The sequence below is a fragment of the Panthera pardus genome, unplaced genomic scaffold (genome assembly GCF_024362965.1).
Source record: "Panthera pardus isolate Hobbes unplaced genomic scaffold, ASM2436296v1 HiC_scaffold_13, whole genome shotgun sequence".
In the NCBI taxonomy this organism is placed as follows: domain Eukaryota; kingdom Metazoa; phylum Chordata; class Mammalia; order Carnivora; family Felidae; genus Panthera; species Panthera pardus.
Genome location: NW_026526688.1, coordinates 203,499,697 through 203,641,817, shown reverse-complemented (window position 1 = coordinate 203,641,817; position 142,121 = coordinate 203,499,697). Strand labels below are relative to the sequence as shown.

Here is a 142,121-nt window from a genome sequence, read left to right as displayed (position 1 = left end):
GCGGGGAGAGACAGCTGTTTCAGCAAGTGGTGCTGGACTAACTGGACATCCATTTGGAAAGTGAAATTGCACTCCCAGCCTCACAGCACAGTCAATTGCAGGTGGACTGAAGGCTGGCAAGTGAAAGGCAGACTGTGCAGCTCAAACCGCACAGCAGGAGCCCCGCCCCCCCCCCGGCCCCCCACAGGGAGGCACATGCCAGACCAGATCAAATCCGTCCCAATCCTGAGGGAGGCGGGACTGGTACAAGCACACACTTAGAGCTAAGAGCTTCTGAACGTCCAAAGGTTCCAGGAAAGGGGCCAAGTCAAGCTGAAACTGGAAAACGTCTGTAACATATATAACTGAAAAAGGACTGCTACCCAACGTGCGTATGTATGGATATTTTCAACCTACAAAGCAATTTAAAAAAGACAGGAAAACACAGAAGATTTGAATATTCACAACAAATAAAATCACACAGTGAATAAACACATGAACCACATTAGTAGTAGTAGCTCAACCATAATAGTATTAAGGCAAACACAAGTTAAAGCCGCTGAATGAAGCGCCTACACTTAATACTGTAGTGCACATTTGAAAGCTTTAAGAGAGTAAGTCTTTAAAAGTTCTCGTCACAGGGCTCCTGGGGGGCTCAGTCAGTAAAGCGCTGGACTTCGGCTCAGGTCACGGTCTCATGGCTCCTGAGTTCCAGCCCCTGAAGGGGCTCTGCTCCCACAGCTCAGAGCCTGGAGCCTGCTTGGGATTCTGTGTCTCCCTTGCTCTCTGCCCTCCCCCACCCCCTCTCAAAAATAAATAAACATTAGGGGAGCCTGGGTGGCTCAGTGGGTTGAGCTTCCCACTTCGGCTCAGGTCACGATCTGTTTGCGAGCCTGGTGCCTGCTTCGGACTCTGTGTCTCCATTTCTCTCTCTCTCTCTCTGTCTCTCTCCCCAACACACACACACTCGTACTCTCTCTCTCTCTCTCTCTCTCTGAAAAGTAAACATTAAACACTTTTTTAACGTCCTCATCACAGGAAACGATCTGCGTATATGATCGATGTATTCACGTGATCACACAATACATACAAACACTGCATCGTTATGCTGCACGGCCGAATATAACTAATGTAACTGTATGTCAATTAGACCTCAATCTAAAAAATGGAGTAGGTACTTTGGGAAAAAGCAAACAAGAAAGCCTCACCAAACACCTTCCCACACCCTCCAGGCCGGCAGGCGCCGGTGAGGAGTCCAATTTGATACAACCACTTGGAAAAACAACTCAGCATCGCGCCGAACCCCCCCCCGCCCCGCCCCCGAGTTCCAATCCCAGAAACTGTACCCTGGACAGAGACACGCTTACGGACACCCTACCGCAAACACCACGACGCGGGCAACAGCAGGACGCCAGCGCACAAAGCTGGCCGCCGGCCACGGTCTCCCCAGGTCGGGGTGGACGGAGAGCTGCCTGCCCCGGGAAGGGAAGGCCACTCGCAAGGAAAATGGCCCAGGGCCGGCGGCAGAGCGGACGCGCCACGCCGCACGCGCCACGCGGGAAGCGGCAGCCCCCGGCCCGTTCCAGCCGAGCCCCGCCCACTACCGGCCGGGCACCCGCCGCGGTAAAGGCACGCGGGCCGCGGGCGGGGAGGCCGGGCGGCGCGGACCGGCCCCCCGCGGGCGCTTCGGCACAGCTCCCGCACAAGCCACCAAGCACCGCAGCGCGGCTGCGGGCCGCCGGCACCACGGCGGGGCTTCGGTATTCGGGAAAACTAGTGTCGCGTGCACGAAAAGCGACGCCAAGGACCGTCCAGGAAAGCACAGAGACACGCCCCTGCCCACTGACCCGGAAGACGGAAAACGGGAGTGTGGCAAGACTCCAAGGATTCGGGGCCCTAAACGAGCGGCTGTTCTGCAAGGGACCGAGACTGCGGGGCCACCAGGGCCGCAGCTCCTCCGTCCCGTCCCAGACGCCCCGCTCCGGGAACCCCCGTCCTCCGGGCAGCTCGCCGCCCCCCAGGCCGCTCGCAGCGCGGGAGCCCGCCGCAGCCCTGCCGCCAACAGGTGCCCCGGCCCCGCGGCCCCCGCCCCAACCTCCCCTCCCGGCCAGGGCGCACCGGCCGCTCCCGACCCCGGGACACCGGCGCGAGCAGGGTGGGGCCTGTGGCGGGGGACGGGCCGGAGGGGGGGGGCGGGGCCTGGGAGGAAGGAGTGAGGATCCGCGGGGAGGGGGTGTGAGGGTCGGGGACCAGGGTCCCGGGAGGGAAAGAGGATCCTCCGGGAGAGGGGTGTGAGGGGGAGGGTCCGGAGCGGGAATGACGGTCTGCGGGGAGAGGGCGTGGGGAGGGGGCCCGGAGCGGGAATGAGGGTTCGCGGGGAGGGGGTGTGAAGGGGAGGGTCCGGAGCGGGAATGAGGGTCTGCGGGGAGGGGGGTGTGAGGGGGAGGGTCCGGGGCGAGAATGAGGGTTCGCGGGGAGGGCGGATGAGGGTCGGGGACCAGGGACCGGGGCAGGAATGAGAGTCGGAGGGGGGGGGGAGGTGTGGGGAGGGGGTCCGGGACGGGAATGAGGGTCCGCAGGAAGGGGTGTGAAGAGGAGGGTCCGGGGTGGAAACGAGGGTCCGCGGGGAGGGAGGTGTGGGAAGGGGGTCCCGGGCGAGATTGGGGGTCCGCGGGGAGGGGGGGGTGAGGGGGAGGGTCCCGGGCGGGAATGAGGGTCCGCGGGGACGGGGGGGGTGAGGGGGCGGTTGGCCGTGAGGGTCAGGGCCAGGGGTGCGAGGGGGTACGTAGGGACGGTCGGAGGGGAGGGAGCAGGACCCGGGGTCTCTGGTCACTGGAAGGGGCGGCCCGGGCCCCCACCGCCGCCCGCCTCACCTCGTCCACGGTGCGTCGCGGAAGGTGCAGCGTCCCGAGCAGCAGCTTGAGCTTCACGGCCGACGAGAGGCCATGGAAGCAGAGGCGGATGTTGTCGATGACCGCGGCGGTGAGCAGGGACGCGATGCTGGGCGGCGCCCACAGCTCGTCCGTGGCCCCCAGTTTGTTGTGCAGCCACAGGCCCGTGTCGCTCTCCCGCATGGACGCCATCTTGGGGGGGAGAAAGCCGGACGCCGCCGAGCCGGCATCTTATGAAGACACCTACGCGCCCGCGGCGAGGACCCCCAACATGGCGGCGCCCGCCCGGACGAGCCGCGGTGACGTTTCCGGGGGGGCGGGGCCTCGGCGAGACGCTTCGCAGCGACGCCGAGGAAGGCCCGCCAGCCGCCGTAACATAGCATGGCGGCGTCCGCGGCCGGCTCTCTGGAAGGCCGCGGGAGATGACGTCGGGAGAGGGGGTGTCGTGCCCAAGCGGCGGGTGGGCGGGGCGCCTGGGAGCAGAGGCCGGCGGAGGCCGGCGGAAGTCCAAGCGGGTGCTGCGTGTGCTCACTTGCTGGGTTGGCCGACGCCCCGGGGCGCCTGCCCGGCTGCGCGGGCCTGCTCGCTCCCCGTCGGGCCGCGAAGCAGATGGGGCCCGGCTCCGCGCCGGCCAGGCTGTCCAGGGTGGCCCGGAGGCAGGCTCACGCGTGCTTCCCTTGCGCATGCATGCCTTCCTGCTTGCATTCATTCATGCAGCAAAGTGCACGGAGCACTTGCTTTGTGCCTGGTGCTGTTCCAGGTGCTGAGGATACAGTAGCGAGCACAGACCCAAACTTCGCCTTTGTGGGTTCCTCGATCCAGAGGTGGTGTGGAGAGAAAGAGCTGGGCGGGGGTGGGGGCGGGGGTGGGGGGAGTGGGCAGGAGTGATGGGAGGACGGAAGCCTGGCCAAACCTTCTGGTCCCCAGTGCCGCTGTTTGCCATTGGCCAGGCAGCTGTCCCAGGAAAGGACTGGGTGGCTCCATGTCCTCAAGGTCAGCTGCAGACAGCTTTCCCGGGGCCTGTCCCGGACACTCACGCCTGCCAGACTTGGGCCTGCCCTTTCCAGATATACAAAGTAGGGGAGAATCAGCAGCCAAGCCCTTTTTAAGAGGAAGTCAGCCCTGCCTTGGCTCCAGCCGGCTCTGGGCATATAATCAAGGAAAGCACAAAATTGAGTGAGTGCCCCTCTGCCTGGAGGGGGCCCTCTCCACCTTGGCCGACCCCGTCCTTCCCCCAGGCCAGCTGGAGACATCGCTCAGAGTCCTGCTCAGAGGATGGGCCTCTGGTGGACCAGGAGGTGCTCTGGAGTATGGTGACAAACCGGGAGGAGTGAGGACGTGCTCACCATGGCATGGCATGGCATGGCATGGCATGGCATGGCATGGCATGGCATGGCTGGGGCCATGTCTCTGAGGAGGGGACACTGCAGCCGAGGGTGGAAGAGACGGCAGGTAGTGAGCAGGAGGAAGGGCGACCACACTGGGAGCACCTCAGTGGCTCAGGAAGGTACCGGCCTCCCAGTGCCTCACCTCCCCCCCCCCCCCCCACACATCTACCCCTCCCCTGTCACAGCCAGGACCTCCTTGTCTCAGGAACATGCCTGTGCCCAAATCTCCCCTTCCGACCTGTTCCTTCTGCTCTCCACTCCCATGGGCTCCGTCTTTCCACCTCATTAAGACGGCTGTGGGGAGGGAGGTGGGACACACCCACTGCCTCCCCTTTCCTTCTGCACCTGGCTGGTGGACAGATCTGCAGTCCAGACCCCTCAGATCCAATCCCACGCCTCACTTCTCTCTCCAGGTACCTCCCCCCGCCCCAACTCTAATGTGTTGGGAGTGTGTACTGATGTGTGTCTCATTAACAAACCTTCAGTGTTACATGTACGTTTGTGTCTCGGATGGTGAGATTATGCCCAATCTTGAATGTGCCACATTCAGGCTTTCCATTCCTCTAGGATTAAACCCTCACATTGGTTCTAGTTGCCCACCCTACAGACAACCCACCATGTGGACCCTCCTACCAGTCCCTCCAGGACTGTGTGTGAGGACCTGGGAGGTGCATGCCCCACAGTGGAGGGAGTGACCAAAGGGCACCCAGGAAGGAAGAGATAGTTCCTAGAAGAAAAACCCAAATACTTGAGAAGCAGGGAAGATGCTTAAACTTCTCAGTAACCTAAAAAGTCCAAATTAACATAACGAGATGCCCCGTTATACCCATTCGATTGCAGAATTAGAAAGTCAAAAGTTTTGCTGTCGTTTTTTAAGTAATCTCTACCCGCAATGTCTCAAACTCAAGACCCTGAGATTAAGAGTTACACGCTCCACACGGACAGAGCCTGCCAGATGCCCTACAAGTTTTTGTTTTTAAACGTGGATATCCAATTGTCCCAACACCATTTGCTGAAAAGACTATTTCTCAAATGAACCACCTTTGAACCTTTGTTCAAAATCTGTTGTCCGTATATGTGTGGGTATATCTGTGGACACTTCTGTATCCTGATTTATTCATCTGGCTTTACACCATACTGTCTTGATTATTATAGTTTGATGATTCATCTTGCAATCAGGTAGTGTTTGTCCTCTGACTTTGTTCTTTTGCAAAGTTATTTGGCTATTTTACACCCTTTGCATTTCCGTATGCATTTTAGAATCATTTGTCAATTTCTAGAAAAAAAAATGTGTGGGCATAGAGTTGTTCGCAGTGTTCCTTTATTATCGGGTTTAATGTCCGTGGGATCTGCAGTGATAACCTGTTATTAGTAATTTGTATCCTCTCTTTTAATTTTTTTTTCAATTGAGCTATAATTGACATATATTAGTTCCAAGTGTCCAATATAATGACTTGATGCTTATATATATTATTCTTTTTTTCTTAGTTAACCTGGCTTGCGACTCATCAATTCTATTGATCTTTTCGAAGAATTAGCTTTGGTTTCATTGATTTTTTTCTATCGATTTCATTTCTTCAACTTCACTCATTCCTACTCTAATTTTTTTAAGTTTATTTTTATTTTGAGAGAGAGGGGAGGGACAGAGAAAGAGGGAGGGAGTGAATCCCAAGCAGGTTCCACACTGTCAGCACAGAGCCCAATGTGGGGCTTGAACTCATGAACCCTGAGATCATGACCTGAGCCGAAATCAAGAGCCACACTTCACCGACTGAGCCACCCAGGTGCCCCTCTGCTCTAATTTTTATTATTTATTTTCTTCTGCTTATGTTGGATTTAATTTGCTCTTCTTTTTCTAGTTTCCTAAGGTAGAACTTAGATTATTGGTTATAGATATCTCTTATTTTCTGCTATATGCATTAGATGCTATAAATCTCCCTCTAAGCATTGCTTTCTCTGCATCCCACAAATTTTGATAAGTTGGGTTTCATTTTCATTTAGTTCAAAATATTTTAAAATTTCTCTTGCCATTTCTTCTTTGACTCATGTTATTTACAAGAGTGCTATTTAATCTTCCAAGTATTTGGGGGGACTTTCCAGGCTTCTTTCTTTACTGATTGCTAATTTAATTCCATTGTGGTCAGAGAGCAGACAGTGTATGATTTCTATTCTTTCAAGTTTCTTAAGGGGAGTGTTCTGGCCCAGAACGTGAACCGTCTTGGAGCGTTCCACGCGAGCTTACGGAGAATGTGTGTGCCGCCACTGTTGAGTGAAGTGGCCTAGAGTCCACTAGAGACTAGATTCAGGACTATGATGGACGGTCTTAACCGTGTCCTTCGCGATTCTCTGCCCCCTGCCAGCAGGGTGTTGAAATGTCCCGCTGCAGTAGCGGATTCATCTGTTTCTCTCTTGTCGTTGCCTTGACATCTATTCTATCTGATATCAACAGAGTGATACCAGTCTTGTTTTTAATCAGCGTTTACATAATATGCCTTTTATCCATTATTTTATTTTTAGCCTTTCTGTGTGTCCTTATGATGTACTTGTGTCTCATATAAACAGCATATAGCTGTGTTGCGTTCGCTTTTTTATTCAAAAAATAAAATCTCTGTTAACTGGGATATTCTGTCCATTATCGTCGAATAAAACTCATTGATACGTTTGTTCTCTCCTTTTGTGTCTTCTTTTGGATTGATTGTTCCTTATTCATTTTATCAATACACACATTAGTTTAAAAGTTATCCACCAATAAATCCATTTCAAAAAAGAAAATAAAAGTTATTCACTCTGCCTTTTTGTAGTCGACTCACAAGAAATCACAATGGGTCTGCTTAGCATACTAAAAATGAGTAATACCAACTTCCACTTAGGGCTATATGGTCTACCACATCTAAAGAACTCCCACATCCACCACATCTAAAGAACTGGGCAGAATACGAAACACAGCTTTGCAGGCAGCGGGCAACAGGGATCCTTGAAAGAGGCAAACAACACAGGAAGCTCTACAGTTAGCCCAGGCTACTCCCGGAGGAATTTTCCAGGCTACAGGAGAGGGTCGAGGAACCCAAGAAAGCTAGGCAGTAACCCTGACTTGAAGGGACAGAGTTCAGAGTTTGGGGTGCCCAGGGTGGCCAGCAGTTCGAGGACAGAGTACCAGAGAGAGAGGGAAGAGCTCCGGGTTTTGTGGTTTGCCCTGCAAATCCCCAGCTGAGTGCTGATCGAACATGCATGTGCAGTAACTGATGGGGTTTGAAGTGGTGGTCAAGGAAGAATTCTTGAGACATCTTAGGTGCAAACAGGTGGTTTTCCTAAAGCCCGGGGACAGGACCCGTGAGCAGAAAGAGCTGCACTGGGGTTATGACAGGTGACTGATTGTATACCTTCAGGTGGGGAGGGGGTTAGGGACAGCCTAAGCGTCTGAGGAATTTTGGGAGCAAGGTTCCCAGGACCTTGAGGGGGCTAGCTGCTGTTAAGGTGACTTACTGTTGTCTAGTGAGATAGTCACGAGACCCTTCAGCTGTCCGTCAGGGGGCCACATGCTTGGGGGATGACTGCTAATATATATCGTGGGGTGGGGGGTACAGGTAGAGATAGAGGAATTTTCCAAAGAGATTTTTATATGTTAAAGAAGACTTACAGGATCGTGGAGGTCGAACTCATGTCCAGCTGAGGTCGCTCTTTGCCTCTGGCAAAGCAGTAATATTGGAGCAGCTAAGCTCCCGGAGGAAGGTCACTCTGCGTGTCTCAAGGACTGGCCAGTGGGCTGTAAGCAGTAAGGGAAATTTAATTTTTTCTTTTGCCTTTGTTTCCCACAAGTGTAACCACCCACAGCTAGGGAAAGAACCACTGCGATGGATGAGGACGAACAACCCTCAGAGTTCACATGGGTCCAGAGATAGGGTGTGTTCCCACCAGCCATGGTCAAATTGACCTAAAGATTGTTCTGGGTGGTTCAGTCGGTTGAACATCCGACTGCAGGTCATGATCTCGCGGTTTGTGAGTTCGAGCCCCATATCGGACTCCCTGCTCTCAGCACAGAGCCTCCTTGGGATCCTCTGTCCCTTTCTCTCTGCCTGCCCCTTCCTCCCTCCCTCCCTCCCTCTCTCTCTCTTTCTCTCTCTCTCTTTCTCGAAAATACACATTAAGAAACAAAAGGATTAGATTGTTCTGAGCCCACCTAACAAAATTTAAAAGGAAGACCCAATTCATGTCCAAGTAACTAAACTGCATTCCAGAACAAGCCCAAATGTATGTACACGAAGGAACAGAAAGTCTCCGTGACCCAACATTGTAAAATTCACAATATCTGCCACCCAGTCAAACTTACCATCAATGCAAAGAAGCCTGTAGATACAATTCATAAAGATGGGAAAAAATCAGTTATTCAGAACTGAACAGGAAAGGACATCGATGACAGAATCAGCAGATGAAGACATTAGAAGTCATAACTGTATTCCAAATGTTCAGGAAGCTACAAGAAAGATTAAAAATGTAGATGTATACAAGAGGTCCTTAATGATAGAGAACAAACAGTTGATGGAAAGAGGTGGGTGGGGAATGGGCTGGATCGGGGACGGGTACTAAGGAGTGTGCTTGTTGGGGTGAGCACTGGGCATCGTATGTAAGCGATGAATCACCGAATTCTACTCCTGAAATCATTATTGCTCTGTATGTTAACTAACTGAAATTTGAATTTTAAAAGATGAAAAAAAAGGAGATGTATAAAATTGTTGAATCACTACACTGTGTACCTGGGGCTAATATAACACTGCACGTTAACTATGCTGGAATTTTTAAAAATGTTAAGTAGAGGTTTTAAAACACCCAAATGAAATCACGTGTCCATATAAAGACACATACATGAGTATCCAGAACAGCTTTATTTGTAATGGCCAAATACTGGAAATTACCGAAACGTCCATCCGCAAGTGAACGCATAAACAAACTGGTTTTCCATACAGTGGAACACGACTCACTGAAAAAAGGAAGCCCTGGTGATACGCCCAACGACAGAGATAGAACTCAAAATAGTGATACTAACTCAAAGAAGACAGGCAAAACATAGAATATATGATTCCACTTACACAAACTTGTAGAGAATGCAAACTAATCTATAGCAACAGAAAGCACATGGGTTGGCAGGTGGTCTGTGGAGAGGGGCCAGGGAGAGGCAGAGGGAGGGAGTGCCCAGTGATCTTGAAGGTGGTGATGGCATCATAGGTACGCATCTGTGTCAAAACTGATCAACACCAACAGAACCTGTACAAAAGTGATAAAACAAACAATGCCTGCACCTCCTCTGTAAACACAGGTCTTCGGGGTGTGTTATCTAGAACAATATAACTCCATTTACCCTTGCCTGATTTATTCATTATCATCTGCCTTATTTCTGTCCTTCTGTTGTTGTTGAAGGCAGTCATGTTTTCTTTTACTTTTTTGAAGTTTTTTTAAAATGTTTATTTATTTTTGAGAGAGCGAGAGACAGAGCATGAGAGGGGGAGGGGCAGAGAGAGAGGGAGACAGAATCGGAAGCAGGCTCCAGGCTCTGAGCTGTCAGCACAGAGCCCGACGTGGGGCTTGAACCCACGGACGGCGAGATCATGACCTGAGCTGAAGTCAGACGCTAAACTGACTGAGCCTCCCAGGTGCCCCAGCAGACATGTTTTCTTAATGTTTCCCGCCAGATGCTCCTCTTGCCTTGGTCCTGCTTTCTCTCATATCTCGCATCTTCCACGGGGATCTCAGCCTGAACCACAGCCTCGGCATTTCTTTCCTCAGGACCTTCTGTCTCTGTCTGAACATGTCTATTTTGCCTCATCTTTTGTTTAAAAATATAAACTTTATAGTGAGTGCATATAGAAATGTGCACAAATCATAAATGCGCAGTTGAACTTCCACAAAGGAAATGCACTGTGTCTCCAACGTCTGAATCAAGAACTATAGGGGCACCTGTGCAGCTCAGTCGGTTAAGTGTCCAACTTCAGCTCAGGTCATGATCCCACAATTCGTGGGTTCCAGCCCCACATCAGGCTCTGTGCTGACAGCTCAGAGCCTGGAGACTGCTTCACATTCTGTGTCTCCCTTTCTCTCTGCCCCCTCCCCTGCTCACGCTCTCTCTCTCTCAAAAATAAATAAGCATTAAAAAATTAAAAAAAGAAAGAACTAGAGTGTTACCCACAGGCTGGAATCATCCCATTGCCCCCTCCTAGGGTAAGCCTTGTCATGTGCTTCTGTTTGCTTGTATTTTGTTGAGGATTTTGCATCAATGTTCATAACGGATGTTGGTCTGTAGTTTTCTCACAGTGTTCCTGTCTGGCTTTGGTAACAGGGTAATTCTGGCCTCGTAGGATGAGTTGGAAAGTGTTCCAAATTTTTTGGGAAAAGTTTGGGAAGGACTGGTGTTAATTCTTCTTTAAATATTTGACAGAGTTCACCTGCGAAGCCGACAGGTCCTGGGCTTTTCTCTGCTGGGAGATTTTTGATTAGTGATTCAGTCTCCATACCAGCTGTAGGTCTATTCAGACTTCCTGTGTCCCTGTGACTTCGTCTCCGCAGGTTCTGTGTTTCCAGCAATTGGTCCGTTTCATCTAAAGGGATCTGATTTGTTGGTGGACAACTGTCCACAATACTTTCTTACCATCCTTATTTCCGTAGAATCGGTAATAATGTTCCTGCTTCGTTTCTGGTTTTAGTAATGAGACTTCTCTCTTTGTCTCTCAGTCCATGTATAGCTAGAGGTTTGTCAACTTTGTTGGTCTTGTCAAAGAGGCAGCTTTTGGTTTCATGGATTTTCTCTGTTGTTTTTCCATTGTCTGTTTTGTTTATGTACGCTCTCACCTTTATTATTTCCTTTCTTCTGATGGCTTTGGGTGTAGCCTGCTCTTCTCCTCCTAGTTCATTAAGTAGTAAACTTCGGTTCCTGATTTGAAATCTTCTCTGTTTTCAGTGTGTTTGTAGCTATACATCTCCCCTAACTTCAGCATCACCCCCACTGTCTTCCCTAAGTTTTGTTGTGTTTTCATCTTCACTTGTTCCTAAGTATTTTCTAATTTTCTTGTGATTTCTTCTTTGATCAATTGATTTAAGAGTGTTATTACTTAATTTCCACAAATTTGTGAATGTTCCCGTTTTCCTTCTTATTGACTCCTAACTCCATCCTGTTGCGGTCACAGAAGACACATCTTTTAAAACCTACTGAGATTCACCACGCGCTCCGACCCACGGTCTGTCCCGGAAGACGGCCGTGTGCGCGTGAGGAGAACGTGTGCGCTCGTGGCTGGGCGGGCTCTGTGTGTCTGTTGCGTCTGGCTGGTGGCTTGGGTTGCGTCCTCTTTCCCGGACTCCTCTTCGGTCTGTTTATCCACCAGGGACAGTGGGGGGTTCAGGTCACCACCACTGCCGGACTGTCTATTTCTCCCTCCGTTCTGTCAGTTTTCGCTCCATATATTTCGATGGTCTGTCGTCAGGTGTGTACATGTTTGTAATTGTTATGTTTTCTTGTGTCGGGATTTCATCAACATGCACCGTCCTTTGTCTCTTGTAACCGTTTTGAATTTAAGTCTGTTTTGTCTGGTATTTCCCTGCTCTCCTTCGGTGACCATTTGCCTGGACTGTGTTTTCCATTCTTTTGCTTTCAACCTGTTTGTGCCGTTGGATCTCAAGTGAGTCTCCTGTAGACAACCTGTGTTTGGATCTTGTGTTTTTATCCATTCTTCCAGTCTCTGTCTTTTAACTGGAGATTTTAACCCATTTATATTTATATTTAAGTAATTATGGGTAAGGAGGGACTTCTGTCACTGTTTTCTTTGTACATTATAGATTTTTTTTGGTCCCTCATTTCCTGCATTACTGTCTTCTGTTTAGTTGATTATTTTTTGTAGCGAAATGTTTAAATTCCTTTCTCATTTCCTTTTGTGTATATTCTATAGCTATTTTCTCTGTGGTTACCATGGAAATAATGTTGTAACACTCTAACTTGGCTTTATCCCAGCATAACTCCACCAACATGCAAAAACTCTGCTCCTTTACGGCTCTGTCCCCACCCTTTCAGGTGTTGACGCCACATAATTACATCTTTACAAACACAAGGTAATAATTATGTTATTTATTTATTTATTTAAAAATTTTTCTGAATGTTTATTTATTTTTGTAAGATAGAGACACAGAGCATGAGCAGGGGAGGAGCAGAGAGAAAGGGAGACACAGAAACCAAAGCGGGCTCCAGGCTCTGGGCTGTCAGCACAGAGCCCGACATGGGGCTCGAACCCACAAACCGCGAGATCATGACCTGAGCCAAAGTTGGACCCTCAACCGACTGAGCCACCCAGGTGCTCCAGTAATAATTATTTTAAATGCATTAATCTCTTACATCACCTAGAAAACAAAATGTGGAGTTACAAACCATTGTTACCATGGCTTGTATAATTGCCCACGTGTTTACCTTTCTCGAGATCTTTATTTTTCCATGTGGCTTTGAGACACTGTCTAGTGTCCTTTCGTCTCACCTGGAGGATCCCTTTAGCATTTCTTCCTGGGCAGGTGAGGTGATCACATCTCCTTCGGCCTTTCTTTATCTGGGGAGGTCTTCATCTCTCCCTCATGCTTCAAGGACAGTTCTGCCAGACGCAAGATTCTTGGTTGACAGGCATCGCTCCCCTCCCCTCCCCTTCCCTTCTCTTTCTTTCCCTTCCTTTTCTTCTTTACTTTTTGCACTTTGAAAGTATCGGCCCACTGCCTGCTGGCCTCTAAAGTGTCTGATGAGAAATCTTCTCACTGACCTTATTGGGGATCCCCTATATGTGGTAAGTACACACAAGGTTCCAAGATTCTCTCTTTCTCTTTAGCTTTCAAAAGTTTGATTATAATATGTTTGGGTGTTGATCTCTCTCAGTTCCCATTACTTGGAATTCACGGAGATTCTCAAGTATTTGTATTTATATGTTTCATCAAATTTGGGAAGTTTTCGGCCACTATTTCTTCCAGTAGTCTCCCTGCCCCTTTCTCTCTCTCTCCTCCTTCCAGGATGCCCATAATGCATATGCGGGTCTGCTTCACAGTGTCCCACACGTCCCTGGGTTATGTTCACTTTCTTTTTCCATCTGTTCCTCCGACTCAATCATTCTGGTGTGTGTTTTTTTTTTTTTAATAACTTTAAACACATTTATTTATTTTGAGAGAGAGAGAGGGGGAGACAGAGTGAGCACAAGTTGGAGAGGAACAGAGAGAGGGAGAGAGAGAATCCCAAGCAGGCTCTGCTGTCAGCACAGAGCCCAACACAGGGCTCAGTCTCAGGAACTGTGAGATCGCGACCTGAGCTGAAATCAAGAGCCGGATGCTTAACTGCCTGAGCTGCCCGTGTGCCCCTCTTGATATTTCATTCTGTTCCCACATAGTTTTCTTGGCTTTTTCCACATCCTCCTTCAGTTCTTTGAATGTCTTTAAAGACAATTGTGGGTTTTTTTTTTAATTTTTTTAAACATTTATTCATTTTTGAGAGACGGACAGAGCACAAGTGGGAGAGGGGCGGAGAAAGAGGGAGACACAGAATCAGAAGCAGGCTCCAGGCTCCGAGCTGTCAGCACAGACGGGGCTCGAACTCACTAACTGTGAGATCATGACTTGAGCCGAAGTCAGACACTTAACCGACTGAGCCACCCAGGTGCCCCAAGATGTTTCTTTAAAAACAAATTTTTTTCAAAGAGAGAAAGAGAGCAAGCAGGAGGGGGGCGGAGAGAAAGGGGACACAGAATCTAAAGTAGGCTCTAGGCTCCAAGCAGCCAGCACAGGGCCTGACGTGGGGCTCGAACTCACAAACCGTGAGCTCATGACCTGAGCCGAAGTCGGGCGCTCAACCGACTGAGCCACCCAGGCGCCCCTAAGGACAATTGTTTTAATGTCTTTAGTAGTCATTAGGTCTTTTTCAGGGACAGCTTCTGTTGAATTTTTTTTTATATACCTTTGAATGGGATGCTTTCCTGTTTCTTTGTATGCCCTGTGATTGATTTTTTTGTTGAAAACAGGACATTCGAATATAATAATGTGGCAACTCTGAAAATCAGATGTTCCTCCTTCCTCAGGGTTTGCTGTTTGTGGTATTGTTTTATTATTAATTTTTTTTGTTAATTGCTGTTGGCTGTCTCTGGGCTGAGGATCAGCCGGAGGCCTTACTGAAGGTCCTCTCAGGTCAGTTCTGAGCCTTCCCAGCACTTGCACGATCACTTCCCGATTTTCCCCTCACTAGCACTTTGTTTTGAACACCCTCGCCTTCGATGCCCGGCTCCCAGAGGGAGGAAAAAAGATCAAGTGAGTAGGAGAAAAAGGGCCCCACCCCTCCAATCCCCTGGAAGGCAGTTCATCGGGATGGGAAGGGTCTTGCAATGATGGGGGAGGTGCGACGACAACGACCACCCACCTCTGTGCCTGCACCCGTGTGATCAAAAGCAGTCATCAAAACACAGATCCCCAGAGGGCACAGGATAGGGTCCCTCTTGCCCACCCTGGCTCCGCACGCTGTAGGCCAGCTGCTCCGGAAACCCATGCACAGCTGTGTGCTGTGGGCTGGGTAGCGGCTCCCGTGCTACCCGTGAAAGTGGAAATTAATATAAATTAACCATCAGTTACCACACGTGAGATTCTGCCCCTGCCCCGCCCCAGGTGGGGAGCAGAGTTCTGGTGTTAATGCCACCTGTCCCGCATCCTCCAACCTGTTTGTTCTTACTTCTGGGCATTTTATTGATCTTTCAGCTCACTAATACTCTTTTTTTTTTTTTAACGTTTATTTATTTTTGAGAGATAGAGAACGAGCACGGGAGGGACAGAGAAAGGGAGACACAGAATCCGAAGCAGGCTCCGGGTTTTGAGCAGTCAGCACAGAGCCCGATGGGGGGCTCAAACCCATCAACCGTGAGATCATGACCTGAGCTGAAGTCGGACGCTTAACCGACTGAGCCCCCCAGACTCCCGTCAGTTCACTAATATGCTTCTCAGCTGTGTTCAATATGCAGCCAAGACTGCTAACTGGGTTTTGAGGATTGCACTTTTAAGCTCTAGAATTCTTATTTGGTTCTTTTTCAAATTGTATTCATCACCTTTTCTGTTCCCTGTTTCCTGATATACTCAAGGTTTCTTCCTTGCTCCCTTCCTTCCTCCCTCCCTCCCTCCCTTCCTTCCTTCCTTCCTTCTTCCCTCCCTTCCTTCCTCCCTCCCTTCCTTCCACCCTTCCTTCCTTCCTTCCTTCCTTCCTTCCTTCCTTCCTTCCTTCCTTCCGCATAGCTACTTTAAAACCTGTGTCTGATAATTTTTGTATTTCTGATCATTTGTGGTCAGTTTCTCTTCCCCCCACTCATGGTGGGTGCTCCCTTGTGCACGCCTAGTTTGCTTTAACCACGTACCACTCATTGCCCTTGAAAAATTGTTGGTTGGGTCGAAGGATGAAGAAACCTTCTCCCTGGGGTCATTCGAATTAACTTCTGCCAGTTGCCATGAGTAGCTGGTCCAAAACCATTTTAAAAGAATTTCATGGCCTGCATTTTCTTAGCATGTTAATTGGTAGAACTGTTGGTTGTCAATTCCACACTGGACCGGTGTCACAGCCTCTCAGGGGTGGGTCTTCTCTTCCCTCCCCCTCCACATCAAGAGAGCTCACTCCCAGGCCTGGGGGCAAGGAAAGGCAGGGCTTTCTTTGGGTCTCCCTTTTCTGCTTCACCTGTTGTATGTATGCGTCAGACCCCAGCGCTCAGCCAGCTAACCTTTGGGGCCACGAAGCCCACCTCTGTTCTCCTAGCCCTGCCCGGCTCTCACGGCCTCAGCTGACCTCACCTGACGTGGCTAGGGCCAAACCCTGGTCCTCGGCACCCGGGACTCAAGCCTCCAGTCTCCCCCAGGCCGTACCTGATGCCATCGTTCGTTGTCTCCTCTGGTTCTCTCACACCCCGTGTGCCTCTGTGACTCCCGTGGCGCCATCTCCAACGTGGTCGTTCCTTCTGGAAGGTGAATGCAGGGGTGACGGGAGAGGGCGTCCTGACTGCTGGAGATTGGGGATGGTGGACCTGTGGGTGCATCTGCTCTGGAAGGAGGCGAGGGTCCCTGAGACACGGTAGCAGGCAGAGCCCAAGGTGAGCACAAAGCCGCCGACCCCGTCTCTTTGATGTTCCCGAGGGCCCAGACCCTCACCCGGGGCACAAGGTGGCAGCGGCCACAGAGACAAGGAGCGGCTGAGGGCTCCGGGCGTTGGGGTGGGTGGCCTCAAAGGATTCTTTCCTCGGGGCACCTGGCTGGCTCAGGGCGCTCTCGGGGTCAGGAGTCCAAGCCCCATGTGGGGAGGAGAGATTACTTAAAAAAACAAAACGTGGTCCCAGAGCTTCGTGGTGTCACTGCAGAGGCCACACTTGTGCTGACCACTCCCACATTCAGTCTCCAACCCGACGGGGCCAGGCGGGAGAGCCGGGTTCTGGCGAGAATTCCCCGCTTCCCCCCAGCACTCTCCCAGCACCCCTTCACTCCCTCATCTGTCAAGGTGGTGCCTCCATATCCAGTCACCCAGCAAGCACTGGCTTCCCTACATCTGCCCCCAGCGGCCTCCTGACGACGTGCCCCTTGGTCCTAGCTCCTGCCAGCCCTGAGAAAAGCGTGCTCTGTGCCCGCCAGGCTGCTTCTGCCCCCGGCCCGGCCCCGCACCCCGGTCCCCACGCACACATGCCTTCCGAAGGCCCTCAGTTGTAGATGCTGCAGAAACCGCCCCCCCCCCGCAGCGCCGCGGACATCCGGCCAAGTGCTGCCCCGGCTCTTCGGCAGGGTTCTCCCGGCAGGGTTCTCCCGGCGGTGTAGCGCCGGCAGCGTCCCGCGCCTCTGCCCTGCGCCCTGACGGCCCCAAAAGTCTCCGGAAACGGCCAGATATCCCTGAGGGCAAAGTTCCTCCCCTCCCCCCAGGAACTCTGCGCCCAATGAGCAATCAACATATTTAATAAAGTACAGAGAGTGTCAGAAGGTGAGAATTGTAAGGACAATAAAGAATGTAGGACAGGGTAGAGGGGGCCGGGGAGGGTGGGGGTGTTACGGACGGAAGGTTTGTATCCCCCAAATCTATGTCGTGGAGCCCTAACCCCCAGTGTGGCTGCATTTGGGGGGTGCTTTATGGAAAAACATTCAGGTTAAACTAAGTCTTAGAGGCGGGGCCCTAATCTTGTAGGGTTAGTGTCCTTATAAGAGACACCACCGCAGTGAGGAATGACCTCACCCCTGTCAGACCAGCTTGCATTAAAAAGACAAGAAGCAAACAGTGTTGGTGAGCATGTGGAGAAAAGGGGGCCTCCCTGCACTGTCGGTGGGAATGCAAATTGGTGCAGCTGCTGTGGAAAACAGTGTGGAGCCTCCTGAAAAACTTAAAAATAGAACTATCCCATGATCCAGCAATCCTACTACTGGGTTTTTATCTGGAAAAAAAAAAAAGAAAAGAAAAAGAAAACACTAATTTGAAAAGACATCTGCCTCCCCATATTCATAGCCTCTCCGCCACATAAGGACTTGGACTGTCCCTGGGGTAAGATGGGCTCCGGGAGGGCTGTGAGCGGACAGGGGACAGTGTCTGATGATGATTTAAAACGGCCCTTCTAGGGGGCGCCAGGGTGGCTCAGCTGGTTAAGGGTCTGACTCTTGGTTTTGGCTCCGATCAGGATCTCACAGGTTTCGTGAATTGGAGCACAGAACCCGCTTGGGATTCTCTCTCTTCCTCTCTCTCTCTGCCCCTCCCCTGCTCAAGCTATCTCTGTCTCTCTCAAAAGTAAACAAATAAGACTTAAAAACATTTAAAACGGTCCTTCTGTCACAGCAGTGGTATTTACAACAGAACAGCCCAGGTGCCCCTACAGGTCAATGGAGAAGCGGAAGGTGGCCTATCCGTACAGCGGAGTATTACTCACCTTAAAGGGAAGGACCTCCTACCACCTGCCACCACACAGATGAACCTTGAGGACACTATGCTCAGTGAAATAAGCCAGTCACAAAGGGACAAACACTGTATGAGGCCACTTCTTTGGGGCCCCTAGAGCAGCCAGAGTCACAGAGACAAGTAGGGTGGTGGGTGCCGGGGGTTGGGAGTTAGTGTTTAATGGGGACAGTGTCAGTTTGGGATAAGATGGGGACTCCCGGAGATGGAGGGCGGGGACGGCTGCACGACAGTGTGAACGTACTTAATGCCATTGAACCGGACACTTAAAAATGGTTAAAATGGTATATTTTATGTTACTGCATGTATGTATGCGTTACTGCAATGTAAAAAGGAAGGTATGGGGGTGGCCTGGGTGGCTCAGGTCATGGTCTCGTGGTTGGTGAGACGCAGCCCTGGTGTCCGGCTCCGCACTGACAGCCCGGAGCCTGCTTGGGATTCTCTCTCCCTCCCTCTCCGCCCCTCCCCCACTCGCGGGCGAGCTCTCTCTCTCTCTCAAAATAAATAAACTTCAAAAAACTAAAGAAAGAAGGTATAAGAAAAAGTCCTTCTGGCTGTTAGGGAGACTGGACCACAAGGGGGCGCAAAAGGAAGACAGCGCGGTGAGTCAAGAGTCCGGAGGGGCGGCGGCCAGGGGCAGGGCCAGCGGCCATGGGATGGGGAGAGGGAGTCTGGGTGCTCTGAGAGTGGGGCAGACAGAACTTCTAGAAGGATTGCTGCAGGTTTGGTCCGAGCATCTGCAGGGACGGTCTGCCTGGACCTGAGACAGGGAAGGCCGGAGCATTTTATCTTGGGGTGGGGGTGGGGCAGCACACGGAGGGGTGAAATCAGGAGGTCAGTTTAGGACCTGCTGACATGGAGAAGTCAGCTGTCCACGTGGTGGCGTTCAGGAGGCGGCTGGACGTGGGATCCGAGGCTGCATGGCTGGTCTTCACAGCCGCAATCGGAAGCAGTCACAGAGGACGGGACCCTCAGGAGGGACATGAAGTGGGGGGCAAAGGTCTGCCCAGCCGCGCCCTGAGGGTGCAGGCGGAGGTGGAGCGCCGAGGGGAAGGGGACTGCGGGGGCTGCTGATGGTCACGTGGGGGGGGGGGGACTGAGGACCGTCCCCAGATTCCGCAGGTGGGTCAAGGCAGCGAGGATTCAGACAGGGCAGGAGTGGGCTCGAGAGAAAGAAGAGGTGCGGCGGAGGTGGGGTGGGGGCTCGCGACTCGCGAGGTTTGTTTCGTTTGGATAGAAAATAAATCACAGCCTGTTCGCTGAAGAGAAGGCTCCAGCTGAGAGGGAACATCCAGTGCCCTGAGGAGGGGCAGGGGGAGGCGGAGGGGGAAGCCGACTGCGGCGAGGGGACATCTCTGCTGGGGGGATGCAGAGAGACAGAGCACGTGTGGCCTCGGCACTCTAGACCCTGGCAGCCCCGAGGGCCGCCCGAGGTTCCATCCCCGACATCCCGCTGCCCCCTCGGGCCGCGCGGTCCCCTCGCTAGGGGGCGCACGGCCGCGGCAGGGGGTCTTGACCCCGGAGGGTCGGGTGGGAAGGTGCGATGAAGTGAGCCCAAAGGAGAGGATCCCGGGGCGCCGGCGAAGGGGGGGGGTAGGTACGCGATGATGGATCCACGGTGTTGGAGGGACGCTGGGGACGCTGCGCACCGGCACCCGCTCCCCGCTGAGCAGAACGCGCTCGACAAGCCTGCAGCCGTGCGGGGAAGAACGTGGTTCCAAGAGCACCGCTGCCCGAGGTCCAGCCGGAGCCTTGCTTCTGGGTGGGCTAGTTCCCCCTCCGCGCGTGGACGCGGCCCTGTGCCTGTGCGCGGACGGGGGACCCGCGCAGGTCGCAAGCTTGGGACCCATAGGTAGAAAAAGCCAATGCCGTGTGGCGTCGGCGCGCAGGTCTCAACCGAGTGGCCCCGCAAGAAGGCTCCGCCTTCTGGGCTCCGTTCGCGACCGGGACGTGGGGCTCCCGGCCAAGAAGGGCGCGGAAATGCGCACGTCCGGGACCGCGGCCCGCAGTCCCCCAGCCCCAGAGCCCCAGACCGGGAGCCCGGCCCAGCGTCCGCCCGACGGGGAAGAGGAGAGGGTGGCGGTCACGAGCACGGGCCCCTCCCCTGGGTCAGGAAGCCCGCGTCCGGCCGGGGCCACAGCTGACCCCAGGCCCGGCGGAGGGGGTGGAGGGCGTGCAGGCTCGGGAAGGGGACCCGGCGCTGCCCCGAACAGCGTGGGCCGCTGGGCTCTCTGGCACTCACGCGGCCGGGACGTGGACCTGGGGCGCCTTCCCCGGAGGCGCTGGGCCTTGGAGGCAGCAAGCAGACGCCAAGTGGAGCCCATCCTTCCCAGAGGGAACAGCTCCGCCCGGCGAGGACCTGAAGCCCGCGCGCATCTGGCACCCACTAGGGGGGGTCAAGCGAGGTTCTTTACTTCCAACAACCCTGCGCTTCCACGAGGGAGAAAAGGGCACAGAGAAGCCAAGCTACCCCTCCGAGGTCACACAGCCGGGGCAGGTGGTTGGACCTGGAGGCTGGGAAAGGCGGGCGGAAGGGGAGTGGCAAGTAGGTGTCCGTGCACCGAAGGTGGAGAGGAAGGACCTGGCGGGCCGGCGGGCTGCTTTCCTGGCCGGGAGGGTCGGGGGCCAGGCTGGGCCGAGTGAAGACCTGGGAGCGCGGATTCCCCACCGCCTCACGGCCTGGCTCGCTCCGGGCCCTGATCTCCCCGGGGCAATCCAACCCGACCGGACCTTACCGACCGGCGGGGAGCCTCCCCAGCTCCTAGAGTGCATAGAGCCCCACCCTCAGGATCGGCCCCAGGGACACCCCGAGACCCCGCACCGCTGGAAGCTAATTTCCCGCTTCCTCAGCTTGGTTCCCGCCGGCAGTGGCTCTGGAGGTTCTGCCCAGATGCCGCCTCCTCCCGGCAGCCCTCCCGACTCCAACGCCTGTGAGCCTGACGGGGGCTGCAAGCGCAGCTCCTGCCAGGGCTGAGTACTCGGAGTCCTGGAGCTTCCGCGGTCCCTTTAAACCGGTGGTTCGCGCAGTCCCGGGGTTCCCATGACAACAACGGCGGAAGGGGGACCCGGGCGGGGTCTTGTCGGAGCGCATGCGCGGTACGCGCCCGACGCGGCACGTCTTCCCGAGTCGCCCGCGCTGCTGTCGCGGGGTCCCTGAACCGCGGTGAGGGCGGGGTGGGGCGTTCGCGGGCCCGGGGGGCGGGTCGCGGGGTCGGGGTGCAGAGGTGGGGGGTGGTCTTGGGACCTAGCTGAGGGCGGGGTGGGAGGGGTTAGCGAACCCGGGAAGGGACGGGGCGAGGGGTCCATGAACGGGGGTGAGGGCGGGGTGGGAGGGGTTCGCAGGCCCGGGGATGGGGTGTCGAAGTGTGAAGGGTTCACGGGCCCGGGGCGGGGGGTAGGATGGGGAGGTCCATAAACTGGGGTGAGGGCAGGGTGGGAGGGGTTCGCGGGCCCGGGGTGGGCGGGGTGGGGGGTGTCCATGAACTGGGGTGAGAGCGGGGTGGGTGGGGTCCATGAGCCCCGGTGAGAGCCGGATGGGAGGGGTTCGCGGGCCCGGGGTGGGCGGGGTGGGGGGTGTCCATGAACCGGTGTGAGGGCGGGGTGGGGGGGGGGGTGTCCATGAGCCCGGGTGAGGGCGGGGTGGGAGAGGTTCGCGGGCCCGGGGTGGGCGGGGTGGGAGTCCGTGAACCCTGGTGAGGGCGGGCTGGGAGGGGTCGCGGGCGCGGGGGGCGTCGCCCAGGTGGGTGAACGGGTCGGGCTGACCCCTGTGCCTTGCTGCAGGGCGGCCCCGGCTCCCTGCGCTCGGCCATGGCCCCCCCGCCTCCGTGCAGGCTCCCGAGGTCGCTGCCGCCGTGGCTGCTGCTGCTGTTGAGTGTGGCGCTGCTGGGCTCCCAGGCCCGAGCCGAGCCCGCCGCTGGGAGCGCCGTCCCCGCGCAGAGTACGTGCGTCGCGGAGGGTCCCCGCGGGGCCGTGACTCCACCCGGGTGTGCGGGAGCGCCGTGCCTCCCCATTGTTCCCGGCGCCCCTGCCGCGGTCCGGCGCTCGGGCCACCCCTTGGGTGGGGGGCGCACGGGTGGGACCGGGCTAGGGTCACGTTCTCGCCGCCCTGATGCGCATCTCCGTAGGCCGCCCGTGCGTGGACTGCCACGCGTTCGAGTTCATGCAGCGCGCCCTGCAGGATCTTCGGAAGACGGCCTACAGCCTGGACTCGAGGGTGAGCCTCTCTGGCCGGGAGGAGGCCTGGCCTGGCCGGACCACTGGCTCAGGGTGCTGCCTGAGGGCGGGGACGGGGTGGGGGTGGGGGTGGGGTAGGACCTCCCGCAGCGCCCGCGATCTTCCCGCCCTCATCTGGCACACCGTTTCCGGCCTCAGTGAGGGAGGGTGCCTCTCCTCCCCCAGGCCTCTCGGCCTTATTCCCTGTGAGCCCCACCAGGCACCGCCAGCCTCAGTTCAGCATTCCCTACGCGGGGCAGTGAGACCCAGTGGGGAGGGGAAACTGGGGCAGGGAGTCAGAAAGGGCTTGGTGGGGGAGGGTTGGGCAGAGCCGTCTGGTCTGGGAGGCTCCTCACTCCCCAGCCTCACCTGGGGAGGAACGAGTGTGCACACAGGGTCCCAGGGCACAGGGATCACCCCCCCCAAATCTGGAATGAACACAGCCTCCCCACATTCTCCCATGTCCTCGCTGTCCCTCGGTCTGGCGTGGGGGGGGGGGGGGAAGGGGAAGGGAGGGTAGTTTTCACTTAGGACAGAGATAGGTACTCCTCTGGGGAAAGGGGAGAGTGTCCAAGAGTGGAAAGAAGGGGAGACCCCACTCTGATCCCCTTTTCTGGGCAGCCCCCCCAGGGTTCCCCAGATTGAAGACTAGACTGCCCCCCAGGGTCTGAGGATCCAGAATCTCCTAGAGTCTGAGGCCAGGCTCCTGAGAGCAGCAGCCCCCAGCCCATCCTGGGCCGGTGCTGGGGGCAGCCTGGGAAGGGGCATGTGCATAGAAGGAGAGCGGGTGAGAAGTAGTCCAGGCGTGGGATCGGCGTGTGCAGGGCCCAGGGCAGGGCTGCGGTGCTGGCAGAAACCACAGAGTCTCTTTCCCTCCTGGAAGAGGGGAGTGGGGAGGAGAGGAGGCCCACCCAGTAGCAGAGGGTCTGACAATCAGTGGTGGGGAGGCGGCGTAGGGGGGGGGTGGCTCTGAGTTCTGGGGAGCTGGTGGAGAGGGTACTGCCTGTGGGTTTTGGGGGGACACAGGCAGAGTGCCCACGGGAGCTGGTGGGGGGCAGCAGTCGTACAAGTGCCCTCCCTCACCGCGCCTTGTTGCTTTGCAGACGGAGACCCTCCTGCTGCAGGCCGAGCGCCGGGCCCTGTGTGCCTGCTGGCCTGCCGGGCGCTGAGGATCCTCAGACACCACTGTCCCCTCATCAATAAATGCCCAGCCCAGCACGCCGTGTCCTGTCTCCCTGTTCTGGCCACCACAGCCCACCTGCATCGCCCCCCGCGTCCCTGGGTGGGCTCCTCTGTGGGTCTTGGACCCCCAGCTGTTCCATTTGGGCTGAGGCCCACTGGGCACCTGCTGCACACCAGCGCCAGTGCCAAGCAGATGGGCATGCGTGGCCACACGTGTGGACCTGGACCCACAGGCACCGTGGCCACTGCCAGTCCGCCTTCAGAGACCTGCTTCCTTGCCTGCCTGCCCTTGTTTTGAGGCCAGGGGAGCACAGAAGTTGGCCCGGTCCCTTGGAACAGCTGCCCCGGTGCTGAGCCCCCAAGGGCTCCCCTGCACTGTCCTGGGGATGGCTCTGGTGGGAGCTCCGTGGAGGCCCAGCCCGTGGACCCCCACGGAGCCTAGCCTGCCGTGGCCACCGGGAGAGGGAGGCGGGGAGAGGGAGGCGGCCCGGGCAGCCCGGGAAGGCTCCTCCGGGAAGGGAGGGCCGGCACGGTCCCCACGGTCTCCACCCAGCCTGCCGGGCCCCTCCCATAGCCTGAGCCCAGCTCCCGGGCACCAGAGAATTGGAATCTGGATAGGAGCGTTGTGCCTGTGGGTAACGGGCCTGTAGTCACCCACCCATGAATAGTGCCAGGCAGGAGGCCAGGTGTGTTGGCAGCTGTGGTGGGCAGGTGAGTGGGGGTTTCTGGTCCGGTCGGCTCCCAGAGAGGGGCTCCCGGCTCTCCACCCCCCGCTTGTCCCTGTCAGGGTTCGTGCGCACACTTTCGCTCAGACCCTCCCTCTGGGCCTCTGAGCTCCTCAGGGCGGTGCTCCCACCCCGTGGCCTGTTCTGCCCTCGGTGCTTCTCCGCCTGCAAGTGCCTGGCCTGCAGGTGAGCATGCAGGTGTCTGGGCCACGGTGAGCAAACCAGAGTCCTACCTTGGTCGCGGTGGGAGGTTGAGGTAACCGTCTTGGCAGCGACGGTGTCTCTAAAACAGGCCAGGGAAAGACAAAGGGGTGCCGAAGCCATCTGAAGCCTAGGCCGGCTCTCGATTCTGGAAATGAGCGAGGTACACGGGGGTGGGGGGGGGCATAGCATCAGAATTCTAATGTCCTGGGGCCCCAGGATGGAGCAGAGGGGTGGCTGAGGCAAGTGCCTCTTCCCCCGGGGCCCGCCCAGAGGGTGCTGGTGTTCCGTTGGCTGGCTTCGGTGGGGATGCACCCTGTGTTCTCTGCTTGGGTGGTCAGATGTAGCAAATACAGATCTGGGACCGGCAGGTACTTTTCAGTATAGAAGGTACAAGTACTTCTAATGTAAGTACTCTTTAAGTAGAAGCGTGTCCCGTGCAATGTTTCGGACTTATTTATACTACAAGTTATTCATATACCCAAAATTTAAATTTAGCTGGGATCCTGTATTTTGTGGGCAGCCACAAGCCCTGGCACAAATTGGGGTTTCTGTTACTGTGAAAGATCAGGACGGCCAAGGGCTTGTCTCAGAAAGCCTCTCCTGGGAGCACCCTTGGGGAGGAAGTAGGGGCCCGAGCCCCGCAGGCAGGGCCTGGAGCGGCAGGTGCAGGGGCCAGGATGCTGCTGTGCCTGCCATGCTAGTCTTGGGGTATGTTCTGGACCCCTCAAGGTGACAGAGAGGTCCAGGGAGCAACTGGGTAGATGTGCCTGGGAAAGGGGCTGGGGAGAGAAGGTCAGGAACACAGGTGCTGGCCAAGACCCTGTGGCCTGGGGGCGGCCAGAGCAGAGGTGAGCGCTAAGAGGGAAGAGAGATGAGGGGCCCCAGAGGAGAGGGGGCAGCCGTGAGGCAGGAAGAGCCCTGAGACCGGTGAGGGCTTCGGTTAGAAAGGAGGGGTCAACGTGTCACGTGCTGCTGAGGTCAAGCGAGGGCCAAGCCTGGTTCCGGACCACCGGAACAAACACCGGTCGTTGTCGCCCTTGGTAAGAATGGGGTCAGTTGTGGGTGGGGAAGGCCTGAATGGAGGTTTCGTGGCGGGCAGTGGAGGTGGGGAGAGTCGGCACGGACAACTTGCAAGTTTAGTCTTGCGAGGCGAACAGCCGTCGCGGGGCTGGGACGTGGCTTTCCTGCGCATCTGAGGCACAGTCCATCAAGAGCACTTGCCGCGACTGTGTCCGCTAAGCAGTGAACTGGAAATGAAGTATCTCCACGACAGCTTTTGTGTTTTCTGGGCTTGGTGTTGCCTTAGTGTCTCAGTGCTGTCTGCTGTTGTCACATCCTTGCCTTCGAGTCACTCCTCTGTCCCTTGCCAGGCCCTTGCCCTCCTGCTCCCAGCCAGCTGGGCACTCCTACTGCCCACTGCCTGCCCTGAAGGGGTAGAGCCCCGGTTTAGAGCCCTGCCTCCTAGACCTCGTGTCATTCTCCATGTTGCATGTCTTCAAGTATCTTCCTAGAAAGCACTGTGGGAAGCGAACTTTCTGAGCTGGCCCGTCTGAAGACAGCTTTTGCTTGCGTGTTCAATTCATAGCCCTTCCTACCGCGGGGCCTTTGCACAGGCTGTCACCACTCCGTGGAGTTACCCACTTGGCCTCCTCCTTGACCTGTTCAGTCTTGAGTCCCTTACAGCACCTTCCTTTGGTTTGTTTGTCCCAGTGTCTTTCTCTTTCTTTAGTTTATTTCCTGCCCCTCCCTCACTGGATTGGGAAGCCTCAGGACAACAAACAGGGCTTTGTTCTTTTCAGGACCCAGTAGAGGGTGGGCACTCACTGAACCTGTGTGCAAGGGAAGGATGGGTGCTGGGGCATGAACTCTGGGTGAGGAGCTTGAGCAGTTTGGGTCCACCTGCCTCCAGCTGCTGGCAACCGCTGCCTGTCGGGAGCTTTGTTCCCTCCCCACCCAGGCAGCTCTGGGGACTGAAGGTCCACGCAGGGTGCTGGGCGGGCTTCACTCAGCACTCAGTCCCTTAGCTTGGGGCAATAATAATAATCACTATTGCGCCCCACCCCCTTTTCTCCTGGGGCAGCGCCTGTCAGTTGCACACGGCCTTCCCATCTCGTCTGTTTTTCTTCTTTTTTTCTTCCTACCCCCTGGTCTTTTGGTTCACTTCCCTGGAGACCCCTTGGCCTTCCTCCAGCACTCCCACCCACCTCTGTCGCTTCCCAGGCCCCTGTACCTCTGACTGCCAGCGAAGCTTCAGACTCAGTCCCCAGTTCTCCCCCCCGCAGGGAGGGACCGGCTGGCCCTTGCCACATTCTCAGAGGACGTGGGTCTGCCCCCAGATGGACCCAAGGGTCCCTTCACCTGGGGTGAGGACTATTCTGCTAATGCACCATCTGGTGTTTGGCGCCCTCCCCCTGCAGCTTTTGGAGTCCGGGAGGGGTCCTGCCCCGCCCCCCCCCCCCCCCCCGCACGCCCCACCTCCCTTGGGCCCCTGCCTAGCTCTGACTGCAGTGTCCAAACCCAAGGGGCTCGGGGTGGGACTGCAGGTGGTCGGGGCAGCCTTGGCGTTGCGGGTGGGGAGGAGACTCCGGGCAGCAGCAGCCAGAGGGGTCCCCGGGAAAATGGGCGGGGAGAACAGACTGGTCCGACTTCGCCGACCCTTGATTTCTTTGTCTGTGAAATGGGTTCCTCATGCGGGCAGAGGGCACACAGGGGGCACCCTCACGTCACCCGGGAGGAAACGGGCTCATTGGCGGGCCTGGGAGCACTCTGCAGCCTGTGCAGGCTTCCCTTTAAGGCCACCCCTACTCAGAGTGCTAAAGCCCAGGCCATGACGTCTCCAACACCTTCCAGGTGGCTGTCCCTGGGGTCCAGCTCTGCCCCTTGCAAGCTGAGTCTGGCTGCCTCCTCCCCACCTCGTCCCAGCACTCTGCAGGGCCCTCTAGACCAGGAAGCAGCAGCATTAGGCTAGTCAAGCCATTATGGCCCGTGGGGGGGGGGGGGGGGATGGTGGCTTTCAAGGACTTGGGCCACCAGGAGGGAGGAGCCTCTGCCGATGCAGAGCTGAGGGGCCACCAGAATCAGGCTGAGTGGAATTCCAGGTCCTTTTCTCCATTGGCTCTTGGGGGCCAGGGGAGGGGTAGCCTCAAGCCCAGGGTCTGGGGGTGAGGTGGGTTGGGTGGTAGCCAGCAAAGGCTGTGGCCCTACAGGGGCTGGGCCACTCTGCACCGAGGGACCTCTTCACACCAAGTCTGGGATCAGAGGTCAGGGACCAGGAGCTCCTGGACCCTGGACCCGGTCCTCCCTTCTCCTGGCCCCATCACAGCACAACAGTGTCCCCCAAATCCCTGATACGGTGTTCAAGGCTCAAGTCCCAAGCTCCACCACCCCTTCCTCTGAAGCCGCATCAGCTGCCCCTCTCCATTCCTTGTTTTTCCCGCCTGGACCCCTTGCTAATGGTGCTGGCTTTGCAACACTTCTGCCATCCACCTGGGCAACCTCAGGACGCCCTGGAGCCTGGTCCCCCGGTGGCTGGTCCGAGCTTCCGGCAGCACTCAGGCAGCACACGGAGGGATTTCTGAGTGGATCCGTGTGCTCCTGTGAGAGGCTCCATGACTCCACTTTCCTCTCCTGGAGGACAACCGCCAGACAAATCCTCGCATCTGGGAAACATGATGTGAGCTGGCTTCCCGTTTGCCCCCTCCCGCCACGGCGCTCGCATTGGCGATCCTGGCCTCCGACCAGTTCAGCTCCTGGGTGCAGGGTCCTCCCCACTCTGCGGGGGTCCCTTGGCATGACGCTGGCGAGGGCTAGTCCCCTTCCCTGCCTCTAGGTGGTCGTAGCGGCCTCGCTGGGCCCCAACGCAGGTCGAGGGTCCTTAGGCCTGGTGCCCTAGGTCTCGACTCCAACCCTGAGGGTGCCGTAAACTCAGCTCTAGGCTGCCCTGCGGGATCACCGCGGGGAACGCGGGGGGACGCGGGAAAGGACGCGGGGAAGGGGAGCACAGTTGCAGGGGGGCTGGGTTCAAAGAGTTAGAGGGGGGATCTGGGACTACCTGTCCCGCACCCTCACCCTCACCAACCATCACACCCCCGGCCCGCAGCGCCGGCAGGCAGGTAGAGCTCGCGGGGACCGGGGAGACTCAGCAAGAACCACCCCCCCCACCCCCCCGCCCCGCACCTGCACCGAGATCTTGGAGCGCATGCGCGGGCCGAGGAGGGCGGGGGGCCGGGCCGGGAGGGGTCCTGCGGGCCCAGCGCCCCCCGTGCCCGCTGCGGGAATTCGGTGTCGGAGCAGAAGGTTGCTGAGCTGCGCCCGGACGCGAGGGGCTGCGAGCGACCTGGGCATCAGCGCCTGCTCCGACCGCGCACCCGCGCGTCCAGCCCGTGTGGCCCCGGGCGCGGGTTCCCAGGGGCGCCAGGCCCGGGAAGCCGCGGCTCCGGTCCTCAGGGCCCCGGACGGGCGTCGCATTCAGACAAAGGGGCAGGAGATGGAGATGGTTCCGTGACTGAGCCCGGCGGCCGAAGAGGAGGAGGACGCGGCGCTGCGGGCTCCAACGGCCCGGCCCCAGGACCCGACGCTCCCAGGCTCGCGCGGAGGGGTGGCGGCGCGGAGGTGCCGGGGCCGGGCGGGAGGAGCCCCGCCAGGAGCCCCGAGGAGCGCCCCCTCCGGGCCGGGAACCCCGGCCGCGCGCTCGCTCGTCCCCGGCCACCTCGCGGGGCTCGGCCGCTCCGTCGTGCCCCGGGCTGCCCCGCGCCGCCCCCGCCCAGGCGCACCCCCGCCGGCCGCCCGCACCGGCCGCGGCGCAGCGCCCAAGTGTGCCATCGGGCGGGCGCGGAGGCGGTGTCTGCTCCCACCCCCGAGATCACATGGTGACCCTCGGCAGCCAATGCAGTGGACGCTAGGACCCTGCGGGACCCCGGGCGCCGCGACTGCACCGGCGCCGCTGCATTATAAATACTTCTCCAAAATGCGGCGCAGCTCCCTGCGCGCGCCCCGGCCGCCCGCCGCCTCCGCCCCGCGCCCCTGAGCCTCCGCCGCCGCCGCCGCCGCCGCCGCCGCCGCCGCCGCCACCACCGCCGCCGCCGCCGCCGCCGCCGCCGGTCCGAGGGCGCCGCGCCCTTGCCCTGGGCCCGGGCTGTGCCCGCCCGCAGCCCGGCCCGTGTCCCCGCGCTGCGCCGCCCGGCCGGGTGCATGCATTGTGGGCCTCCCGACATGGTCTGCGAGACGAAGATCGTGGCCGCCGAGGACCATGAGGCGCTGCCGGGGGCCAAGAAGGACGCGCTGCTCGCCGCCGCCGGCGCCATGTGGCCCCCGCTGCCCGCCGCGCCCGGGCCGGCCGCCGCGCCCGCCGCGCCCCCTCCCGCGCCCGGCCCCCAGCCCCGCGGCGGCGCGGGGGGCGCGGGGCCGCCGGGGGGGCGCGGCGTGTACATCCGCGAGTTCCGCGCGGCCGAGCAGGAGGCGGCGCGCCGCATCTTCTACGACGGCATCATGGAGCGCATCCCCAACACGGCCTTCCGCGGCCTGCGGCAGCACCCGCGCACGCAGCTGCTCTACGCCCTGCTGGCCGGTCAGTGCGCGGGGGACCCCGCCGCGCTCCGCCTGCCGCAGTCCGCGCCCGCCCGCCCCCCTCGCCCCCGGGGACAGACGCACAGGACCCCCCGAGCCCCGCTCGCCCCCACCGCGGGGCCCGGCCCCGGGAGGGAAGCCCACCCCTCAGGCCCCCTCAGGCCCTCTCGCACGCGCACGGACGCGCACCCGCACGCCATCGGCTTTCTGCGGTGGCCTGGGGCGAGGTGGCCCCCGGCGGCGGCGGCGGCGGCGGCGGCGGCGTCCGGGCTCTTGGCCAAGGCGCGCCGGGTGGGGGCGTGGGAACGAGCGCCGGCGGAGGGTAGGGGGCCGCGGGCGGGGGAGAGGGCGGGGGAGAGCCGGGGTCTCCACCTGCGTCCCCTCTCGGCCCGGCCCCGCCTCTCCGGTCCCGTCCGCGGTCATCCCGGGTGGGGGCGGGGTGGCGGCAGGTAGCGCCCGCTGCTGAGGCTCCGCGCCTGGCGCGTGTAACTATATATAATCCGCGGGGCGGGGGAGGCTGCCTCGGCGGCTCCAAGTGCTAATTTATGAGGGGAAGACAGCCAGCTCCCCCGGGTGCCGGGGGAGGGTGAGTACCGAGGAGGCAGAGCGAGGGGGCCGGGGGGTGGGGGAGGCAGCCCCCGCAGGGGCTTTGAGGCCTTTTCCATGGAGCCCCGGAGGGCGGTTGCCCCCATTTCACAGATGAGCTCGAGGCCGGGGGTGGTTGCTCTCCCAAGGTCACGCAGCAGAAGTGACTTTCACTGCAGGCGCGTCTGTCTCCTGGCAGCCTAGATGGGTCTGGAAACCATCTCGGGCTTCCCTCCCTCATCCCCCCACCCTCACCTCAGAACACTGGGGGGCTGGCCCTGGGGCCCTCTGCCGGAAGGTGCCCCCTGCGACTCCCCGAGTTTACAAGGTGGGACAGCCTGTCCGAGCCTCGCTCGAGTGCGCAGGGGTGTGTGCACGGCCGCTGCCACATGGGGGCCACATGGGCGGTGGGCACGGGCCACGAGGAGCCCCGCCCGGGGGGCTCTTCCTGCCAGCCATGCAAGGCGGCTGCCCAGAAGCCGCCGCTGTGCTCAGAGCGGTTAGAGATCCCGTGATGTCAGGTTACCGAACGGCGCGTCCTGACGGTGGGAAGTTTGCCGCGAGGGAAGAGAGGGAGAGGCCGGCAGGCCGACCCGCTGCTCCCGCGGAGAAGCGGCCGCGGCGTGCTGGGCGCATGTGCCCGGCTGGCTTGTTTAGCAGGGAGCTGCCGGGGGGGTCTCTCCCCCAGCCCGGGGTCGCCCGCTCCGCCCGCTGCTCACCGGGGCCCCCCTCTCCCCGCAGTGCTGTGTTTTGCCCTGACCCGCTCGCTGCTGCTGACGTGCCTGGTGCCGGCGGGGCTGCTGGGCCTGCGTTACTACTACAGCCGGAAGGTGGTCCTCGCCTACCTGGACTGCGCTCTGCACACGGACATGGCCGACATCGAGCAGTACTACATGAAGCCCCCCGGTGAGTCGCGTGTCTCCGGCCCCTTCCTCGCCCCTCCCACCGCCCCTCCTTCCGGCGGGGCCACCCTCACGCTGCCAGCCGCCCGGGGACTGGCCTGGGGGGACGGACCGGGCCTGGGCGGGCCTGGGCTGGCGCATCGGGGGCCCCGAGTCTTCTGAGCGAGGGCTCTGGCGGGGGGGTTGGGGGTGCAGCGGGCCGGCAAGGGCTGGGGGAGGCAGAGCTAGGTCCTTGGTGCCGAAGCAAGGCCCCCGAGCGTCCGCAGAGACCCCAGGCCTCTGTCCTGTGTCCCGTGGGGGCTGGTGCGTGTGTCCTGAGCCGGCCCTGGGCAGCGCTGCCTTCCGGATGCCCTTTCCCCGGTGCCTGCTGCTCAGAGCGGGTGGGATCTCTCTCACCTCTCCTCGGGCCCCTCTGCTGTGCTTTGCTGGATCTTGGGCTGGCCTGGAGCGGCCAGGGCCCTGGCGGAGGGGGACCTCATGGTGGCGAGAAGGTTCTCCGTGGGGTCGCTGAGGGCTGTGAGCCCTGCAAGAGCAGGGGTTTTCAGTCTCGCCCCCACTTCTGGTTTCTGGGCCAGTTAGTGAGGCAGAGGGTCTTGCCCCAGCCCCCGAGTTTCTGTAGAAGGAGGGCCTGGGTCTGGTCTAGAAGGGTCTGCAGCCCTTGGGGGCTGTCCTCTGTCCTCCAGGCTGGTCCTGAGGCAGGCTGGGTCCTGGGAGGCAGGGCCACATGTTTTTCTCCATGTCCTGAGCTAGCTGGAGGAGGGAGCCTGCGTCTCAGCCCTCTGGGGTGTTGGGGTCTCCCAGGTGCCGGAGGGTTCCTAGGCTGAGGAGAGGGGACCGTGTGGCCCGAACGGTTGGTGAGCTCTAGGGAGGAGCTGCGGGTCACGGGGACAAGAGCAGCAAGGCTTCCGGAGCAAGGGTGCCCCACCTTGGCACCACCAGCCCCTGGCCCGCCAGCCCCAGCCTGTGGTGCCCTGTCCTGCCCTGTCCCCACCCCCCTTCCCAGCCCTTCGGCACCTTCGGCTTTCCTGGCCCCTTTCCTCAGCTTGAACTCAGCATCTTCTCGGCCTCCACGGAGTCCCAGCTTCTGCAGAAGGGCAAAGCCCACCTAGTTGGTGCCAAGGCCCAGGCCGCAGGAGCAGATCGGGGCTCAGGCTAGGAGCTGGGAGGACCCTGCTGTCGGCCCTGCTCTTTCTGGGCCATGGTCTCCCTGGGTGTGAGTGCAGGGTGTGCCCTGCTCCCCCCGGAGACGTCCAGCAGGTTGCAGGAAGGGGCCCCGGGGGCAGGGAGGCTAGCCGACGGGGCCGTGCGGCTCGGGGTACGGGGAGACTTGGTCTGGCCTGGGTGTGTGGGGGGCACCAGAAACCCTGATGGTGGGCAGGCCGGCTGGTAGGGGTCCATCAGGGCGGGGGGCCCTCGGCCGTTCCTGAGCTCTGGCTACAGGCCAGGTGTCAGTATGGCAGGGAAGGAGACGGGAGACCCTGTGGCCAAGCTGACGGGCCGATGGCGGCCTGCTGGCAGACAAGACAGTGGGGGACCCTTGGGGGTCAGGCAAAGGGGTGAGATCTCTGGGCAGGGTCAGGTGCAGAACCTTTCTGGGGGGAGAGTTTGGCTACTCAAGGGGAGAAGGTGGGGGTGGTTGGTGGAAGACCTGGCCACAGGCAGGGCGCGTGCAGGTGGGGCTGCTCAGAGTGGACACCCCTGGCGGTCAGCCCCTGCCTCTTGTGGCGTCTGGGCTGGCGGTCAGCAGAGGTGACCAGGCGGGCTCTGTGGCCCGTGCTCTGCAGGCCTTCTCCTCCCAGTTGATTGTCTCTCCTCTCGCTTCTTCCCTCATCCCCCTTCGGCCTTTGTCCTCCTCTTCCCGCCCTGCGTGGGGCTGTGATTGGTCCAGGCCATGGGTGGCGACGGCTGGCCCGGCCACTGGGTCGCTGCCCAGGAGAGGCCAGGGTCAGCGGGGAGCGTGCAGTGGTGCCCACATCCATCCATCCTGGTTTCCCACTTGGACCTTCTCCTGAGCCTACCGAGGATCTGCTTCTGTGTCCTGATCCAAGCAGGTCACGGGGCTCCCAGGCTCTACAGCTCCCAACCCAGGAGAGTGGAGGCCACAGAGCTGGCGGGGCCTGAGGCCTCTGAGACCTCCTGAGGCCCCCCGGGGGCATGGCTCCCAGAGGGGTCCCGCTGCCCTGGCCTGTCCCCCCAGGTCCCCTGAGGTCCCCATTGTAGGGGTGCTTCCGGATGTACCCCCACGGCACCTGCATCTCCCCAGCTGCCTGCTGTGGACACACGGCAGCCAGCGTGCAGAGTCCCAAGGGGCTGGGGGCCAGGGCAGGTCAGCTGCACCTGTGGCCTGTCCGTGGCCATCCGCCGCCGTCCAGGAATTCGTTCTGGGGGTGGCCGGGCAGAGGAGGGCTGTGTTTGGCCGAGGCCTGCCCAGCTCTTGGTCTCTGGGGGAGGGGCTCGGGCCCAGGGCCGCAGCGGGCAGCGGGCAGGCCGGGCCCGGCCCTTTCCACTCGGAGGGGGCTCTGGAGGGGCAGCCGTGTCACCCAGCAGCTCTGACTGCCCTGTCCCTGCAGGCTCCTGCTTCTGGGTGGCCGTGCTGGATGGCAACGTGGTGGGCATCGTGGCGGCGCGGGCCCACGAGGCAGACAACACGGTGGAGCTGCTGCGCATGTCCGTGGACTCGCGTTTCCGTGGCAAGGGCATCGCCAAGGCGCTGGGCCGCAAGGTGCTGGAGTTCGCTCTGGTGCACAACTACTCGGCGGTGGTGTTGGGCACGACGGCCGTCAAGGTGGCCGCACACAAGCTGTACGAGTCGCTGGGCTTCAGACACATGGGCTCGAGTGACCACTACGTGCTGCCCGGCATGACCCTGTCGCTGGCCGAGCGCCTCTTCTTCCAGGTCCGCTACCACCGCTACCGCCTGCAGCTGCGCGAGGAGTGACCGCGTCCCGCCTGCCCGCCCACCTGCCGCCCCGGCCGCCCCGTCCGCCTGTGCCCGCCTGCCCACCGCCCGGGCCCGCTTCCAGACGCTCACCTTGGCGTTCGTGTTGGGTTTTCCCTTTTCAACATCACGCGGTTCTCTGGCTGGTTCTCCGGGGCTGTGGGGCTGTTGCTCGTCTGTGACACTTTTGGGGCTGGGCTGTTCGCAGCCACGGCCCCTCGCGCTCTCCGGCCTTCCGGGGCCGCACCCTGAAGAGTGACAGCATGGACTGCCACGCGTCCACACGGCTGCTTGGCCTGCTCGAGGGGCCTCTTCCCGCCCACCGCCATCAGGGCAGGCGCAGCCTGGCCCACCAAGCACAGGACCTCCTCGACGAGGCCCCCCCCCCCCCCCCCCGCCCAGCAGACCCCTGGCCACCGGCCAGGCTATGGCTCAGCTGTCGGCTCCCGGGAGGCGTGGCCTGCTGGGCCGGCCGGCCGCTGCCCCACGGGCACGGAGCTAGCCGCGGGTCCCGCTTTGCTCTGTGCATGCTGAGGACACGGCCTGGCTGCAGCATGCCGCATGCCCCACGGCCTCCCGCCCTGCTGCCCCGCTCAGACTGGGCCTAGACTGGTGAGCGCCCCCTGCCCGGCCTTTGAGCTAGCCACGGCAGCCCGCCTGCCCTGGGAGCGGGGGGCGTGCCTATCTCTCGCCGCCCCTCGCTCCACCCAGCCCAGCTTTGCTTTGACATGGAGTCACATTTCTTTCCTTTTGGTCCCTGCCCCTCCCCTCCCTGCCCCAGCTTTGCTGACTGGCATCCTCACCCACGTGTGGTTCCCGTAGCAACCTGTCGCACAGCCTGGTCGGGGTCCTTCAGGAGAGCAGGGTGGGGAGGCAGTCACGTGGTCGCCTCTCCCCAGTGCCAGCTAGAGTACGGTGGCCTTCCCCAGACCTCCCCGAGGACCGCCCTGCCTCACGGCTGCTGGGTTCTGCCCTGTGAATCTTACTTTACTCAGCCAGGCCGCTGCCAACACCACTGAGCCCACAGCTTCTCCCAGCCTGAAACCGACCTGTTTTTTAATAAGTTATTTAGACAGAATAGCACTCTGCATGACTTTAATTCTTGGGACAAAATGGTAGTTTATACCTTCACGCACACACACACACACACACACACACACACACCCGTCTAGAATATGCACTACTTCTGGCCCAGTTTGGTGGGGGTGGGTGGCCGGGTGGGTGGAGGGTTTCAGATTTTGAAATCTGGAGGGAGAACCCTGACTTAGCATTCTTTTCCCCTAAAGAGCATTCCTGGTTTGTGGGGAGGTTCTGGGCTGCCCTGTCCAGCCTTGGCTCGTAGGACTGAACTCAGGATGGCAGCAGGTTTCCCCCGATGCCTTTGGGAGGAGCGAGCGCTGTCTGCCTTGGCTGGGGGGGGAGGGTGGTACCGGCGTGCCTGTGCCCCCCCCCCTCCCCGCCTCTCCCTCTCAGGTGGGAGATGGCTGTCAGGCGTGGGGTAGCCTGGACGGGGGAGGAAAGGGGAGGATGGCAGGGCCCACTTGTCCAGCTTGTGAGTCTGGACCCGGCCGTGGGGGCAGGAGGGGCATGAATACGGCCACCGAGGCCCCTCTACTTGGTGGGGTGAGGAGCGGGGGTGGCAGGCACAGTGGGCCGCTGAGCTCGGTCCCGTGTGCGGGACACAGAGGGGACGTTCTTAAAAAGGCACTCCGGAAATCAGCAGATGGGTAAAACGAGCCCAGTTTCCCGAGGGGCCTTTTGTGCCTCAGCAATCGAGATATTTGCAGAACATTGTACAGACCCCGCTGTCCCTTGTACATTTCTCCCTGGTGGCGTCCAGTCCCTGCTTGGGGATGGGAGTTTTGTAGACTGTACAGAAATCGGCACCCTATTTTCTTGCAGCTCTCAGATTTTGTTAATCTGGATTATACAGACAGACGTAAAGTGTTTTAGCAAAATGGAAAACAAACAGTTGTGCCTTTTTCCTCTTTTTGTTCGGATTGGTTTGGGCTTGGGGCGGCCTCAGTTGGCGTGGGGCGTGGCGGGGGCCGCGGCTGGGCTGAGGCCTGGCCGGGCAGGAAGGGCAGGTGGGGGCCGCGCGGGGTCAGCATGGTGGGTTGTGTCTTGTCAGTGGCAGCTTGGGGACGCTGCCAGCTTCCATTGATCCTGTGCCTTTGGAGCCTCTGGTCCCTGGTGTCGGGACTTGTGGGGTGGGTGGGGGCCGCTGGAGCCCCGGTGGGGCTGGGGCTCCGGAGCTGCCGGCATCTGGTTGACGCTGACCACAGTACGTCACTGGGGTTGCTCCTGGGCAGAGGCGTGGCCCTCCGCTGCCCTGCTGGCCTCCGTCCGTCCGTGTGGGGTCTGTGGGCTGGGTGGGCTGCGGTGTCTTTCCCAGGTGGACGGCCCAGAGGGTAGGGACACTGGCTGGACTCCGCACCTTTCTTTACTGCCCTTCCACTGCCACCAGGACTTGGGAGAGACGCTGGGGGGGGGGGTGGGCATGACAGGGTGGCCGTGTGTCGAGCCCAGATGCCCAGCTGCTGTGGGCACAGGCACCTGTGTGCTCAACAGGCTGGGTGCCCCCCATGCCTGGGACAGGGCCTTCGCCTGGCCAGCGTGCGGTGCAGCGGGGCCCGAGGATCACTGGGGGAGCAGATCCCCCGTCTGTCCCCTGGGCCACGCTGGTGGAGGATGCCTGTCTGTGGCTCGCCACCTCCCGCCAGCCTGGGAGCTAGCCGCTCCACAAACGTGCACTGAGATGTGAATTTTGTACATTTGTAGAAATTCTGACGTTACTTCTACCTCTGTGAAGCATCCTCCTGGAGCCCTGCTCCGTCTCCCTGCTGGCCTCCTAGGCCTCCCCCAGGGGCGCCTGCCGAGGCCCAGGAAAAGCCAGCCCCCAGGCTTGGGACCCATGCTCAGGAGACAGGGCTCCCAGGACTTTTGGAAGCCTCTGTTTTTGGACTGGAAAGCAGGAGGTGGAGTGTTCCAGAATGTCTTTGTCAGATGAGCCTGAGACATAGACCTGATGGGTAGCTCCCGGCAGTGGGATTCGGGGCAGGTGAGGGCTCTGGCACCTTGGACTGGCCTGGAGCCGCCAGAGTCCTGGCGGGGGGCCCACTGCCCAGGTTTGGGGTCTGCAGACAGCTGGCCCCTGGGGGTGGTGGCTAGAGCGAGTGCACGTACTGAGGCCAGCCGCCTGGAGGCCCCTGGTGACGTCTCTTACCTTTCATCTGTGCCCGTGTCCAGCCTGGCCTCCCACTGCTGCCCTTGGGTGAATGGGGCAGAGACGCGGGGCCAGCCTGCCCCCAGGGAGTCGGAGGTCCGGCTCTGGGAGACGGGCCTGAGCTGGGAGGCCCTACAACCCAACCTGCCCGAGGCCTGAGGTCTGTGGGCGGCCCCCAGCCTGCCCCCGGCATCCTTCCTCACAGAAGGCCTTCAGAGGGGACAGGCTGGGGGACGCTCCTCAGATGGCTTTCTTGAGTATCTGGCGAGCGCTTGGGAGGCTCCCTGGGCCACAAGGGGAGTGACTGCCCCTGCCTGCCCTGGCAGTGGCTGGCAGATGTGGCCCTGAGCCGAGGCCCTTGCCGTGGCGGGTCCGGGGCCGGAGCTGGGCAGCTGCCCTGAGGCAGCCTTCCTGTGGGTGTCCAGGGAGTGGCTGGGCGGTGGCCCCTGAACCTCGGGAACCCACCACCCTCCCCAGCGAGGTGGGCGGTGTCGCTCCTGTGTCTGTTTGAAGCTGCTTCAGTGAATGTGTTTTGGCCACGGCCTGTGTCCCTGGTCTCCTGGTCCTTTGGTGGAGGCGTTAGGGCGTGTGTTCTAGGCTGGGTGTGGGGGAGATCCTGGAACGTTTGCTCCGTGGTGCTGACGATAGGCTTCCAGCAGTGCTGTGAGTGGGGCGGCCCGGCCTACCGTTGTTGGATGTATTGTTTTTTTAACAGCAATAATTAGCCATTTTGAAGATGGAGTGTGTCTGGTGTGTGTGCCTGTGTGGCTGTGTGTGTGCATGGTGTGCGTGTGCACACGTGTATGTGTGCCTGTGTGTATGCACATGTGTGCCCACCATACGTGCACGGGCATGTCTGTGCCTGTGTGTGGACGTGCATGTGTGTGCACACATGTGCAAGGGTGTGGTGCCGGGGAGGGAGGCTTGTAGCCGAGGACCTCCCGTTCCAGCCTGGACAGGCTGGCCCCAAGCCCTGTGCCGAGCAGCGGGGTCCTGGCAGGTGGCCGCGTCCACGGCTCGGCACTGGGCCCTCTCCCTCCCCCTGGGCCTTCCCCAGGGCCCAGCGGACCTTGAATGTAGTGTCCCCTTCCCCCCCGGTGGACGGCACTGGATGGGCCTGTGTGAAGCAGGGGCGACCCAGGATGAGCCTTTGCCTGCGTCTCTGGGTGTGCGGGGAGAGTGGCAGGGTGGACACTCAGCCACACGAGCTGTGATCAGAGCTGATAACATGGCGTCACCTTGGCCAGGCTGTTTGGCCACAACTGCCGTGGACACTGTGTCTCTGGGGGCACAGAGCCCAGACCATTTCATGGTGGCTGGTTGCACTTCCTGTGGTTTACTGTTTATGGGTCCACGACCGTGGCAACTTCCCTGAGACCCCAGGATGCGCCAAAACAGCCCTTGAGAGGGCCCGGAGGGGCAGCCGGCCAAGTTCCAGAGGAGACAGGCTGCTGGGCCAGGGGCGGGTGGGGGGTCCCAGGCCTCCTGTGGGCGTGTGAGCAGCAGGAGGGGTGGGGAGTGCTGTGGCCCCTCCACCTACGTGGCCCCCGATGCTGCTGTTTCTCAATAAAACCGGACTTGACGGAACTGGGCTCCTGTGCTTTCTTGAGGGGCCCGCTTGGCACTTCGCCAGGAAAGGCTGCTTTTCTGGAGATGCCGGACTGCTCCTTGGGGGTTGGGGCAGGTGCTGGGTGACCTTGGGAGGCGAGGCCGCTGGCCCTGTGCCGGCTGCCCTGCCCAGGGCTCCACCGCAGGCCCGGGCATCCTCCTGCCCACGTGGGGCCTCTAAGGAGTGACTGCGCTCTGAGGGGCAGTGGGAACTGTGGGGCCAGGCCACGGCATCAGGCCCACTCCCTCCTGGTGTAAGGGAGGGAGTCCAGTCCCAGCAAAGGGGCGAGGAGGGGGCTCAGGGACACTGGGGTGCTCCCCAGCCCCAGACAGTTCACCGAGGTGGGCCTTCCCTTGGTGGGAGGAGCGACCTTGGCTGTCCCCGTCCCCAGGGTCTCCCCTCCTGCCACAGGCCCTCCGGCCAGCTAAGTTGAAGCCGGCGTCTAGGGTTCCGAAGCCGGAGGATGCCAGCTGCCTTGGGCAGCATGCTCTGGCCCTTGCCGGCCCAGGGGCACGAGGCCTGTTTGGACGTCAGCCTGAGCTCAGTCATTTCCTCTCAGACATCTGTGTGAAGCCCCGCGGTGGCCGTGCCTCTGAGGTGACAGCATAGAGACAGGCCACCAGAGGCGTGGCCATCCCGGTGTGCACGTGGGCACGTGGACATACCACACCCCCCCACGGCCGGCATGGAGGGGCCCAGCGGCAATTCCCCGCCGTCTCCGGATTCTGGAATGTTCCATCACGCAGCAGTCAGGACTGGCCACACAGATCCTCGCACACTCCGTGGAAACAGTGATGCTATGTTGAAGCCATGGGAAAAATGGGCCTGGGCACAGCAGAAAAGGGGTGCCGTGTGTGGTGGGCTGTGCAAAAGGGGCGGCGTGGAGACCCCGGTCACCATTTAAATGAGCGGCTCACACGTGGGAGGGGAGGCCCCCGGGGGTGCCAGGGTGGTCTGGCAACGGGACCCCAGGGGCACATTTCCAGGGGCTGTGACGTAGAGGCAGCAGAGCAGGGGAGCAGTTAGACCTGGTGTTTGCTAGCCAGGTGGGCTTGTACAATGATGTGACCTTTCTGTGCCTCAGTTTCCCCACTGTAAAGGGGCACCTCTGTCACCGCCCGCTGTGAGGCTGTTGGGGTGCGTGGTCTGGGCTCTTCTCGGCACTTGGCGGGGGGGAATCTGAGAAAACCGCTTCTGGAGGAGACTCAGGGGAGCTGGCCGGCAGGAGCCCCGTGGGGAGGCGGTGGGGCCCGGGAGCGTGACTCCAGAGGCCCCGCCGGCCCGGCTGGGCTCTTGGAGACACAGGAGCCTGCACATGGGCCCCTCTGGCCTCCAGAGGAGCCTGTCGTGAACACCAGCCCAGTGCCCGCGGTGCTGTGTTCTCTGTGCGGTGCAGCTGCCGTCTTGGCGGCCCCGGGAGGCTCAGAGAGCCGGCAGGGAGGGCACCCGCTGGGTGGGGAGCAGCTGTGGTCCTGGAGGAGCCCACCCCCAGGCTCCATGGGAGCAGGGCTGGGAGGGCCTGCGGTGAGCCAGGCAGGGCCACGTGTCGGGCACTCAGCCCTGGGTTTGGCTGAGGGCTGTGGACAGGCATTTCCCATCCCTGGGAGGAATTTGGCCGGCTTTGAAAAGGCCTTTACTCCAGGGGACAACCCGGGGGGTGAGCGTGGCCCCCTCCACAGCCTGCTCTGGCCGTGACGCCAGTACAAAGTGCCCCGTGCTGACCTTGGGGACGGCCACACGACGGCCTGGTGGAAACCAGTTCTCTCCTCCCACTGTTGCCTGGGGCCACAGACAAAATGAAGGGGAAAAATGCACACACCGGGGAAGGTGCTGGCACAGGGGCTGGCGGTGGCTGGGTGGTTGCTTGGAGACTCCGCGGGACGTGGGCTGGGCCGAGGGCCCGGGGCCTCCCGCAGTGGCGCCAGGTGTCCCCACGAGTGGCCGGCACTCAGGCTCACCTTCAGGGGCATCTGTGGGCAGCAGCCAGAGTTGGGTGCCAGGCCCAGGCCAGCCCTCCGAGGCCAGTTCCCAAGCCTACGACGCAGGCGGACATGGGCCACACCTGCCCGAAGACAGGATCAGAACACGCGCCACGGTGCCTGGAGAGATGCCCGTGCACACACGCTCACAGTGACAGGCAGACGGGCCACATCCACCCCCGTGTCGTACTACCTCGACCTTGGCTGTGCATCTCACCTGGCCTGCTGGGGCCCCTGGGCCAGGGAGCAGGCTTGTGGGGGCTGGGCCAGGCCAGGCACTCCCTTTGCTCACCACTTCAGGGTCCCCGCTCCCTGGGGATCAGCTGGTTCTGAGAGAGCTGAGGGGGGGCTTGGAGGGCTCTCGGGGACCCCAACCACCGGTGGGACCTTGCCAAGGCCCTCAACGGTGGCTCAACAGCTCCTTCCTGACAGGACGGATGGGGGCTGCCCACAGCTGCCATCGCCTGCCACCTGCTGGTCTACAGGTGGGGTGGGGTAGGGCTTCCTGGGCCTCTGGGGACCATGGGGAAGGTGGGGGAGGGCAGCGCTGTGGGGGCTCAGGTGCGGTGGGTGGGCCCAGCCCTCCGTCCCGGCCCTCCTGCCCCTTGGGCGGCTGGACTGTCCTCTCCCATCGGGGAGGAGCCTGGCAGCGTCGTGTGGCACCTGCCTGGCCCGACTCACCTGCAGGTGCAGCTCCGAGGCCTGCACGTGCCGCAGGGGCTCCATGGTGCCCCTGACAAGAGCTGGAACAAAGGGAAAGAGGAGAGAGGCAGCCCCAAGCCGCCTGGGCAGGGACAGGGCCACGGGAAGGCTCAGGCCCAGCCCTGCCCTGGCCCCCAGGCTCCTCAGTTATTTCCTGGGTCCACGTGGCCACCTGCGCTAGTAGGTCTGACAGCCCTTGGCTGGTCCCATCTCCCACTGGCCACATCCGTGGCACAGGCTCAAAGGCACCGTCACTGCACCGACCATGGGTCCCTGGGGCAAAAGCGCCCTCCAGGCTGTAGAACGGCTTCTCTGCTGCCGACCTCAGCCAGTGGGGGTCTGGCCAGGGGGGGCAAGTGCCGTGCCAGGGCCTCCAGTTCTGTCAAGAGGCTCTGGGGCTGGGAGGAGGAAGGATCAGAGGGCAACTCTGGCTGCAGCTGCTGGGGCAGGAGGGCCCGCGCTCCCCGCCAAATTCCCTGTGGATGTCCACATAGTGGTAGAGCCTGTGGGGGCAGTTCTTGGTGCTGGTGGCCTGGCCCTGCCATGTGGCCTGGGTCAGCACGGGACACCTGCCCTCCAGCCCTGAGAAAGGGGGCGGCCCAGGCGGGGAGGGGTCAGCTGGTTTAGTGTTTCTCAGAGTTTGGTCTGAAGTTTTTTGTCCCTTGGATCAATAAATATTTCATTCCATCCTACAAAGTTATCTGAAATTTTCAGTACAAAGATTGTGACAGAAAGACCCTAGGAATGGGTGGGAGGTGCCTTGTTCTGTCTCTGCTGTGACTCAGGGGTTAGCTGGCCATCTCCCTGGGGAACCAGTCTCTGGGTGCCTGAAGCGGGTCAGCACTTATTTGAAGGCAGTGGCCTTGTCTCCTCTGTGCTGTGCAGAGAGGACACTGGTGGTGCTGGAAGGCAGGGAGCCGGGGCAGAGGCTGCTGGTGTAGGGCTGTTGGGTCCCTGGGAGGGCAGCGTGGCACCCAGCCCCTCTGACCTGGCATGCACATTGGGAGCCCTGCGGTGTGGCCACGGCCACCCTGGGGGAGCTTCAGGAGTGCTCAGGTGCTTCTTAAGGGCAGGAGGTGGGATCTCGCCCCTCAGCCTATTGGGGAAATACTGACTGTGCAGAGAACCTCTCCGCTGAAGGACGGAGTTTCCTCTGTTGGACGGAGCCAGGATGGGGCACGTCCAGGCCCTTCACGAGTCCCTCAGTTAGGCTCACGCTCTGCCTGCCGGGGTACAGGCGAGTGACGGGCGCCACGAGGCAGAAAGTGGCCCTGAGTCCCCACGAGGGGCAGCTGCTGTAGTTGTCCCTGAACTAAAAGCAGCCATATGCCGTCCAGGCCTGCCCGCACACGCTGGGACCTGTGGGTCTTCCGCCTCAAATAACAGCTCGTCGTGGATCTGGGCGACCAACCTGGGAGACTCGGCAGGGGTGGGGTGGGGGAATCACCCTGAGATGTGGCGTCTGGATACCAAGCTTCATGCCGCGATGGGACACACGCGGCGCCATGGAAGGACGTGACTTGTGGGAGCAGGAAGACCCAGCCAGCTCCTGCTGCCTGCGGTCACCTGCCTGTCACCAGCACAGTCCCCGGGGAAGAGGGGGGCACAGGTTAGAGGCCACCCCGGCTCCCCTGCTCCTGCCTTTGGTTCCCATCACGGGGGGTCCCTGGGACACCTGGCCAGGCCTGGCCACACCCTTCTTTCCGTAGAGTCGAGGCTCTGCTTGTGGGTCCTCACAAGGAGGCCGCCTACGATCTGGGCACCTTGCCTCCGTCCCTGCCCCGAGACCTCCCTTCCCCCCACTTGGCCTGGGGGCTGAGCCCCATGGATCCCATCGCCCAGAGGGGCCAGGGCTCGCTCCGAGCTCCCTGCGCAGGGTGCGCCCCTGACCTGGAAGCCACTCTGGCTCCGTGCCCCTGTCAGCCCTGGCCCGCCCCCTCCCTTCTTCAGCACCCTTTTTCTAAGGCCCTTCGGGTACCCCTGGAAGCGGGGAGGTGGGGCCGGGACTGTGGCAGGAAGTGTGGGGGCAACGAGCACCAAGGGCAGGGGTCTCGGGAGGGCTCAGGCTCAAGTGAAGGGGCTAGTAGGTGCAAATGTGTGCACGGGGAAGGGACGCAGCAGGGGTCCTCACTAGCTCCGGGCTGGCTGCACAGGACACGGCTATTGCTGGGTTCGGCCGGCACGTGCCAGATTTCATGCATTCTGGTGGGATCTGGGTTGACTTACGTGCTTCGGGCGGGTGACGCTGGCCAGGGGCTGTGGCCCTGGATCTGGTGCTAGCCCTGCCCTCGGGGCCGAGGAAGGTGGCTGGCCCTGCACACTCAGGGAGGGGAGGCATGGTGCAGGTGACCCATAGGAAGGGTGGTGGACATCAGGGAGGGACCTGGGGGCCCTGCCCTTGTGTGCCTTGCTGTCCCTGGGACTGGGCCTTCAAAGTCAGAGGCCACGTCTGGTCCTTGTCACGTTGCAGGCATAGACTGAGAGGGAAGAGGCCCCGTGGGGCAGAGCTGTGGGCCCAGAAGCACTGGGAAACCAGGGCCGCACAGGCGAGGTATGGCGGGGCCCGCTGGGCAGTGGTCACCGTGACGGCAGGCCCTGGCTGGGGGAGGGCAGCTCTCAAGCCTCTGGGGGAGACACACAGGGTCTGCAGCCGAGATTCATAGCGCCCACCCCAATCCATTATCCCTCTCCCTTTGCTGTCGGGTGGGGTGGTGCCTCCAGCTACAGGCATCTCGGGGCGCTCTCTCAGATCGGGCGGCCCGAGGCGTATGCCCTCCAGCTTCCAGGAAGACTCTCAAAAGGGCTGACTTGGCCAGGGCTCTTTCTGACCGCCACTATTTTCTCCTTTTGCTTGCAAGGCGCTGTGATGGTGAGAGCAGACATCGCCATCAGGGCACCAAGAGGCAAAGGGCCAGGGAGCCAGAGGGACCTTGGTCCTGCCGCCCTGAACCTCTGAACCAAAGTCGGCAGTTGTGGGATTCTGCATTTCTATGATGGGAGAGAAGTCCACCTTTGGAGTCCGGGCTGCCGCAAGTGGACAGCGTCACCAACAGCACGCGCACGTCCTCCTGGCAGGGAGTCCACAGGGCGTCACCCGGGCCGCAGGCCCCCGTGGCCGCCCTGGGACGTGTGCCTGCGTTTCACACCGTCTCTGGCCGAGGGCCACCGGCACCTGCTTCCGCTTTCTTAAACAAACTTCAAGGCCTCCGGTGGGGTCACTGCTCCCACGGGAACTTAGTTTTCAAATGGGCAGAAACTCAGAAGAGGGACTCATAACCGTTTTCAGTTTAGCAGAATCAGTTTTCACGCTTCCTGAAATGACACTGTGAATTCTGAGCCACCTAAGAATAGGTCTGAGCTGTGAGTCACTCACACACCCCTCTCACCGCTGACTTCTAACTGGAAACTGGGGCACCGAGAGAAGAGGCTCAGAGATGCCCGCGCTGGACCCTGCTGTCCCCGGGACGTGAGCGGGCAGCTGAGGTGATTGCCGCCCTCTGCCCTCCACCCGGGGCTCCTGTTCGGGAGAGTTCCAGAAAGGCTCTGCCAGGCCCTGTCACTGCTCTGCATCCTTCCTGCTTCACCCCCACCTGCCCGCCCTGCCCTTAGGGGCAGGCCAGGGCCTGCTCAGGGCTCCCCAACCCCACTGCCCTGCTGTCTCGAAGAGTCTAGGCTCATCGAGGCCACTTTTCACTGCTTGGCTGGGCCTCTTGCCTCCCCTGGGCCCATTTCTGAGGCCAAGACAGCGAGTGCCCCACAGAGCTGGGCGAGGCCTGGCCACAGGTTGTCCCGGGTCTATGGCACATTGCCAGTGGCTGGAGGTCGGACAGGCGCCCTCGTGGAGAGCAGATATACAATATCACAGATGCATGACCACCGTGTGGCCTTTGGTTCGGCCAAGTCGCACAGGCTGACAGACACCACACAGGGGGCAGGATGCATGGGTCTGGGACTGGCAGGAAAGCCCTGAGGAGCTCTGGATAAACTGGAGGGGCCGGCACTGCCGTGGGGCAGGGGCAAGGAGAGCAGATGGCAGGCAGGGGACAGGAGACTCGGAGAGGAGAGCATTTCACATTCTGTTCTTGCCTCTTGCCTCCCCCTGTTGCTACAGAGATGTGGCCCAGACCCCGGGACAGGTGCCCACAGGTAACTTGCACCTGTGGGGTCTCAGACACCCGCCCTCCGTCGCTCCACCCCAGGCCCTGGATGGCAGCCTGCGCTGGCCCCCTCCCGTGCTGCTTCTCCCTGAGGCAGACGGTCAGGGGCAGTGCCTGGAGCAGGGGCTGCCGAGGCCGCTTCCCCGGCTCTGTGGGTTCAGGGGGACGGGCTCCTCCCCACTCCTTCGCCAGGGTGCCACCCAAAGTCTCTGGCAGGGCCTTTGCCTGGGGCACATTTCTGTATAAAATGGCTGGAATTGCCAAAAGAACACAGGCTCAAAAGTCAAAATGAACAGTAGGAAATATGCGAAGAAGGAGCCAGGAGAAGGCTTTTTAAGGAAAGACACGGGATTTCAGAGAAGGAAAGAAATCTTTGCCTTGAGAAGGTAAAACAGTACCGAAGGCAAGAGGAAATCGTAGCCTCAGATGGAAAAGGGTGGCTGTAGGCAGGCAGGTCCCTTGTCCCGTGCAGGTGACCCAAGTGGCATGACCCCCTCCCTCTACTGCAGGGCCAGAGAGGCGGCTGCCCAGCCCTGTCGTGACCTTATCTTCCTGGGCAGCGCTGGGTGCAGGGACAGGCCCGCTCTAGCCTGTTGGAGGACCCCCCACCCCCCGCCCCCAAAGCGGGCAAACACACCGGACCAAGGAGGGAGGGAGCCAGACCTTCCGGGGTCTGACACACTCACTTCTCTGGGGGACTTCCAGGCTGGCTGTGCGGAAGGGGTCCTGGAGTTCTGGAGGAGAACCCGCCCCTGCCACATGTACTAGGACCCTGGGTGGCTGCGAGGCGGGGCTCTGGGCCAGCAAAGCCAGGCAGGGGCTCCTTGTCACCTGGTGCCAGGATGTTCAGGGTGTGTGTGCCCCCCCCCCCCCCCGGGAGCACCTGAGGCAGAGACCAAAAGTGGAGAGAGCTGTGGCCCGGAGGTTGAGCCCCCAGCCCCAGGATGCATCTGAGTGCCAGCCGGGGGCAGGACGGAGTGTCTGGCACACCGGGGTGATAGCGGCAGGCGGGGGGGGGGGGGGGGGCGGGCGCTGGAGTCTCCATGTCCTGACAGAGTGTCCGTGGGGTCCACCCGCCTCCAGGCAGCTGCATGTGGTGCCCCTCGAGATGGGCGGGAGGGGCTCAGACGCTCCCGGGAGACGCATTTCTGCACCAGCTGAACCTCAAGAGGCCTCTTCGTGCCCCGAGGTAGATGGGCTGCCGTTACTGCAGCCGCCGTGGGCCAGCCCTCGGGCCCTTGGCCCAGCCTGGGTCGGGCGAGGGCCCTCCCAGGAGTGCCGACAGGAGCTCAGGCCCAGGGGGTCCCTTTGCCTCCACGTGCGGGAAGTGGGAGGCGTTGCTTTGCTCCCGGGAGATGCATGCACACGGCTCAGCCACAGAATCCACGGGCCTCCCCCCACCCCCAAGCCCTGGGAAAGGCGGGTCCGCGCACCGGGTCGGCCACTCACGCACTGACCTGGCCGCCAGGGTAGGGGAAGTGGCCACCGCAGTACGATGTGGATCACGGCCACCTTACGGAGGTCTGCGGCCGAGCCTGCTTCACAGAAGACGTGAGGGCCAGGGCCCCACCGCGGGGACTGCCCAGCACGGTCCGCGGAGGCAGGCTGAGTTTTCTATGCTATGGAACGCAGGAGCCCACACCCCGCGGGTTAAGACAACCCAGACCTGCCATCCCACCTCTCCCGCGGAGCAAGAACCCAACCTGTGCGGCTGGGCCCTCCGCTGGGGGTCCCACAGGCTGGGATCGGTAAAGGCCTGGCCGCGTCCTCGTTCGGAAACTTGACAAGGGAAGACCCGCTTCCAGGTGACCCCACGTGGTTGGCAAAACTCAGTCCCTTGCAGTGGCTCCAGGGCAGGTCCTGTGTTGCTGCGGGCTGTGGGCCACATGCTCACCTCCGGAGGTAGCACGGGCCCTCCGTCCAACAAGCAGCTTTGCTTCTTCACGGCCCGCACAAGGGCATCTGCTGCTGGGAATCTCTGATTCTGACCCCTAAACCTTTCAAGGGCCCATCTGATTAGGTCAGGCCCACGCTGGACAGTTCCCCCCACCCCTTTTTAAGAATTTTTTAATCTTTATTTTTGAGAGACAGAGAGAGACAGACAGACAGAGCATGAGCAGGGGAGGAACAGAGAGAGAGGGAGACACAGAATCCGAAACAGGCTCCAGGCTTCTAGCTGTCAGCACAGAGCCCATCGCGGGGCTCGAACCCACGAACTGCAAGATCATCACCTGAGCCGAAGTCGCACGCTTAACCGACTGAGCCACCCAGGCGCCCTTGGACAGTCTCCCTTTTAACTGCAAATGCTCTTTGCCATGTGGCTTGAGGTAACCATGGGAATGATACCTCACCACATCCACAGGTTCCGCCAACATTTGGGGCATGCACACCGGCTGAAGAATCTATAACTGCACCCACTGCACCAGCTAACATGGTGACCAGGCGGGACGTGCACTCAGCCTTTCAGCTGTGTGGCCTTTTGGCTCTGCTTTGCTCAGCTCTCCAGTGGATGACACGGGGCTATGACACAGGTGCCCGGATTTGGGTAGGGATAGATCCATCCGTCGGCCATTTAACCATGTAGGGTTGTGCTGGGCACTCTGCAAGGTGCTGGCTGGTGTAGGGGACGTGCCCGTTCTAACGCCAGGCACACGGGCCCGTCTGGACACTCCATTCTGATCACGGGCAACGGACTGAAGTTCAGGGTTCATCGGTGGTTTTAAATTGCTTTAGCTGTTGGTGGCTCCCGAGGTCAGCGGAGAAGTCAGTGGACTGCCTTCCTCCCCTGTAGGGTAGATCCCCCACATAGGGACGTCCCTTCCCCCGACAGTGTGGCAGCAATGCTGGATGTGGAAGTGTGGCCGCTGAGGCCAGCCTGCGGGCGGTGGGGGGTGTCGGGGGGATGGGAGCCTGCACTCGGGTAGGGTGCCAGGGTGCCCGCTGCTTCCGGAGAATGCTCGGAGCTGGGGAAACAAGGACGGGGGGGGGGGGGCGGGTGGAGAGAGAGGGGAGTGTGGGGGAAGGGGAGGCCCCAGGGAGGTGGGGGCCTCGCGGCTGGTCATGTTGGTTGATTGGTGCGTCAGAGGCAGAACCTTCTCGCTGGCACCAGCCACTGCTTGTTCCTGGCACCTGGTTCAGCTGGGTGCAGACTCTTACTGAGTGGATGGGTGGGAAGTCACTTGCTCAGAGACACAGGTATGCAGGGAGGCGTATCCGTGGTAGCCCAATTCCGTGGCCAAGACTCCTAGTCAGCTTCTCACGTGAAGACATCTTGTGCGTAGTTCTTTCTGGAAGGGCTCTAAAATAGCTTCGATGTCGCTTCGCACACGCCTTGCACACGCCTAGTGAACAGACATGTGGTCCTGGCCTGACTGCTGCCTCAGACCCGAAAACCTCCCCCTCGGGATCTGGAGGGCTGTCACTGTCCTCTGGGTGGTCACACTGGGAGAGGGGACCCGGGAAGATTCTCTACGGAGCCCAGACCAGACCCTAGGACTTGCCCTGCCCGCTGCTGAGCCTCTGGTCCAAGTAACACATGGGGGTGGAGTCTGGACCGGACAGTGCCTCCACGTCCCTGTCTCTGCAGGACTCCTGGGACCACGATCTCCGTCCTCCCCTTTGTCCACGCTGCCCGCTCCAAGTCTGGCCACCCTCCTGCTGCAGAACCCCCTCTGGGGGCAGGCCTCACGTCTGGACCCTGGAGGCCTCGGTTCTCCATCTGTGACCTATGGGGCCACTCATGGGATGATGCCGACTCCCAGGCTGCCTGGGGCCTCACTGGAACAGCCTGTGGTGTGCGGAGCCCGTGACGCGTGCAGAGGCTTGAGCCATCTGAGTGCCGTGGCTAGAGACGGCAAAGGAGTCTTTACAACGAGGGGCAGACACTGTGCGGTCACTCTCACCAGCAGCCCCTGCTGATGGCTGCAGGACCCAGGACGGCCTGCTGGGTCTGGGGGCCTTCCTGCAAGGTCTTGGTCTGGTGAGGGGCATGACGGACAGTCCCAGGGCAGGAGTCCAGGACTGAGCTCCAGGCTGGTCCCAGTCCTGCCTCGTTCCCTATTTGCAGGTACAGGATGGCACGGCTTCAGCCCGTCTCTCGGGGGAAATGTAAGTAGAGAGACCACCATGCACTGAGCACCTACCTGCTAGGCCAGAGTCATTTCGCTAGTGCCTCCCCACAGGAGCTGCCGGTGAGGACGGGACAACCCGAGGCCGAGGCCGGCAAAGACCCAAGAAGCACATGCACGCGGCGGATGGGCTGAGGGGCTCCGGGTACCTGGTACCACGAAGTTCACCGCCTGTCGCTCTGCTCGTGCCCGGAGCCGCTGGTCCTGTGTGTGGACCCTCGGCAGCGGTCTCCTTCGGCCCACGATGGATGCCACGTAGCCTGGGTCACACGGAGGAGAAGCAGGACGTGAGGCAGGAACAAACAGGCCGTGCGACACCCCGTGGTTACCTATCCTTTGTGGGTTGGGCTCCCCTCAGATTAGGTCCAGGGGCCCTGGCAGGACCCGGCCCCATGCAGCACTGAGCCGGAGCGCGGCCCCCCGTTCTGCATCTGGGGTTAGGGGGCTCTGTGCTGGGAAAGCGGGGGCAGTGATGCTGACGCCTCCGTGGGCCCCATGGCTCACCTGTCTGACTTCCGGCTGCACAAGCACCTGACACGGGTCGGGGAGGGCAGCGTGTAGAGACTGTTAAAAGCCACTTGTGGGACTTGGGTATGGAAGTAACTCTGGACCACGGGGTAGCTGCTATGGGGAGAAAAGCATTAATCCTCATTCTACTCAAGGAGGGGCGGATGGTCCGGGTCAGGGGCCGCATCCTGACACACGAGGGCAGGCCCAAGTTTTGTGGGGCCCGAAGCTTCTTAATTCCGAGGTCTTCCTTACAGAGCAAACGCAAGCATTCTGTGTTGGTTGAGAATGTTCCTGACCAGTGAGGACTTCTGTTTTACTAGGTTCCCCACCTAGGATCTCACGTGTGTGAAGACTGGGAGAATTTCCCACGGAGATCACAACTGCAAGATGACGGCGTATGGAGTGGCCGCTGTGGGCCTGGCAGTAATATGACGGGGTCTCCTAATAGTGGGGACAAGGAGAGCCCACGCCCCGCCGAGCAAACTCCAGTCTCTGCCTCTCTGTGCATCTGGTGATTCTGGACCGCACGCTGGGTGCTGGGTGCTTCCTGTTGGCGAGGGTTGGGTTTGGTGTGTCCCTTTCAAGAGGGTCAGGCCCAGGTCACTGGCAGGTCACCTGATGCCTTTGAGGCCTGTGTTTAAGCTCCGTGGGTGGGTTTTGAGTAGCCGGTGGTCAGGGCTGGTTCAGACCCACTCCTGGGCCCTTCCTTCTGGGGGCTCTCCTGAGTGTCCCAGATGTCCACGCCAACAGTCAGGACTCAGACGTCTCCTACCCAAGTCCCACAAGTGGCTTTTAACAGTCTTTACACACTGCCCTCCCCTGACCCGTGTCAGGTGCTTGTGCAGCCGGAAGTCAGACAGGCGAGCCACGGGGCAGGAGAGCCACGGGGCAGGTGGAGGCATCAGCATCACTGCCCCCGCTTTCCCAGCATAGAGCCCCCTAACCCCAGTGACTTAGGACCTGCACAGACTCTGGAATCGCCCAGCCTACTGCTTCCAGAAGTTACTCTGCTGTGTCCTTCGGGGTTTTACTCTGTGTGTGCACGCCCTGGGCTCAAAAACACAGGGAATCCTCTGATGTATGGAGTGCTTTCTCCGCAGAGCTCCGTCCTCTCTGATACTCTGCCTCTGCCTCCCCGGTCCCAACCCTTGTCTCCTTGGCTTACTGACACCACCGTGACCTGCCTGGGCTCCCCTCCCACGCCGCGCTCTGGGTGCTCGGGGGCTCCCCCGCTTTGTTTCTCTTCTCTCAGGGGCCAGAGGAGCACAGTGCCCATGGTCCAGTGTCTGAAAACAGCTGCTTCATGCAGTTTGCCCAGTCTTCCAGTTGTTTCTCGTGGGAGGAAAGTTGGAACCCAGGTACCCCTTCGTGGCCCGGAGCGGAGGTCCCGGCTCCACCCAGCTCCAGTCCTGCTTCTGTTCCACCCAGTGCTCGTGGGGCTGGGCTCGTGCCTCCTGTTCACATTGCGAGACGACCTCTCTCCCTCTCCCTCACGTCACCGTGCTCACCAAGTGGGCGAGGGCATGGAAGGAGACTCCTGGAAGGCACCCAGCCAGCATGGCACGCACCCCACAATCATGCAGGGAAGGAGGGATAAGCCACAGAAGTATCCGCCCTGAAATCCCAGTTAAGTGAGTCACAACTCGACTCCCCCTTAGCTGTGGCCGCCCCGCAACCCCCCACCCCGGCCCGGAACGGTGGGGCTGGCAGGAGGCAGCATTTCCACGATTGCAGTTCAAACGTCTGGCTTTTGTCAACTTTACAAAAGACGAGGCCACGAGGACACCTGTCCCTGGGCCTGGTAAGGGACCTGGACCTCCCGTTCCTCAGCACCCTGGTATATCCCCTCGTGTGCCTGCTGCAGCCCCTAGAGGGTCGGGGGCGCCCACCTGGAGAGCTGCTCGTACGGCTGGGGGCCTGAGCCCCCCTCCACGCCAGCCATTGATGCTGTCTCCTTGGTGTCTCTTACCTGTGCTCTCCGTCCGTCCCGCCTCAGTTGCTGGGCTGACCCTGTCACTGCCCCCGAGGCACCAGGTCTGACCTCGGTCTCCCCTGCCAACCGATTTTCCGCAGTCTTGTGGCCTGGTTTGTGAAAAATGAAACGCAGCTTCTTCCTGTGGCCCGCCCTGCCCCCTGCAGACCCCCTGGCCTTCCACATGGCGGCTCAGACGGCTCCCCCTCGGCGAGGCCGTGGCCAATGGAGCTCTCCAGGGGCCTCCCCGCCTCGCTCTGCACCGGTATCCTGTCTGTCTCTTCCACATCTAGAACCCCGACTTTCTGACCCTGTCCGGATGGACTTGCTTACTTGTGGGATGCTGTCTGCTCTTGGATTGTGGCCCCGGGACCGCTAGGGGCTCGTGTCTCCGGTGTCAACACACGCTGGGAAAGAAGAGCATGATTGCGCGAGGATTTCTTTACAGCGTCTGTCCAGAAGAGTAACCGCCGGGTAAGAGTTGAGTGCAAGGAAGGCAGGCAGAGCCACAGCAGGGAGGGCGCTGGCTTTGGGCCTCAGCCTCGTGCCCGCGGCCAGCTGTGTGAACTTGGGAAGTGACTTCACCTCTCGGCGACTGTTGTCTTCCTCTGTAAGATGGGTAACGATACTACCCGCGTTTTGGAATCGCAGTGAGGGTTGTAAGTTATTTACAGAAAGCCGCTGGCCCGCGTCTGGCCTGCGGAAAGGCCTCACAAGCTCCCGCACTGTCGTTTTCTGCCGATTCTGACTCCACACGCTCTCATCAACACTGGGTTTCATCACTCTTCTCACATCTCAAAATCGGTAGTATTTTACTTTCCTAAGAGCTCGACTGGACCCGGTTCTGTGCTCTCTGCACCTGCCGTCCACCTGCTCTCTGCACTTTCCCGTTGCCGGCCTCATGAATTTTTGCTCCCTCGCTCATTTCTCTCCTTCCTCTTTCTTGACTTCACTGTGCTGCTCTTTTCCAAATGCCTTGGGTTGAATACAACTCACTTATGTTCACAGATTCCTTTCGTTCCTTTGAAAACACGCTTTTAAAGCATTCCTTCACCTCTAAGTGAAATTCCCACCTGGCCAGGCCCCACAGGTTTTCACGAGATACTTTCACTGTCACGTATTTCTAAGATGTTTGTGATTTTCGTAGGGCTTCTTTTTTAATTCATTCTAAATCATTACGGAGTGGGAGGCAGTTTTGAGCAGGCAGGTGGACGGATGGCCACATGTCCAGATACAAGCTACCTTTGGGTTCCACTGTGGCCACACGACATCTTCTACCTGACATCCTTTTGAATTTGTGACCAACTTGTGCTGAAATTTTGTAAATATACCACGCACATAAGAAGGCATGTTCTCCACTTTCAGGTACAGGATTTTATCTCTATCCATCTATCATTTTCTGACTCAAGATTGCCTCAAGCACATCCTGGCTCTGGACCCTTGTCACACGGAGCCTTGTGGCCCCATTTTTCAGCAGGGGCTGGGCGCTCCCCCGGTGCCCTCCTGTCTGTCTGTCACCCCCCAAGTGAGCAGGGCTGGCAACCAGTGGGGACTTCGGGTAAGCGGGGGAGGGAGGGCCCTCACAGGCTCTGGCTGTGTCTGGCTCACCTGTCCGGTGACCCTGGGCAACGGTTGTTTGGGCAAAGTCCTTGATTTTCTTGTACTTCTGCAAAAAACTCTCCAAAAACTGGGCAGCTTCCGGCACAGTAATTCCAAGGCAAGCAGCAAGCCGCTTCTTCCCTAAACGGACAGAAACGCTCGAGATCAGAGGCGAGCCCGACTCACGCCAGCAGGGACCGGGGGCCCAAGCTGCCAGGCGGTGGCCACCGCACACAGGCGAGCCCGCAGAAGGGCCCATGGGAGACTCTGGGTCTAGGTCCAGCTGGTCCCACTCGCGTCTTTCTGGTGGGTCAGGATGGTGCTGGGTTTGGCTTCCCGGCTGAGTGCTGGGTGCTGCTCGGCCTAGACTGGTTTCTGTTACACATTCACTCACTCGACAGTATTGACTGAGCGCCTGGGCAGGTGCTGCGGGTGGGGCCGCGAATGAAGCAGATGTGGTCCCCGCTCCCAGCCTGTCCAGAGGGAGACCTGACTCCACAACTAGGGGACGCTGGGGAGGGGCGCAGGGGAAAGAGGAAGGGAAACTTCCATCGCCAAATTATGAGAAAATGATACTTAGGAGCTCCTATCCTTGACATTTTTATTTGGAGACAAACACTTCCGGTCCAGACCAGTGTTTGTTCCCTAGAGGATGCAGGTGTTCTTGTGAGGCTTTTTACGGCAAGATCTCTGGTCAGGACGGCACCGTGAGTCCCAGCACAGCTCGCTGGGAAGATGCCGGGCCACACACACCTGGGTCTGAGTCCAGCTCTCTCGCCACGGGAGGCTCTGTGTGGCCTTGGGGAAGTTATCTGACCTGCAGTCAACCCTGCTTCTTCACCTACGACTCAAGAACACTAGTCTTTATCCCAGGGGGTATTAGGGGAACCTGGAGCCAAGGCAGTAAAGCTCCAAGCAGAGCCTGACTCCCACTCGGTTCTCAGTAGGGACTCATTCTCTCCCATTTTCCTCCAGAAAAGAATGTAATTTAAACAGAGGATGAGGAGAACGAGGAGACTGAGGAGGCTGGGGGCCCTGCTGGACATCAGGGTCCCTGGGCTCTGAGGGGCTGCATCGTTGGAGGGAATCCCTTAGAGTCAAACGGCTGGAGACCTGACTCCCCGCAAGAGCACGACCAGGACCAGCAGTGGACTTGCTGTCCTCAGCACCAGGCTCACCCTGGGGCCACACTAGAGGGCACCCCAGGGGGCCTTTGGGAAAATCCAGCCCAGAAACCATGGCCCAAGGGTGGGGACTGGGAGAGGTGGCCTCCAGAGGGACGGGACTGACTGACCTCAGAGATCCAGGTCTCCGTAGCCAGCCTGTGCCTAGCCCCAGCCAGCTGATGCTTTCCGTGGTCTGGACAGAAAGCGTTCGCACTGCTTGGCAAGGAAGAGCGGGGAAGGTTGTGGTGCCCCGTGTTCCCCAAAGTCTCTCCCAGCAGAGAGAACTCACAGAGCCCTCAGACCTTCCTCTCGCCAAGCTTGCCTGATGCCATTTCGATGGAAATGAAAAATTTTCAATTTCTCTTTCAGGGCTTAATTAAGACCAAATCAGAGCTTCGTAAATACATTACACTGAAATAATCCATGTCGAATTCTTTCTTTCTATGACATTCCAATCGCTGCCCCTCGGCTATGGCGGCCTAGTGGAAACCCCATTGGCTTTCAGGAAGGAGTCAAATGGCGGCTGGACGCCTCAGGCAGGTCTGGCCAGTGGGACCCTGAGTCTTCTCAGCTAAGTCCTTCCTCATGTCTAATCTGCTGTTAAGCCTCGTCAGTGGATGTTTTATTTCTGATACTGCAGTTTCCGGTTTTAGAATTTCCATTTGGTTCTTTTTATTTTCTGAGATTCCTATTTTTTCACTCATTATGAGCATGTTCTCCTTTACATCCTTCAGCACAGTTATAACAGTGGCTTTAAAATCCTTGTCCACAGATTCTAACATCTGGGTCATCTCAGGATTTGCTTGCATGATTCCCTTTTCTTTTGAGTATGGATCAAGTTATCCTATTTCTTCATAGGTTTATTAATTTTGTATTATATCCTGGATATTGTGAATGGAATGTTTTAGACACTCTGGATTCTATTATGCTTTTTTAGGAGTACTGAATTTCTTTTTTTCTTTTATTTGAGGAAGAGAGAGAGAGTGAGCATGAATGGGGGAGAGGGGCAGAAGGAGAGAGAGAGAGAATCTTAAGAAGGCTCCATGGTCAGTGTGGAGCCTGATGCAGGGCTCAATCCCATGACCCTGGGGTCATGACCTGAACCAAAATCAAGAGTTGGATGCTCAACTGACTCAGCCAAGCAGGCGCCCCAGTGATTTTCCTTTTTTTTCTTTCTCTTTCTTTTTTCTTTCTTTCTTTCTTTTTCTTTCTTTCTTTCTTTCTTTCTTTCTTTCCTTCCTTCCTTCCTTTCCCCCCTTCCTTCCTTCCTCTTTCTTTCTTTTAACGGAGGTAGTTAATTTGGCTAAAGCCAAACTTCAGACTTTGTCCCTGTGCAGTGGGAAGCAGCTGAAACCTCAGGTCAGTCCTTTCAGACTTAGTTGGCTGTCCGAAGTCTGCCCCTTCTTACGCACAGTTAGGGGGCAGCTAGAGGTTTGGGCAGAGTTCATATCTGGAATTTAGTGTTCTCCTTTGGCTCTCTTTTTTCTGAGATTTCTCTCTCACTTTCCAGATTCTCCAGTTGCTTCAAACTCTGTCCTGTGTTTCCTCAAGCAAGTAAGACTATGCATTTCTGCTGGAATTTTAGCCACCTGTAACACTGAGGCCTGTCTTCAGGCGAAGAGTTACAAAAAGGGACCTCACCCTAAACCATTCCTCCCAAAGGTCATGTTCCACTACCTTTAGGTGGTTGTTTATTATATTTTCCCCATAATTTATAGTCAATACCCATGGGAGGTAGTCGGATGGGAGCCACTCGGCCATTACAGAAGTCACACTTCTCCTTCTCAGTACATATGGCTCAGAAAGAATTCTTTTCCTTTATCAAGCAGAACTGTTGGGAATATTTGAAGGGCAGAGGTTGGCCAAGGTCCCTGTACATGAAGAAAGCTTCTTCACAGGAGGAGCTAATAATGCAGGAACTGCACAGGAAGAAGACACAGAGACTCGGATGGAGACAGGAGGTCCAGTCAGTTCTCTGGGTTCTTGCCCACGTGCCCTTCCAGGGGGCCTGTCACACTCCAAGGCCCCCAGGCAGGATGACCCTCGACTCCGTGAGGGCTTGTGTTCCACGCTTCATGTAGGCCAGCCCCTTTCACACAACTGGCCTCCATGCTTGGGTCCCCTCGGTCAGGTTTCTGCTGTGCGAGTTGTGACCGAGTGCGGGCCCGGCCCCTCGAGCAAAGGCCCTCGGTGGGAGCATGAGTCACTCCCCATCTGAAATCCCATCTGAATGGGGTGACTCTTCCCACAGATGGCTAACGACATCGTGCATGCACTACATCTGTAACTTTAGGATGATCACTCCCTTGTCTCCAAGTGCTCTTTCAACCCCTCGCGGATTTGCTAACAGTTTCCCACTCTTGTCTGAGCTCAGAGACACAGTGGGCCTCCAGGAGTGCCCGCTGCTCTTTCTGGAGCAGACCCGGCAAACTACGCGGCCTTCCCAGCTCTGCTCTGGCGGTCTGCCCGCCACTGCCGGCCCTACTCGGCACCAGAAACTCAGTGCTGCCCTCACGGGCCTGCTTGTGCGTCTCTTGTGACAAATGTCAGCCCTTGGGAGCAGGCACTGCACCTGCCCCTAAGTCCTCCTGTGGCCAGTTGGAGCCCGGCCCACGGCACACTCCACACTCGGGGGGGCCTGCTGACCACACGTGCCTGGATGTGGGGGCGAACTTGAGTGCGGAACCTGTGGAGAATCAGGGTTAAACGGACTCTAGGAGTAGTGGGAGCTCAGAGCAAGACAGGAGGAGTCAGGAGTGGCTTCTTGGAGGAAGCGGGTCCTGATGGGTGCAGAGGGGCTGTCGGCAGGACGGCGCTGGGGCGCACTGGTAGTTGGTAGGTGGCTGAAAGAGGAGCCCGCGGGTCAGCCCTTGGGCCGGGTCCCCGGGGAACAGCTGCTCTGTGGTCACCCACCACCAGTTCAGGCAGGGACGGTGCCCCCCGCAGAGTCTGAGGGAGGTGCGGGGACCAGGTGGCCCCACCTGCAGGCCACAGCGAGGCTGCTGCGACCTGGCGTCCCCCCTGGGCACCTTCTCTGCTCATGTCACAGTCCTGCCGCTCGACTGTCACCGTGGTCCTCATGCTGATCATGCCAACTCAGGCAGCGCCTCTGTCCTGTGCCCCCGGCATGCAGGGCAGCAGTTTCCAGACCCTCAGCGGCACCTTTGTGCATAAACCTGTCATTGCCTCTGGTTGGAAGCCTCTGGGATGCATTTCCAGAAGGTTCCCAGCAGCCCAGGAGACCCGACAGGTTTGCCCACCGGGACTCTGGCTCCACACGAGGAGGACAGCACGCCGTGCGCAGACATCGGCAGACGCGGTGATCTCCGTCAAGCTGGCCGGTGACGGCCCAACAGCAGAAGTGGAGGCTTGGGGTGGGAGCCCTGTCACCGACAGGGCTAAAAGCAGCCAAATTACTCTTTTCACCAACATCATGGCTAATGACTCACTGCTTATTTACAAACTGGAGCTCTTTTCCTCTCCAGCAAAAAATGAGGCGAATATTCCAGAAGGTGCCAGAGTGAAGACGGACTCTGAGCGCATCCTGCCATGTGCGTGACACTGCGCGGGGTGCTCGCCACACTCACTCACGCCCGGCCCTCTCCCTGCGACCCCACCACCGCACGGAGCTGCCAGGCCCTTGGTGGCGCACCCCAGGGCACGCTGGACAGTGCCCCTCAGGGGCAGGCGCTGAGGGTGGCGCGGCTGGTCCCAGGCACCATCCAACAAGCCTACCTCCTCGCTGACTAGGAGGTGCCTGGGGCACAGAGAGGTGGAGGGCCTTGGAGAAGGTCCCAGAGCCAGGAGGGGATGGGGTTAGGCCTCCAGCCCAGGCTGCCTGCCAGCGAAGCGGAGCCAAAGCTATTGTGTCTGTGACATGTGATTCTGGGGCACGATGCGAGGCACCAGAATCTAATGTAATTTGGTGGAATTCTGCCTCTCGCCCGCCCCCCCTGCCCCCACCCCCAATAGTGACCCAGGGAGGTTCAGGAGCACAGCACAGGGAGGCCAAGAGGAGGAGACAGATGAAGGGAGTCTGAGTCATCCCGCTATCACCCACTGAGTTCAGTTCTTTCAATTTTTGTTTTTAACGTTTATTCATTTTTTGATAGAGAGAGACAAAACGTGAGTGGGGGAGGAGCAGAGAGAGGGAGACACAGAATCCGAAGCGGGCTCCAGGCTCCGAGCTGTCAGCACAGAGCCCAATGTGGGGCTCGAACTCACAGACCGCGAGATCATGACCCGAGCGGATGTCGGTCGCCCAACCGATGAGCCACCCAGGCTCCCCGAGTTCAGTTCTTTAAAGCAAAGTTTCTGAAAAACTGTGTACACAAAATGTTTTCACAAGTAGGGTCCGAAGACGACCCAGCTCATGGATTTGTTCAGTATTCCTCGTGTGCCCAGTCGTGGGCAGCACTGGCAGAGCTCCCGTGTCACGGGACTCCTTGGGACAGTGGGCCGTGGGGGCTTGTGGAGGGCCGCGTGCAGCCCGGGGCCCCAAGTTCAGAAAGGGGTGTGTAGCAGACAGATCCTCAAGGGGCCTTCACGGTCCCGCCTGCTGGTCTTCACGCCCTCGTGTGACCCCTGCCCTGGAGGGTGGGCAGACCTGCCCCTGCCTCTCACCAGGCTCAGTGGAGGTCACGGGTATGTGACCTGATCACAGACGTCAGCGTGTAGCATCTTCCTGCTGGCTGTCAAGAGCCAAGCCACCTTGCGGTAGCGTGGGGACCCATGCGGCAAGAGCTGAGGGTTGCTGGTGTGCCCCCCGGTGCAGCTCAGGTGAGACCACCGCCCTGGAGCCCCGCAAACACCGAGTGGCCATCAGTGTGTCACCCGGGAACAGACGGCCACTGTAGTGGCCAAGACCAGCCGAGAAGGGACCGCGGAGCGAGGGAGAAGCGCGAGGGTGAGCTCTGCGGGTGTGGGGTCCAGCAGACGCAGTGGCGTGCAGAGCCCGGGCTGGGGGCTGGGCGGGCCGGCGTGAGGCGCATTCCGGACCCATCGTGGGCGAGTCACTTACGTCCTGGTGCCACGGTCACACTGCAAATGCGAGGTGGCTCTCCTACGTGACTGACCACACGTCTGCCCGATGTTCTCACACTGGAAGCTTGCCCCGTTTTGCTGCCTTTCCTTGAATGAACAAAGGGTCTCCGTGGCAGGGAGATGAATTCTCCCCTCGTGTCTGCACGAGCCCCTCTCCCTTGTTCTCTGAGGGAACGTCAGTGCTGTCCAGAGTCAGAAAGTTGTCTGATGAAGCAGCATTAAACTCTCAGAGCCTGCTTCTTCCCAAAGTGTGACAAGATCCAAACAGCACAACCAATAAATAGATATTGTGGACATACGTCAAAGCCACTGTCTGATCATAGAGAGTATACGGTCTTCTGGAGCACACACGGTATATTCACAATAACCCATCATACATTAGGACACACAGAAAACATCAAAAGGTTGCACAAAGCAGAAATATTAAAATAACATTCTGATTACAGCGCAAGAAAACTAAAATTATAATCCAAACCAAACCAAAGAAATAAAAAACACGAACCCCATCTGCCTAGAAATAAAACAAAAAACACTTCTTTCAGACAACTTCTGGGTGAAGAAAAATACAAACAGAAATTACATTCACTTCTAATGAAAACACTGTATGTCAGGCCCAGTGGATTACATTTAAAGCGGTGAGGAAATGTCATAGCTCTAAACACCTATATTAATAACTGAAAGAATAAAAGTACAATTGACCCTTCAACAATATGGGGGTTAGTGTGGTGACCCCCCCCCCCCATACACACACACAGCTGAAAATCCACATATAACTCCTGACTCTTCCCCCAAACTTAACAATTGAGAGCCTCCTGCTGACAGAAAGCCTTACTGATGACCCAGTCAATGAACACATATTTTGTGTGTGTCTTTGTCATAGAAGCTATTCTCACAATACCGTAAGCCAGAGAAAAGAAAGTGTTATGAGGAAAATCATCAGGAAGAGAAAATACATCTCTAGTCCTATCCTGTAGCAAAACAATCCACACGTACGTGGGCCCATGCAGCTCAAACCTGTGTTGAGGGCCAGCTGCATATGAATGAGGTTTTCAACTCAAAAGACAAGAAAAGAACAACAAAGCAAATCGAAAGGTCACATAGGAGGGAAACCATAAAGCTAGAATAAAGGCAGAAACAGAAATTAATGCAGTAGAAAACAGCAAAACACTAGATCAAATTAATAAATAAAAATCCTCGTTTCTGTGAAAAATAAAATGGACAAACCATTAGCTGGTTTAATCAAAAGGAAGCAAGCACAGATACACAAAAGAAGAAACACAATAAGGGAAAACACAGACATGCAAGAAGTTAAAAGCATCTTATTTTGCAGAATTCTATGCAAATAAATGTAAAAGCTTACGTGACACGGACATTTCTGAAGAAAGCACAATTATAAAAATTGGACCGAGTAGAGACAAAAGCGAGACAGACCGCAGAAGAATGGCCAAAGAAGAAACAGAGAAAACGATGAAGGAACTACCCCACAAAACCCACTGACCTGGGTGGTAGTAAAGGGGAATTCTATCAAACCTCAGAGACCAGATAGTCCCCATGCTGTATAAATTGCTTCCGAGCATAGAAGATGAAGAAAAATGTCTTTCATTAAGTATAAAGGTTATACTAAAACATGACAGAGAGTATAATAAAGGAAAATCACAGACGCCATCTCCTATGAATATTGATTGATGTAATAATCCTAAATAGAATCTTGGCAAATGGAGTCCAACACTACACTGAGAAAACAGTACCTGTGGCCAAGCAGAGTTTACACCAGGAAAGTAAAGTTGGTTCAATGTTAGGATATCTGTTAATAGAACTCACCACATTAATAGGAGTAAGGAGAAAATTACATGGTTGTCTATATAGTTGTTGAAAAATCCTATGACAAAATTCAATACCCACTCCTACTAAAAACCCTTGAGAAAATAGGAATAGCGGGATACTTCCTTAAAATTATGACCCCTACACCCCAAGGCTAGGGCTGGCATCTCACTAAAGGGGAGACACCAGAGGCATTCTTACTAAGGTCAGAAGCAAGGCAAGAGTGCTCACTACTGCCAATACTATTTAACGTTGTTCTGGAAGTATTAGCCAAATGATCAGAGGCATAAGAATTGGAAAAATTTAAGAAAACTATCTGTAGCTGCAGATGACAAGGTAATATTCTGGAAATTCCTAGAGATCAACGATAAAATAATTCATAAAGTAGCAGGAAGTAAAATGAGCATAGCAAGTCAACAGCTTTCATATACACCAACAATCATAGCAAGAAGACACAATGGAAGAGAGGACCTCATTTGTTCTTGACTGAAATGTGCCAACATTACCAAGATGCCAGCTCTCCCTACGCTAACCTGTGGACTTAATGCGATCTCAGTAAAAATACCAACAAGCTTTTCCACGGAACCAGCCGCGAGCCCATGTGGGAAACCGACGTTCACATGGGAAACGAATGCACAGAAACAGGAGAGCTGGGGGCACGTGGCCACTCAGGCGCTGACACGGGCGGCGGGCCCTCTACTGTGCAGCGGTGTGCTACAGGTGCACGGAGGGACACAGAGCCAGAGGAGGACGGAGAGTTCGGGCACAGGCTGGGTGGCATGTAGAAATCCACGGGAGCAAAGACGGGCCTCCTGGTACGTGGTGCTGGGACAGCTGGAGAGCCGTTTGGGAAAGGCACCAGGAAACATGGCAAACTCCTTGTAACCTGGATGTAAGGACTTAAGTCCAGAGGCAGTGAGAGGGAAGACTGACAGGTCACCACCGCCAACGACCGAAACACCGCATCTTCTGTACTGCGTAAGATACCACAGGCAGAGTCAACAGACGAACAACAAACTAGGAGAAAATATTTGTCACATCAGGGATGAAGGACTAACACCCCTAAGGTACAAAGAACTTTAAAAAATTGAGGAAACAAAAGCAAAGTTTCTCACGAAAGAATGAAAGTGTCCGGGAGACATGAGGCAAGTTCAGTCTGTGGCCTCCTGCTGGCTGCCCGGCCACGGGGTGGCAACGGGGTGATTCTGCTTTCGCACCTGCTTGTTGGGTGAGGGGGTAGTCAGCTCGTCTGCCCACGGGACCCTGGGTCTGCTGACCCTGCCAGGCGCAGAAGTGTCTGAAGTGGCCTAACACAAAGTACGAGGACTGTTTCGCGGTGTCAGGCTGAAAGAGAACCCGAGAAGGGCAGGTCACTGTGGCTGGGAGAGAGTGCCAGTTCTCTTGGTGTTTTCTTTTACTGGTTTCTAAAAATTAGTTTTATTGAAGTATCGGCCACATGTGATAAATTGCACCCGTTTTAAGTGTACAGTTCAATGCTTTAAAAAAACACATATGGGGCGCCTGGGTGGCTCAGTCGGTTAAGCGTCCGACTCGGCTCGGGTCATGATCTCACAGCTCGTGAGTTCGAGCCGCGTGTCCGGCTCTGGGCTGACAGCTCGGAGCCTGGAGCCTGCTTCGGATTCTGTCTCCCTCTGTCTCTGTCTCTGTCTGTCCCTCCCCCACTCACGCTCCGTTTCCCTCTTTCCCTCAAAAATAGACAAACATTAAAAAAAATTTTGAGGGGTGCCTGGGTGGCTTGGTCGGTTAAGCGTCCGACTTCGGCTCAGGTTGTGATCTTGCGGTCTGTGAGTTCGGGCCCCGCGTCGGGCTCTGTGATGACCGCTCAGAGCCTGGAGCCTGTTTCAGATTCTGTGTCTCCCTCTCTCTCTACCCCTCCCCTGTTCATGCTCTGTCTCTCTCTGTCTCAAAAATAAATAAACGTTAAAAAAAAAATTAAAAAAAAATGTTGAAAATGCACACACGTATAAAACCACCAGCACAATCAAGACACAGAACATTTCTATAATTCCAGAACATTCCCTCGTGCCCCTCTGAGGTCAAACCACCCCCAATTCTGCAGCCCCAGTGAGGTAGAAATCCAATTACTGCCATTGTAGATTAGATTTGCCTCCTATCTTATATGAATGGAAGCATACAGTAAGTACTCTTTTGTGTCCGGCTTCTTTTACTTAGCTTAACATACTTCTAAGAGTTTTTTATTACTGAAGTATAGTTCACATACAGCGTTATAGTAGTTTCAGGTGCACAACACAGTGATTCGATAACTCTATGCATTACTCAGTGCTCGCCACAGTGAGTGTGGTCACCATCTGTCCCCAGATAGCAGTATTACGGTCTTATCGGCTACGGTCCTTGTGCTGTACTCTTCATCCCGTGACTCGTTCATTTTATCACTGGGAGTTAGTACCTCTTGATCCCCTTCATCTATTTCATGCATCCCCTCACCCACGTCCCCTCTGGAAGGGGACGTATTTATGCATCTGTTTCTAGTTTTGTGTTTGTTCATTTATTTTTTAGATTCCATACATAAATGAAATCATATGGTATTTGTCTTTCTCTGACTTATTTCACTTACCACCTAGACCCATCCATGTTGTCACACATGACAAAATCTCATTCTTTTTTTATGGTTGAGTAATACTCTATTATACACACACACACACACACACACACACACACACACACACCACATCTTTGTCCATTCATCCATCGATAGGCGCTTAGGGTGTTTCCATACCTTGGCTATTATAAATAGTGCTGCAATGAACATGGGGGGCATATGTCTTTTCAAATTAGTCTTTTCCTTTTGTTTTGGTAAATACCCAGTAGCAGAATAACTGATCGTATGGTATTTCTGCTTTCAATTTTTGAGAACCTCCATACTGTTTTCCACGGTGGCTACACCACCTCACATTCCCACAACGCACGAGGCTTCCCTTTGCCTCCGCATCCTCGCCCACACACCTTATTTCTTGTCTTTTTTTTTTTTTAGCCATTCCGACAGGTGAGATGATAGTTCGTTGTGATTCTGGTTTGCATTTCCCTGATGACGAAGGATGTTGAACATTTTTTCAGGTGTCTGTTGGCCATCTGTACGTCTTCTTTGGAAAAATGTCTATTCAGGTCCCCTGCCTATTTAAAAAAATTGGATTATTATTGATATTTTTTGGTGTTGAGTTGTACAAGTTACTTTTACATTTTGGATAGTAACCTCTTATCAGATATATTATTTGCAAATATTTTCTCCCATTCAGTAGGTTGCTTTTTTGTTTTGTTGATGGTTTCCTTTCCTGTGCAAAAGATTTTTATTTTGATACAGTCCCAGTAGTTTATTTTTGCTTTTGTTTCCCTTGCCTCAGGAGACATATCCATAAATATGTTGCTAAGGCTAATGTCCAAGAGATTATTGCTTGCATTTTCTTTTTTTTTTTTTTTTTTTAATTTTTTTTCAACGTTTTTTATTTATTTTTGGGACAGAGAGAGACAGAGCATGAACAGGGGAGGGGCAGAGAGAGAGGGAGACAGAATCGGAAACAGGCTCCAGGCTCCGAGCCATCAGCCCAGAGCCCGACGCGGGGCTCGAACTCACAGACCGCGAGATCGTGACCTGGCTGAAGTCGGACGCTTAACTGACTGAGCCACCCAGGCGCCCCGCTTGCATTTTCTTATAGGAGTTATATGGTTTCAGGTGTCACATTTAGGTCTTTAATCCATGTTGAGTTTTTGCGTATGGTGTAAGAAAGTGGTCCAGTTCCATCCTTTTGCATGCATCTGTCCGGTCTTCCCAACACCATTTGTTGAAGAGACCGCCCTTTTTCCCACTGGAGATTCTTTCCTGCTTTGTCATAGATTAATTGACACATAAGCGTGGGTTTTTTTCTGGGCTCTCTACCCTGTTCCACTGATCGACGTGTCTATTTTTGTGCCAGTTAGCATAATATTTTTGAGACTTACATTGCTGTGTATATCCTTAGTTCATTCCTTTCATTGCTGACAGTTTTCCAATGTAAGGATATGATACGATTTGTGTATCAATCATCTGTTGATAGATATATAGATTTTTTTGTTACGACTACTATAAATAAAGCTAGTAGGAACTTTGGCACAAGTCTTTTTTTACACATGTATTTTTATTTCTCTTGGATAAATACCTAAGGGTGGAATTGCCAGGTTGTATGCTAAACATATGTTTACTTTATAAGAAAAGGATTATTTTTTTCTAAATGGTTTATAATTTTATATTTCCAACTGCAATATATGAGAGTTGTGGTTGCTTCACATCATTGCCAACACAGATTACTGGTCTTTTTAGTTTAAGCCATTCTTTTGGGTATGGGGAGGTATCTAATTGTGGTTTTAATTTGCATTTCTGTGATAACTAGTGATATTGAACATATTTTCCTGTGCTTATTGGCATTTATTTTATGAAGGGTCTGCTTAAATCTTTGGGGGGTTACTTGTCTTCCTATCATTGAGTTGCAAGAGTTTTGTTTGCATTGGACAGTCGTCTGTTGCCAGAGATGTGTATTGTATTTTTTCCCAGTCTGTTGCTCGGGTTTTCATCATCTATTGGTATTTCCGGTGTCCTGTCTATGAAATCTTTGTCCCGAAGATGAAAGGATTTTCTCTTATGTGTTCTTTCTAGGATGTCTACAGTCTTAACTTTGATGTTTAGGTCTCTGATCCATTTTGAGTCGATTTGTGTGTGTGGTGTGAGGTATGGGTCAAAGCTCATTTTTTCAAAGTGGACGTCCAACTGCTCCAGCATCATTTGGGAAAATTATCCTCCACCCCTACCTGATTACATTAGCACCTCTGCTGAAAGTGAATTAATCATGTATGTAAGGGTCTGTTTCTGGATTTTCTTCTGTTCTAATGATCTATGGATCTATCCTTATACTAACAGCACACTGTTTTGATTACTGTGGCTTTTTTAAATGTTTATTTATTTTTGAGACAATGCAAGAGACAGAGTGCAAGCAGCAGAGGGGCAGATAGAGGGAGGCACAGAATCCAAAGCGGGCTCCAGGCTCTGAGCTGTCAGCCCAGAGCTGGATGCGGGACTCGAACTCATGAACCGTGAGATCATGACCTGAGCTGAAGTCAGACGCTTAGCCGACTAAGCCACTCAGGCGCCCCTGATTACTATGGCTTTACAGCAAGTTCTGAAATCAGGTAAAATTCTTCAAAATTGTTCTTCCTTTTCAAAATCCTTTTCATTATTTCCATATAAACTTTAGAATAAGTTTGTTAATTTCTGCAAGAAAATCCTGCTAGGATTTTGACTGGAATCATGGGATCACGTTGAATTTATAGGTTGATTTGGGGAAAACTGGTATCTTAATAGTATTGTCTTCCAATCTATGATCATAGTATATGTTTCTCCATTGTCTAGATCTCCTTTTTTTTTTTTTTTTAAGTTAATTTGTTTTGAGAGAGAGAGTGCAAGTGGGGAAGCACAGAGAGAGGGAGAGACAGAACCCCAAGTAGGTGCCGAGATGTCGGTGCAGAGTCCGATGCAGGGCTCAAACTCACCAACCGTGAAATCGTGACCTGAGCTGAGACCAAGAGTCGGATGCTTAACCAACTGAGCCACCCAGATGCCCCAAGATCTCCTTTAATTCCTCTCAGCAATGCTTGTAGTTTTCAGCGTGCACGCCAGACACGTATTTTGTTAAATTTATCTGAGTATTTAATGCTTTTGGATCCTATTGTAATTGTATTGTTTTACTTAAAATTTTTTCAATTGTTTATTGTATTATATGTAAATGCCATTGATGTTTTTAAATTTAAATTTTAGTTAGCCAACAAACAGTGAAATACTGGTTTTAGGAGTAGAATTCACTGACTCATCACATACCCACTGCTCATCACAGCAAGTGCCCTCCTTAATACCCATCCCCCATCTAGCCTACCCCCTACCCACCCCCCTACTCTCTGCATCAACCCTCAGTTTGTTCTCTATCATTAAGAGTCTCTTGTGGTTTGTTTCCCTCTCTCCTTTCCCCCCTCCCCATATGTTCATCTGTTTTGTTTCTTAAATTCCACATGAGTGAAATCATATGGTATTTGTCTTTCTTTGATTGACTTATTTTGCTTAGCAGAATACATTCTAGCTCCATCCATGTCTTTGCAAATGGCAAGATTTCATCCTTTTTGATGACTGAGTAGTATTCTGTTGTATATGTATATATATAATATGTATACGTATATGTATGTATACATACAATATATATACTATATATATATTCCATTGTGTGTGTATATAAATATATATACACAATGTATGTATATATATATTTATCTATCTATATTTTTCTATATATCTTCTTTATCCATTCATCAGTTGATGAACTTTTGGGCTCTCTCCATAGTTTGGCTATTGTTAATAATGCTGCTATCAACAGTGGGGTGAATGTGCCCCACTGAATCTGTATTTTTATATCCTTTGGGTGAATACCTAATAGTGCAAATGCTGGGTCAGAGGGTAGCTCTATTTTTAGTTTTTTGAGGAACCTCCATACTGTTCTCTGGAGTGGCTGCACCAGTTTGCATTCCCACCAGCAGTGCAAGAGGGTTCTCCTTTCCCCACATCCTTGCCAACAACTGTTGTTTCTTGTGTTGTTCATTTTAGCCATTCTGACAGGGGTGAGGTGGTAGTTCATCCTGGGTTTGATTTGTATTTCCCGGATGATGAGTGATGTTGAGCATCTTTTCATGTGTCTGCTGGCCATCTGGATGTCTTCTTTGGAAAAGTGTCTATTCATGTCTTCTGCTCATTAACTGGGTTGTTTTTTTGGGTGTTGAGTTTGATAAGTTCTAGCTTTTGAATACTAACCCTTCATCAGATGTCATTTGCAAATATCGCCTCCCATTCTGCAGGTGACTTTTAGTTTTGTTGATTGTTTCCTTCACCGTGCAGAAGCTTTTTATCTTGATGAGGTCCCAATAGTTCATGTTTACTTTTGTTTCCCTTGCCTTCGGTGATGTGTCTAGTAAGATGTTGCTGCGGCCGAGGTCAAAGAGGTTGTTGTCTGTGTTCTCCTCTAGGATTGTGATGGTTTCCTGTCTCACATTTAGGTCTTTCACCCATTTTGAAGTTATTTTTGTGTATGGTGTAAGAAAGTGATCTGGTTTCATTTTTCTGCATGTTGCCGTCCAGTTTTCCCAACATCATTTGTTGAGGAGACTGTCTTTTTTCCATTGGATATTGTTTCCTGCTTTGTCAGAGATTAGTTGACCATATAGTTGTGGGTCCACATCTGGGTTTTCTATTCTGTTCCATTGATCTGTCTTTGTGCCAGTATCATGTTGTCTTGATGACTACAGCTTTGTAATATAGCTTGAAATCCAGAATCACAAGGCCTCCAATTTTGTTTTTCTTTTTCAGGATTGCTTTGGCTATTCAGGGCCTTTTGTGTTTCCATACAAATTTTAGAATTGTTTGTTCTAGCTCTGTGAAAAATGCTGGTGGTAGTTTGACAGGGTGGTAAATGGCATTGATTTGTATACGTTAACTTTGTTTCCTATGCCCTTCCTAACTATTTTCATTGGTTCTCGTAGTAGCATCGTTTGTAGACCTCTTAGGATATTCTGTGTGCATGATGGTGCTGTCTGCAAATAAAGATAGTTTACTTCTTTCTTTTCAAGCTGCATCCCCTTTATTTTTATTATTGTCTACTTCTGCTTTACTGCACTGGCTAGAACCTCCAGCACGATGTTGAATAGAAGCACGGAAGTAGACATTCTTGCCTTGTTCCTATTCTTTGGAAAAAGAGCTGAGTTTTTCACCATTAACTAAAATGTTAGCTATAGGTTTTTCATATGTGCCCTTAATCATGTTAAGGAAATCCCTTTTCTATTTCTGGCTCACTGAAAATTTTATAATAAATAGCTCTTAAATTTTGTCAAATTCATTTCTGCATCTATTGAGATAATTACATGGTTTTTCTCCTTTATTCTCTTAACATGATTAATTACATTGATTAATTTTTGAGTGTTAAGCTAACTGTGCATTTCTTGGATAAAGCCCGAGTGGTCAAGGAGTATTGCCCTTTTTCTATACTGCTAGATTTGATTTGCTAATATGGTGAAGGATTTTGGCATCTATGGTCACGAGGCATATTGGTCAGCAGTTTGCTCTTTGTGCAATGTCTTTTTTTAGTATCAAGGTAATTCTGGCCTCATAAGAAGAGAAATATTCACTCTTATCTTTTCTGAAAGTATGTGTAAAGGATGGAACTACTTTCTTAAATGTTTGATAGATTTTACTAGTGAAGTCATATAGCATTGGGAAGGTTTTTATTACAAATTCAACTTTTTTAATAGATGAAAAGCTTTCAAATTGTTTCATATTTTATCAGTTTTGGTAATTTGTATCTTCCAAGAAATTTGAGTTCTCAAATTTATGGAGATAAAGTTGTTAATTTCATTCTGCTGTTATTCTTTTAATGTCTGCAGATTTAAGGCTGATGAGCCCCTTTTCATTCTTGATATTGCTGCTTTTTAAAATTTTTTAATGAGTCTCACTAGGTATTTATCAGTTTTTTTAAAATAAAGTTTTTAAAAAGTTTATTTATTTTGAGAGAGAGAGAGAGACAGAGAAAGAGAGAGAACGTGTGGGGGGAGGGACTGACAGAGAGGGGGACAGAGGACCTGAGGCAGGCTCTATGCTGACAGCAGAGAGCCTGTAGTGGGGCTTGAACTCACAAACTGTGAGATAGTGGCCTGAGCTGAAATTGGACACTTAACTGACTGAGCCACTTAGGTGCCCCAGGCCTATCAGTTTTATTCATCTTTTCAAAAATCCTGCTTTGGGTTTCTTTGATTTCCTCTATTTTTCTGTTTTCTATTATGCTGATATCTGCACCTCCTATCTTTCTTCTACTTACTAAAGGCTTAAGTTGCTTTTATTTTTCTAGCCTTTGAAAGTAGAAGCTTAGAAGCTTTGGTCATTTATTGTTGACTTTCTTATTTTCTAATATAAGTATTTAGTGTTGCACATTTCTGAGTACATCAGCTGCATCTCACATGTATTTTCAAAATATTTTATTTTGGGGCGCCTGTGTGGCTCAGTCGGTTAAGCGTCCAACTTTGGCTCGGGTCATGATCTCGTGGTTCATGGGTTTGAGCCCCGCGTCGGGCTCTGGGCTGACAGGTCAGAGCCTGGAGCCTGTTTCGGATTCTGTGTCTCCCTCTCTCTGCCCCTCCCCTGTTCATTCTCTGTCTCTGTCTCTCTCAAAAATAAATAAACATTAAAGAAAAAATTTTTTAAATAAAAAAAATTAAAAACAATATTTTATTTTAATTTATTCTTTTTAGTAGTCTCTACGCCCAACACGGGGCTCAGCCTCACAACTCCGAGAGTCACATGCTCCACTAACTGAGCCAGCCAGGAGCCCCGACCTCAAAACATTTTCTAATATCCCTTGTGACCTTTCTCTTTGACCCATGTGTTATTTAGAAATATATGCTTCATTTTCCAAATACTTAGAAACCCCCATATATATATATATATATACATTTGTTCTTAATTAATTTAATTCCACTATTATAGAACACATTCACTGTGATTTCAGTTCTTCTAAATTTCTTGAGACCTGTATTGCGGCCAAGACTTGTGTCCTGACGCACGCTGCACTGTGCACTTACAGAACACCCTGTTCTGTTGTCGGTGGTGGGTAACGTTATCTAGGTCTACACACTTTCTGATTTTCCCTGTACTTGTTCTTGTCAATTATTGAGAAAGTAGTGTTGAAATCTCCAGCCCTATTTGTGGTTTGTCTGTTTTTCCTTTCAGTTCTGTCAGGCTCGCTTCATGTATTTGAAGCTTTCTTCTTAGGCACACTCTACGTGGGACTGATTTTTCTCCGTGACACGTCCCTCTCTGTGCCTAGTAATATTCCTTGTCTTGACATTGATATAGCCGTGCAGATTTTCATCTGATTAGTTTTGGTCTCCCAGTTGTTGGTTTTTTTTTTTAATTTAATTTTTAATTTTTAAAAGTTCATTTATTTATTTTGAGAAAGCAAGAGAGAGAGTGTGAGTAGGGGAGGGGCAGACAGAGAGAGAGGGAGAGAGAATCCCAAGCTGACCCCACACTATCAGCACAGAGCCTGATGCAGGGCTCCATCCCATGAACTGTGAGATCATGACCTGAGCCCAAACCGAGAGTCGGACGGTTAACCGACTGAGCTGCCCAGGAGCCCCTCGGTCTCCCAGTTTATAATGTAAGTTCTACCCCCTGGAGAACCACACACTACATCTCCCATCACCAAGTCCAGGTTTGGGGAGAGTTCAGGACCTTTGTGAAGGGCAAGTTTCTCTGCCTCCACATTGTTGTGCTTAGATACAATGACAGGAATAACATCACCTGCACGATGTCACCTTGCATCCCAGGACAAGAAAAGTATAAAATTTCACAAGTTGCATTTACCTGCTGAAGTGGCCACTAATAAGCAGAGACAGAGCAGATGTTCCATAAACGAACACATTAGAGCTTGAAAGAATTTTTGAGAGGTTGGTTTATGTATTAGTTTCCTATGGCTGCTATAACAAATTACCACAAATTTGGTAGCTTAAAAAAAGGTATGTTGGGGCGCCTGGGTGGCTCAGTCAGTTAAGCGTCCAACTTCGGCTCAGGTTATGAGCTCGCGGTTTGTGAATTTGAGCCCCACATCAGGCTCTGTGCTAGAAGCTCGGAGCCTGGAGCCTGCTTCAGATTCTGTCTCCCTCTCTCTCTGCCCCTCCCCCACTGTCTCTCTCTCTCTCTCTCTCTCTCTCAAAAATAAATAAACATTAAAAAAATTGTTTTTAAAAAGGTATGTTTATTCCCTCATATTTCTGGAGATCAGAAGTTTGAAATCCCTATCATTGAGCCCAAATCCAGAGGTCAGCAGGCCCCACTTCTGCTGATTCTCTAGGGGGAGACTCTATTCTTTGCTTCTTCCAGCTTCTGGTGGCTGCTGGCATCTCTTGGCTTGTGGCCACCTCACTCCCATCTCGGCCCTGCAGTCACATGGCCTCTCTATGTGTCCTCCCTCCACCTCCCTCTTATTAGGGTGCTGTGGTGGTATTTATAGAGCCTGCTCCGATAATTCAGAATAATCTTCTCAACTCAGAATCGTTAACTTAATCATGCTGCCAAGATCCTTTTTCCATATAAGGTAACATTTACAGGTTCTAGGGATTTTGTGGGCCAAACATATGAGCCATAAAATATTGAAGATGTGTATACATTGAGACACAAATTTTGAAAACAAAACACAAAAATATGAAGTTATGGGAATCAACAGTGTGTGCACGAGAGACAGAGAGAACAAATGAATAGGAGTGGCTCTCTGGCGGCCTGAGGAAGACAAAGCTACATGGAAGCAGAGCTTTGGATGTTGGATGAGGAACAAAGTGCGACAGAGACATACCTTTGGCCCACTAGCAACAGATGGGCAGAGTCACGGTGGGTACCCAGGGGCCAGGGCACGCAAAAGGTCAGAGGTTCTCCAACTTAATGAAGCCAAATCTAGATTCCCGTTCAGCTGGCGAGAAATGGAAAAATGGAATTATACAAAAAAAATCATTTGTATAAAAATGATGTAAGTGTGATTTTACCTAAATCCTTCATTGGACCCATGCTTGACTTGGCCATCTATGCTGGAGGCCACCTCTAGGCAGCTGAGAGGTAGGGGTGCAGTCGTAATCAGGCCTAGAAATGCCCTGGCAGAGACTGAGCAGAGGGTTGAGGAGGAAAGGCCCTGTGCTCAGGAGCACAGGACGCTCACAACGAGAAAGGAAGCAGGGCAGATAAATCGAAATCTCACGAGGAAAAGGAGGTTGGAGAGCCTCACTGGCTCCAGCAGGGGTGCTGGGACAGGCCTGCAGCCTAGACCCCACAGCATGGCCAGCAAAGGTGGGCAGCACCCAGCCCAGGAGCAGAGGGAGATCAGTCTGGCCCTGGAAAGCAATGAACTCCAGCACGGGCATTTCGAGATACACCAAGGCCCCTTCTAAGTTGACCCCTGGTTGTGCTTCTTTTGAACTGTGGCCCAGACACGTGGCCTGTGTCCAGTGAGGGGTCTCTGGGAGCCGATGGTAATTGTAGGTGGCCCCCAAGCTGAAGCTTTCCAAAGGACAGGGAATGGCCTGTGACAAAGAACCTGAGAGCTTCAGAATCATCGAAGGAGCATCTGAAGTTTCTCCACCTCCACCTCCAGACCCCCTGAGCCAGACTGTCTGGGTCAAGGTGTTTCAAATGTTGCCCTAGCACAGTTCGTGGCCTGCTGGAAGCCACAGACACGGAGGGCCCAGGGTCTCAGGCTCCATTGCTTTTTTGCTTCTTTGGGGAAAGAGAATTATCTCCAAGCTGGAAAGAGCCCAGCAAACACCAGGAAGACAGAAGTGAAACCTGAGGCGGGTGAGGCACTGAGCAGGGGAGGCAGCTGTGATGCGTCACTTCTGTCCCAGGTCTGTGAGAACATGCACCAGAGGACGACACAGCTCTCGTCTCAGTGACCGTGACTGGAGGGTGCAGGAAGAGCAGGAGAGGGGCTGGGAGACCAGAGGCACCCTACTTTGCAGAGGTGGGCTTCTCTCAGGACTGTGGTTATGGGATGGGTGCCGGCAGAACAGATGGGGACGGGAGATGACGACGGTCTTTGCTCTGTTTCCCACTAGCAAGCCAGTCTGCCTTCCTGAGACAACGCTCCCTTGATCATGGGGGCTTTGCCAGCTGTAGAGCGTGGACCTGTTCCATGTTCTTGGACTCAGGAGCAGCTTCAACCACAGGAAACGTCTCTTTCCCGGAGGTCTGAAAGCACTTCTTGGCCTAGCTGCTCTCTTGGTGTTTGTGGAAGTACGCTTCTTTCTTTTCCTTGTTTCCTCTAGAAGGTTATTGGTCTTTCGGGCTTTCAGCCTTCTCTTGGATCCCTTTAGGTAATTTATATGTTCATAGAAAATCATTCATGTTATTAAAACAATAAATTAATTGGCAGAGAGTTGTAAATGATGACCTCTTATTGTAAAAGATGGTCTTTGGAAAAGACTGATTAAGAAAATGTTCCAGCAGATGAAGGAAAAAACTTCAAAGTATTCGAGGACAACCATCTCTAACACAGAATTCTATCTCCAGCCAAATTATCAACCAAATGTGAGACATTTTCAGACATGTATGGCCTCTTAAAATTAACCTATCTACCATTTTGAGGGAGCCATATGAGAATATGCTCCCTAAGACAATGGAGTAACCCAGAAAAGGGAAACAGGGAATGGAGATCCAAAAAAGGGGACCCCGATGACGGTGAGGAGAAGCCCCAGGTTCTCAGATGTGCACCAGGCAGAGAGAGCAATCAGTCCAGACTGGAGCAGGTGGAAGACTTACAGAAAGGACTTCTTCGGGAAACTGAACTTGACAGAACATCTAAAGGGTGTGAAGAGCTTGCCAAACAAAGATCTTCAGACGAAACTCTTGGAAGAAGTGTTCCAGTAACAACAACAACAAAAACAACAACCTCAGGAGTTGTTGTGAGATATATGGGAAGTGAGAGGAATATCCTATTTCGGCAAAATACATCGTTGGCTATTTTTTCAAAAAAGCTTAGATCAAATAAAAGAGAAACACAACTGCACAGGACAAAAACTGTAGACAATATTAACACAGCAGTAGAGTGGGAAGCAGAGATTAAGGGGACAGAAGGACATGCTAAATTACACGTTTTATCAGAAGGAAGATATAAATATTGATTTATAAGTAATCAAAAGAAAAACAAAAGAATATGAGTGTTTACACTGGCACCTAAAACAGTGACTAGAATGCAGTAAACATTCAATAAGGATTTACTGAGCAAATGAATGAAGAATAGGTATGATTCTTTTTTTTTTAATGTCTACTTATTTTTGAGAGAGACAGACAGACACAGCATGAGCAGAGGAGGGGCAGAGGGAGAGAGGGAGGGAGATACAGAATCTGAAGTAGGATCCAGGCTCTGCGCTGTCAGCACAGAGCTTGATGCGAGGCTTGAACTTGCAGACCCATGAGGTCATGACGTGAGCCAAAATTGGACTCTTAGCTTACTGAGCCACCCAGGTGCTCCAGAATAGGTACAATTCTTAAGGGCAAAAAGCATAAGAGCAAATTTTAAGTATTCTGGAGAGTTCTCCACTTACAGAGAAAGTTGTAAGCATGTTGTGCATCAACTTTCCCATGTAGAACAGCTCTAAAAATTGGAGAAAATATTAAAAAGCGCCTAATTGAAGGCAAGAGACAGCAGTAAGGAAAAATCCCAAGGCAGTAAGAAATTGAAAGGCCATGACTGCAGAGAGAGGGAAGTGCAGAAATATAAGCCTGATGTTTGATATCGCATTCTCCCTTGAGGAATTTGCTGGTTTTCAAATGATGGTCGAAAAGCTGAGGACAGCTTTCAGAAGTCTATGGGACCAGAGAATAAGTTGAAGTTCAGGGCTTATCAAGAAAGAGGATCCTTGCTAGTCTAGGGGAAAAGATGATCCAGAAATTTACTGGCTTTCACAAAAATTGAGACCCATATTCCCAGTGGACAACCGTTGGTCGGATGAAGGTAGTCTGCCCCTGTCTAATTGCCAAAAGCAAAAGCAAATCATCTTTTGAGGAAGATAACACTATTCATAGCTACAGGTGACTTTGCATGTTCATTCACGCTTTTCAACAGAAAATTGCCTGGCATTCTGTGAAACAAGATAAAATGACCAAAAACCAGGAGAGGAACAAAAGAAACAGATCTATGGGAGACAGAGATATTGTGATTTTCAGTTACAGACATTAGAATAGTTGTGATTAATATGTTCATGATATTAGATGACAAATTGAAAATTTGAGTAAAGAACTGAAAACTGTAAAAAATAATGAAATGGAAAGTTGTGGGTCTGAAAAATACAACAAATAACATTAAGAACTCGAAAGTTTACTCAAATAGGATTTCGCTTAAATAGCCTATTAGTCATACCTGTTGAGAAGATGATTGAATGGAGGACAGCCACCAGAATTAAAGATTAGACAAAATATCTAGCCTGAGGTACATAGAGAAAAAATATGGAAAATACAGAAAAGAGCAAAAGAGGTACACGGAACATGGTGAAAAGTTCTAACATAGCTATTGTATAACCACAGTCCCAGAACGAGAGTAGGAAGCAGTATTTAAAGGGAGAATGACTGAGAAGTTTCCAAAGTTGATGAAAGACATCAAACCATTGATAAAAGGAATACTAAAAACCATGAACAAGACAAATAGAAAGAAAACCACAGGTAAACATAACATAAAATGGCTGAAAACCAAAGACAAAGAGGAATTTTTACAAATAGTTACAAAAAATTGATTACTTTCAAAGAAGCAACAGTGTAACAGTGACTTCTTAACAGAAATAATGGGAAATAGAAAAAAAATGGAATGAAATTATCAACATGCTAAAAATAAACCTGCCAAACTAGAAATCTATATTTAACAAAAATATTCCTCAGAAGTAAAGGTAAAATAAAAACATTTCAGACAAACAAAAAGTAAGAAATTTGTTACCTGAATACCTGCACTATTAGAAATGCTAAAGACAGAAGAAAAAGAACTCCATATGGAAACACAGAGATGAAGGAGGGAATAAAAAGCAATGGAAAGAGTATCAGTTAAGTTAAAATGAACACTGACAGTCTAAAACCATATCATAATGTTTTGTATCCTTCAAGGTATAGTAGAATTCAAATATAGTACAACCATAGTATAAAAGGCAGGAGGGGGAGTTAAACTGTTATAGTCTTAGAAGTGGTCAAGGGGCGCCTGGGTGGCTCAGTCGGTTGAGCAGCCGACTTCGGCTCAGGTCACGATCTCTCACTCCGTGAGTTTGAGCCCCGCGTCGGGCTCTGTGCTGACAGCTCGGAGCCTGGAGCCTGTTTCGGATTCTGTGTCTCCCCCTCTCTCTGACCCTCCCCTGTTCATGCTCTCTCTCTGTCTCAAAAGTAAATAAACGTTAAAAAAAAAAATTAAAAAAAAAAAAAAAAAGAAGTGGTCAAAGTACAACTTTTGCACTAGATTTTTGTAAGTGAAGTACTCTCTAGAGTAGTTTCTAAAAGAATAGTGAAAGAATATATAACTAACAAGGTGATAGGGAAATGAAATAACAAAAATACTTAATAAAAAAAAAGGCAAGAAAGGAGAGAAAAAGAAACACAGAATAAGTGAGAAAGTAGAAAACAATGCTAAAAGGAACAATGTATACAAAATAAATCAGTAATTACTTATATGTAAATGGACAAAATATTCCAATTAAAAGACAAAGATTGTCAGACTGGATTACGTTCGTAAAACACTGCCTATAAAAGATATACTATAAATATAAACACACAGAAAGGTTGATAGTAAAAAGATGGGGAAAATACATGACGAAGATACTAACCAAAGAATATCAGACAGAGAAGACCTTAAGATAAGACACATTGCTAGAGCTGAAGAACATTTCACAATGATAGATCACTGATTATAAAAGACAATAGTGTGATTATCGTATGGGGGTTAAATATATGTAGAATTGAAGTGAATAAGTAAAGAAAGTTGAAAGGTTTTGAGATCATGTCATTGTCTGGGAAGTGGAAAAAGTACTGATATATGTTGGACTGTCAATGAGTCACTGATTCATGTTATAATGTAACCATTATGAGAATATTAAAAGACTGCAAAACCAAAAGCTAACAGAGGAAGAAAATGATAATCCAAAAGAAAAGAGAGAAGGAGAGAAAGGAGAGAAAATAGAAGATAAAACAGGTAGGATAAGCAAAAACAGTACCATAATACATATTAAAAAATACAAGTAATTGTGTTAAAAGTAAAAGACGGAGTCTCTAATTAAAAGAATATAGGGGCGCCTGGGTGGCTCAGTCGGTTGAGTGTCTGACTTCAGCTCAGGTCACGATCTCACGGTTAGTGAGTTCAAGCCCCACACTGGGCTCGCTTGCTGCTGTCAGTGTGGAGCCTGTTTCAAATCCTCTCTCGTCCCCTCCCACTCTGGTGCTATCTCAAAAATAAATAAACATTAAAAAAAAAAGAATATAATAGTCGAAGTTGACAAAACTGAACTATATGCCACTTAAAGAAGACCCACTTTAAATATAAGGGCACAGAAAAATCAGAAGTATAGTACAGCATGGGGAAAAGAACATGCAAACTCCAACCAAAAGGAAGTTGGTTTAGCTGCACTAATATTAGAAAAAAATAGTTGCAAGTATATAATGGCTAATAATATAGCTTCAAAAATATGGAACAAAAATGGACAGAACCAAAAGGAGAAATAGACAAACCTATAATAGTAACAGGAGACTGTGGGCATCTGGGGGGCTTAGCCGGTTAAGTGTCTGACTTCAGCCCAGGTCATGATCTCACAGTTTGTGGGTTCGAGGCCTGTGTCGGGCCCTGTGCTGACAGCTCAGAGCCTGGAGCCTGCTTCGGATTCTGTGTCTTCCTCTCTCACTGCCCCTCTCCTGCTCATGCTCTGTCTCTCAAAAATAAATAAACGTTAATAAAAAAATAAAAATAGTAATAGGAGACTGTAATTCAACTCTCTAATAGCTAACAGAACAACCACACAAATATCAAGAAGGACACAGAAGATGTGAGCAACGTGTCTGCAGACTGTGCCGAATACTGTAGCCAAGAGTGGGAGCATACACATCCTTATCAAATGCACAAGGGCAAAACAGACCTCATGCTGCTCTGTAAAGCCACTGAAAACACATTTCAAAGGCTCTAAATCCTCCAGAGAATGTCCTTTGACTGTGATGGAATTAAGCTAAAAATTATCATCAGCAACAACAACAAAAACTAGGATATGTTCATATATTTGGAAATTAAACATTATACTTCTATTTTTTATTTATTATTATTTTTTAAATGTTTATTTATTTTTGAGAAAGAGAGAGACAGAGTGTGAGCAGGGGAGGGCACAGAGAGAGGAAGACACAGAATGTGAAGCAGGCTCCAGGCTCTGAGCTATCAGCACAGAGCCCGACGTGGGGCTTGAACTCAAGAGCTATGAGATCATGACCTGAGCCAAAGTTGGATGCTTAACTGACTGAGCCACCCAGGCACCCCAGCAGTGCACTTGTAAATGGGACTTGGGTCATAGAAGAAATCACAATTAGAAAATATCTTCACCTGGATGATTGTGAAAACAGACATATCAAAATTTATGAGATGCAGTAAAGTCATGCTTAGAGAGAAAATTATAGCCTTATATCCATATTAGAAATGAAGAAAGGCTGGAAATCAGTGCTCTAAATACTCATCACCAATAGTTGGAAAAAGAAAGAACAACATAATAAATCCAAAGAAATTTGAAAGAAAAGATAATAAAGATAAGAGAAGACATTAATACAATGGAAAATAAACATATAATAAAGAGATTTAACAATAACATAATTGGTTTTTTTGAAAAGATTAATAAAATCAGTAAGTCTCTAGAAAGCCTGAATAAGAGTGAAAATGAGAAGGCACAAATTATCAATACCAGGAATGAAGAGGAAGTATCATTACAGACTCAAAGTCATTAAGATAATAAAAAGAGAATAATATGAGCAACTTCTTGCCAATACATTTGGAAATATAGACAAAATGGGCAAATTCACTGTAAAACACAATATACTGAAACTAATACAGAGAGGAGCAGTCATATATCTATTAAAAAAGTTTAATCCCACACCAAAAAAATCACAGTCCCTGATTCACTGATGATTTCCTCCCAACATCTGAGGAAGAAACAATACCACTTTATTATTATTATTATTATTATTATTATTATTAATTGTTTTGAGAGAGAGAGAGGGCACAAGCAGGGGTGGCACCCCAGAAACAAGACCGCTTTTATATAAACTCTTCCAGAGAATGAAACAGAAGAAATATTTCCTAACTCAAAAATCTGACAAGGGAATTAAAAGAAAGAAAAGTTATGGTCAGACTGCTTGCAAAATTTAGGTGCAAAATCTTCAACAGCAGAAGAAAACATGATCTATCCAACTGAAAATAGGAAAGAAAACACAGTCCATTGAAAACATGACATAAGAAAACAAAAGGCTTAATATATCAGTAATTATGACAGATGTATGTGAGCTAATTCACCAATTAAGAGAAAGGGACTCATAGATTGAATTTTAAAATGTTAACATTATGTACAAAAAGACAAAGGTGAGAATAAAATACTAGGGGTGCCTGGGTGGCTCAGTCAGTTAAGTGTTCAACTTTTTTTTTTTAATTTTTTTTTTTAACGTTTATTTATTTTTTTTGAGACAGAGAGAGACAGAGCATGAACGGGGGAGGGGCAGAGAGAGAGGGAGACACAGAATTGGAAGGAGGCTCCAGGCTCTGAGCCATCAGCCCAGAGCCCGACGCAGGGCTCGAACTCGCGAACCGCGAGATCGTGACCTGAGCCGAAGTCGGACGCTTAACCGACTGAGCCACCCAGGTGCCCCAAGTGTTCAACTTTTGATTTCAGCTCAGGTCCTGATCTCACAGTTGTGAGTTCGAGCCCTGAGTTGGGCTTCATGCTGGGCTTGGAGCCTGCTTAGGATTCTCTCTCTCCCTCTTCCTCTGCCCCTCCCCTGCTCACGTACTCCCCCCACCCCACAAAAGAAGGAACAGTTAAAGATATACAAGACAAATGTGCTCCAAAAGAAATCTCAACATTGATCTAAATTTAAACCAAGAAAAAGTCATAGAGGACAAAGAAAGAGATTATAGTCTGTTGAAAGTAAAACAAAAAATATATAGCCATCATAAACATATAAACACCTAACAAACAATTCAGCCTCAAAACCTCTCAAGGAAACTTACAAAACCACAGGGGAAAAACAGATCGGCAATTCTAATGGGAGATTCTGATGTGCTCCTTTCAGAAATGTGTAGATCAGGCAACCAGGCAAGCAGAGAAAAAGCACTGAAATGGAAGATCCAAACACAGCGGCCAACAAGCTCGGGCTGCCAGGTGCATAAAGAACTCCACGGCCAACAGAGAAAGGAGACACGCTTGGTCAAAAATGAAGCCTCGTTAAATACTGAGGGATTTAAAAAAAAAAATACTGAGGGATTTTATATTACACAGATGATACTCATACCTATTCTAAAATACACTTAGAAAATAAGAAGAAGAAGATGAGAAATGGCATTTTAATTTTCTTACTCTTTTCTTCTTCCTTGATTTTAAAAATTTCTGCCTTTTATAAATTATCTTTATTGAATTACCTTTTTTTGTGTGTAGTGGATTGGTTGTTCTTTTTCCAACTTCTTGTGCTGAATACCTACCTGTTTTTAATGAGTTCTATTTTCTGATGAATGTATTTAGTCCTAAATTTCCCTCTCAGTACCTCTTGCTGCGTCCCACAAATGTTCACATGTTGTGTTTTTTATTGTTAATTTCTAAACGTTTCTTAACTTTCTTTCTTTCTTTTTTTAACATGGAGGTTTTTGATAGTATATTATTTTATTTACCATCTTATCAAGGGGCCTTTCCAAGACTGATGATGGCAGTGTTGTTCACTGCAAGAATGATCATCTCAACCCTTAGGACCTGAAGCTACAAAATGAATGCAGATCCCCACTCAACACCATAAGCTAAGTAAATTCCATAGGGATCAAACATTTCAATATGGCAAATTAAGTCCTAAGAGACAGAAAAACATAGGTGACTATTTATATGACTTGGGAGCAGGAAAGAGTTTTTAAAAGATAGTATCAAAGACAAGCACTACAAGGACTAATAGTATAAAATTAAAAATGTTTGAACATTAAAAAGAGTTAACATAATTAAGGGCCAATAAAAAACTGGGAGAAATGTTTGTTTTGTAATTGCCAAAGGGCTAATAAATTTATTATAGAAGTAGCTCCTGAAGAGTAATAAGAAAAAAAAAGAATATCTTGATATAAATGGGAAAATGATATGAGCAGGTGATTCATGGAAGAAATGATCAAGGAGCAAATGAAAATTCAGCTTTCACTGATAAGCAAATGCAATTAAGTGCATCAAGGGACTTTTTCACTCACCAAACTGCTAAAGTTAAACAAGACTGAAATATGTGCTGTTGGCATGGGTGCAGGGTGAGGGGCACTCCGAGAGACTTCTCATGGAGAATAAATTATTATAACCTTTTTTGAAGGCATTTGGGAAATTGTTTAAATTAGTATATATGCATTCAGTAGAATTCCATCTGGTTATTTAAAATAATTTTGTAGAAGAATATTTAATTAAATGAAAATATGCCATAGAGGTCTTGGTAAATTTAAATTTATGCCAGATAGATAAGCAAGGAGAGGAGCTGGAATGATCTGTGTGGTGATGGACCATGTTTAGCTTCACACAGAGGGAAACATACAAATATTTTAGATACGTATGTATACACAGGCTAGCACACACACACATGCATCTCCTTGCTCTGTTGGCTGAAAGGGCTTAGAAGCAAAGACACCATCGTAGCAGAGAGAATGCCTTCCACGCAGATCTTTTCTTCTAATACCATTTTCCCATAAGAGCAAACAAGGCTCCTTGAGAAATGGCTCATTCTAGGACTGGGGCAGGAAACAGGCAAGATGAGCCTGGAGCGTCTCGTGCCAGAGAGTGAGGAAGTTATAAACACACACACACACACACACACACACACACACACACACACAAGGTTAAGTCAAAGGGACACAGGAACCAACTGAAAGAGCTCCCAATGGCCGAGGCTGGAACAATTCAAGAATGAAAATAAAGTAGCTGAGTTATAACCCCAAGTAAAATAAATATCCACGAGTCCACTGATACAGTAAATGACTGGATAAATAAATAAGGGAGAAGAGATAGATTGCCTGTGCACAAGAATTCTAAATAATTTATGCGGATAACTCTGTCCTTTTTTTAAAATTTTTTTTTTAACATTTATTTATTTTTGAGACAGAGGGAGACAGAGCATGAATGGGGGAGGGGCAGAGAGAGAGGGAGACACAGAATCCGAAGCAGGCTCCAGGCTCGGAGCCATCAGCCCAGAGCCTGATGCGGGACTCAAACTCACGGACCGCGAGATTGTGACCTGAGCTGAAGTCGGACGCTCAACCGACTGAGCCACCCAGGCGCCCCAGATAACTCTGTCCTTAAGATGAAGCACAGCCCCCAACTCTGTGTGGACTGTGATTAGTGACTTGCTTTCAAAGGTACAGTGTGAAAAAGGGATAAAAGAACTTGACAGTCGAGAACCCCGAGAAACACCACTTTGGCTGGGAGACCATGGTCAACGTCACAGTACATTCACAGCACGTACTCCTGAGGTGATGTGATGAGAAGGACGCTTCACCTCTGTGGTCACCCTCCCCCAAAACCATGACCTCAGTCTAATCACAGGAAAAACATTGGACGAATCCTGAGAAACACTCTAGAAACGCTTGACCAGCACTCTTCACACACATCAAGGTCATCAACAGCCAGACGTCTGAGAACTGCCACATTCTAGGGAAGCCTAGGGAGACAGGACCACTAGGTGTCATGGGGTGTCCTGGAGGGGGCCCTGGAATGGAAGGTGGGCGTTAGGGAAAAAACAAGGAAGTCTGAATAATGTATGCACTTTAGTTGATAATAACATATCAATATTGGATTCATTAATTGTGACCAATAATAGTGGGAGCGAGGCATGGGATATATGGGAGCTCTTTGTACTATCTTTGCTGCTTTTATGTAAATCTAAAACCAAAAACTTATTTAAGAAATAAATAATTGTTGCAGGTTACAAAATAGCTTACATTTGAATCATAACTGTAGATAAACAGGTGGGAAAAAACCCAGAGGCAGTCTAGTGGGCTTATGGCTATTTGGTTGTCATTATTTTTGATATTTGGTATTTAAACTTGTCCTAACTAATGAAAATTCTGAAGAAAAATTAGGTCTTAAAAACCACCCCACAGTAAATACTGAAGAACTGGTTACTTTCTTACCAGTGACGCGACAGAAGATATAGTCAAAGGGCTACACTCACAATAGCAATAAAAAAAACCCAAATACCTGCTGATAATTTTGAGAAGAAATGCGCCAGATCTTTATGAAGGAAGGGAGGAAGGATACATGGAAGACGGGCCACCCTCCAGGACAGGAGGTGAGTCAGGGACAGATGTCAACCTCCCATGCTGAGCTTATGTGCAAGGACATCCAAGTACCAGTGGGATTTGGGGGTGAAAACTTTATAATATGATTCTAAAGTTCACCTGAAGGACAGCTCAAATGAGAATAGTCGAGAGGATGTTAATGAGAGTGGGCAATGAGGAGACACGGGTTGTGCTGGGCACGAAAGGTCACACTGACACGGATGTAGAAACAGAAGTCAGAAGAAAACAGAAAGCTCCAAACAGTCTTTGATGTGGCATTCCAAATCTTTGTAGGGAAATTATAGTTAAATGCCTACTTCACATCATACACAAAAATACAGACAAATAACATGAAACAAGATGTTGTGGAGGGATAAACATTTGTGGGGAGCGGAAGGGAAAGCCTAGACGGTTACCTGTGGCTCATGGGCCTCGGTGGCATACGACAGGGGCAGGGCCATGGCTCACGGGCCTTGGCGTTCCACAGAGGTAAAGCTACAGGCACGGTGCAGACATTCCCAGACACTGCGCTCGGACTACCAGCTTGCCCTGTTGGAAAAAATCAAATTAGACCTTTGCTTTTACGCATCAAAAAATAACAGAGTCAGAGCCCGGATGGATAAAAGCCAAAACATGAAAAGAAAAAAAAAAGCAAATCTTAAGTACAGTGACAGAAAACAAAGGAGAACACAGGTTTCCACAAATCGGAGAGTATTAATGCAAAGACTCACACACTACCACCACAAGAAATGAGTGACAAAGTAGCCTACATCATAACCTTAACCTCCTGTGAGATAAAAAGCATCATGAACATTTCAAGAGACAATTAAAAACTATACACTGGGCACATAAAGAAGAAATAAGGTAATGCCCAGAATATGTAAAGAACCTCTACAAGTCATTAAGAAAAAATAGAAAACCGGGGGCCCCTGGGTGGCTCAGTCGGCTGAGCATCCAAGTCTTGATTTCGGCTCAGGTCATGATCTCATGGTTCGCGAGACAAAGTCCCGTGTTGGGCTGTGCTGAATGTGGAGCGTGCTTGGGATTTTCTCTCTCCCTTTCTCTCTGCCCTTCTCCCACGCTTGTGCACGCTCTCTCTCTCTCTCAAATTAAAATAATAGAAGACTGGGCAGAGGATATTAACAGATAATTTCTAGAAGTGGAAATGAGAATGGCTAGTTAAATTAATCCTGTAAAATGCAAATAAAGATCACCTGGCCAAGATGAAGTCTGACGATACTTGCTGATGACAAAGACAGAGGGAAATGGCTAGAGCACGCAGTGGGGCAGCTGCCTCAGAGGGGACCAAGGGGGGAACCTACCATCGAGCCCCTGGAAGCAGAGACAGAGCCTCGGCCAGAGCTGGACTTCCTGGGGGTCTCCATGCTGGCCCAAAGCCCCAGCCCATGGATGGGCCTTGGGACACACTTTCCAGGGAGGGGGCCCACAAGGGAGGCAGAGAACCAGTTTGACCTTGGAGAGAACCTGGTGCAGGCAGGAGGCAGCAGCCTCGGGCAGGGGCAGGGCCAGGCCATCCACTCCAGGCCCTGGATACGCTCGGATGCACAGAGCCAGTGCATCTGTAGACAAAGGGCGTGGGATTTCTCATGTCCTCACAAAGAGCGACGGAGGCACACATTTAAGTATATTTCCCTTAGTGGTTTGTTTTGTTTTTTTTTTTTTGTAAAATATACGTAACTTAAAATGAATCATTATAACCATGCCTAAGTGTAGAATTCAGTAGCACTGAGTACATTTACGTCGTTGTGTAACCATCATATCAGTACAATTCATTCTCAAGAACCCTTTTATCATCCCAAACTGTATACCCATATTTCCATTCATTTTTTAACTTTTTAACAAAAATGTTGAGGGGCAGGGAGAGAGGGAGAGAGAGAGTCACAAGGTGCAGGGTGTGATCTCATCAGATTGTGACCTGAGCCGAAATCGACAGTCAGATGCTTAACTGACTGAACCACCCAGGCGCCTCGGTCATTTTAACTTTAACTATAAAATTGTTGGGGAGAGTAACTAATTCTTTTAACTTTTTTTTTTTTTTTTACTATTGAGATATCGTTACATGCCATAAATTTCATGCTTTTTAGGTACAAAGTTCAGTGGTTTTTACTACAGTTCATACATGCCCGGTCAACCATGCCTACTGTCTAATTCCAGAACACGCGCGTCACTCCAGAAAGAAACCCCATCCCTGGAATCAGTCACTCTCCCTTTCCTGCATGCCCCAACCCCTGGCCGCCAGTAATCTACTTCTGTTTCTGCACACTTGCCCGTTCTGGATAGTTCGCACACGTAGACGGAATCATGCACTGCGTGGTCCTCCGTGACGGGCTTCTTTCGCTCGGCGTGGTGCTCTTGAGGTCCATCCAAGCAGTGACCTGTGTCAGGACGTCACCCTGAGTGATACCCTGCTGGACGGACCACCACAGTTTACCTGCTCTGGCGATGGGCATTTGGGTGTTTCCACCCTCTGGCCACTGTGTGTGAGGCTGCTGTAAACACGCACCTGGAAGTTCCCACACGGACAGATACTCTCGTTTCTCTGGGGTGGAGACCTAGGAACAGAACTGCTAGATCACACGGTAACTTCACGAGTAACTCTTCTGAGGAGCTGCCGGACCGTTGTCCACAGCAGCTGCCCCGTTTTCGCCACCAGCGACGTATGTATGGAGGTCACTTTTCTCGCAGGAAAGCTGAAGTCAAGATCCGTCCTTAAGCTCTTTTTTCAAACTTCCTCTAGAAACCACTCCTGGAGCCCTTAGCAAAGAATTAAAACTCTCTGGACAGAGGCCCGTGCCGCCCCCGACCCTGATCCTAGCCATTCGGCCAGATCGGCCCTGGTCGGGCCACATGGGGCGGTCCAGTCGCCTGTGAGGCCGCGGGAGGAAGCAGGGCACTGGTGGCAGATGGGGTCCTCAGCTCGCAGACCAGGGCCGCCCATTCGCACAGCTCCCACCCGACCTGCACCCCAGCCCTCCTCCTTGCCCCCGCGCCCCTCCACACGCTCACGCCCACTCAGGGGAGGGGCGTGCCGGGGCTTCCAGGGAGGCAGGGTCGGAAATGTGCACAAGCAGGGCACTCGCACACACGCGCACCGTCACCTCCCTCCCAAGGGCAGTGAAAACAGCTATTGTCTCCTGAGAACTTGCCATGTCCTTGCCCCTTCCGGGCTCAGTCTCCTGAGCTCACCTGCTTGGCATCCCCCCCCCCCTCCACCATGGGTGTGCCGGAGACTTTCAGGTTCCACAGGCTCAGGGCTGGGCTCTTGTTTCCTCCTGCTGCACCCTCTTCTGGCTGCCCCTCACCATCCGCTCGGGCCTGACTCACCCCACTTCCCCAGATCCCAAACCTTGTCAATTCATCCCTGCAGCTCGGCCACCTCTCCCTGACTCTGGCCCGTGACCCTCACCCAGAGGACGCCATGACCCCTCTGCCCTAGAGCCTGCTCTCTGCTCAGCAGCCACAGCGAAAGCCAGTCCTTGGCTTCTAGTTAAACATGGCCGATTAGTCGTACACATCTCTGCTCCCTCCTGAGGTTCCACTAAAACAAAGCAAAGGAATTAAAATAAATCTACAAGAAAGAAGAGAACAGGAGAGGGGCTTCAGTAAGGGATTTCAGTTCCGCGTGTTCATAAAGATAGGGAGGGACAGCCCAGGGCAGGGGAGAAGTGGGGCTGAACGCAGGGGTGTGAATTCAGCGTTATGTATAGAATGGCCGAGCGCCTTCTCTCTGACTCCCCACCCATCACCCACCCCCCAGATACATTTAGTGTGAGTCTGGACAGGCATCTACACCCCGCCCCAGACAGAGGAGGAGGAGGAGGAGGAGGAGGAGGAGGAAAGTGGATTCTCGAAAAAACAGATGACCCTACACAAGCGACCCCTGTCTCTGGGCGTGTCCCTGGTGTGCTGTGCCCAAGGGCCTGATGTCGTGAAGAGAGGTCTGTAGGCCGAGAGCCTCTGCTCACTGAACTAGGGGCTCTGAGCAAACGTTCCCGGCCTCAGTCTGAACTGCGGACAGACAACCACGTTTGTGGGTCGCCAGGGCCCCAGAAAACCCGAGTTCCAGGCCCCCCACGTCCCCAAAGCTGGTTCTGAGACAACTCTCCGACCTCCGAACCTGGCGGTGCGCTCGGTCCTGGGCTCCGGGGAGCGTCTGGAAGAAAGCGCGTGGTGGCGGCACAGCTCACTCTGGCTGCACAAAGTCCTCCGCAGGCTTCATTTCTTCAGCCGAAGTCATCTTGGTGCATCTGCCTTAGTTTATGATGCTAACTAAAGAAACTCCAGAGTCTGGCCTTAAAAATGCAAGTCTTTGTAATTTAACAAAAAGGGGTGCCTGGGTGGCTCAGTCAGTTAAGCGTCCAACTTCAGCTCAGGTCACGATCTCACGGTCCGTGAGTTCGAGCCCCGCGTCGGGCTCTGTGCTGACTGCTCAGAGCCTGGAGCCCGTTTCAGATTCCGTGTCTCCCTCTCTCTCTGACCCTCCCCCGTTCATGCTCTGTCTCTCTCTGTCTCAAAAATAAATAAATGTTAAAAAAAATTTAAAAAAAAAAAGGAGTCTAAGAAATAAATGATGCAGATGCTCCTTCTGCCCTGCAGCTGTGGAGGAAGAAACATCCTTCAAGACCCAGTTTGAAAACATCTTAAATGAGGAGCTCCACGCGAATACACCCCTGGCCTCCGGTGCAGGTGAAAACCGGCGCGAATATCCTTCCCTCCACCGTCGCTCCCAGTCTTCCCAGGGCGCTCGCAAGGCTCCCAGGCTTCCTACGCATGGCCTGTCGGGTCGTCTCCAAGGGCCCTGTAATTGCCATAGGTCGTCTCGTGTGGCATTTGTTTTGCCGGCAATGATGCAGACATAGGCGTGTCTGTGTTGCCAGCCCAGTAGACACAAGGCTCGACTGCTGAATGAGAAGAAGACCATGGTCGTCCTCTGCCAGGACACCCAGCACTGGCCAGCTAAAACCCGAGGCTTTGTCAGAGGATTACAGAACAGATCATTCAAGAGCCCGTTTTTCATTTAAATTAGTAGCTCTTTTATCATAGATTAATTTATATCTATATGCAGGTCTCTATCTCTGGACTGCATTTTTTCTATTGATCTATTCCATTTTGTACTCATACCATAATGTTTTAGTAACTGTGGCTTTATGACATACTTTAATATCTGCTAGGACTGGATCTTCCTTACTGCTCATCTTTAGTTTTTTTTCACGGTTATTATGGATTATTTTTACATTATAAACTGCAAGTGACTTTGTCTAGTTCCTAAAAAAATCCTATGGTGTATTTACTAGGACACTTCTCTATGTCGTGCATGAATGCACAGAGAAGACATTTTTTTTTTTCATTTTTTTTTAAAGGTGCAATTTATCTTCCACGAAGACATCTTTATAAAACTGAGATTTCCTATTTTCTTTTCTATTTTCATTTTATTCTTTTATCCAGATCTTGCACATTTTTTTTTTTTTTGGTTAGGCTTATGCTAGTCGCATCTTTCCCACTGCACCTGTTCCTCCATCCGGCATTTTGTAGCCGGTTGCTGTCTACCGGGAAGCTGCTCCTGGCGTCCACTTGTGCCTGGTCGTCTCCAGGCCCTGGAGTGGAGGGCTTCTGAGGCAGGCAACCATGCCGTCTTCACAAAACAGTCCTTTGCCTTCTTCTCTCCAGTTGTGATGCTTCTCACTGCACAACCTCAACCAGATCAATCGGGGACGGTAGCAGCAACTGTCTTGCAGCTGTCTTGTTCCTGGCTCGCACGGCAGGGGGGCGGGGGTGCTGGCTGAGGTTCGCTGGCTTGTGGCTGGTGAGTGTCGTCAGCCAGAGAAGGCCCAGAGGGGTCACATGGTGAGGCCGCATCCCAGCGAGATAAGGTGGAAGTTATTATAACAGTGGGTGTGGGCAGGAAAAAAGGCCTGAGCTGAGGTCACAGAGGGAAGAGGCCCTGAGGCACCCAAGGCCTGGCTGGGACCGGGGTGTGGGAAGGAGAAGGGGGGTGCAGGCCGGCCCCTGGAGGGACGGGGCCCCGGTGCGGACTGCAGACAGACTGCCACCAAGGACTGGAGTGGCTGGACTGGAGCTCGGCACTGAGGGGCACCCTGGCACAGCTACCCCACCGTGTCCTGAGGCTCCCCCACTCCGGGCACCTGGGCCTCACCTCTGACAGCCTTGAGATGCTCTGCACTCCAGGGCCTGGTGCCTTCACTCCGTCTGACGTGTCGCCACCCTCCCTTCCCTGCTGTACGTTTTCTTGCCTGAGAGCTTCATGGAAGCCTTCCTGACCACAGGCTAGGACAGGGCACTGCTCAATGCCCTCTCTGCAACCTGTACTTCTCCTTTATGATCTTCTAAAAATGTGATGAAATATTCAGTTGCATTGCGTAAGGTCCATCTTCCCCACTGATGGCCTGTCTTCATGGCTGTATCAACATGATTGATGTTCACGTATTTGTTGAGTGGATGAATGGGATCATCTTGGAAGGTAGGCGTCCTTAGTCCCATTTTATAAATGAAAAAATCTCAGATCATACTTGTAGCCAAAGGCACAGCTGCACCTGGAGCCCAGGTGGACCGAGGGAAGGGAGGAGGGCATCCTGGGTACACGTGGATGATGGGAAGGGGCCCTGGAAAAGCATCAGGAATACTTTCACCCAGAGGCAGAAGGTGCAGGGTCCCCGGTGCACCTGCTCTCTTGTCCCAGAAGGAGATGACTTAGCTGACTTCTGAGTTCAAAAGCAACAAGCCTGCTCAGCTCCAGCTCAGATGCAGGGCAACTTCTCCAGTATGGGGCTAGGTCCAGTTTAGGAGCAGACAGGGGGGTCCGGTCCGTCTGACCACACTGCAAGCCATGCCCTCCACTCCGGCTTCATCAGAACAACGCCGTTCTCCTGATGTCCTTCTCCATGGGTTTCTGGGTGGCATTTCCCATTTCTACCTCCCTGAATCCCCGTGCTGCCCTGCGTCCTGAGGGATTGGACTCCAGCATCCCCTAGCTTCACCCTGGCAGATCTCAGAAGGTGAGAAATGAGTGTTCCTGCTCCTCTTGGGGGAGCTGCGGCCCTGACTGCATCTGTGACCTTGCAGAGTCCGTCTCTGCCTCCAGGAAGACTGCCTAGATCCGGGACCCGCTCCTCCAAGCCCGTCCACTGGGGCTGGTGCACAGCGCTTCGCCCTGCCACATCTCTGCAAATGGTCTCCTCTTTAACTGAAAATCACAATAGAGGCCCCACCAGTACAAGGCTCAGGAAGAGGAGGTGGACATTTACTTCCTAAAACCCGAAGGGTTAAAAGCCACGGCTCTAGAATTGAACTCTCTAGACATGGCTTACGGTGCTTAGGCGGCAACTGTGTGACCTTGTCCGAGTTCCTTAAACCACCTTGGTCTCAGTTTATCCAAAAGATGGGGGAATAATATGATCACAGGCTTTTGCTGGTATTTTTTTTTTTAATTTTTTTTTCAACGTTTTTTATTTATTTTTGGGACAGAGAGAGACAGAGCATGAACGGGGGAGGGGCAGAGAGAGAGGGAGACACAGAATCGGAAACAGGCTCCAGGCTCCGAGCCATCAGCCCAGAGCCTGACGCGGGGCTCGAACTCACGGACCGCGAGATCGTGACCTGGCTGAAGTCGGACGCTTAACCGACTGCGCCACCCAGGCGCCCCTTTTGCTGGTATTAAATGAGATGTCTTTAAAACAATACAAGGCAAACAGTAAGACTCCGTGAGTGTTATTCTTGTTGTCAAAGGGACAGAAGCAGGGAAGAAAGAGGGACAGAAGGGAGGGCACACATGCACAGGTAGTCAGAACAAAAGTAAGTTCTGCCAATGTTTCTTCCAAATCTCTAGCTCTGGAATAAACTATTCATTGCATTACATGTATTGAAATCCATGAAAGTTTAAGAATACTCTTAAGGTAGCATTATCCTAATTCTTCCCTCCTAGGTTTCCCCCTGTAAGGCATGCCTTGTGACTCTCTGTGTGTTGCCCACACTCTGGAGCAGAGATGCCCCTGGTGGGGCCAGAGTTTTGTGGCTGACATTTACCCTTCTGCCAGCGGTGCCCCCTCTGTATCCAGCACTAGTCTTCAGCCTCAAGGGGAAAGCAGTGAAAATGACCATGGTCATCAGGCACGCAGAGCCACTTTACTCTTTGACAAGAAGAAGTATTTAATAACCTGTTCCCACTGAAAGAGATGATTCTGCTCGTCAACAGGACATGGCTATCTTGCCGTGCTTATTAATCTACGTCACTACAGTGATGTTTTTGAGGATGTGTAACATTGGGAAGTTTTGAGGGCCGATAAAACACTGAATTATTTAAAAACTGCCAATGCCTGTAGGAATATTGGAAGGAATTGTGCCAGAGAACCAATCAACCTCTGAACAGAAGGGGCTGGAAGATCAGACAATACCATTTACCCAATGACTGGGTCAGAAAAAAGAAAACAGAACTAATCATTTGAGAGGGGTCCTTTGCTTTCATTAATTGTTACAGCAGGACTTTCTTATGGAAGCACTACACAGAATCCAGGAAGAAATAATACTGTGTGGTAATCAAATGTTTAACAGTCCGTGTATCTCGAAACCAATTCCATAAACTGTATCTTAAAAGAGTAATAATATGACATCTTAATTACATATTTACTGAACTTCATTTAGAAATAAATTTCCCTTTGGGAAAAGCAATGACTGTTTCAGTGACTGAATAAATAAAATGTACAATGTATTTCTCTTTTCAGTTCTGTCAGTTTTTGCTATAAGCATTTTAAAGTTCTCTTTTTGGGTACCCAAAAAGAGGTTTAGGATGGTTATATCTTCTTGATGAATTTGTCTTTTATCATCCCAAAATGTCCCTCTTTATTTCCAGGAATGCTCTTTGTTTTGCAGTTGAAACGTCCCATCTTGGTATTTTAGTTTTATTTCCATTGGCATTTTGTACTCTGCCGGTCTTTCTTGAATTCCTCTGGGCGGGTCACATGTTTTTGAACAGCGCATTCTGTCTCCTGCATGGACTCCTAGGTATTGCTTTAGAGGCTGCCCTGCCCTAGAAATTCTAGCAGGTGTCGTACTGCCTTTCTCTACTACTCCGGTGCACGGGTGGTGTCAGGCCCTGGTACCAGCACAGTTCTGTGTGCGCCCCGTCCTGCCCATTGTACTTTTTATGTCTTATATCCTCCTTCTATGTTGTAAACTTAAAAAAACTGTTAAGAGACTTTCCAAGAATTCAAAACCACATATAAATTGGATCTAGAACTACATAAGACAAACAAAATAAACGAGGCAAAACGAAGTGAAGCATATTTTTATATCTACCCTCACTGTCACGGGTGGTCTTCCTCCTGCCTGGGCTCCTGGCCCATGTGGCCTCCTTTCTCTTCACCCTGAAGAGCGGCTTCTGGCATTTCAAACAGTGCAGGTCTATGGAGACACATTGGTTCAGAGTCTGTAAATCTGAAATGGTCTTTATTTTGCCTCGCTTTTTGGAAGATGTTTTTCTGGATACGGAAATCTAGATGGACATTTTCAGCACGGCAAGGATGTTATTCCATCGTCTTCTGGGCTCCGCTGTTTCTGGGAAAAGTCAGCCGTAATTCGTACTGATCTTTGTGTATCCTGTTTCTTCCTCTGCGGCTTTCAAGGTTTTCTCTTTATCTTTGGGAGTTTGGCTTTAATGTGCCTAATGTGTAGTTCTCTTTTTGTTTAACTTATTAGGGATTTGTTGAGCTTTCTGGATATGCAGATTGATATCTTCAATCAATTTTGGAAAATGTTACCTTCAAAAACTTTTTACTCCATTCTCTCTCTGTCCTCCTTGTGAGATACCAAATGTACACAGGCTAAAACATATTGTCCCACATAGCTTGGATTCTCTGGTTGGTTGGGTGGTTTTCACTTTTTTCCTCTTTGTATTTCATTTGGGACACTTCCTACCGGCCTGTCTTCAAGTTGATGATTCTTTCCTATGCTGGGTCCAGTCTGCTCTGAAGCTATCTGATGGATTCTCGGTTTTGATGTTGTCTTTTTCATCTTTTACAATACTATTTGAGTCCTTTCTATAGTTTTCACATTTCTATTGAAAAATCTCTTAACACATATTGTCTACTTCTTCATTTAGATACTTTGGCATTTAAAGAATTTTTTTTTTTATTAGAGAGAGAGAGAGAGCGCATGTGCAAGCGGGAGAGAGGGACAGAGGTAGAGAGGGAGAGTCTTAAGAAGGTCCTATGCTCGGTGCAGTGCCTGACATGGGGCTTGATCTCACAATCATGAGATCATGACCTGAGCCAAAATCAAGAGTCAGACACTTAACTGACTGAGCCACCCAGGTGCCCCTTTACTTCTTAGCTCTTAAAAATTTTTATTAGGGGCGCCTGGGTGGCGCAGTCGGTTAAGCGTCCGACTTCAGCCAGGTCACGATCTCACGGTCCGTGAGTTCGAGCCCCGCGTCAGGCTCTGGGCTGATGGCTCAGAGCCTGGAGCCTGTTTCCGATTCTGTGTCTCCCTCTCTCTCTGTCCCTCCCCCGTTCATGCTCTGTCTCTCTCTGTCCCAAAAATAAATAAACGTTGAAAAAAAAAATTTTTATTATTTGCTAGACATTTTACATACAAGGACAGTAGAGACTGAAGCAAATATTTACATCCTGAAAAGGACACACCAATTTTTACATCAGGTCACTAGAGCTGAGAGCAAAGTCAATTTGATCTGTGGGTTGGGCTGGGTCTGGGTTTTATTGAAACTTCGGTTCACTATTGGCTTGAAACGTCTTGAAAGTGGGATTAGAAATGTCCCTTCTATGGGGTCTGGAGTCTGAGAACTGGCACAATTGCCAGTATTTCTTTGGGCTTTACAGGTACACCGTCAGTGTTTCAGACCATAGGTGACCTTTCTCTGTGTTACAAACCAGCCTCCAGCTTTTTGGGTTGCTGGGAGCTTTGCTTTGTCTCGAGTCTCAGCCCAGCTTTCTACACTGCAGGGGAGCTCTCCTGTACCAGAATGCCTGCCAGGGGTGGTGGGCTCTCTCAGTATTCTTCCCTGACCTAGCCCTTGGCAGCTGTAGGTCTGGGACACCGTGGATTGACTCCTTTCAGTTGCCCTGCCTGCCCAACTTTGATATCTGCCCCTGGACGCTCTGTAAAGACTCATGGAAAAGAGTTGATAAGTGATAGGATCTGGAGCTGAGGCTCTTTAGAACTCTGTCACACCAGCCCACAACTAATTAAGCTCAGCTGATCTCTTCCTCCCTGCTGTAAGACAGTCCTCCTCCACTGCCACTCCACCAGCAATGGGAGAAGCAATGGGTTTCTTCTTTTCTGTGAAGGGCTCATCACTGTCTGGAGCTCTGTTCACTTAGTTGTATCCTCAGCTCTCTGGTAAATTTAGAAAAACTGATGTTGTAATTTATTTATCTTGGTTTTATTGTTAGGGTTAGAGCAATAGTCTCTTGTGTTTTTTTGTTTTTGTTTTGTTGTTTACATCTTAACTAAAAATTCATCCTTTAATGTTCTCATGAACTACAACCTAAAAAATAGCCCCACTAAGATAGGCACATGTTAGGACATCCAATCAGTATAGGATGAGGTATGCATCAGGAGGAAGGTGCAGAGGTCATGCTAACTCTTAAGGGGACGTGGCCTATAAACCTGGCTCCTCCATTATGTGGCAGTGTGACCCAAGACCCTAAACCACAAGGTTGCAAGAGGTTCTTCAGCACTGTTAGTGGCAACCCAACAGAGACCCCAAAGTTGTTCTTGGCCTTCCAGGCACAGAAAATCTCAGGTGGTCATGGAAAGTAGGTCCGGAGTGTCTGGAACACGCATATAATTCTCTGTGACACTAGTCTGCTTACTCAGAGATTACTGATGCCTAGTATAAACTCATTAATGAAGCTGACAGAATTGAGATGTAATTTCATCTTTAACGGAGGCATGCCTAAATCATGGCAAAACAAATGGTTGCACCTGGGCTGTGTGGCGAGCATGGGCCAAGCTATGTTCAGAGGCCTCCACAGACAAGGGCTAGTTCTGTTTGTGTAGTATGTCCATCGTGGGTCAGGAGAGGCTCTGCCCCATGTGATCCACATCCTGTGAGTCAGGAGTATATCCCAGCCCATATCAGGCACAGCGGTGGCTCTCGTGGCAGAGGAAGAAGAGAATATGGAGAACCACGTGTTGGCTCTGAAGATTTATACCCATTGGTGACAAACACAACATCATTTCCATTCCCACGCCACTGGCTGAAGCAAGTCAGTAGCCAAGACTGAGTCCACGGGCAAGGAAGCATACTCTCCCTCTCGGGAGGAAGACAAATAGTTTTGAATAATAATACATTGTACCGCAGTCCACCCTCCTGGTCAGACATATTTGCTCTCTTCCCTGTTGCCAAGGGTGACCGTTCAAAGTCCCATCTGACAGGGCATCAGGGTTTTTGTGATCATCTTCAGATCAGGTCTTACGTGGCTCCTCTTGCTCTGCAGGCTGATGGGCTACCTGTCCCACCAGGTGTGTGATGTGCCACAGCCGGGAAGGGCAGGGTGACCACAATAAGTACACCCATCTGGATGAGGGGGGAGTGTGAAATGCACAGCAGTCAGCGGTCCACAGCATTGTCATTGGGCAGGTGCTGCCCTTCTCTGGGAGTGGAAGAGGGTCCTCAATTAGACCCTGAATCTGTTCCCTGGGAATGTATTCCTAGTTCATTGTTCTGTGTGTCCTTTTATCCACTTCCTGGGATTTCCTTTTCTGTTATATTTCTTGGCTACATGTAAGAGGGCACTGAGAAATTTTCTTTCCCAGGGGGATGAGCGTATATCCCAGACTGTTGCTTCCCATAGAAGATGTGGGGCCCGCGGGTTTAAATCTCAAACCATCACCACCTCTTTTTACTCCTGACTGGTGGTCCTCGGGGAAGTACAACTTTCAGAAACATAATCAGTTCTGTTTGACTTTGTTCAGTTCCATGTGGCAACAGACGCACTCATAATTCATTTGGAGATGTATCCTCTCTCTAGACTTTACTGCAGGTACTTTGGCTTTACCAGGAGTTTGTGGGAAAGCCACTGCTAGTCTCTTTTTTTTTTTTTTTTTTTTTTTTGGAGTTATGTGGTCTAACTAAAACCTTATGGGTGCCATCTTGATTCTCTCAGAGATGTTAACAGTAGGCATTAAGGCCACATCTTTCATTTGTTAAAGGCGGTGTTTTAATTGGCCTTTGTTGCTCAAAGCCCTTTTCAGATTAATCTCTCACTGGTTGGAGAGGAGAATCATTTCTGTATTCAAATGCCCAAGACTCCAATTTTCTGGAATCTCTATTCCCTTTCATGCCTCCTTGTACACTGGCCAATTCTCTTGTTTCTTAAACACCTTGTTGCATGCAGCAAAAGTGACCAGAACACGTTTTAGTTCTGTTGGCCACTCGGCCTAAAGCCTCAGGTAATTAGATGTTATTTGCCTCACAAATTATCACAAAAGACAATTTCACCAAATGTTATGCCATTTACCAAATGCCGTCCTCCAGCCTCCAGTAGATGACTCCTCACTGCCTGCCACCTCCCTGTGAAGCCAGTGCTACATGATTTAGGATTCCTTATACAACCTCTTACTCTGGCGCCAAGTCCTATAGATACTATTAGACCAAGTGATGCTGCCATTATAAATTACTCCAAAATCTTACAGCCTACAGCAAGAATAGTTTATCTTTCGGTCTCACTACGTCTTCCTTCCAGGCCGGTCCACCATGTATAATGCAGGGTGATGGAGAAGCCTCTGTCAATGTTGCCAGCTATGGTGACAGAGACAAAAGAAATCAAGAGGAGGCATGTGCACTTTATTAAAGCCTTAGCTTAGGAGCAACACAGGTCACTTTTGCTTACATTTTATTAGCTAGAGAAAGTCACAGGCCCAAGTCTGTCATCTGCTGGGTAACGAAGCACCACCTTCCCCCAGAGAAGGGAAGCAGCCTGCAATACTATCTACCACACTCACCTTATGAGAGACTATCTCAAAAGAGCGCCCCAAAAAATCTTAAGAAGAAAAACTAATATATTCTGCAGATTTTGCAACCATTGCAAAAAAAAAAATTCTTTTTTAAGTTTCACTCTGAAAATGTTGAGTTGAATGCATAGCCAAAAAGGAAAACTTTTACCTACATTTTGTAAAGCTTTTAGGAAACCACCTAACTGGGCAAATGTGTAATGATTACTGTACTGTGGCATCTTCCTATACGTGAACCAGACATTTACCATGTTGGGTCTTCCGTTCCCTGCACACAGTGTGTCTCCCCACTTGCTAGGTCCTCTTGGACTTCTCTCACTGGCACGGTGAAATCTCAGACACGTGGCTCCTGTACATACTTTGTTAGCTGAGTACTTAAGTTTTTCTTATCTTTGGATGCTACGGATAGTACTCCATTATCTTTGGAGTGATTTTAAATTATATTGTCTCTGTTTAAGAGAGCAAGCGTGAGCTGGAGAGAGGCAGAGGGAGAGAGAGAGAATCTTAAGCAGGCTCCATGCTGAGCGATGCAGGGCCTATCTTGGACCCGCAGTTCAGAACGGCTGTGTCTTCCATGAGCATTTGAAAATGCTGAAGCTGGCCGCAGCAGCTCTAAGGTCTGACCTCGCTCCGATGTGACTCCATGGGCAGGTTCCAGCTCTCAGGCTCTCTGGCTCTGATTGATCAAATTGCAGCTTTATAGAGGATTTCTAAGATTTGTTCCCAGTCTCCATTTTATGTGTAATATATATATTTGATAAAAGGTTTTTCAAGGAAATTGTTAGTCTTTGAAAATGTTACTAAATATTCCAGAATATAATATCAACTTGCCCATTTGCTCTCTGAGTTTCAAACAATAGGACATTTGCATGAACAAACATTTTTAAGAGTAGATTTGATCTTGCAGCTTTTTACCATGTGCTATTCTAGTCCTCTGTTTGGAACATAAAAGTCATTTCCACAGCAACTAATTATAGTATAAGTCACAAGCACTGCTTTATTACCACTGGTGGGGAATTAGAAGCGACCATCATGCAAATATTAAAAGCCTCTTAGTTTTGAAGCTCTCTCAAAAACTAATACAAGCTAATCAAATGCAGAAAACACATGTACAAGATCCAACGTAGACATTAACTTCTCAGGTTGGCTTTATGGGCAATCAGCTTAACATGAATCTGAAGAGAATTATTTTCTGCCCAGCACTTCGTACCTTTTTTGAAAATCAGCTGAGCATATTTGTGTGGGTCTGTCTCTGGCTTCTCTTTCCTGCTGGTCTCTGCTAACATCCCACTCTCTTGATTTCCGTATGTCATATCTTACTATCGGCTAGTGATTCCTCCTACTTTATTCTTGGTCAACATGGTTTTAGCTATTCCAGGGCCTAGGCCTTTTCACATAAATCTTAGACTAAGGGTAGTTACGTCTACAAAACACTTTCTTGGATTTTAATAGGGATTGAATTAAGCCTATGGATGAATCTAGAGAGACCAGACACATTTACTATGTTGGGTCTTCCGTTCTACACACAGGGTGTCTCCCCACTTGCTAGGTGCTCTTGGACTTCTCTCACTGGCACGGTGAAATCTCAGACATGCGGCTCCTGTACATACTTTGTTAGCTGAGTACTTAAGTTTTTCTTATCTTTGGATACTATGGATACTACTCCCTTATCTTTGGAGTGATTATTTTAATTGTTTCTTTGGACTGATTTTAAATGGTATTGTGTTCGTTTGTTAGTTTAAGAGAGTGAGTACGAGCCAGGGAGAGGAGAGGGAGAGGGGAGAGAGAGAGAGAGAGAGAGAGAGAGAGAGAGAGAGAGAGAGAGAAACTTAAGTAGGCTCCATGCTCAGCATGGAGCCCGATTCGGGGCTCAATCTCATGACCCTGGGATTATGACCTGAGCTGAAATCAAGGGTCAGATGCTCAAGTGACTGAGCTACCCAGGCACCCCAGTACTGTGTTTTTAATTTGATTTTCTGCATGTTGTCAATTTATAGAAATGTAATTGGATTTTATATGTTGATATTGTGTCTTGTGACCTTGCTGAACTTACTAGTTCTAAGAGTTAAAAAAATTCTTTTCTAGTATGTTCTTTGGGACTTCTATACAGACAATGATGTCATCTGCAAATACAGTTTTATTTCTCCCTTTCCAATCTGTATACCATTATTTCTTTTTTCTTGTCTTATTCAATGGCTAGAACTTCAACATTCAATAATAACAAGCTGTCCCTGATCTTAGAGGGAATGCATTCAGCTTTTCACCATCAAATGCTGTTAGCTACAGGTTTTTTGGAAGATGCTCTTTATCAAGTTGGGGGAGTTCACTTCTTTTTCTAACTTCCTGAGAGTTTTTATCATGAATGGATGTTGGATTTTGTCAAATGCTTCATCTGAGTCAACAGATATAATCACATTATTTTTATTCTTTAGTTTAATCACATAGTGAATTATATTAATTGATTTCCAAATGTTTAACCAGTCTTGCCTACCTGGAATAAATCCCACTTGAACATGGTGAATAATTATTTTTATACATTGTTGGATTTGGCCCGCTGATAATTTGTTGAGGATTTTAGCACCTAAGTTTGTGAGGGATATTGAACTGTAGAGGGTTTGAGTTTTTTTTGTTTATTTTTTTTTTACTCTCTTTGGTTTAAGCGTTAGGGTAATACTGGCTTCACAGTATTGGGAAGTGTTCTTATATTTTCTAGAAGACATTATATACAGTTAGGTGTTTAATTCTTCTTTAAATGTTTGGTAAAATACTCCAGGGAAGCCATCTGGACCTAGGGGCTTTTTTTTTTTTTTAATTTAATTTTTTTATTTTTTTAAATTTACATCCAAATTAGTTAGCATATAGTGCAACAATGATTTCAGGAGTAGATTCTTTAGGGGCTTATTTTTAAGAAACTTATAAATTACAAGTTCAATATCTTTAATGATTATACGACTATTCAGATTACCTACTTCATCTCAGTTGGGGTTTGGTAGTTCGTGGTTTTGAAGAAATTGGTCCATTTCTCCCAAATTGTTGAATGTTTTTAGCACAAAGTTGTTTGTTATACTCCCTTCTTACCCTTTGGACATCTGCTGGATTTGTATTAATATCCTTTATCCCATTCCTGATACTGATGATTTGCATCCTGTTTTTATTTTTGTCAGTTTACCAATTTTATTGATTTTTCACAGAATCAGCTTTTTTTTTCATGTTTATTTTTGAGAGAGAGCAAAAAAGCAAGAGTGTGAGTGAGGGACGGCGTCAGCCTATTGTCAGCACAGAGCCTGACGCAGGGCTTGAACTCAGGAACCGCGAGATCATGATCTGAGCTGAAGTCGGATGTTTCACTGACTGAGCCACCCAGGCGTCCCTCAAAGAATCAGTGTTTGTTTCATCGGTCTTCTCTGCTGTTTTCCTAGTTTCAATTTTATTGATTTCTGCTCTTATCTTTATTAGTTCTTTCCTTGTCCTTGTTTTCCATACCTTTGGAGAAAGGGCAGGGGTGAAACTAAATCTATGACATGCTAAAAAAAACCGCTGTGTTATATCCTAACCGAAGGGAGAGTGAGGCGGAAGAAAGGACATTCGGGAGGAAGACGGTGAGCACTTGTGCTCAAGGTGCAGAGGAGGGAAGAGAGGCAAAGATCAGGCACCCGAAGAGGCGCTCAGCACTGTCAGTCATCAGGGGACGTGAGCCAGAACCACAGCGAGACAGCACCTCACACCCACCAGGACAGCGAGGACCCAACAGACAGACAATAAAAGGTATCGGCGAGAACACGGGTAGAGCGGGAGCCCATGCGCTTAGGAGAATGGAAAGTAGGATCGCTACCTTGTTCCTCCAAAACGTAAATACAGTTGCCACTGAATTGTACGTTTTGAAATGGTTGAGATGGTAAATCTTACATTATTGTATTTTACCACAAGAAACAAAAGTTAAACAGAGAATCACTGTAGGGCCCGGCGATTCTGTCAGGTTAGAAGTGAAAACGCGTGTGCACACGAAACTTGTACGTGGACGCTCGCAGCATTATTATTCGTGACAGCCAGAAAAACCCACACAACGCCCGCCAGCTGTGAGTGGGTAAACAAACGGAAGATTATTTGCTTGTTTAAACCGAAACATAGACGATACACTATTCCATGTAAAGGGACATTATTCAGCCATAAAAAGGGAATGACGTGCTGATACTCGCTACCAGGAGGATAAACCTTAAAAATATGATGTCTGGTGAAAGAAGCCAGACACGGGAGACCACGTATCGTATGGTTCCATGAATGTGAAACATCCAGAACAGGCGAGTGTAGAGACAGAAGGTAGTCTAGTGGTTTCCGTGGGGGAGGAAGAATGGGGAGAGACAGGGATACAAGCACAGCTTCTCTCTGGAGGGGTGGAAACGTTCTGGAACTAGGCAGTGGCAATGGTTGCAAAATCTTGTGAATGTACTAAAAACTGCTGAATTGTACACCTTAAAAGGGTGAGTTTTATGGTAGGTAAATTATATCCCAATTTTAAAAAGAACAGACGGGGCAAACCAAGGAGAAGGGCATCTCCCGACGCAGCGGGCCGGGAGAGAGCACGGGACTCGGAGGGGCCGGGGGCCAGTGACAGAGCCGCAGAGCCTTTGAGCTGGGGACTGCAGGTGGGGAGTGCCCGAGCCCACTCGTACTGTGGACCTCAGCGCCAACTGCACCCTGAAGGATGGTAATAATTGTCCTGGATGGAGGAGTTCTGGGCTTCAAATTGGAAGAAGAAACGCCTAAGGAGGTAAAGGGAAAGTTTATTCAAAAAAAGCAAAGATGAGCCAGCAGTGAGGAAGAACAAGGAGTAAGCGTAGACTTCTTTTGTACCTAAACAGTAACCGAGGGCTTCATTGGGGTTGAAAATAGGGCTTCCCTGAAGCCACCCTAGACGGTCGTTGTTGTTGTTGCTCTCAGTAGAGGGGAAGGTGGAAGTCGACAAGGGGAATCTAACACTGCTAGAGTAAAAATGGAAAATAAAGAGCCTGTGGATGAGGACTTCCATGTAAAGTTGTACTGGTTGTGCACTGCACAACTCTAGGAGGTGCCGCTCACAATGATGTGTAAACGAGTGGCATTGCCTAGAGATATGCAATGCACAGTCCTGATCTTGGCAATAGAGGATGCTTCCTCTTTTCAGACGGGAACTCTGAAGACTGGGAGAAGGGCACACATTGACACTGAGGCAGAGTGGGAGGGAGTTCAGGGGCTCATCTCATGTCTGAAGGCTTCTTTGTCATTCAAGTAAAAGGTGAGGTTTTCTTTCAAGATTACAGAGAAGAGTAGACGTTTGTGGCAAGTCTAAAAACATTTGGAGCAGCCAATGAGTAGAGACTAGAAAAGGTCCTTCTCAGGTCAGATGACCCAAACTCATGGTGCTCTCACTCACCACCACTTAGTGGCTTCCTGCTGCACCCTGGGGGTGGGCAACAGGAGAGCAGAGAGTGGGATCACCAGGGCTGGAAACACCCACCAGGAAGGGGAGAAGTCGAGGGAGCGGCAAGTCCTCAGCGGGACAGCTGATGGGGCTCAGTGGGGAGGCGGGGATCCGTCCTTCCTCCACTGATAGCAGGGCCACAACTGTGTGGCCTGGGGGTGAAGGGGGTGTGGAGGAGGAGTCTGGACTGCATCCTATGGAAGGACTCCCAGGAAGGGAGCGCAGACAGGAGAGGAGGGCTGGGCGGCCAGAGAGGAACCCGGGCCACAGTTTGGGGGGGAGGTGGGGTCTCGGGTCTCAGTATGAGGTGGCCCCGGAGGGGTGGCCAGTATGGGGGAGGCCCCGGCCTAGATGCTCCAGATGGTACAGGGGACCCAGGCCCGGTGGCCAGACTGCAGGTCGCTGCTGGGAGCTGGCTGAGGCCATGACCGCCTTGCCCTACTGGGGGGGGGGGGGGGGTGGGCGCCATGCCCTCCCCGCCCCCTCCTCCGGCCTAATGCTCTGCTGTTCCGTGGATTTTGTGACCTCCCCCTCGGATGCCATCATGAGCCTAATTCCCACTCTTCAGAATCCAGCTCGGCGTATACTCCCTCCTCGTGTGTATACAAGAGTAATTTTCCTAATTTTTAAAATTCAAGTTAGGGTTGAAGTCTTGTGATGGTGGGGGCCTGGAGAGGAGATGCTTTCTGGCCAACAGGCTCCATGCTATTCCCTCATTCACCCAACAGACGCACACTGAGACTGCACACCTCGCGGGGCAGGCAGGGGGCAGGGCCCCCATAAAGGGACGCTGAGGCAGGGACATTCCAGCGGGACAGGCCAGATAGACACCATGGATATTTGTGGTGACAGGGAGGTCAGGTCCTCGAGGGAAGCCATGGGGCTGCACGATGGGCTGTTGGGGAGTCACGGGGACACTCGGGGAAAGAGCTTCTCAAGTGAGGGAAGCAAAGGCCTGGGTGAGGCATGTACCTGGAGTGCCCGGTGGCTGTGGGGGCCCAGGTGGGGAGGGGTTGGTGCCCGTGCTGGATGGGGGGCCGGCCTCGCAGGGCTCACACGACTTCGGAAAGGACCGTGAAGTGGACAGAGAGGGAAGTACAGCGGCCTGAGCACCCCAGCCTTGGTGGAGCGGTGCCTCCAGGGGGGGGACTCCTGAGGGGAGCCAGGCTGGGGGGGAGGAGGCCCGAGGCAGGAGGGAAGGTGGAGCGAGCAGCTGCTGGTGGGGGGATGGAGAGCAGGGCGGTGGCCTTCCCGACAGGTGGCCACCCGGCGTCTCTCGCACCACATAGCAGCATCTCGGTTTAGCTCGAGGCAGGGCGTACCTGCCCCGGGGAAACTGAGTGCTCCTCCTTGTTCCGGAGAGGAGCTGCTACCTGCCTCCCTTGCAGCTACAGCCCTGCTCTGGAAAGGCTGCAAGGCAGCTGTGTGCAGCAGGGCCCAGGCGGGATTCCCTCCTGACAAGGGGAGCTCCGAGGGGGAGCCCCCACTTCCCTCTCTTCTCCTGAGAGAGGGGGCAGCAGGTACTTCACAATCGGGACCAGGAAAAGCTGACAGCCCGGGGAACACAGACGCAGGCGTCTGAGACACTGTCCGACCGCCCAACAAAACCTGAGGCCGTCGCCCCCGGAATTCTCTGTGAGTGTAGGTCACCATCAGGCAGGGACCGTCCCTTGTGGCCTGAGGTGCTCCCGGCCTGATGGGGTGGGAGTGCGGAGACAAGGGCCCGTGCCCAGCACAGCGCACGCGCACCCCACGCACGTGTGGAGGGGGGCGGACTCCCACCCTGGACTCTTTAGTATCTCGGGTACATTCTCTAGCAAGGGGCTTCGTGTTTGGAGGCGAAGGGCATGGGTTCTTTCATAATTAGGGAAACTGGCATCCAGTTGTCTCCTCCTCCCTTCAAAGGGACCAACTACTACAGACACATAATTTCTTTCTTAAAAAATAGTCTTGGAATAACTTCAGGCTTTTGAAAACTCATGTCAGCATTCCTGCAGATCTGATAACATTGTGAGCTCATATATCTTACCACAGTGAAGTCAGGGTAGAAAATACATCATCTTTTTCAGATTCCCGGAATAGCTTCCAAAGTTCCGGATCCCCAGATAAGTGTGCAAGAATGTGCAATTGAATCTGTGAAAAGTCGGTGAGATAAGAGTCTACGCTAATTCAGAATCCACGAACAGCCTCTCGTCGTTGTACCCGCGGCCCAGCCCACCCTCAACTTTCCGTCCTCACTGCGGCCTCTCTAGCGACATCCCCCCACCCATCTGCCAGGTTCCTTTGGCCTCAGGGCCACCGGCCATCCCTGTCTCCGCAAGTCTAAGTAAGAGACTCCCCCCGCCCGCCTCTGTGAGGCCAGCAGCCTGTTTATTCTGTACATCAGAAGTGTGGAAGGGCCTGCTGGGTGCCAGGCTGTGCGCTTGGCATTTGTTAGGGAACAGAACAGACCAGCCTTTCTCCGCGGAGCCTATGTTCCAGGAGCAGGAGACACTGTGAGTTATCTAGAGTGTCGGAAGACGAGAAGTAGAAAAGACGGATCAAGAAAGGAGGTTGATGAGTGAGTGGGCCGTCGGTATACACGTCCCTGAGACAGTGATGTCTGAGCGAAGGCACAGAGGAGGTGAAGGAGGGAGCCAGGAGGTCTCTAGTGAAGAGGTTCCATGCTGGGCACGAGGTGGGGCTGGCCCACGTTGGAGGCCAGCACATCTGCAGCGAGTGAGCAAGGCAGGGAGCCAGGGTGATGAGGACAGATGGCAGAAAGGAGAGGCAGATGGGGTGGGGCTGTACAGGGGCATCTGGGGTCTAGACAGGGTGAGGGACCCTGGGAGCAGATCTGCTTCTATTCACAATGCACAAGAAATCTCTCCGCGTAAATTTTTGCCTTAGGATTTATTTTAGAGAGTGAATTCTGTAAGTACTTCTGAAGTATTCGTCTCCAAACACATGAACTGTATGAGATGCATGAAGTGAGCTGCACTGACACAGGGTGTCTCTCGGACAGAGTCTGCCCGCACCTGCTGCCAGGAAGGTGTGGCCCTCGGGTGAGGCCAACGTGCTCCTCGGGGAGACGGTGAGCCTTCCGCCTTCCGCACCCGAATTGTTATTTCAAGGGCACTTGGCGAATCTGGACACGAGCTTCTTCACAGCCAGTTGTCACGAAGTTTATTCAAATATCATTCCAAATTTAAGAGTCCAGATTTCTGACTGCGGAATATATTTATTAACATAATTTAGAAATATCACGGTACTGCTGAGAGTAAAGTAGATTTTCTGTTGTTAAAATTTTATGTTGTGTCTGGAATTCCTGGTGAGGAAAAGCTCAAAAACTAGAGACTCCCTGAACCTCTCCGACCAGGAGACAGACTTTGGGGAAGTGCGGTCCTACGATGCACCAATACGATTTGAAGGGCGGCAGGAGGCAAAGTTGCTACGGTCACCTCCACGGTCCTGCTTAAGTGTGGCTTCGTGTATTTGAAAAGGACCCCTCGTCATGCTTCACTGTTTTGTGGGGACCCAGCAGAAGCAGCAGCTCCTGAAGCAGAGGGTACAGGACCCCAGGGGGAGGGGCCACAGAACCTTCTTTGCTCAGGTTTGAGCTTTTTCTTTTTTATAAATGTAACCAGCAGCATTACCATGGAGGAGCTCAAAAGAAAGGTGTTAGCATGCTTTTATAAACATTTCCAGTAGTTTTCAGACTTTAATAAAAGCCAGTTTTACTGTGTTTGTTTTTCTCCTCTATTGGGAAGCTGGTGAGGGAGAGATGGTGGGAGGGGAGCTGCTTTCCTTGTATAATTATCATCTATTTTAACTCCCTAAAAGGGAGGTGCCATATCAGTTTATTTTTCAATGTGTACTTAAATCCTGGTCATGCAAATACAGAGAACTTCAGGAACCAAAGAAATTAGTTCTACAGAAAAGCAATTATATACACTTGTTTTTAGAAAATGTTACCCCAGACTTCAGCAAAATAGAAAGAAATAGGTTACCTTTAAAATTCTGCAGTTTAGTGATCCGAATTGGGTGCTTGGAGATACCTTGAATATTCTGTGAATAAGAGGAGGACAGTTTTAGCTAAAATATCTACTCATAAATTAACCTGTATCATTTAATATTATTATTTATTATTGTTTTCATTTTTCTTAATGTTTATTTATTTTTGAGAGAGAGAGAGTGTGCGTGGGGGAGGGGCAGAGAGAGAGGGAGACACAGAATCTGAAGCAGGCTCCAGGCATCGAGCTGTCGGCACAGAACCCGACGTGGGGCTCGAACTCATGAGCTGTGAGACCATGACCTGAGTTGAAGTCAGACGCTCAACTGATTGAGCCACCCAGGTGGCCCTCTTGTTTATTATTTTTCAAGTAAGCTCTACACCCAATATGGGGCTTGGACCCATGGCCCCGAGATCAAGAGTCACACGCTCAATCGACTGAGCCAGGCAGGTGCCCCCAAATCTGGATCACTTAAGGGCATTTAAAATGCGTCATATTTTATCAGAATAGCTAGTGCCAATACATTATGCACAGGCATATTACTGCTCAACACAAGAGTCTAATACTGAAACATGACTCTGTTGAGTACACCACTAAGTATAGCTGCAAATATGAGAACAATTCTTTTTGACTCTAGCCTGTGCAGCCCTTATTGTAACTATACACAGTAATGCTGTTAGCAGCAGCCTAAATTACAAACTTAGTTAAAATTTTCTATATAACATGCTAAATGTGAAGTCTGTATATTGTAGTTTCCCCTTAAAAACATATTTTAAGATGAAAATCCTGGTCTCTCCACCCTTGTCTGGTGCTCTTGGCACTCGGTACTGGCCTCAGTCTGGGCACGTGCAGCCACCCCGTGGCTGGTGGCCACTTTGTCCACATCCCCTGCAACAGCTTGCTAAGCACCTTCGCACCTTCACAGCTTGGACTGAACGGCCGCTGACTTCTAGCCTGTCACTGCCGTTCAAACTGAGAACTTCTGGAGCAGTATCCTTTTGTGCTCGGTAGTACCTTCCACAGAGATACCCTGCTTTGCCTGTAATGGAACTCGCTGGGCACTGGTTGGTCTACACTCCCTGACTACTCTGGTGAGGCTGCTGGGCATCTCAGACCCTGTGATTCAGGCCCAGCAACCCCAGGAGGCAGATACCATCACCTCATTTTTTAAGGTGAGGATACTGAGGCCCAGAGGTATGAAGCTAGTGGCTCTCAAGTTTTCTGTACAACAGAATCACGACATTTAAAAACAATACCAAATATTCACACGATAAGCTCAGTAACAGAATACAGACAACAGAAAACAAGAGCCAGTGAACTTAAAGACAGATCAATAGAAACTATCCAACATAGAGGAGAGAAGAAAAATGTTGGGGGAACATGAACAGAGGCGCAGGGACCTGTGGGATAATATCAAAAGTACAATATGATTGTGTTATTTTATTATTTAAAAATTTTTTTAAATGTTTATTTTTGAGAGAGACAGAGCATGAGTGGGGGGAGGGGCAGAGAGAGAGAGAGAGAGAGAGAGAGAGAGAGAATCGGAAGCAGGCTCCAGGCTCCGAGCTGTCAGCACAGAGCCCAATGCAGGGCTGGAACCCACGAATTGCGAGATCATGACCTGAGCCAAAGTCACATGCTAAACTGACTGAGTCACCCAGGGGCCCCTGATTGTGTTATTTTAGTCCCTGAAAAAGACTTGTGTATACACGCACACACACAAACCCTTAAATAATGGCTAAAAATATCCCAGATTTAGTGAAAAACATGTTTTTCAGATTCAAGAAGCTGAACAACCTTAAATAAGATGAATTAAAAGAAAATCAGGCCTGGAAACATCACAAACTGCTGAAAACCAAAGATTAAAAACAAAGTTGAAAGCAAGCCAGGCAAAATGACACAGGACACGCAGAGGGGCGACCACACGGGCGGCTGCAGGCCTCCCTGCTGGAGCCAGGCCCACAGACGACAGCGGGGCGGGATGTAGGCTCTGTCAACTCAGAACTGCTCTTCCGACAAACTGTGTCCTCTAAGAATGATGGCAAACTGAAGATACCCTTGGGCGAATAAAAACAAAGACAACGTGTCCTCTGGGCCTGCTCTGAAGGAGGTGCTAAGAAAGTTGTTCAGGCTGAAGGGGGAGGTCCCAAGGAAGCCTGGAACTTGAGGAATGAAGTGAGCAACAGAGAGGCTCAGGATCCAGAGAAGCGTAACAGACTATTTTTTCCCAACCTCTTTAGAATATTTACTACTGTTCAAAGCAAACACTGTAACACTTTCTGGGGTGTTTATAGTGTGTGCAGACATATCGCATGGCGGCGATGACAGAAGATGGTGTTTGTAAGTCTTCCACAACTTATGGAAAGTGGTAAGATGTTCCATGCAAAAATACACTGAAAATTGATATGTATACTATAATTCGGTAGCCATGACTAAAAAATATTACACAACGAGATGTAGCAAAAAATCCAATATACAAATTGAAATGGAATTCTAAAAATTATTCAGTAATTCAAAGAAAGGTATGAAAGAGGGAACAGAAGAACAAAAACAGAAGGAACTAACAGAAAAACAAAATGGTGACCCAAACCCAACCATACCAGTAATCACACTCAATTTAAATATTTTAAACACACCAGTTAAAAACAGAGTTTGTTTGAGTGCACAAATATAAGACCCAACTATATACTGTCTACAAGAAATCTACTTTAATAAGATTTACATAGATTACAAGTAAATGGATGAAAGAAGATATATGCCATGCAAACACTGATTAGAAGACATCTGGAGTGGTTACATTAACATAAGACAATGCATCATTCAGAAGGGAAAATACCTGTATGAAGAAAACATCATGGAATGATAAAAAGGTAAATTTACAAAGAAATATAAATTCTAAATGTGCAGACATCTAACAACAGAACTTAAAAACACACAAAACAAGAACTGGTAGGCTTGCAAGAAGAAACAGACAAATCCACAATTACATTACAGGTGTAAACACCCCTCTATCAGTAGTATGTAGAAATGTGGAGATAAAATCAGCAAGGATACAGAAGACCTGAGCAACACTGTCAACCAGCTTGACCTGACTGACATTTATAGAACACTATGTCCATAGACAGAACACCTATTCTTTTCAAGTGCACCTGACACATTGGTCAAGATAGACAACACCATAGCTTGTAAAACAAGCAGATTTAGAAGAATTCAAATCATTCAAAGTGTGTTCTCTGGGCATAATAAAGGTAAACTAAGAATTATCTGGAAAATTCACAAATATTTGGACATTAAATAACATCTTAATTAGTCAGGAGTCAAAGTAGAAGTCTCAAGGGAACTTAGAAAATACATTGAATGGAGCACAGAAGAAAACACACAGTATCAGAATTCATGGCATGTAGCCAAAGCAGTACTTACAGGGAATTTTATAGCATGAAATGTTTATATTGGAGAAAAAGAAAGGCCTCAAGTCAATAATTTAAGCTTCTGCCTTGAGGGACTAGAAAGAGAAGAGCAAATTAATTCTAATGCAAGAAACAGATAACGGAGCTGAAATTAATGACATTTAAAACAGAAAAGCAATACAGCTGACCCTTGAAAACATGGGCTTAAACCGTGCAGACCCACATACACATGGGGTTTTTTGAAAAATACAGGACAGGACTGTAAATGTATTTTCTCTTCCTTGGGATTGTCTTAATGGCATTTTCTTTTCTCTAACTCACTTTATTGTATGAATATGGCACATTAATACAGAATATGTTGATCAACTATATCTGTTATTGGTTAGGCTTCTGGTCAACAGTAGGCTGTTTGGCGGAGTCAAAAGTCCTATGTAAATTTTCTACTGGGGGTCAGTGCCCCAACCCTTGTGTTGTACAGGAGTCAATTGTGCTGAAAAATCAGTGAAACCCAAACCTAGTTCTTGTAAAAGACCAATAAAAATGATAAACCTCTACCTAAACTGTTCAAGAAAAAAAAGAGGAAGGTGAAAATGATCAATTTCAGGAATGAAAGGCAGATATCACCACCGAGCACACAGACACTAAGGACAATAAAGAAACTGTATGAGCACAATATGCCCATAAACTTGACAACTTAGATGAAGGGGGCGAGTTCCTTGAAACACACAAATTATCAAAATTCACTCAAGAAGAAACAGGAAATCTGGATAACCTACATCTATTAACAAAAATTGACTCTGTAGTTAAGAACCTTTCCACAAATAAAATTCTAGGTCCAGAAAGTTTCGGTGGTGAATTCTACCAGTTATTTAAGGAATAAATAATATGAATTCTGCATGATCTCTACCAGAAAGTAAAAGAGAATACTTTCTAACTCATTTTATGAGGCCAGTAATATCCTAATAGCAAAACCAGACAAAGGCATTTCAAGAAGAGAAAACTACAAACCAATATCCCTCATGAATATAGCCAGAAACAATCCTAAACAAAATATTAGCAAATCAATTCAGCAATAGGACAATTGTCATGACCAAGTGGGGTTAATCCCACAAACCCCAGCCTTGGCTGGTTCAACATTTAAAAATCCATCAGTGTCATTCCCTATATGAATACATTGAAAAAAAATCATATGACCTTAATAGATGCAGAGAAAGCATTTGAAAAAAATTAAATATCCATTCATGATAAAAACTGCTCTCGGTAAACTAGAAATGGGAAGAAATTCTCTACCTTGACAAGGAGAATCTGTGACAAAACGTAAAATGAACCCTACCCCTGATGGTGGAAGACTGTCTCCTCTGGAGATGGGGGCAGGGCTCAGATGTCTGCTCACAGCATTCCAATCAACACAACAGATGAAGTCTGAGCTAGTACGATAAGGCAAGAAAAAGAAAAGGCACATGGTATAAAGAAAGAAAGAAAACGGCCATTACTCACTGAAGATATGATTGTCTATTTAGAGGAACCCATGGAAACGACAAATAAGCTCCTTGGAACTAATAAATGAGCTGACCAAGGTAACAGGGAACAAAGCCAACAACATACAATCAATTATATGTCTACATATTACCAATGAACAATTGGGCATTGAGAGAAAATGAACGCCATTTATAACAGCACCCCAAAATACCTAGGTATAAATCAGTGTGCTGAAAACTACAAAGTCCTGATGAAAGCAATTAAAGCCCTAAATAAATGGAAAGATAAACCATGTTCTTTTTTTTTTAGAAAAAATTTTTAATTTAATTTTAATTTTTTAATTTTTTTAAATTTACATCCAAGTTAGCATATAGTGCAACAATGATTTCAGGAGTAGATTCTTTAACGCCCCTTATCCATTTAGCCCATCTCTCCTCCCACGATCCCTCCAGTAACCCTCAGTTTGTTCTGCATATTTATGAGTCTCTTCTGTTTTGTCCCCCTCCCTGTTTTTATATTCTTTTTGCTTCCCTTCCCTTGTGTTCATCTGTTCTGTATCTCAAGGACTCATATTAGTGAAGTCATATAATATTCGTCTTTCTTTGACTAATTTTGCTTAGCATAATACCTTCTAGTTCCATCCACACAGTTGCAAATGGCAAGATTTCATTCTTTTTTTTTTTTTTTTAATTTTTTTTTTAATGTTTATTTATTTTTGAGACAGAGAGAGACAAAGCATGAACGGGGGAGGGTCAGAGAGAGGGAAACACAGAATCTGAAACAGGCTCCGGGCTCTGAGCTGTCAGCACAGAGCCCGACGTGGGGCTCGAACTCACGGACCGCGAGATCATGACCTGAGCCGAAGTCGGCCGCTTAACCGACTGAGCCACCCAGGCGCCCCAAGATTTCATTCTTTTTGATTGCCGAGCAATACTCCATTGTATATATATACCACATCTTCTTTATCCATTCATCCATCGATGGACATTTGGGCTCTTTCCATACTTTGCCTATTGTCAATAGCACTGCTATAAACGTGGGAGTGCATGTGTCCCTTCGAAACAGCATACCTGTATCCCATGGATAAATACCTAGTAGTGCAATTGCTGGGTCGTAGGGTAGTTCTATTGTTAATTTTTTGAGGAATCTCCATACTGCTTTCCAGAGTGGCTGCACCAGTTTGCATTCCCACCAGCAGTGCAAAAGGGATCCTCTTTCTCCGCATCCTTGCCAACATCTGTTGTTGCCTGAGTTATTAATGTTAGCCATTCTGATAGGTGTGAGGTGGTATCTCATTGTGGCTTTGATTTGTATTTCCCTGATGATGGATGATGTTGAGCATTTTTTCATGTGTCTGTTGGCCATCTGGATGTTTTCTTTGGAGAAGTGTCTATTCATGTCTTTGGCCCATTTCTTCACTGGATTATTTGTTTTATGGGTGTTGAGTTTCATAAGTTCTTTATAGATTTTGGATACTAACCTTTTATCTGATATGTCGTTTGCAAATATCTTCTCCCATTCTGTCGGTTGCCTTTTAGTTTTGCTGATTGTTTCCTTTGCTGTGCAGAAGCTTTTTATTTTGAGGAGGTCCCAATAGTTCATTTTTGCTTTTGTTTCCTTTGCCTCTGGAGACATGTTGAGTAAGAAGTTGCTACAGCCAAGATCAGAGAGGCTTTTTCCTGCTTTCTCCTTGAGGGTTTTGATGGCTTCCTGTCTTACATTTAGGTCTTTCATCCATTTTGAGTTTGTTTTTGTGTCTGGTGTAAGAAAGTGGTCCAGGTTCATTCTTCTGCATGTCGCTGTCCAGTTTTCCCAGCACCACATGCTGAAGAGACTGTCTTGATTCCATTGGATGTTCTTTCCTGCTTTGTCAAAGATTAGCTGGCCATACGTTTGTGGGTCCATTTCTGGGTTCTCTGTTCTGTTCCATTGATCTGAGTGTCTGTTTTTGTGACAGTACCATACTGTCTTGATGCTTACAGCTTTGTAACACAGCTTGAAGTCTGGGAAGATATACCATGTACTTGGATTAGAATACTCACTATTAAATGCCAATGACCCCCAAATTTATCTACAAGTTCAACACAATCCCAGTTGAAATCCCAGCAGGATATTATTTCATGGCCATCAACAAGCTATATTGTTCTATATAGTTCTATAATTCTATAATTATGCATCAAAGGTCTAAATGTAAAATGTAAAACTCTAAAACTTTAGAAAAAAAGGCAACTGATGGAATGGGGAAAGATATTTAGAAATGACATATCAGATAAAGGGCTAGTATCTAAAATCTATAAGGAACTCACCAAACTCCACACCCAAAAAACAATCCAGTGAAGAAATGGGCAGAAGACATGAATAGACACGTTTCCAAAGAAGACATCCAGATGGCCAACTGATACATGAAAAGATGCTCAACGTCACTCATCATCAGGGAAATACAAATCAAAACCACACTGAGATACCACCTCACGCCTTTAGTCAGAGTGGCTAAAATGAACAAATCAGGAGACTAGAGATGCTGGAGAGGATGTGAAGAAACAGGAACCCTCTTGCACTGCTGGTGGGAATGCAAACTGGTGCAGCTGCTCTGGAAAAGTGTGGAAAAGTTTCCTCAAAAAATTAAAAATAGAACTACTCTATGACCCAGCAATAGCACTGCTAGGAATTTACCCAAGGGATACAGGAGTGCTGACGCATAGGGGCACATGCACCCCAATGTTTATAGCAGCACTTTCAACAGTAGTCAAATTATGGAAAGAGCCTAAATGTCTATCAACTGATGAATGGATAAAGAAGATGTGGCTTATATATACAGTGGAATAATACTTGGCAATGAGAAAGCATGAAATCCTGCCATTTGTAGCAACGTGGATGGAACTGGAAGGTATTATGCTAAGTGAAATAAGTCAGAGAAAGACAGATACCATATGTTTTCATTCATATGTGTATCTAGAGAACCTTAACAGAAGACCATGGGGGAGGGGAAGGGGAAAAAAGAGGTTACAGAGAGGGAGGGAGGTAAGCCATAAGAGACTCTTCAATACTGAGAACAAACTGGGGGTTGATGGGGGGGGTGGGGGAGAGGGGAAAATGGGTGATGGGCATTGATGAGGGCACTTGTTGGGATGAGCACTGGGTGTTGTATGGAAACCAATTTGACAATAACTTATACTAAATAAACAAATAAATAAATAAATTCCAAAAATAATGTAATACATCAAATTAGTAGAATAAAGGGAAAAAAAACCCACACAATAAAACATTAAGAGCATTTGATAAAATCCAACACTCATATGAAAATATCTCAACTAACTAGGGGGGAGAAAGAATATTCTCAACCTAAGAAAGAACACCTATAAAATTTACTCACTTTGAGTCATTTTAGTCATAGCTTGTATAAAAATAAGATGTGTTCTCTACCCAACAGAATGCCAAATCAGGACCAGGTCAGACTGTAACTGGTGCGCCCAGCCTAACCGCCCCTGGTGAGACGGTGTGGTGTCAGGGTCACCCAGCACACAAGCACACAATTCCTAATGTCATTCGTCCCAGGGCTCATAAAACATCAGCTTTACTGAAAATCGGTTTGCCCAAGGGAGAGAGAAACAAGTTTCCCATCTGTTCTGAGAAAGCAGTAATGTTAAGTTTAAATGGATTGTTTTTAGATGACTACAAAGGAAGCCTTTTAATAATTAAATGGCAATTTTTAAGTTTTACAGTATAACAAATAACAGGATAAGAGAAACTTCACTAAATCCCTAACTTATAAATAGCATGCTTTGTTAAATACGCTCCTTCACAGAACACGATCCTGAGACGGGTGTCGGCCCACGCCAGGCTCTTTGTGGCCAATGTCTTTCCCATTGCTCTGCTGCTCCCGGTACCAGCCAGGTCTGCGAATGTCGGCTCGCGTACAAGGGTTCATGTTCACGAACGTATACCGGAAACGCCACAGAGCTTCTGCGCTGGCCTCTGTGATGAAAACAGCGATCGGAGGGTCCCGTCGCCGGAGTCTCACACACAAATCAGTGCTCGCGCATCCGTCAAGGTGAGCAATGAGTGTGCACCCACGTGAGTCATCAAAGACCAAGGGTGATCAAAGTGACCACGGTGGGGTTTGACAGCCAACAAGAGCCCGAAACATCTGGGAAGGAGTCAGACCCCATTTGGTGGCCATCTGCATGTGGGCAAAGCCTGGGGGCGGGACCCAGCACACGCAGGGTGTAGGTGGAAGCATGCTTGTGACATGCCCACGGTGGCACTCAAGTCAGACGTGACCAGCAGACCTGTTGTCAAAGACCAACACCAGATGTTAATACACAGGAGAAACCGCCTTTCTGAGGAAGAAGAGGAAAGAAATGACAAACTACTCGCAGATACCGTGTTGTCAGGTGGGGCTGGACTCCCTATGAATCTCCTCAGGTGACGAACTGGCACCCATGCTGACAGGAAATGGTAGTATCTGAGTGTCTATGGTGTGAAAGGAAAAACCGGGACACTTGATTTGTTAGGGTCAAACATTATCGTTTGACATCAGCCAGTCCCCTCATGCTGACCACTCACTGAAGCAAGACTTTTTTTTTTTAAGTATAACTAACAATCAATGTTATATTAGTTTTAAGTGTGCAACATATTGGTTCAACAACTCTATACATTACTCAGTGCTCATCACGATAAATGTAGCCACCACCTGTCACCGTACGATGTTATGACATTTAGGACTCCATTCCCTGTGCTGTAATTTTTATAACTGGAGGCTGTACTCTTTTCTTTTTAATGTTTATTTTTGAGAGAGAGACAGAGACAGAGAGAGCGCGAGTGGGGGAGAGGCAGAGGGAGAGGGAGACACAGAATCGGAAGCAGGCTCCAGGCTCCGAGCCGTCAGCACAGAGTCCGACGCGGGGCTCGAACCCACGAACCGTGAGATCATGACCTGAGCCGAAGTCGGATGCTCAACCGACTGAGCCCCCCAGGCGCCCCTGTCCTCTTAAACCCCTTCATGTATTTCACACATCCCGCTCCCCTCCCCCCAGCTTCCCTCTGGCAACCACCAGTTTTGTGTATTTAAGTCTGTTTTTTTCTTTTTTGAGAGGTTAGTTCCTTTGTTTTTTAGGTTCCACATATAAGTGAAATCATATGGTACTTGTCTTTATCTGACTTGTTTCACTTAGCTTAATACCTTCGAGGTCCGTCCATGTTGTTGCTAATGGGAAGATCTTTTTTCTGTCTGAGTCATGTTCCATTGCGCACATGCACCAAATCTTCTTTATCCACTCATCAGTCGATGGACACTTGGGCTGCTTCCATATCTTGGCTATTGTAAATAATGCTAAAATGAACACAGGGTTGCATGTGTCTTTTCAAGTTAGTGTTTTTGTTTTCTTTGGGTAAATACACAGGAGCAGAATTACTGGATCATACGGTATTTCAAATTTTAAGTTTTTGAATATCCATACTGTTTTCCACAGTGGCTATGCCAATTTACATTTCCACCAACAGTGCACGAGGGTTCCTTTCTCTCCACATCCTCATCAACGCTTGTTATTTCTTGTCTTTTTTGATTTTAGCCGTCCTGACAGGTGTGAGATGGTAGGTCCTGGTAGTTCTGATTTGCATCTCCCTGACGATGAGTGTTGTTGAGTATCTTCTCGTGTGTGTGCTGGCAGTCTGTATATCTTCTTTGGTAAAATGTCTATTCAGGTTCTCCGTCCATTTTTTCTTGGATTATTTGTTTTCTTGGTGTTGAGTTGTATAAATTCCTTATACTTTAGGTATTATCCCTTTATTGGATATATTATTTGCACATATTTTCTCCCATTAACTAGGTTGCCTTTTCATTTTGCTGATGGTTTCCTTCACTGTGCAAAAGCTTTTTATTTTGGTGTAGTCCCAACAGTTTATTTTTGCTTTTGTTTCCTTTGCCTCAGGAGACTTATCTAGAAAAATGTTGTGACAGTTGATGTCAAAGAGATTACTGCCTGTGTTTTCTTCTAGGATATTTATGCTTTCAGGTCTCATGTTTAGGCCTTTAATCCATTTTGAGTTTATTTTTGTTTATTTTGTGATTCAGCTTTTGCATGTAGCTGTCCAGTTTTCCTAGCACAGTTTATTGAAGAGACTCTTTTCCCCACTGTGTATTCTTGCCTCCCTGGTCACAGATTAATTGACCATATAAATGTGGGTTTATTTCTGGGCTCCCTACCTGTCCCACTGGTCCATGTGTCTATTTTTGTGCCAGTACCATACTGTCTTATTACAACTTGGTAGTATATCCTTAAATCTGGGATTGTGATGCCTCCAGCTTTGTTCTTTCTCAAGATTGCTTTGGGTGTTTGGGTCTTTAGTGGTTCCATACAAATTCTGGTATTATTGGTTCTAGTTCTGTAGAAAATACTATTGGTATTTTGATAAGGATCACATTGACTCTGTAGATTGCTTGGGGTACTATGGGTATTTTAACAGTATTAATTCTTTTTTTTAATTTTTTTTACATTTATTTATTTTTGATAGAGAGAGACACAGCACAAGTGGGGGAGGGGCAGAGAGAGAAGGAGACACAGAATCCGAAGCAGGCTCCAGGCTCCGAGCTGTCAGCACAGAGCCCGACGCAGGGTTCGAACTCACCAACTGCGAGATCATGACCTGAGCCGAAGTCGGACGCTTAACCGACTGAGCCACTCAGGCACCCCTTAACAGTATTAATTCTTTTAATCCGTGAGCATGGTATATCTTTCCATTTATTTGTGTCTTTGTGTCTTTAATTTCATCAATGTTACATGGTTTTTAGAGTATAGTCTTTCACTTCCTTTGTTAAGTTTATTCCTAGATATTTTTTTTTTGTTTTTTTGGCTCAATTGTAAATCAGATTGTTTTTTAAATTTCTCTTTCTGCTACTTGGTTGTCAGTATATAAAATGCAACAGATTTCTGTATGTTAATTTTTTATCCTGCAACTTTACTGAATTCAGTTATCAGTTCTAGCAGTTTTCTGGTGGAGTCTTTAGGGTTTTCTACAGGCAGTGTCATGTTATCTGCAAATAGGGAAAGTTTTACTCTTCCTTACCGATTTGGACGCCTTTTACTTCTTTTTCTTCTTTTCTTGCTGTAGCTAGGACTTCCAGTACTCTGTTGAAGAAACATGCAGTGAAAATGTTAACTTCCTGGGTCCCCCTAACGTGCAGTAGTCTGGACCAGGCCCATGAGCCTCCTGAACACTCCAGAGCAGAATACAGAGCAACCACATAGCAACATGACCATACATCAGAAGGACTGCTCTAAGTTTCCCAGACTATGGAAAGTAAAAGCAAATGGGGGCTTCATTCTCCTCTCCTAGGTTATAACTTTTTCTGCTTTAATGTGCACATCACAAGTGGTATGAAAATCACTTCCACGTCCCCGTATAAGCAAACACGGCCAGATTCTCCAGGACACCGAGACCTCACACAGGAAACACCCTGTGCTCTGCACCCAGCTCTCTTTTCTCAGCTTCCACCGACAGCTCTGGGCCCCATTCGTGGCTGCAGAGAAAAAGTGCTAGTAATAAAAACTGGGCACACCCTTAGCATTTGTTTTATGGTGAACTTTGGTATGCTTAACCAAATAAGAGAACTGATCTAGAAAAACTCCGTGTCAACAGCCCTTACTTCACATGCAGCAAAAGGCAAGGTGCAGAGGGGACATTTTAAGGCTACAATTTGGCATTTGTTAAAACGTCAGTAGTTTTAAGTGAAAGTGCCACGTGGGGAACAGTTTCAACTGGGGGAGAAGGGAGGTGCACGCAGGAGGTCATCTCCTGTCGCCCGTCTTCTCAGGCACCGTGTGGGCTTTGCCGATCGGCATCAGCAGTGATGTGCACTTTGGCCAAAGCTTCCAAACTTCAGATGCAACACCGAGGAGGCGGCAGAAATACAGTGACAATGATGGCAGGCCTCTCTCTCCCAGTGGGTGTGTCCTCGGAACCTCTGGAATGAAGCCGAATGGCGGTGATCATTACAACGGGCGTCACAGCTGGCCCCGGGGCACGCCGGCTTCCCTGTGTCCTGATCACTAAGTGACAGCAGCGGCAGCAGCGACTGCCAAGCACCACATGAGCTGTCTCTGATGGGCTGGCAGAACAAGCGCACAGACAATGCTCCAGCAGGACGCAGCCTCCCGAGGGCAAGGCCGTGCCTGTGGTGTCACCGGCGTCCTCAGCACCTGTGACCCTTCCTAGCACACAGGGGCAACCAACAAATACTGGCTGAATGAATGAAATGAAAAAGAAATAATTTTCACAATAACCTGGCAAAGAAGGCATTATTTTTTCATTTCACGGATGAGAAAATGAGAAAACTTTAATTTCTAGAAATGAAAAAAATGTGCTAGCATCATATTGCTAGCAATTGAGCTGGAATTTGAACCCAGGTTTGCCCCAAACCTGTGCTCAGCTGCGTCTGGGGTTCTGTCAAACAGCGCCAGAGGTTTCCTGCAACCATTTTTTTAAGAATACGAGGGAAAACGAGAGAACAGGGTAAGAGCCACATGGACGAGACAGTAGTTAGCGCTGGGCTCACACTGACGCACTTGGCCTGGTCTGCAGCCCCGAGGGCAGCATGGGCCCCGGACCTGTGTGGAAGGGGGGGCTCTGCGAGGGGCTCCGATGGCCTTGGCGCACCGAGATGTCCCTCTCCTACATCCGCACGGCCCCAGGGGCCCCTTCCTTCCCCATGAGAGCTTCTGTTTGCTTCTCCACTCCTCTGTCAGCGCCTCCCTGTCTCCCCTCACGAGCACTGTCTTCCCCAGCACTTTTGATTCTTGCCCCTGCAACTCGATTTTCCACAGGGTTTTGTCATCTTTCGTATCAGGATTGATTTAGTATGTCTGTCGTCTGCTCACACCCTCTGGCCTCCAGACTCCACACGGGTAGAGGTTGTGATGCATTCAGCACAGGCATCTTGAACAGCCCGGCACACAAGAAGTGCTCAATAAACATCTGTTGAATGAATGAATGAATCAATGAATGAACGAACAAATAGACAGATGGATGGGGAGTGGGAGAAAATGGGGTTGGAGAGTGGGGCAGGGGCCAGAATACCAGGAGCCCTGGACACTAGGCCAGCAGTAGAGAAGGTGGCTGGCCCACGAGGCTCTCCGGCTGCTAGGCAGAAGAGTGGAAGGGAGAGGGCGGCCAAAGACAGCGGAGGCGAGCAGGATGAGAAGGGCAGGGGACAGCAAGGCCCGGGAGGCAGACCCCACAGGCCTTGGTGAGCCGCTAGAAAAGGCAGGGCTCCCATCTCAGTGACCAGGAGAACTGAGCCAGATTTGGCATAAAAGGATGAAATCACTGTGACTTTTCTCTTGAGAGGCCTGAAGGGAAGCTGAATGGAGGGAGAGGTTTGAGGACCGCGAGCACGTGGGTGGGAGCTGAAGGGGGCTCAGAACAGGAGGAGGAGCACCGCAGCCACAGGGAGAGAGGAAAGGGAGTAAGCCTCCAGGTGGCAGATGCAACAGACAGGAGAGGGAGCCGAACACAGGAGGGCCATGCAAGCCAGGAGGAAGGCAGAGTGAGTCAGGCAGTGTGGGTAGAGTGGAGACGCCCAGCAGGTGCCCTCCCTGCCTGCTATTTGACCCTGGTGGCCCGTTTAGCTGTGGGTCGTGATTCCTTAGGAGGTCACAAAGCACTTTAAAGGATCAAACTGAATAAAATAAAAACACCCCGATGAGGTCCTAATAGTCATGCTTGCTTTTGTTTCCTTTGCCTCTGTCAGCGTATCTAGTAACAAGTTGCTGTGGCTGAGGTCAAAGAGGTTGCTGCCTGTGTTCTCCTCTAGGACTGTGATAAGTTTATGGTCTTTCATCCATTTTGGGTTTGGGTTTATTTTTGTGTGTCTGGTGTAAGAAAATGGTCCAGGTTCATTCTTCTGCATCTCACTGTCCAGTTTTCCCAAACCATTTGCTGAAGAGACGGTCTTTTTTCCATTGGATATTCTCTCCTGCTTTGTCAAAGATTAGTTGGCCATATGTTGATGGGTTCATTTCTGAGTTTTCTATTATGTTCCCTTGATCTATGTGTCTGTTTTTGTGCCAGTACCATACTGCCTTGATGATACGGCTTTGTAATACAGCTTGAAGTCTGGAATCATGATACGTCCAGTTTTGTATTTCTTTTTGAGAACTGCTTTCTCTATTTGGGGTCTTTTGTGGTTCCATACACATTTTAGGGTTGTTTGTTCTGCATAGTGAAGGAAACAATCAACAAAAGTTAAAGGCAGCCTAGCAATAGGAGAAGATTTTTGCAAATGACATTTCTGATAACGGGATAGATTCCAAAATCTGTAAAGAACTCATCAAACTCAACACCCCCCAAAACCAAATAACCCAGTTAAGAAATGGGCAGAAGACATGAACTGACACTCTTCCAAAGAAGACATCCAGATGGTTAACAGACACATGAAAATATGCTCAACATCACTCAGAATCAGGGAAATACAAACAAGAACCACAATGAGATACCGCCTCACACCTGTCAGAATGGCCAAAATGAACAACCCAGGAAACAACAGATGTTGGTGAGGATGTGGAGAAAGGGGAACCCTCGTGCACAATTGGTGGGAATGTAAACTGGTGCAGCCACTCTGGAGAACAGTGTGGAGGGTCCTCAAAAAGTTAAAAACGGAGCTACCCTAAGATCTAGTAATCGCAATTGCACTATTGGATGTTTACCCAAAGGATACAGAAATACAGATTTGAAGGGGCCCGTGCACTCTGATGGCTATGGCAGTGCTATCAGCAACAGCCAAACTATGGAAAGAGCCCAAATGTCCATCAACTGAGGTATGGATAAAGAAGGTGTGGTATATGTATACAATGGAATATTACTCAGCCAACAAAAAGAAGAAAATCTTGCCCTTTGCAGGGATGTGGATGGAGATAGAGGGTATCATGCTAAGTGAAGGAGGTTAGTCAGAGAAAGACAAATACCACGAATTCACTCATCTGTGGAATTTAAGAAAGAAAACAGATGAACATAAGGGAAGGGGGGAAACAAAGAGGAGAGAGGGAAACAGACCACAGGAGATTCTTTCTATCTTAGAGAAAAAGAGAGAGACTGTGCGAGCCGGGGAGGGGCCGAAGGAGAGAGACAGAATCTTAAGCAGGCTCCATGCTCAGCACGGAGAGCCTGACATGGGGCTCAGTCCCACAACCCTGGGATCATGACCTGACCTGAAATCAAGAGTCGAATGCTCAACCGACTGAGCCACCCAGACGCCCCAGAGACTCTTAATGATAGAGAACAAACTGAGGGTTGATGGAGGGAAGATGGGTGGGAGTGGGCTAGATGGGTGATGGGTACTGAGGAGGGCACTTGTATGAGCACCTGGTGTTGTATGTAACTGATAAGTCACTAAATTCTATTCCTGACACCAATATTGTACTGCATATTAACTAATTGAAACTTAACTAAAAAGTGAAAAAAAAAAAGGCGGGGGGGGGGGAGGTGCCCGGGTGGCTCAGTTGGTGAAGTGTCTGACTCTTGGCTTCGGTTCAGGTCATGACCTCATGGTTGGTGGGTTTGAGCCCTGCGTTGGGCTCTGTGCTGACAGCATGGAGCCTGGTTGGGATTCTCTCTCCTTCTCTCTCTGCCCCTCCCCTGCTTGCTCTCTCTCTCTCTCCAAAAAAACAAAACAAAACAAAACAGTAAAAAAGAAGTGTCATGTATTGTATACAGTGGAACCTGCTCTTAGTTTTTACTCTAATTGCTGATGTCCCAACAAAAAGGAGGTGCACAGAAAGTACCAGAATGCTCCATTTCCCACCGTGCAGTGATCCACGGAGAATGAGGGGACTGCTCCTTTTACGTCAATAGAAATGGGGAAATATTTAAGCCCTAAAATAACAAACTATAGAGATAAAAAAAAATTCTCATTTGGGTTTCAAAAAGTGTGCAGAGTTAGCAATAGTTATGTGACTTATGAAAATCTTGCTAATAAATATTTTGATAGTTAAATGATATGTGGGAGAGATATTCATCAGGAGAGCAGAAAAATCACATGCCAACAGTATGAAGACCTTGAATAGAATTATTTCAAATTAGCTACTTTAAAATTTATGTAGGTAATGATGAAACAGGGCTTAAATGTTGTATCGGGAAAGCAATACTTTTTTTTAATGTTTATTTTTGACAGAGAGAGAGAGAGAGAGAGAGAGAGAGAGAGAGCACATGCGAGTGAGCAGGGGAGGGGCAGACAGAAAGGGAGACAGAGAACCAAAGCAGGCTCCAGGCTCTGAGCTGTCAGCACAGAGACAGATACAGGGCTCAAACTCACAAACCTTGAGATCATGACCTGAGTTGAAGTGAGATGCTTAACCAACTGAGCCACCCAGGTGCCCCGGGAAAGCAAGACTTTTCATTGGGTGGTGCAGTCTGAGCCGGAAGACAGATTTCCTAAGAGTCTTTACCGAGTAACAACCTAAGAATGGCCAGTGCGCTGGAAGACAGAATAGAACATTTCCTGTCAGAACAAAAAGATAAGAAATAAACAGTCCTTACCTTTTTGTTAGTTCATGCAAAGGGACATTGGTTAAAATAAACTTATCTCATGTGGTAGGTTTAAAATCTGTAATTGCTATTTGTGCTGATAGCTAAAAACAAACAAACAAACAAACAAACCCATAATCTTGTCACTTGTGGAGATACTGGGTATTTGGGCCACGAGTATTCTCTTTTCTTTTTCCTTAGAAAATGACACTCAGATTCTCATTAAGGCCCCCTCCTTTTAAGCCAGCCAACAGAGGCCATCTTGTGGCCACCATGACTAGTTTAATAAGGATGGCTTGGGCTTAAGAGAGACACAAGGAGATGCTTGCTAAGGGGATCTGGGAAAGATGCTTCCTCCTGCTTTCAATGGAGAGACACTGGTCATCCCCACTGGGGAGAAACGAAGCAGGTATCACCAAGACCTGCCGGGATGCTGAGGAAGAGAAGTTGGGAAATGGGGGACAGAAGCTGGACCTGCCTGTGTAACTTAGGCTGCCAGATCAAAACTTGCCTGAAGCTAGCGAGCCCTTCCTTGGACTTCAAGTCAGGTAAGCTGAGAAATATCCTGATAGTTTAGATCAGTTTGAGTTTGATTTTCTGTTGTTTGCCACTGGACATATTTGAATGAATACTTGGATTAGCGATATTTTAATCATCCAGTGTAGACACTTGGGGAAAAGCACTCAGTAAGCACTGTCCGTCTGTTCCTGCCCCTCCTTCTACAAGGTGGCACAGGAGGGGAGTAGCCTGCCTTCTCCAGCCAACAGACAGGAAGGGGATCGCCCAGCAAGACAGAATTTTTTTTGTTTTTTGAGAGACAGTGAGAGAGTGTGCGAGTATGAGCAGGAGGGGCAGAGGGAGAAGGAGAGAGACTCTTAAGCAGGGCAGGGGCCCAGCACAGAGTCAGACACAGGGCTCCATCTCACAACCGTGAGATCACGACCTGAGCCGAAATCAAGAGTCTGATGCTTAACCGACTGAGCCACCCAGGCGCCCTGACAGAAAACTTTTAGATAATATCCATGCTACTCCAGTCAAATACCACAGAAAAACACTGTGGCTGAGTTTAGCAAGTAACTTAGCATGAATCCTCCCACCCTTCATACCTGGGACCCTTCATACCTCCCACCCTTCATACCATTCCTCTTAGTATTTTTTTACCCACTGACCCCATCCACATCCCCACTGGCTGTAAATCCCCAGGTGCTCTTGCTGTATTTGGAGTTGAGTTCAAGCTCCCTCCCCTATTGCAATAATCTTTTTTTTTTTTTTACATTTATTTATTATCAAGAGACAGAGGCAGACAGAGCATGAGCATGGGATGGGCAGAGAGAGGGGAGACAGAATCCGAAGCAGGCTCCAGACTCTGAGCTGTCAGCACAGAGCCCGACACGGGGCTTGAACTCACAAACCGCGAGATCATGACCTGAGCCGAAGTTGGACGCTTTACAGCTGAGACACCCAGGCACCACCACCACCACCTCCACCACCATTGCAATAATAAGCTCTTCCTTGCCTGTTTAATTCTGCTGAGTTTTTCTTTGACAAAATACAACATATCAAAATTTGTGGGATACAGTTAGAACAGTGGGGGAGAGGGAAATTTTATAGCACAAAAGATGTATACATGAGAAAAAAGATAAAGTCTTAAAGCAGTAATCTAAAATTATATCTCAAGAGCCTAGCAAAAGAAAAGCAAAATAAACCCAAATTAAGCAGAAGAAAGGAAAGAATAAAGAACAGAAATCAATAAAACTGAAAACAGAGAAAAGCCAATGAAACAAATAGCTGGTTCACTGAAAATATCAATAACGCTGACAAAGCTCTATCTAGACCAAAAAGGGGCCACTACTGCAGACATTTAGAGGGTAAGGGAATGCTATAAGCAAATGTATGCATGACCAATTAAAAAAAATACAACCAACTAAAATTTACCCAGTATGAAACAAGATAATATCAACAACCCTATAAATATTGGGAAAATTGAACTCATAATTTTAACTCTCCAAAAGAAAACTCCAGACCCAAGTGATTTTATTAGCAAATTCTACCAAATATTTAGAGAATAGTTTTTCTTTAGATTTTGTTCAAAAGATTTTGTTTCTTTAGATTTTGAACTCCACTCCCAATGTGGAGTTCAAACTTCAACCCTGAGATCAAGAATCACATGCTCTACTGAGCCACAGCCACACATTCGTATTTGAAGAAGAATTAACAAAAATTCCACATAATATCTTCCAGAAAATGCAAGAAGGAACATTTCCAACTTCATGAAACTAGTATTATTCTGATATCCAAACCACATAAAAACAGATCTGTATTTCTCATGAATATACACATAAAAATCCTTTAAAAATATTAGCACATATTGGCATTACACATAGACCAACAGGAAAGAACAGAAAGCCCAGAAATAAACCCATGATTATATGGTCAATTAATTTACAACAAAAGAGGCAAGAATATCCTATGGGGAGAAGACAGTCTCTTCAACAAATGGTGTTAGGAAAGACACATGCAAAAGAATGAATCTAGACCACTATCTTACATTGTGCAAAAAAATTAACTCAAAATGGATTAAAGACTTGAATGTAAGACCCAAAAACCATAAAACTCCTCAAAGAAAAGACAGGCAGTAAGCTCCTTGACATCAGTCTTAACATTGATCTGAATCCAAAAGCAAAAATAAATAAGTGGGAACACATCAAACTAAAAAGCTTCTGCACAGGAAAAAAAAAAGGCAACCTACTGAATGGGAAAAAAATTATAAATCATATATCCCATGAGGGGTTAATATCCAAAATAAATAAAGAACTCAAACAACTCAATATAAAACACCAATCTGATTAAAAATGGGCAGAAGCCCTGAATAGACATTTTCCCAAAGAAGACACACAGGTGGCCAACAGACCCATGAAAAGATGCTCAACACCCCTGTCATCAGGGAAATGCAAATCAGAACCACAATCAGTCATCACCTCACCTGTCAGAATGTCTACAATAAAAAAAAGACAAGAAATAAGGTGTGTGGGCAATGATGTGGAGGAAAAAGGAACACTTGTGCACTGCTGGTGGGAATGCAAACTGGTGTAGCCACTCAGGAAAGCAGTATGGAGGTTCCTCAAAAAGGTAAAAATAGGGGCGCCTGGGTGGCGCAGTCGGTTAAGCGTCCGACTTCAGCCAGGTCACGATCTCGCGGTCCGTGAGTTCGAGCCCCGCGTCAGGCTCTGGGCTGATGGCTCGGAGCCTGGAGCCTGTTTCCGATTCTGTGTCTCCCTCTCTCTCTGACCCTCCCCCGTTCATGCTCTGTCTCTCTCTGTCCCAAAAATAAATAAAAAACGTTGAAAAAAAAAATTAAAAAGGTAAAAATAGAACCACCCTACGACCCAGCAATTGCACTACTGGGTGTTTGCTTGAAGAAAACAAAATCATGAATCTGAAAAGGCACACACAGCTCTATGTTCACTGCAGCATTATTTACAGCAGCCAAGACACGGAAGCAGCCTAAGTGTCCACTGATGGATGAGTGGATAAAGATGTGGTGTGTGCACACAGCGGAGCATTACTGAGCCACAAAGAGAAGGAAATCCTGCCATTTGTGACCACATGGATGGACCCTGAGGGCATTATGGTAAGTGAAATAAGTCAGGGAAGACAAATACTCCATGATTTCACTTCTATGTGGAATCTAAAAACCAAAACAAATGAGCAAACAAACCAAAACAAAATAAAACTCACAGATACAGAGAACAGACTGGTGATTATCAGTGGGGAGGAGGCCGGGGAGGGGATAAAGTGGGTGAAGGGGGTCAAGCATATGGTGACGGGAGGTGATCAGACTCCCTACGCGGATCACTTCGTAGGGCGTACAAAAACCGAATTATTATGTCGTACGCCTGAAACTGATAGAATGTTGTATGCCACTTTTACCTCAATAAAAAACATATTAGCACACAGAATTCAGCCATTGCATTCCTAGGCACTTATCCCAGAGAAAGGGAGACTTCAGCTCACACAAAAATCTATACATTAATGTTTATGGCAGCTTTATTTATAATAGCCCCAAACTGGAAACAACCCAGGTGTCCTTCAAACTTGAGTTGCCACTCACATCTAGGAGCTTCAGGTGGTGATAAATTGCCCACAGGGAACTTAGTATCTTTTTTCAAAATATCAGATATTTTAAATATATTCTTTTGAAAAAATTATAGTTTTCAAAAAATTATAAAAAGGATCTCCTACCAAATATATAGTTACTATTAAAAATATTCTTTCTTCAATAAACATGTTTTAATGTTTATTTATTTTGAGAGAGAGAGCATGCACGAGCAGGGGAGGGGCAGAAAGAGAGAGAGAATCCCAAGCAGGCTCCACACTGTCAGCGCAGAGCTTGACTCGGGGCTCAAACCCACAAACCGTGAGATCGTGACAAGAGCCGAAATCAAGTCAGATGCTCAACCGACCTAGCCACCCAGGTGTGCCTATATTCACTATTAAAAATACTCTTAAGAAGACTCTCTTGACTAGAAGAATTCATTTATTATATTCATCAAAATTCTACAGTATTATGAAAATTACTAGTTTATCAAACACAACCTCCACATAATTAATATTTACATAACATATAAAGTATTGGAGATTCGTTTACCTAATGAATACAAGTTGTAAGAACTAATGCTACATATTTTTACTTAAAATGTTCTTCCCCCAGTAACACATGGGCTATATTTAGCGCTCAATAACTAAGATTTCAGTGCCCAATCTTACTCATTACTTCAAAGACATTTAGTGACCACCCATCATCTGGTGGACACTGAGCTCATTTCTGGGATAAAATGTTGAAACATCTCAAAGAGCACACAGTAGAAGGAAGGCAATCACCATAGCGAGAGAATGAGTGATGCTACAGCTTAAGCTGAGAATACCTGGGAACGCACATCTCTAATGAAACTACCTTCAATTAAGACGTGAGAAGAGACAAACAGACCAAGGGCACAGAACGGAGAGCCCAGAAGCAGATCCACGCATCTGTCAAAATTCCTGTATGAAAAAGGCACTGCAGATTACCAAAAGTTATTCCAACAGTTTATAGTAACAACAGTTGTAACCAGCAGTTTCCCAGATGGAGAGTAATCGATCTCTACCTAACACCAACATAACCACAAGATTCCAGGGGTGTTGCAGACCCAACATGAAAAAGCAAAACCCTAACACTACTCAGAGAATTAGAGTATCGTTAGGATCTCCATGTAGAAAAAGGTTCCTTAAACAAGACACAAAGCATAAAATGATAAAGAAGAGACTACAAAGTTAATGACACTAACACAGAAAACACCTGTGAGTCAAATTCGTTGACTACAACATAAAACACCAAACACACACTGAGAGAAGATACTTATGTAAGTGAACAAAACACCAGTATCTGTAATATATATAGAAAATCTACAAATTAGTAAGAAAAGACAAACCACTCCATTGAAAATGGGCAAAAGAGGTAAACAGGCAAGTCACTGAAGAAACCAAAAAAAACCCCCAAATATCAAACCATAATCAGATACCAATTCGCACACATCAGCCTGGCGGAGAGTAAGATGTGTGGGAGCACCAGGAGCGGTGGGCACCGTGGAGCAGTGAGCACTCTCCGAGGCTGCAGGTGAGGGTGTGGGCTCGCCCCCCGCCCCACCCGAGAGGGCTTGGTGATGTCAGGAGAGCGGCAGCCAGCACCCCTGCGGCCAGGCAACAGGACTGAGGTGCGGGAGAAATCTTTGCACGTGTTCAGAACATGCATCACAGCGCTGTTTTTGTTTTTGTTTTTGTTTTTTTTTAGCATTGTTTCTAACTGCAGAAAAGTGATCCAGTACACTTATATGAGAAATACTATATAGTAGCCAAGGTAAATGGACAGGTGCTACTTCTGCCAATGTGGATAGATCTCAAAAATGTGTTGAATGGAAACAGCAAGCTATGTAAGTATAATACGATACCATTTATATAAAGCTTATATTATTTAGGGATACTTACAGACACATACATGTACGTATACATACATCTATTATTTAAGTGTGTGTGTGTGCATGTGTGTGCCGTGCAGACATTACACTGGACGGAAAAAACACTAACTTTGGGGTAGAAGAGGAAATGGACTTGAGAAAAGGGCAGGAGGAGCTTGAAACGTTCCCAGTAACATTTAAGCTCTTAGGCTGGACAACGGACACACAAGATGTTCCTTATATTGGCTGCACACCTTTTTCATAGGGAGAGGGGCATCCAACTGAGCTTCGGGAGTGGGAGGCTGTCGAAGAAGGCTTCGTGATGACAGTTCCCTGAGCTGCGGCCAGAGGAGCAGGCAGTGACCAGGCAAAGAAGGCCGGGCTGGAGGAAGACGTGTTCAGGGACCGAGGGGCAGAAAAGGGATCTAAACAGAGGTAAAAGTAGCCTGAAGGCAAGGGAAAGCAAGAGGGGTCAAGGAATCACAAATTATTTAAAGCATTAACCATAACACAACAAAAGCTTAATCTGTCTCCAACTCGGTTCCATACGAAAAAGCTAGCACAAGCATGCTAACACCGTATCGGGCACACAGGGAGAAAAATAAAGAAACTAACGGGGAAAGACTGACAAAGGGACCAGAGCTAAATGACACCTGGTTCTAACATTTCCAAACAAGACATTTTAAAACCATAAATTCAAACAACTTTTAACAGCTGACCTGGAAGAAGACGGAGGACTCAGGGTACAAAAGAATTCACAAAAATACAACGTATGAGGTCAGATAGTTTGAATTACAAAAGGCTGATAAACTCTGAGCCAGTACACGGGTGGCATAGCAGTGAAATGAGGACGCCGACAAAAACTGGCCTTGTCGGCACAGAAATGTTAGAAGGGACGTCTGAAGCCATGGCTGATAGGAGGTCTGGGAAGATGAGAAATGCTAAGATGTGGCCCCTGACAAGTGCAGTAAGGACAAAGGTCCTCAGCACCTTCCCAGGAGGAGGCCTTCGTAAAAAACACGATAGGTCCAAGAGAGACACACAAAACCCTAGAGCAGCGGAGGCAAAGGAAGGCGAGAATTAAGACAAAATGCCGCCTGACCGGCCCATGGCCAGGACGGAGAGCACAACAGCACAGTGTGGGGAAGAGGCCGGCCTACCCTGTTAGCACGTGGCAATCCTGATGATGATCCCAACACGCATAACTGTAGATGCTGGGACACAGCTCAAGACTGGATCACACCCCCAGTGGTTCACTCAGCAAGTACTCGGTATCCACCACATTCCAGGTACGGAGCCAGGCGTGGGGCATGGCGGCAAAAGAGGCAGAAAAAGCTCCTGTTGCCATGGAACCTACCATCTAACGGGGTAAACAGAAGCACCGAAATCCCCTAATGAGCATGACGACAAGTGCAAGGACTGTCCGGGAGGACACGAGACTGAGGTCCGGTAAAGCAAGGCCTGAGGAGCGAACTGCTCAGTGCCAAGAGGGCACGAGAATGAGGGTTTGAGGTGGATGAAAGTTACCAGACGGGGCTTGTCCTTCCACTAAAGATGCACACAGTTGTAAAGAAAGTGCTCCCACCTAACAAGAAAGCTGAGAAACATAATCTATAAAGTCATGCCTTTCCTGACCCAGGAGAGAGCTGAATATTCAGCAGAGAACTGATCGCTGTGTACATGTGACGAAACTACCAAAGGCTAGGAAATGTCACGCAGAGGGAGTACACAACAGCACAGGGCCAGAATAGCTGCTGCCTCCACCAGCCTTTCTCAGAAAACTCAGAATTCATGGGCAAATAGGTAGGATACTCAGGAATGTCCTTCCTCAGGAGTGGGGAATAATTAGCTGCTAGATGCCTAACAAATCATAAAAGCAAGACCAGAAAGGATCAGACTTTTTCCAGGTAGCTTAACTTGTCCACAACAAAGCTCAGGAATATTTACAAGAATACAAAAAGGTCCATCACCCAACAATGAAAAATCTAGGCAAAGATTACCAGGCATACAAAAAAACCCAGAAAAAATGAACTCATAATGAGAATAATCATCTATTGAAACTAACATTTAATGGACACAGATGTTGAAATTATAGACAAAGACATTAAAAATATATAAAATATAAAAAATATATTTTCCAATATATTGAAAAAACCAAGCAGAGATATGGATGGCATAAAAAATATCCAAACTGAATTTCTAGAAATGAAAACTATAATGTTTAGTATAAAAAATATACTCATTGAGATTAACAATATATTTGGCATGACAAAAGAAAAGATTAGTGAATTACAGGACACAGTAAAAGAAACTTCCCAAATTTAAACAGGAAAAAAATTTAAAAAAAAGAAGAAGAAAAATGAGTTTCAGTGAGCTGTGGGGCAAATTCAAGTGATCTAAGATATGTAATTACATCTGGAGTTTCAAAAAAAGAAGAGAAGGGACATAAAAAGTATGTGAGTATGTAATACCAATGATATTCCAATTTGATTAAAAAAAAACACTATAGGGGCACCTGGGTGGTTCAGTTGGTTAAACATTCAACTTCCACTCAGGTCATGATCTCACGGTTCGTGGGTTCGAGCCCCACGTTGGGCTCTGTGCTGACAGCTCAAAGCCTGGAGCCTGCTTCTGATTCTGTGTTTCCCTCTCTCTCTGCCCCTTCCTTGCTCACACTCTGTCTTTCTCTTTCAAAAATAAATAAACATTAAAAACATTAAAAAAAAACCACTATAAATCCACAGATCAAGAAACTCAACTGAATCCCAGAGAAACATGAAACAATTACACCAAGGTACACCATAATTAAATTTCTCAAAACTAGTGATTAAGAGAAAAAGCTAAACACAACCACAAAACAAGGCACATTATGTGTAGAGAAACAAAGACAGCGATGATACACATTTCTTAGAAACAATGTGAGAAGAGAGTAAAGGAACATCTTCAAAACACTGAAAGAAACAATTTTCAACTGAGAACTTTATACCCCCCACACACATACCTTCAAAAACAAAGGTGAAGTAAAGGCATTTTCAGACCTACAAGTGCTGAAAGGGTTCATCAACAGCTGACCCAACTATAAGAAATGCAAATCCATTTCTTATTCGCATGACACCAAATGAGTCATACATCTAAATGTGAAACCAGAAACTAAAACTTCTAGAAGGAAATGGGGTAAAATCTTGATCTTGGTTTAGGCAAAGATTTATGAGATGCAACAGTGAACACATGATCCATACAAAAATACACTGAAAAATCAGAGTTTGTTAAAATGTAAAACTTCTGTTCTTCAAAAGACAGTGTCCAAAGAATAAAAAGACAAAGCACAGACTGAAAATAATTTGCAAAGTATGTATCTGAGAATGGCATCATATCTGGAATATATAAAGAACCTTCAAAACTCAATGATAAGAAAGTCACAATCCCTAAAAGACATGCAGAGGATTTCACTAGATGCTTCTTGAACAAGAAAAATAAATGCCAAATAAACACATGGGAGACTGGTTAACATCCAGTCATTAGGGCCAGGCGATTAAAATCACATTGACACACCACCATTTGAGAATGGCTGAAATCAAGCAGACTGACCGTGCCGAGTCCTGGAGGGACATGAAGGAAACAGAACTCTCACGTGGCTGGTGGGAACGGGAAATGGTGCCACCACTTTGGAAAACATTCTGGCAGGCAGTTTCTTACAAAGTAAAACAGACACCTACCGTATGACCCAGCTGTTCCACCCCTCCAAGAGAAAAGAAACTCTATGTCCACACAAGGACTATACACGAGTGTGCATAGTAATAACCCAAACTAGATAAGAACTTAAAACTGGAAACAGCTCAAATCTTGATCAACAGGTGAATGTACAAACTAGTGCTCAGATTCGATGAAATACTACTCAGCAAGAAAAAGGAATGAGCTACTGAAATACAGAATAACATGGCTGATCTCAAAAGAATGCAGAGTGAAAGAAACCACCAGACGAAAAAGAATATAGACCATGTGACTCCACTTCTATAAATGTCCAGAAAATGCAAACTAATCTATAGTAACAAAAAGCAAGCCAGCAGTTGGCTGAGGACATGGGTGAAGGTCGGGATGGGAGGAGGGGAAATTACAAAGGGACACGAGGGTACTTTTGGGGGTCATGGATACGGTCATTGGATGTGTTGATCGTGATGGTGCTCTCACGGTCATATACATACATCAAAACTTATCAAATTGTTTGTAATATGTGAAATTTGTTGTACGCCAACTACACCTAAGTAAAGCTGTTAAAAGATGGAGGTCCATTCCTGGTAAGATACCGTAAGCACACTGCTCCTGAATACAGCTGCAGAGCTTGGACAGGATGCATAGGGCAGCAGTTGGAAGGTTTGATAAATTAATAGCTGCAGGCAGACTGGAGAAGCAGATCAGAATTTGAAGCCCTACCCAACAGGCAGTAAAGTCATCATTTCTTCTTCTTGGTCCCAGTCATAGGGCCAGTGGCATGAAGTGAGCAGCAGAATAAGATTACAAAAGCCTCCAGTTTTGGCTGAAGGGAGTGCCAAAGAACCAGAAATTAACTAGGGAGACCACGGAGAAGGAGGACCGTGGGAAAAGGACACCATAGCATTACTTCTAAACCGCTGGGTTCAGCCTCAAGCTGCACACGTGTAGATATCATCCTCAACAGTATATCAAAGACTTTGAGAACTGACCCAACAGATAAACCATGGCTGGATCCCCAGGCTGGCCGTTATCGGGACTATGTGGATGGCACTGCAAAGGTCTTGGAAACTGAACACACACTGATATCACAGCTCATGGAAAGCAGGTCACAGCTCTCAACCTGAACCTGCCCAGGGTGAATGCCTGCGAAACAAAAACATGAACCTTTCAATGGGATTTCTAAACAAGACCAAGACTCATCAGACAGCCTTCAAAATGTCTGGGATACAACCAAAAATTACCGGACGTGAAGAAGCAGGAAAATCTCAGATCACGTGTGAAAAGACCATCAAAACACACCAATAACAAGATGATGCAGATGTTGGCATTACCTGACAGGGACTTCAAAGCAGCTATTACAAAAATGTTCTAACATATTTATCATATATATTACTGATACTGAAGGTAATCAATTCAATCAACCCTTCTCAAACAGTTCTTAAACAAACCATAACCTATAATGCTTCACGAAACGTTAAGGCATGGGAAAGACAAAAACATTTTACATTCTCCTATTATCAGAAAGAACATGAAGCAGAACACAAAATGGGTGGTGAGGCATTTCAGCGGGCAGTTGGTAACAAGGACTCTCTCACAGGAGCTGTGTGTGGTGAGAAACTCACTCTCTGGAAATGGTAAAAAATAGTTATAATCTGATTTATTACTTTTTTTCCCCCAAGATTTTACCTTTATGTAATCTCTATACCCAACATGGGGTTCAAACTCACATCCCTGAGATCAAGAGTCACATGCTTCACCGACTGAGCCAGCTGGGCACCCGAATCTGATTTTTAAAAAATATTAAGTGTACTCTGTGCACTTTAAACCAAAGAATGTAATTCAAGCTCTCGCCATTTTGGGGCACCATCATGTAGGTTACATGGTGTCTGGTTAAATAATACACAGCTGGGTTCAGATCTATATGTGGAAAAAAGGAAAGCACAGAGGTTCCATAAGAAAACAGGTGAGTCTTTAAATAACCGTGCAGCTGACGAAAGCCCTTCTAAGAGGACCCTTCAGTACAGAGAAGAGTCACCACAGAAGATCCTGGTTGGGATTCTCTGTCTCCCTCTCTCTGCCTCTTCCCCCTCCTTCTCTGTCTCTCTCTCTCAAAATAAATACACCGACACTAAAAAAAATAAAAACGTAATATCCTTTGACCCAGTACTTCTATACCTGATGATCTACCCCACAAGAATACAAGTAGCAACACACCAGGACGTGTGTGCACAATGCTAACTGCAGCTTTACTTCCAGAAGGCGAGAATGGGACGCGAGGCGCATGTCCACCAGCACAGCGGCGGCAAGAAGCATACTAGCCACAGTGAAGCAGGACTTTGTCAGATGACCTGCTGGGCTTCCACCAGCTACTACTGGGAGAAAATCAAGAGGTAGAAAAAAGGGAATTCTAATTCTGGAAAATAAGCAATGACAGGGTCACTGCATGCCTCTGCACGTATGTGTATAGTTACACGAGTCTGTATGAGATTTTACTAGAAGTCTAGAGGGAAATAAGGATGTGCACCAGCTAGGGTGCCAGCACAGGCTACTACGGGCATAAGGATGGAGGCAGTGCTGGGCTTGGGTGTGGCGAGGGAGTGTCTATGACAAACACAGCCAGACGACGTAAGCTGATATAATCCCGTATGTGTAAATATGCGTGCCTGTGGGCATAAAGACATAAATACCAAACGCCGATGGTGGCTGGCGGGGCTGTGGAGCTTCGGGTGACGTTTACTTCATTATTTGTATTTTCATTTGTTTGAATTCTTTAGAATTATCATATATTGTTTGCACACGAAAAAGCCATTTTAAGTACAGCAAACAGTATATATTTAAAAAGAAATAAAGGGCAAAAGAAAATGGAGAAAAATAACTCAGCATTTTAAAAAGGTTTGATTTTTATTCTATAAAGAAAATTTCTATACCTCTAGGAAAATATACCACCTCCAGACACATGGGCAAATGGTGTGAACAGACAATTCAGAGAAGAATAATCACTTTATATCATCAGCCTCACTTCCATGTTAAAGGACTAGGAATCCAAAAATCAAGTCAGGAAATAGTAACCATAATGAAACTCCTTGTGTTGGCAAGGATGTAGGAGACCAAGCATTTCACCTGTTGTTTGATGGGAACGTAAAACCACTTTTTCCAGAGGACAACTTAGCAAAGTAAAGCCCTAAAAATGAGCATGTACTTGGACTCAGGGGTTCCTTCTCTAGGAATGTATGTGATGGAAAATCATCAGAAAAATGTACCCAAAACATAGATGCAAGTGTGCTCATGGCATCTCTGTATGAAGTAATTACAACTGAAGACAATCTGAACCGGCACCGGGGACAGCCAGGAAGGGGAGCGCCAGGCGGCTGCTGCAATGGCCATGTGGATTCCAGTTAAAGGTAGTGGCCTGATGCACACATTATGTTGATAACTTCTCTTTCCAAAACTTCAGTTGAAATAACGGAGAGCAAATAAGTAAAACAAGAGCGTCACTGAAAACCTGGGTGGAGTGCCGCCCACAAACCAGAGACACTGGAGATTTCTGGAAGAGGGTGGAGCACTGAAACAGATTAATCTGCCAATGTAATAGAAAATCGGAACTTACAAGCCTGTGCGGGCAAAAGCCAACGACCCCCGTAAGCAGCACGCTTTCCCGGTACAATTCCTCAATCACTCTTGGATCAGCAGCGGCAGCGAAGAGAAAGGTGCGGCGGGCACCTCCTCTCAGAGGAGACTCTAGCGTCGGCCGGGCGAAGACCACAGCAGAGGTCTCTAAAGTGGAGGGTCCAAAGAAAGACCCTCCTAGGTGGGTGTGAAGCCCAGCGAGCAGGGGGTCCTGAGCCGGGCCTCCGCTCCTCTGGGGTGTGAGCCCGCCCAGCCCCGCATGGCCACCCGCCGTGAGCGCTGCATGCATGTCATGAGGGGAAAGGGAAGTGCTGAAATGTCCACACTATCTGAACGCCTTTATCATCAACATACATTTAGATGTATATATATTTTATAATGCACATTTAAATAATTAATGTATTTAATTCATATATCTAAATAATTCAGGTGTTTAAATCTAAATGCAGATTCAGGTCAGTGTTAGTGTATGATATCAAGACATCGTAAATAAAATTAAAAAGTATAAAAGAACAGTGTGGTTTTATTTTGGTAGAAAAAGAGTATTTTACAAACATGTCTATTTAGCAAAAAGTCAGTAAGGATAGACACCAAAATGTTAAGCACCATTCATTCTGTATGGTGGAGTAATAGGTGACTTTAATTAGTTTTTTGTTTTTGTTTTTTACATTTCTGTACTTTAGGAACTGTTCTGCAATGACAAATTAGTAATAAATCATCTTTAATTCAAAAATATAAAGCCATTTAAAAAGCTAACTGCTTTGAGTGTTATTAAAGCTCCATCATAAATTCAAGGGCATTTATAGCTTTTTCATCAGAGACAGTCTTCAACAACAACAAAGAAATGGAGGAGGTCATCAGAGCATCAGATCTTTCAACACATTTCTGGACATGAGAAGCCACCATCCCATATAAATCTGAACACAAGGAAGGGGGAGGTGGGAACCAGGTGTCCTTTTGCCCTCAGCACCCACACGCATGGCTCTCCGGATGGAAAGGACTCCTCACTGACTCAACACTTCGTGACAGTGGGGACCATGTGTTCCCAAAACATAGTAGGTGCTAAGTAAGTATCGGCTGAGTGAATAAAGAGAGTAACACACATCTATCGACACCAGATCCCCTGTTAGAAAGGGAAAGTACACAGGCAAACACTCGTATAGGCACAAACTCAGCTCCAAGGCACGGAGACTGGTGTCTAAGAAGGAAAGCTCACTTACCGAGCGCCTCGCTGAAAGTCTTCCAGTCACAGTTCCTGTCTGATTCCACGTACAGGAAATGGAGCCCTTTATCAGTCAAGAAGAATCAGTTTCAGCTCTGACAATACCACGTGAAGTCAAGAACACACTGACCCTTCAGTCTGTCTGCCTACAGCACACAACACTCACTGCTCTCCTCCAGGAGTCCACAGGCCACTGGCCCCAAACCTCCAACTCGGAATGGGCCCTTGATGTCAGCAAACTGTGGACAAACAGGAGGTTCCCCCTAACCCGTGCAGAAACTGCACCAGGACGTGTGGGTCTCTGTGTCCCTGAAAGCCCTGTGCACGGGGAGAGGAGGGCCATGTACCACGGGGACTCAGCGTGGATCAAGGAGGGCCGTGCGGCCCAGACGGGGGCTGACACTTGCTGAGCAGCCTTGGACCATCACAGAGCGCCTCCGCCCGCGGGCTGCTCAGGGTGAACGAGAACAACAGTGTCTCCCCGAAGTGAGCCCAGGACAGAGGTGCAGTGTCCGGTGGGAACATGGTGGTCAGCCCTACAGCTTCCGCACAAATGCAGTTCGTGAGCTGAAGGCATGTCAACTTGGGCGATAAAGAGACCTGAGTGATAACAAAACCATGGTTCACAGTTCAAGAATGTTTGGTTATTTATTGCTAACTAAAATTTCAAGGAGTCTGTGTGTGTCCGAACCCATGCGGAAACCGTATTCCTAATCACAGTATCCCTTTCGGCTTCAGTTACCTTTTTCATGCGAGCTGGTAATCCATCCACAAAGGCTGACTTGGTCTTGTGAACCTGGGTCACAAAAGACAAAAGTAATCATGTTCTCGCTGAAGTACCCGAATAGGACCGAGCATCAGAGCAGTGTTTCCCAGGGTGCTGGGCATGTGCCACTCTCGTGTCGGCACTAGTAACTCCGGGAGGCCCTGCAGAGGCCTGATGTGGTACCAGAATTAAAGGACAGTGACCCACAGAGAAAGACGACGCCCTACTCCTTTTCCGGAATCATTCTTTTCACAGAAATGTCGCAGACATAAGTGGAGCGTTCTGAGTACCCACCCTCCCGCGTCCCTTATGGTACCCTTAGTTCTCTTCCAGTAGTTCCTTCCCTTTGAGGAGAAAGGGTCGTTTGGTGCTGTGACCAAGTCCTCTAAGCTG

General features: G+C 50.4%; 3 protein-coding genes and 2 long non-coding RNA genes across 6 annotated transcripts in view; 3 read left to right on the top strand and 2 right to left on the bottom strand.

Moving 5' to 3' along the window:
* Positions 1–3,177, bottom strand: part of NELFA (negative elongation factor complex member A) — a 27,041-nt gene extending 23,864 nt beyond the window's left edge. The window contains exon 1 of the mRNA XM_019453890.2: positions 2,853–3,177. Coding sequence (XP_019309435.1) covers positions 2,853–3,062 — 210 coding nt within the window. The 5' untranslated portion in view covers positions 3,063–3,177. The remainder of the gene's footprint in view (positions 1–2,852) is intronic.
* A 1,058-nt stretch (positions 3,178–4,235) lies between these two features.
* On the top strand, positions 4,236–6,921 carry LOC109269774 (uncharacterized). Its single transcript, XR_002081258.2, has 2 exons — positions 4,236–6,042; positions 6,446–6,921. It is a non-coding gene; the product is annotated as an uncharacterized LOC109269774 (long non-coding RNA).
* Positions 6,922–21,245: 14,324 nt separating this feature from the next.
* On the top strand, positions 21,246–23,630 carry CUNH4orf48 (chromosome unknown C4orf48 homolog). The gene is made up of 4 exons (XM_019453889.2): positions 21,246–21,363; positions 21,981–22,137; positions 22,325–22,413; positions 23,516–23,630. Exons 2-4 carry the CDS (start codon positions 22,008–22,010, stop codon positions 23,579–23,581), a joined length of 285 nt encoding a protein of 94 aa, XP_019309434.1. The 5' UTR covers positions 21,246–21,363; positions 21,981–22,007; the 3' UTR covers positions 23,582–23,630.
* Positions 23,631–29,711: 6,081 nt separating this feature from the next.
* On the top strand, positions 29,712–36,482 carry NAT8L (N-acetyltransferase 8 like). The gene is made up of 3 exons (XM_019453887.2): positions 29,712–30,089; positions 31,415–31,579; positions 34,146–36,482. Exons 1-3 carry the CDS (start codon positions 29,714–29,716, stop codon positions 34,511–34,513), a joined length of 909 nt encoding a protein of 302 aa, XP_019309432.2. The 5' UTR covers positions 29,712–29,713; the 3' UTR covers positions 34,514–36,482.
* A 26,745-nt stretch (positions 36,483–63,227) lies between these two features.
* On the bottom strand, positions 63,228–141,034 carry LOC109269770 (uncharacterized). Of its 2 annotated transcripts, none has more exons than XR_002081257.2 (4): positions 140,961–141,034; positions 109,005–109,062; positions 73,866–73,979; positions 63,228–63,768 (listed from the first exon to the last, which is right to left on the bottom strand). It is a non-coding gene; the product is annotated as an uncharacterized LOC109269770 (long non-coding RNA). The 2 variants fall into 2 exon arrangements; XR_008421886.1 differs by lacking the exon at positions 63,228–63,768 and adding an exon at positions 65,168–65,577.
* Positions 141,035–142,121: the final 1,087 nt, after the last annotated feature.

Excerpts from the sequence above, each read along its gene's own strand:
- CUNH4orf48 (XM_019453889.2), top strand. The coding sequence starts at position 22,008 with ATGGCCCCCCCGCCTCCGTGCAGGCTCCCGAGGTCGCTGCCGCCGTGG. Across the intron at positions 22,138-22,324 it reads GAGCGCCGTCCCCGCGCAGA|GCCGCCCGTGCGTGGACTGC; the intron begins GTACGTGCGTCG and ends GCATCTCCGTAG. Across the intron at positions 22,414-23,515 it reads CCTACAGCCTGGACTCGAGG|ACGGAGACCCTCCTGCTGCA; the intron begins GTGAGCCTCTCT and ends GTTGCTTTGCAG.
- NAT8L (XM_019453887.2), top strand. The coding sequence starts at position 29,714 with ATGCATTGTGGGCCTCCCGACATGGTCTGCGAGACGAAGATCGTGGCC. Across the intron at positions 30,090-31,414 it reads GCTCTACGCCCTGCTGGCCG|TGCTGTGTTTTGCCCTGACC; the intron begins GTCAGTGCGCGG and ends CTCTCCCCGCAG. Across the intron at positions 31,580-34,145 it reads GTACTACATGAAGCCCCCCG|GCTCCTGCTTCTGGGTGGCC; the intron begins GTGAGTCGCGTG and ends CTGTCCCTGCAG.